At 36.2% G+C, this 144,179-nt stretch overlaps 1 protein-coding gene and 1 long non-coding RNA gene across 2 annotated transcripts; one reads left to right on the plus strand and one right to left on the minus strand.

Annotated features, from left to right (window-relative positions):
• Positions 1–20,564: 20,564 nt before the first annotated feature.
• On the plus strand, positions 20,565–22,177 carry LOC149800534 (uncharacterized). The gene is made up of 2 exons (XR_016420407.1): positions 20,565–21,019; positions 21,821–22,177. It is a non-coding gene; the product is annotated as an uncharacterized LOC149800534 (long non-coding RNA).
• A 3,846-nt stretch (positions 22,178–26,023) lies between these two features.
• On the minus strand, positions 26,024–100,839 carry LOC149800535 (neuropeptide receptor 15-like). Its single transcript, XM_089954464.1, has 2 exons — positions 99,570–100,839; positions 26,024–27,297 (listed from the first exon to the last, which is right to left on the minus strand). The coding sequence occupies exons 1-2, from the start codon at positions 100,025–100,027 to the stop codon at positions 26,571–26,573; spliced, it is 1,185 nt and encodes a 394-aa protein (XP_089810590.1). The 5' UTR covers positions 100,028–100,839; the 3' UTR covers positions 26,024–26,570.
• Between the last annotated feature and the right edge of the window lie 43,340 nt (positions 100,840–144,179).

Here is a 144,179-nt window from a genome sequence, read left to right on the forward strand (position 1 = left end):
ATTACTGTCTTTTTGACATATTATGCAAGACTTGCTACATAATTCTATTACTGTCTTTCTGACATATTGTACAAGACATACTACATAGTTCTATTACTGTCTCTTTGACATATTGTACAAGACTTACTACGCAGTTGCATTACTGTCTCTTTGACATATTATAAAGACCTACTACACAATCATATGACTATCTCTTTGACATATTGTACAAGACCTACTACACATTTCTATTACTGTCTCTTTGACATATTGTAAAAGACCTACTACACAATTTGTTCATAATATTAACCCACATTTTGGGTAAAATGTGTGAGAAATTAAATTAGTATACATCTTGTTATATGCACCAATGATTGAAAAAAATTCATCCCACCCAGTAAAAGTAAAATTCCAATACATTCCTGCATTTGTAATACCTAAGAAGAACTAGTGCCCGTGAAAACTTAATTTTACCATCATTAATAAACTACTGCACATGAAAACTTAGTGTTACCATCATTAATAAACTACTGCACATGAAAACTTAGTGTTACCATCATTAATGAACTACTGCGCATGAAAACTTAGTGTTACCATCATTAAAGAACTACTGCACATGAAAACTTAGTGTTACCATCATTAATGAACTACTGCGCATGAAAACTTAGTGTTGCCATCATTAAAGAACTACTGCACATGAAAACTTAGTGTTACCATCATTAATGAACTACTGCGCATGAAAACTTAGTGTTACCATCATTAAAGAACTACTGCACATGAAAACTTAGTGTTACCATCATTAATGAACTACTGCGCATGAAAACTTAGTGTTGCCATCATTAAAGAACTAGTAACTTCGCGTGATGAACCCAGTGATCGCGTAACGTTAAGGAGCATCACTTTCTATTTTCAATAGTGTAGCAACAAATGTAACTTTACTGATTGATATATGTTTGGAACATTGTGAAATTTCTTTTTTCGTCTCCATGAAAATGAGTGTTGTATTAGCATCACACTAATGTGTTTTGTATTAAGCATTATTTAACTATACCCATTCAATTTAAGTTGAAGAGACTCATATTTTTATGCCCATGAATAATTGGGAATGGTTCATATCTCAACATTCAAAAAGAAAAATACATTTTGTGAAAATTGTTGCCCTAATGTAGCTGAAGCCGAATATATTTTTTTATTAGAAAGTGAAAAATAAGGGAACTTTAAAGAACAATACGGTAAAAATTATTGTTAGAAAATTTTCTTACAGACCTTTGAAATTGTTGAATTTCGATAATAGTAACTGACTGACAATTCCATCTATAAAATGTTTATCAAGTAAGGATAAGATTGGAACAAGGTCATCCTATTCAAATATATGATTTTTTTTTACTGTTCAAAGCAATATACACATAATTACATAAAGAGGCAGATTTATTTTGCAAACTTATCTACCAATGTATAAAATGAATGTTCTTTCAAATAGCAGAAGAGACGGTGAACAGAGTAAATTTTGTAGGCGTCAGTTTACTAAACCAAAGCCTTTACGAAACCGAAAAAAAGAGCTAATAAAATCAAACAAGAACCTCTAACTAACCGAGAGTCGCCCTCTACCGGGTTAATTTCCTTACAACGTCAAACCGGAACCTTTAACTTGCTCTCTACCGGGGTAGTATTTTTGTTACTGTATTTTTGTCGTCGTCGTTTTTTAGTAGGTATGCACGTGCGTTTACCCACCGTGACGCTTCTTGTACTCGTTCACCCTCTCTACTGCTTTATCCTAAAATTATATCGAGACCGATTCGATACCTTGTTCTGGGATCATGTAAATATTTTGTTATGAAACCGTGTGGTGTTAACTGCACCTTACTAAATAAATTTTTAAAAAGATTGTAATCCATGTCCCCGCTACACCAAGTCTGGTATATATTTCACAACGTATGTGTATAAACTTCGTTAAATACCGCTAAAATATTACAGTTATCTCTGATCACTTTAGGTATTTGTGTATATCGCTGAGTAACATAAATCACGTCTGTGTTTTTATGCCTGCCTCTGGAAAATATTCTTTTATAGCTACGGTAAAATGTCTTGGGTGCATTGAAGGGTACTGCAACAACATTACAATGTTACAGCTTGCACATTGATTATTCTGTTGTTGTTTTTACCGTCATTATAAATTAAGTATCAAGATTAAATTCGCGCTTTTTTTTTTTGTCAAGTCTTTTATAAACAACTATTTTTTTATTACTATCTCATCGCTGTCACGGAGGCATTCGTTATTGATGTCAGTGATCTCTACAATAACTCTACGCAGCTGAGATATTCTTCTGACCCGAGACACTGCCAGATAAACTAAGTTTGTCCACTCGATGCGATCATCGACGATCCAAACTCGCGTATCAGAAATAGTTAATCCTTGTAATGAGTGGATCGTCACTGCGTATCCTAGCGTCCACAGAGATTTGCTCATTTTCAGCGCATCCTCAACAACACTGAGATCAACTAAAACAATATAATTTAATACAATATTCTTTTTTCTTGACCCTGTCAATGATCTTGGTATATCAACGTCGATATTTTGTCTCCGCGTATCGGATGGTCGATAACACAATGGTGCGGGTAAATCTGAATATATTTCCTTGTGTTTTTTTAAATAATTGTTGCTGAAGCTCATCGCGAACCATCTTTCTACTTGCCACTATTAAGTCGCTTGGTTTCCACTTATTCCGAAATTTATTTTTGGGAGTTTCCGGTGTCACTGTACGCAATACCTCACACTGAAATTTGTTTGGCTGTGATCTGATTAATTTCTTAAGCTGTTTTAATTCTGGATCAAGCGATCTCTAGTCTTGTCCACTTCCTCATAATAATTCACAAAATTATGTAACCATCTGTGCGAACACGATCCAACAAACGGTGGCCGTTGACCATGATCATCACACATCATTAGCGGTATTCTTTAACAATAACCAATCAAGAAACATTTTTAGTGCTTCTAGCGACACAGTGCATATCTCATCCCAAACGATAATCTTTTGAATATATTTTTCACCCATCCGTTCTGGAGTCCATGCGTCTCCTTTCCATCGAAACAAACTATGATACGTGCACGAATTTACGTTCCGTTCTTGCATTTTTCTTGCGAATCTATGTGTTGGTGTTAGCACAACCAAAGCCCTTTGCCGAAATAGTTCAATAACTAGTGTTGTTTTACCACAGCCTCCAGGTCCGTTTGGATAAACTACCTTATGTCTGGATACTGGATCGTACACAGATGGTGCTGACGATAATTTTGATATCGGATTATTTTTGCGATAAGTGTCCTCAGTTTTAACATCAGCGAAGTCGGTGTAGCAGTGTAATTATTCCTGTTTTATTCTCCACTCGACCCAACCAGTACCTGTAAACTTCAGTAATTCTAAATATTTTCTTTCGATATAAAATGACTCTGTCGCAACCCTGGCCGCGGTGTCAGGAAATATATTCACCATCGATAATAGATTTATCGAAACGTAAGCAAGCATTGAAGATCTTAAATGAGTAAACTGCGGTGACTCACCATCAGTACAACTTACAATTGTACCAAGTTTACTTCAATCTGACAAAAAAGCTATTTCTCGGCTTATAAACGTATTTTTGTTTATTGTATCTGCAATTATAAAATCTAACTCAGCATCATCCATGATTAATCTTACGCAGTGTCGTTTATGATCACATGATCCACCTTGAGTAAATTTACCGATTATGTTTCTGCCAAGATCTTCCGTGATTTTTTCCTTACTTTCATTTTTGGCCTTAAATACATTATTAAAAACCTGGTCAATCTCGTTTTCGCTAAGATGAGGAAAATTGTCTCTGATATTTTCCCTGACCTTGTCGGCTTCAGGTTTATTAGGTAGGGGTAACCATACTTTGGTTTGTTTTCGATATGATATAGTTGATTCACTGACCGACAACGATATTAATATCGCCGAATCAAACATATATCGTAATAAAACTATTGATGCCCAATATTTTTCTGAAAAATGTCTACCAAGCCAGACATAACAAATTCGGTGAAGACCCTCAGCAAAGTCAAATGACTCAATACAAGCGAATCCCGTCAAATCAAAATCGGGTAGTGGTCCATTTATCGGTACTCTGGTCATCTCGTGTGTGGGATATCCAAATCGCTTAAAATACTCATGACACTCTCCCATGATAAGAAACATTCCCGGATAACACGCTGTCATATGAACCGAAATAACGTCGTTATAATTGTAGTGAGTGTTCCATAATCTGCCGTGACCGTACTCGACACAACTAAGCCTAGCGTCTTCAAGAAATTCACTGTGTGTTGGTTTCCATGAATTCTTTTCCTGAGCAAAATGAGCAGCAACTGACGGAACGGTAAAACAATTACTCAATAAGACATCGTCAGGTGTATATCGCCGCAAGAGGTTTTTCATTTCCTCGTGGAGAGATTCTAAACGGTAAATGTCTCCGCTAGGCCGTACAAACTGATCATATTTTTCATCATCAGCTGAGCTCCGAAATAACCATACTGATACAGGATCATTCTTACTTATTTTTGCGACAAAATCAAACATATCTCAGCGGTAAAATTTAATAGTTCGATTTCGTGGAAATATTCTCACCGCGGGTGTCCACGCATGCGCATTATAATCAATAATTTCAATCCGAGCTCCCCTTGATTTATTCTTTGATTCGTACAAAATCTCTCGGGTTACCGTTTTTATTATTATTGGGAATATTAATTTCTTTCCTTATTCAGCAACATCATTAATTGTAGCTCCCTTATCCGTGACTAATTCAATCCACTCGCTTATTTTGTTTGCGTTATAGATCTGTTAAGCCGTTTCCACGTATCGCGTTTTGTAAAATGCTCAATTACTCGCTCGGCTACACAATTTAGCCTTGACTGTCTCATTGGTGCAAGATCATCAACACTGGGTTTATCATTCAGTGGATAAATTATATAAATAACCGCGGTTACAGGATACGCTCGTGTATAATACGGTTTCTCAATACCAGTTAACATTTCTGGCTTGGAATTTTTACTTAATATGGCAATGTTGTCGTTATGAAGGACAGGGTTACGTTTGTTACGGATAATCCAAGTCTTATCAGATAACTCAATACATTTTATTCTAAAAAATATTGTTTGTCAGCGTTCTCTCAGAGATGGAGGTAATTAATACTCGTCATTGCACGTTGGTCGTTCATTGTGGCATCTCTGACTCCATCAGGGGCATTTGTGTTTTAAATGTTAACCACGTATGAGCTGCATCGTCACGAAAAAATCGTTTTTAGCGTTTCGAATACTGTGAATTAAAGTTTTGAACTTGGGATTAACCGGTGGCAGCGAGGATAATTTGGTAAGATCAAATTTGGGTTTAGAAAGTTTTGTTTTCCCTGACTCTGTCAAGGGTTCAATTTTAAATAATTTCTTAATCTCCGCCCTTGAATCCGTAAAGTGTTTTGGACACCCATATATTGCTTAAGCAAATTTAAATCTAATTAGACACATTGCTGATAATAATTATAATGATTGCAAAATATCTTTGCAAATGGAAAATAATTGGAACAACCGCAAATGCAGAGGAGAATTCTGCTCGTTTCGTAGCCAGCATATTCGACGAAGAAGTAATGGACCTGTCTCCTGTATACGATCTAAAAATGAATTACGAGGAAAAACACAGTTGTGCAGTGAGTGCGGAGGTAAAAAATATCGGGAATTATCCAGATATTACAAACGCAATACGGGTTTTATATGTCTGAACAAGATCATATCACGCGCGACTACTTAAATAAGATTACGCACCCTAATTAAACAGTTTGTTTTATATTATGTAGAATGAATTTTTTAAACACCATGTATTCACAAAGTACGAGGCATCCCGCGATGGAACTATCAGACACTGTAAACGGAAATAAAATAGGCCCGCCTAATATTTTTAACTCTTGCATGATTACCATTAGTCGTAAAACTTATTATTCTCACCGGTTTCTTTACGAGTGTTTTAATGGTCCAATCGGTAACAACTTTATTATCGATCATATCAACTCAAGCAAGTCAGACAACCGTGTATCCAACTTGAGAGCGGTTACTCAGCGCGATAACTGTAGATTTGGAAACACTGGAATGCATAAAAATTTAGGCGACCGGTTATTGCTCTTGCTGATACGATCGAAATTAGATTTCCGTCAGCTCGTTCTGCAGCTGAGTATTTTATTATTCACTCGTCGACAGTAAAACAAGCCGTCGATGGCTTGATCGCTGTGACATACTCGCGTAAACACTTTGCATGGATATCGTTCGTACGTTTGAAATTTTCAAACCATTAGACAAATCACATCAGTATATAAACATAAAAACCGTGGATAGTGTAAAAAATATTACCGAGTCACTGCGAGCTCGCGAGTTAATAAAACCAGCAAAAACCTATTCCAAAATACTAAACCAGCAAAAAACACCATTCTTGACCCCGAGTTTATTGAAGAAGAATACGCCGATGTTGCTAGCGCCCAACTCGGTAATAAGCGAACACACCGAAATGAATATCGTATAATGAAAACAATTGAAAACGCAATGAATGAATCGCTGTGGTTTATACCTAGAGAAGATATTAAGGAATTTGTACCGCTTGCTAGCGTGGTTAAGAAAATCTTAGCTCGAATAGGTAAAATAATTAGAAGAAGAAAAGGAAAATAAGAGACGCGCAGAAGAATTATCAACAGTGTTCGACTCGTTATGTACAAAAAATGTTGACCCCAGTGACAGTGATGAGGACAATTAACTTTTCCCTGACCAAGTCGGGGCTGGCTCTGTTAAGCTTAAATGCTCAACAAGAACTTTACGAAACTGCTCCATTGTGTAGTTGTTAGCTATTTTTTGTTTTGGGTCTCCGTTAATTTTTACAATTTGTTTAAGCTCGTGTACTTCTGCTGCAAGTTTATTACGTTGTTCACATAACTGATTATTCTCAAACTTGAGCGCATTAATCTTTTAGTAGGATCTTCAACACTTTGTTCTAGCTCAGCTGATGGCTGACGGGGTATTCTTTTTTTACCTGCTTTTTCCCAAATTTTATGAAAACGAATTAAGCCAATGTGGTAATGCTCCGCGATTTTTGCTGGTGATATATGCCCGCGTAATTCTATGATGCATTTTTCTTGCAAGTATTTTGGAAACTTTGGGATATATTTTAGGACAAATAAAGATGGAAAGTAAAACTAAAGATGAAAGTAAGTGTAAAACTGGCAGTAAAAATGGAGAACAAAAAAGTAAGAATGGTAGTAATGATGGAAAGTAAAAATAAAGATGGAAAAGTAAAAATAAAGGTGGTAGTATAGATGGAAAACAAAAAATAAAGACGGAAAGTAAAAATAAAGATGGTAGTAAAGATGAAAAATAAAAATAAAGATGGAAAAGTAAAAATAAAGATGGAAAAGTAAAACTAAAGATGAAACGTAAAGATAAAAATGGAAACCTCCATAATTACCCATCAAGGCTAGGAAGGTAAATATAAAAATGGATGCTTCTAACTGGAATAGGAAGATTTTACATGCAAATTTATCCTTAAGGTTTCCCTCGTTTATCAATTAAGTGGCGAATTTGATCAGTTAGCTTAAAGTGTATTCGTGATAATAGCGGATTATGACAGGATTATTTGGTTACTGCGCGATTAAATACCCAGGTGGTACCTGCGGCGTAAATGTGTACAAAATGTATCCCTGCTGAGATTCATTTGATTCTGCTAGATTTACCTGGTAACTACCGTCAATTGCATTACATACAAGATTAACTGCAATCGTCGAGGTTATACTTACCATTCCCGGCGAGATAAGACGACCTCTGCCATGTTGCCCACTGTTATGTCGGAGAATATTATCCGGGGTGATTCCGCTAATTTGTTTCCGCTCTTCAGCATTAATGAGTACAACCTGGAGATCATAACTACAAGTTTTCCGCGAAACCTAGCAGCATCAAGTACAGGCAAAATAAAATCGTGGAAATCCGCTTCTGTTATCGAATATGTCTTATAAAAAAGCTGTTTTGCGTACCCATTTAGTTTGTTTGACACTGATAATTTAGCAATTTTGCGAAAAAGCTCGGCATCAAGTATATTTTGATTAGTTATTTCTACCTGCTTAATTATCTTGTTTTTAATGCTCGCTAAGTATTTAATTTTGTTCTCGGCCGTCCTAAGTTCAGTGAAAAAACGTGTAAGTTTTACTAATGATTTTACATATTCTTCACAATGTTGTTTTTTTGTAAATCACGGGATCTTTCATGCGGACCACCTGCTACACGAAGAGGATCTAACCAAGGAAAATACCATGTTAGGGTGGTTTGTGAGGTCCCGATTATGCCACCATCAGGACATTTTGGGCCATTATAAAAAAACCAGTTCTGATCATAACTCATGGTTACTCCATGATACGATCGATTTGCCGATGTAAAATCAGCCAGCTTTGGTTCAGGTATTGGTGCAGGCACCGGTGGAGCTACTTCAGGCCATCCTAACACCAACCTGATTGACGAATTATAAATATAAACGACTTAACCCGGCAAATTTATCTCTATCGCGGCCGATAATGTACATGAACCGTTATGGCTATTTTAGATTCCCGCCAAGTCAATGATTCTATTCTACGCAGGAATTCACCATTGATTTGTTCGATCAGATAACTTCCGATCGGTATTAATACAACTTTCTAGTCGGATGTTCCATCGTCTTTATTTTTGTATGCAAACACTAATGAGTTATTTGAGCTTAGTCCACCAAACGATCTTGACCTAATATTTGGCCAGCTGTAATACACACGTAGTTGTGCCAGTGCAATTTTTTTACTGGAATCGCGGTTAGAAAGAAACATTAAATTCGGGGCTGGTTGAGCTTACTCATATATAATTTTTAACGGCGCTGTATTTGCAGATATCTGCTGAAGTAATTCCGTATTTATTATTTATTTCCTGATCTAAATCGAGGACTTCATTATTTATCTTAGCCCATATGCTTGCACACGTGTCAAACCCAGAATCTGATATTGCTCCATCGTTCAGAATTGATGATATCATTGACGATAATTTAGAATACGCGGTGGATGCTACATGTTTTTTTATTTACAAACTAGTTATTTTCTGCGATGATATTAAAGACACTTGCAATTGTCGTGGACGCTGAAATGCAGATTGTAAGCACTAATGGTGCCAGTACAGTTGCTGCTAGCGAAGATACCCCCACACGCCAACCACCGCAGATGCTGAATAAACCACAACGTCAATAACTTGCATTCGTCTACGATATTTTGTTACCTTGCTGGTATAATTGTCCACAATTACCTTTAGTGCTGCCTGCCATTCACGCACTTGATTGTATCTAAATGACTGCACATCCATTCTATTATTTTAACTGGTAGTTAAATCAGCTACACATTCTGCATACCATGTGACTGACACCTTTGTCAGACTGGAATCACTAGGTGTTATTGTAAACACCTCACTGGCGCAGCTGTCTATTACTGCACTAACGCTCCCTCCTGGCGGAAACGCACCCCCTAACTGAGTTAGGGACACATTAAATTGCACAGCTGAAAACACTGTAAATCTGTAAATACCTTTAACTGTTGCAGCATACCTGATAGTGTTGTTGTTGCGTGTCTGTGTGAGAAAACCCCATTGTACCGAGTATACGGTATTAATATTTTCTTTGTGAGGTATCTTAATTTTGTCAAGTGGGAATTTCATTTATGATGTCGTTGATATATGTTTTTGTTTGTGTTGACGTCGCTGATGATCGCGCTTGGTTTTACAGGCGCTGCATAGGGAGTTCCAAAGAAATTTTCTGCGGTCTCTTTAAGCCGCTGTAATTACGACGAGTATTATTAAACGAACCAACGTGCACCTCATACGCGGCCTGCAGGGTAATTTGGATAATTTGGCGTCCACGGAACTATAGCCAGCATCTACATATGTTTTTGTTGCAGCATCTTCGTCAGATTTTGGATCTCTTAGCACAAATATTTTATTGCGATTCATGCTGAGTTCACCTGTCATTGTATCACCGTGTTTTCGCAAACGACCGGCAATTTCATTTCTAATAGTTGCAAATAATATACTTGAGTCTCTGATCTTACCGTGGCTTGTATGCACAGGAGTATTATCCGTGGTAGCGCCAAGAACTCGTCTAACAATGTCATTCTATCTTATGTGACTTGTTTTTAAAACACCCTACTTATCCTGAAAAAACAACATCATCCGCGTCAACTCCAGATAAGTTCATAATGTCGGCGAGTTCATCTTTAGTCGCATAATTGGACAAATCCACCTCACCCAGGCTGGGTTTGGAGGGTTTCTTGCCCTTGATCTTCCATGTATATCTACCATTATTTGCTATAACGTTCACTTGATTAATTGTGGACGACTTTGTGAGGCGGTGCTGACGGAGTCAAAGATATAGCGTCGAGCACAGCAATTTCTTCACGGTCGCATATTGGTGGATCGGAAAGTGTTTGTGTTGGCAGCGTTGAATACCAGTTCCTCACTTTGCGAAGAGGTTTTACATAGTTGATAAATTCCTGCGGTGGTGATAACCCATACCAATCAAAATAAATAATACCACGCGGATCAATCGCGTATGCAACCCAATGAGTACCTGGTCCTGTAATGCTATCAAGATTAATAATACCTGTCTCGACCGGATTTGGCCACGCCAGTAACCGATCGGGCATAGAAAACACCTGTAAAAGTTTTGATATTTAATCGCGCAGCAGCATCAAGTAAATCAAAATTCGACATCGGTGAAAAATTAATATTATTTACTAATGCCTGCGTTAAGTACGCAGGGTTCCTGGAAGTCTTAGACCTTTTCCTTTTGTTAGTGTTCCTATACCCTTTCCCGTCGCTTTTCTTTTAATCCTGGCTTGTTTAGCGCTGTTAAATTTTTCATGTTGACGTTCTGTTGGCCGCCATCGCGCGCAATGGCATTGTGTTTTAACGTTATTGTGGCTCCGGTTATTTTTTTACCGACGCAGTTTGTAGCTTTTTTAATCTGAACAGGAGTCAGACTGTCAGTAACATGATGATACGACATTATAGTATTTGTCCTTTTTTAAAATTGGTAAGATTACATATTTTCCACTGAAGCGTCAATAACTCTAATTTGTCCGCCAGCACCTTCAAGTAACATTGATTTGTCACTGAGTATAGCGGCAATTCCTCTGTAATTAACACCACCTGGATTCTCGCGAGCTCGAAAATAGATATCAACAACAGACTGCCTACTTAAATCAAGATGTTCCAGGGAGAATTAATAGATCGGATATCGATTTACAAAATCTGATTGTGATGTTTGTAAACCAGTATCTACATTTCGATCACATCCCATAAATTTCTTCAAACGATGATATGCACGTGCTATGTGGTTATTTTCAAAGTTTAAGATTATGTCATCAGATGGTTCCTGATGTTCATGAATCCGCAAAGAAATCTCGCTAACTGCAAGATCGTCAAATATCATATGACTATGATTCTGTGAAATTAATCGATCATAATTTTGGAAAGCAATAAAGATGTGTCTTGGAGCAGAAATACCCTGCTGAGATGCAATATTCCATATAAATAAATAATTAATGTTGATGAACACTATCCGTGGTTACTGTCAGCATGGCAGCAATGATTTGCCACCTGAATCCATAAAAGACAACAATCGCTGTTCTTCAGCAACCGATGAAGTCATTACCAGCATCCACAATGAAAGTTTGTTTAGTATTACTTTACTAGCATCAACTCCAGCAATATCTTCTCGCCAGACAGCATCATTGCCATTACCTTTTCTAACAAACTCAACAATGATAACGTTTCTGACATTTCTGCAAAATCAAAAGATGTGGGATAGTGGAACCGCGCATGATAATCTTCTACGATTACCCATCAACGCTAGTCAACGTTTCGCAAGTCCTGCATTGTAATTATGATTAGGATAAATAATCATAGTTTCTGCATCAATATCTAAATTACCAGCTTTTTGTGGTTGTCTTATTATAAATTGATTATGAACGGTGTCGTCAGAATCATGTTTGGCAAACATCATTGATGGACCGGCTGATCTCGTGTAATCATAAGAGTATCTTGCTAAACCTATTATTGTTGTAGCAACATCAACGTTTTTCTGAATCGTTTCGATATTTTTTCCCCTCAATCATATACATAGCACTGTCAAACAGAGCCATAATGCCATTATTGATCAAACAAATGCTATAATTAGCATCGCATATAGTATCAGTTGTTTTTATAATTTCACCTTCTACTTCAGTAAAAGCCTCGGCGGGTAGAATGTATCTATTCGTATCATGAACTTGTAATCAAATTCTTCCACGCTGATTTAGTTGTCGTGCTTCGTAAGAATAAAATCAACTGGTGCGTCCATATCGAACGCTGGATTAGATACACTCTTGGATACAAGCTTAAACATTTTTATTATATTTATTATCGTCTAAAACGAAGACAACCTCCCGAAATCAAACTTTTTTTGGTATAGGCGTTCCTGCTTCGCCAGTCATCTCTGCTAGTTTTTTATTTGCGGCCTGATTTATTATTTTACTGACATTTACAGGCATAATTTCTGTGCTGGCTAATTTTACAGGTGCCCTGACATCCATCAAGGGTGGTTGGACCGTTTGCGGTGAACCACGTAGAGGTTTGCGTATTAATCGTAATAGTCTTTCTTTGATTGCCGAGAATGCCTTACCAGAAACATCACCAATCGCGCCAGGAATTTTTTCACGAAACATCAATATATTTCATTCCTAGTTGTTTTGCAATCGGTATTGCTTTTGGGGCCATCCTTTTGAATAGACCCTGAACAACATCGCAGTGCCCATCACAGTACATTGCTTTATAAACGGGTAATCGAGAGTTTACAACTGTAACTGTTACAGGTTTACCTTGAGCACTGTGTACAATCATATTTACTTTTCCCCACAAACTAAACCACGGAATATAATCACTCTACTAGCCGATGGCAACATCGGCATCGGCGATCTCATCGATAAGTTCCCGATAAACAGTGATGTCCATGATACCACCCGTAAATAATTTTCGACAAATATCAGATGCTTCATTAATAATTTCTAGGGAATTATTTCCAGCTCGTTTGTTTTCCTCCTATGAGAACCTCTAGTCGCGATACGTCATCGATAACATTGTTAGGGAAGGCAATAAATCCACTTCCCCCGGGGTAACGCCGGGACAGACCGCTTCCCTTAACATCCGTCCCTGTCAAAAGATTGCGAATTTTCCTGCTCTTGTTTCTGTAATTCTCGCTTTATCCGTTTCCACGCCAATGTTGTAACAATTACAAATCTAGTGTAATCTGGATCTTTTAAATCAACCCGTGACTTTTTGGCGGCAAAATACACTGCAGGAACCCAACTTTCAGGGTTTACAGCTTTAGCAAATTCAGTTTTTAAATAAAAATTTATATAAGAAGGGCTATATCCATGCGCAGCAAATCTGATTAAATCAGAGTGATTAAAAAAAGCAAATGTATCAATACAGTACTAGTAAACATTGCTGCGGGTTCTAATGGTAGTGACTCAGGATAATCGGGTTCGGGTTGATGTTCGGGCAGCCACCTAGAATAATCGGTATCGAGCTATGGTTCGGTTTGTGATGGTAACCCAGGAGAGTTAGGCTCAGCTTGCTGTTGTGGTTTTTGCTGATCGGTTTGTTGCTGAAACTGAGCACCTAGATATTTATTTATTTCATCCACTTAATACGAATATACAAGATCAGTATTCGAAACCCGATCTTTGTCATATTATATACCATATATCCATTTGTACCAGGTGTCCCTATATACGGGTTTATTCTTCTCGGGTTTTAAGTGTTGTTCACTAAAACTAAAACTTCTGGCCACAAAACTTAATGGTAACATCGATGAACTTTTCAGATAGTGCGACTTGTTCTCCTGGTTCTTTCTTTTTGGGTTTAGATGCAAGTGTGCGCTTTATTTTATCAATACTTTCAAGTATTTCCTTTTCCCTGACAGGATGAAAAGGCGGAAGTTGTTCAGCAGCTATATAGGCTGAAAGATCCCGTAAAATCTGTTTTGTTTGTTTAGCGCGCTTTGCTATTTTTCTGGTTTGCTCAGCAGTTTCTTTTACTCGTACAAGAAGACATTTAGTAGCTTCTGCAGTTTGTCTTACTGATGGAAGAAGACCTTTAGTAGCTTTTACAACTTTTTCACTAACTTCTGTAACAGGTCTAAATATTTCTTCTGTACCCTCTGCAAACTCTACTTGAGATTCTCTACGCTGTGGTAGTTTTTTTTTCCACACATAATCACGAACGGGAAGAATTTTTTTGATTGCTTCTAATCTCTCTCGAGCTAATTTAGCCGTATGTGACTCATGGTGATTTAATTACCTGCATGGATTAAATATCGAATCGGGCTCGATACAATTTTTGGATAAAGCAGCAGAGAGGGTAAACGAGTACATGAAGCGTCAAGGTGGTTAAACGCACGCGCATACTTACTAGAAAACGACGACATCAAAAATACAGTAACTAAACAAACTAACCCGGTAGAGAACAATTTAAAGGTTCAGGTTTGACGTTGTAGGGAAACTAACCCGGTAGAGAGCGACTCTCGGTTAGTTAGAGGTTCCGGTTTGACGTTATTAGCTCTTTTTTCGGTTTCGTAAAGGCTATAGTTTTGTAAAAGGACGCCTACAAAATTTACAAAGCAAACTACACCTCTTCCCTTTCTCGTACGGCTTGTTTAAGAATAGACATCAATGCACTTCGCGTATGGTAAACGCCGATACAATTGTGTACAGCGCCTGCACATGACCTCATTTTCGGTGAGCAATAACAGGGCAGTATTCCATTCAGCGCAATGAATGTGCATATCAAACGGGCAAACGTAATCATTGTCAGCGGTAACGTTGGAAGAGAAGATGGTATTCATTAAAGGCGGGATAGTCAATTATATTGGACTTAGACATAAAAAATAATATTATACGTCGTTCCCAGATCTCAGATCCCGTTTTTGAGAGTAGGGCATGGCGGCAGCAGTGTGTCTTGACGTCCCGTTCTAGTACGTTTCTTGTTTCACAAAAAAGCATGAACCAGGCGCTAACGGGTATCTGCGCTTTAGAAAACTAGACGATCCCGACCCAAGCCCCAAAATTGTCTTTTAAAATCATGATGATAGGCATTGGCAATGGTTACTCTTTTTTATTGACATTACCTGGTCATCACTAATCTTACTTTCGTTTTCAGGGTTCTTTATATCATCCTCCTCCTGATTTTTCAGATTCTGTAGTGGTCATACACTGTGTTTTTTGAGGGCCGCTGTAAGTACCTATTCGAAATTGCTGGACCTTCGAATATAAATTTTGTAGATGCGTTTGCTTGGCTACATAATCATCATCTGCAAGCATGTCCTTTACTCTTTGTACCTGTTTCAGGAACGGATAGGGGTTGCCAGGCCCACCCACCTCCGTTAAAAAAATGTACACACACACACACACACACACACACACACACACAAACGTACAAACAATGATCACTTGAAATTTGAAAATCGTTTTATTCTTGCGCACGTTTATTGGTTATCATGCACCAAACACATGACATAATTCATATGATGTTGCTCAGATAGCTCTACACACTAGCACTGATATTTGTTTTACTTTACTCCAATGTGACTGGTTAACCTTTACGAATACCTTGTATTTGGCAGTGTCTATGACATGGGAAGCACGCTTCGTGCCGAAGTTAGTTTTGAGAGATGCTAAACTTGATAGACATGCTTCTAGTACGACGCAATACTTGACACGTTCTATTTCTATAGAAGTATTAGTTTGTTCATTGCCCTCCATAATGAAGCAAAGTAGTCTCAGATTGATTGGCTCATTTTTCTGACGTGTATAACTATGCAATGTCCCGGTGTATTTGTTCAGTTTGTTTAGAATGTACCGTGCGGAAAAGATCATGTAATAAAAACAGTCATTGAAAGTTTTAATATGTAACTGCCTGACAATATTTATGTACTGAGTTAAGGTATACGAGAACTTTCTTTCGAGGATGCTACTGTCAATCATCTATCCAACGCACTTTGTGCGCTTTATTCTGTAGTTCCATTGTATTGATCATATAAATAAACCAAAAAATATTTAAATTATTTCTAATTAGAAATATGGCATTAATATGAGTAAAATGTGTACCTAGTGACACATTTAGTGCTGATTACGTTGTACATTATGTAAATTTGACAGTGGAAGCTTTGTGTGTTGTTAGGACTGGAATTTAGTCATCATGCAGACCTGACAGACTGAATATGTAGACTGTTGCATTGGTAGTTCACTACTTTCTGTCTCGGATCTGCCGGCATTATCGGAGAAAGGCGACGGCACTTGAGAGGGCTGTCAGTCTTGGAAATCTGCTAAATATAACCCAGAAAGAAATCGAAGAAAAGGCTACTTCTGCAAAGAATTGTTTTTCCCAGTTATTGAGAAAAAAAAACTATCGTAAGCGGATGGTAAATTCAGTATGGGCATCAAGTCAGAAATTTGTCGATCAAACGGTTCTCAAGACACGTCTTATTATAAATTTCTATGTGAGATTTTTATGATCTCACTGCCTTAGACTCTTCCGCAATTAGTCTGCGTTTGCCACTTCTTTGATGACAAATAAAATGGACGCCTCCTTTAACTGTGGTAAAATTCATTGAGATAAGCTTAGATTCCTTCTAGGAGATGACGTTAACACGTAGCACCTCGTATACGCATATGCGGTCTGAGGTTGTGTGGAGCTTTGATTCGGATAAGACGCATAAAATTCTTCAAGTTTTTAAGCTTTCGTATATAGTCGCCGGCGGAATAATGTTAGAGCCAAAAATCCAGACCACAACTCAAACATGAGATTTCAAGGAAGATCGCAATGCGAACAACATTGGTGCTTAAACCGTTATACAGATCAGTGATTCATGGGAGGACATACATTCAGAGTTTTAGCATGGTTTGAAATAAGGTGGAAGCATTTAATCCACGCGAATTGGAGTAGTTTTCGGCTCAACCAAGTCGTGGCCAACACTGTTGTATTTCGTCAGAGCCAGAAAATGGCAAGATATGAACTCAGTCCCTGGATATCTATAGCTTTCTGGTTGGATATAGTTGCGCTGCATGAGCTAGAATTTAGAATAGTTCAGCAATTGTATCACTTTTGCTTTTACGTAGACGTAGTGGCTTTTGGAATCGATCGCTGTGAGAAAGCTCGCCTAGCTATGGTTATACCGACTTGGCTCGTCAACGAACACTATGTTGGCTTGGTACGTACCTGGAAGACCCTTACTGTGCGCGAACTCTTTGGGCTTAAAGACTGGCAGTGTTCCTTACTGTGAAACATTCTCTTGTTCTTGATTGCATATAGTTCATTCTTCATGCTAATCGTAAACGTCGTAAACGTCAAAACCTCTGTCATCTTTATCATCTACTGGTTCAGCAAGCGCCCGATCGTCCTTTGATGCACTAATCTGGTCTGCCCACTTTTGCAATGGGCCAGCTTGCACTTGCGTTCTGGAAGCAGCTAGTTTTCTCAATGCGGTCGATGTACGAGTCCTTATCTAGCGTCCAGGAAGGTGGCACATTTGAATCGAGTCAATGTTGACGTATTGCATTCCTGTTGTCTATTCCTCTAGAGTTATCCTGGCATGTATCATATGACTGGCGGGCCCGACCTTTAACACATTTGTTTCATTTAACGAGCTTTTAGGTTATACTGTGGACGATGTGCATTGATTCGTCTTTCGGCATTACTGTATTCAGAGTACAGAAGTGCGTACATATCGCACAGAACCATCAGGTCCTGACAAAGAATTGGTTGGGTTGTAGTTGCCAGAGATTGGACCTTGCCTTGCACGGCCTGCGTGACATACGTTCGGTCCATACTGTTGCTTGGTAATATGGGTCAAAGTGACCTTCTGTACGAAGTACTCACCATTTGAGTTTATCTTGTTCTTGTTGGTTTTATTTTCGGTTATTACTTAGTTCAATCCTTTGTTTGCAATCCACGCCGCTGAATGTTCTGCAACCAGGAGTTTACGCGATCCACGCTGTCGTTGATAAGCTCAATGTGGAGGACAGAGTGCTAGCTTCGAGCTACTGCAACTTGACCCATGGGGTAGTATTTTGGCAATAAAGCATGACTAATTCAAAGACTTTGTTGTTTCTGCATGTAAGCTGTTAAATAGCGTACATTACTGAGGCATTGTTCGTAAAGGTAGGCTTGGAGTTGTAAAGGCCAACTGCGCCAGGGTCGCGTTTGAATACTTGCCGAACTTGAAATGTGTGTAGGACAAGTTCATTCGAGTCCTTGCACTTTAAGATTAAGTCAAAGACCCACTTTAGCTGTGACAATGGAGTCATCGTTCTCTACACTTTTCCTTCTTGGACAATCAGGCTGAGTAGAGTGATGCTCCGTGGCTGATCTGATGAAACAGAAGTTAGTGGGATAGGTAATAAGCACTTTTGTACGTGTGTTGCGCTTAAGGTTTTCCCCAGCTAAATGCAGCGGTACTTTTACAAGTTCCAGGATAACGTCCAAAGGCAGGTTATGTCTAACATTTGGTGGCAGGGTATCAGCTTGCAGTTTGTTGACCGGTATTTTCGTTTTAGAGTGCCTCTATGTCATCATTTACCAGTTCTGCCAGGTAGCCGTCTATTGCCTTTATATACCACTTCTGTGGTACATTTGCTTGGATCACCCTATTCATCGTTAGCTTCAGAGGATAGATACAGGTGGATATACAACCACCCGAGGTAAGTTTCCTCGCAAATCGCAGGCGTTCAGGTAAGCTGGAGCTGACGTCGATGCAAAGGCGCCCCACATTTTGCCACAAAATGATGTCTGTTTCTGAAAACTGAAATCAGGATTACTCTGAACGATTCCTACTCCACAACACAATACGTATGCACTGCAACTGCAATGTCGCGCAGAGAGCTAACAAACTATGAAAATGAAGTACGAAATCTGAATGTGGCATCTGATAACTCCGACTATACATAGTCAACAACTAGGTGGAGATCTGGGTCAATTTTTCTGCACAGGCGACCGCTGCTGAATGATAATTCTCACCTTTGACATGCCTTACTATAGCGTCTACCGGCGAGTCTACAGACGAGATTTTCGGCCCAATTTCTGCTGCAGTTACTGTCCATAGTGCTACTAAACGAACTGCTTACAACGTACCTTGGTTTAATTGTGAGGCACAGATTTATGTGGCACAAGTCCTAAAAGAATCGTAAAGGCCATTCCAGATACCTTACATACATTCGGACTCTTCCACTTAGAAAGTCATGACTTTTAGGAGATAGGATGAAGTCAGTTTTTGTAACCTCTTCCGGAGTTACACCATGACTGGCTTGTTCCTGTATAGCTGGCTGATCATGAAGCCATGACGTCATTATTGTTTAGGAGAATCACAATAGTAGTCTTGGAGTATTTCGCGTCGCTCTTGTCTCTAACCGGCATACCATATTGCTGTGAATGTCGATGACATTACCAGCCCAAAACATTCGTCACTAGTTGAAACGGGCAAATTTCCACAACCCGTCGTATGTAACGTCTTTGTTGGTATTCAGTTGGTGTTTGTCAAGAGCATGCATGTATTGGCTCAGAAATGCGGCAAGAAAACTACGATTGGGAAGATAGTCCAGGCTGTCCAAGAGACAATACGAATTATCGACCCAGTGGGTGAAAACAGTTGGTAGGTCCCCTACCACCCTCGCAAAAGGACCCTAATTTTTTTTCATCACTTGGTTCCCGGTTCTACAGGGCTTTATGAATGTTTCAGATTCATTCCTTGAGAGCGTCACCTCTCTCTCTCTATTGCTGCTGTAATACTAGAATACTAGAGCAAACTGTCTTCTGGTTATTTATTCGCTATACACAAAACGATGCTACACCTACCTTATTGCTGTTACACGGACGAGAGACACTAGATTATATCTTGTGCCTTTACCACACTACTAGCATGGTACAGGCAAAACATTCTCTCTCTCTCCTCCCCCCCCCCTCTCTCCCTCTCTCTGAAGGTGTACATTGCAACACCCACTAAAACACGATCTTTTGGAAGAGCTTTATCAAGCATTCATCCCTGACAAAGAAATGTCTTTTCATTCTCCTTATTAAGACAAAGTATTTGTACGGAGAAACACTTTTTAAAAATATTTTTTACGTGCCTGGTTTCCATTTTTGTCAGACTTCACCAAAAGGCATGCACATGGCCGCTTTGAGCCATGGTGTATAGTTTTATTTTACGACTCTATCGAGCGGATTCAAATACGTAAGCTGTCACACTAAATTTGTTCGGATAAATGGGTAATCAGATTTGTATGTCAATGAAAATTCGCGTTTGTTTCATATCATTCCAACTTCTATAAAATAAGTCGTAAATTTTGTCTAACTCTTCATAAATAGGACACTATATTGTTTTGCAATTTCATTTTGTATTACATTTCCCCTTTTGAAATCATTCCAGTAAATCCTTAAGGTCCTCCTAACTCTCATTGTGATGTTTTACCCCAACCCCTTGTATTATACATGTATTTATAAGTCTGTAAGTGGAGCCAGGTAAGCTTTGTTTTTCCAAGTACCTAAGTTGGCTGATCCTCTTACGTAACCCAGTCTTTGTTTGAGCTCTTGAGTGGAAATCTGGCGGGAATCTTTGTACATGGGAACACGTGACGTAGACAACTTCAAAGAGCCGGAAGCCGACAATGGTAGGCTGGACAGTACATGGGGACACACAGACTGACATTTTTATGATTGACAGTTCGATCAAATGACCAGAGTCCGTCGCCATCCAATCGGGATGCGTTGTAGGTGGGACTTGATTCGAGAAACTGGCATAAGACTTGTGCAAGCCTGAAATTCGTCAGTTGGTGTTTAAGAGTCGCAGTGACACACACTCCGTTAGCCATTCGTAAAAATTGGCGGAATTTAGGAAATTCATGAAATAGCTTCGATCAGGTAAGTTTGATGTTACGTTGATTCTGCTTGATACGACTGCTGTTAATTGAAGAGAATTTGTCGTATGTATACATTTTACTTGTATTGAAGTATGAATAGTTAATTATGACCTTAATATTTTGCATTTTTTTCATGACTTTAGCTAGTACTTTTGTTTACGATTGATTACGATGTTGATTCGTTGCATCATTATTCATAATGTTACTATGTACACCTTATTGGTGAGGCGAAAATGTTCTCTTCTTTCGCTAGTAATATGTGTGCATATTATTTCGTGGATTATTACGTTTACGCCCTTTTGAAAGGACGATTTGTATTTGTGAAGAATTGTATTGCTCGCTAGCCGCTATAAGAATTAATATTGTAATTCTTTGCGTAGTTATATTTTGGTAGACAAGAAGTTTGTTTACGTAATGATAGATTTTGCCAGTGAGTAACGGATTGCCGTTTATCACCCTTTGAATGTGAATATTGTGGATTTGGTACGCTTGTGTAGGAAATATATATAAATATGTATAAATATACAGATAGTCATATTACTAATCGTAGTAATATTTTAGTACAATCATATTTGAAATATTTTGTATGTATATACTGATAGGGCTCAGTATGTAGATATTTGAATCCTTTGTGTGATTGTGTTATGGCGCCATTTTTGTAAGCGGCGGAAGTGTATGGGAATTTCGATGTGTGCGCATGCGCGACCCAAATGTCCCGCCTTAAACTGATGGTTCAGTTCAGTGACGTAGTGTGAGGGAAGATTTTTATAACCCTATGCTAATGCATTATACCTTTCAACAGGAAGCTTTCGGGGGACGAGAGAAGTTCAGAGAATTTCGGGTGACGGTGAGAGATACCGAGTGAATTTCGGGTGACCTCAAGGGATACCGTCAAGGGTTCTGGATACTAGAAGAGGAACCGGAAGTCAAGATAACGGCAAGGAACAAGGATTATAGAAGAGGAAGCGGAAGTGGAGATCACGAAAGGAGAGAAAGACAAGGGAACGAAGAGATTTAGATGAGTAGCACTCAAGAAGGGAAAAATCTCCTCACACTGTGAACTTAAATGATGATCAAAGGGATCATTGGGTGAAAGAGAGACATTGATTACTTTAAATTCTTTTAAATTTCATTTATTAAATTGTTATTGTTTAAATTTCATCTTTGTATTTCTTTTAATTTAACTGTCGGCATTGCTGACTGGGGGCTCGTAGCCATAAATATATTTAGTCAATAAATAATATAGTGTCCAGAATTAACCTTCTGAATAAGGACCAGGGGAACTTCTCATAACTCGTTAAAGTCTATAAGAAGAACCCCACCCCTAGACAACCAGGACACCCCACACTCATGAACTGTCACACTAATGTACATTATTGCTCCTGCCATTAACAAATTCTTTCTCACACTGATGTACATTATCGCTCCTGCCACTAACAAATTCTTTCTCACACTAATGTACATTATCGTTCCACTAATAAAAGTTCTCTCTCTCTCTCTCTCTCTCTCTCTCTCTCTCTCTCTCTCTCTCTCTCTCTCGTGAATGAACCATATATTTTGTTTTCTATGTACAATATACATTTTTTTGAAGTGAAATAATTATTTTTAGGTTGTGAGAACCTGTAGGTCAGTCCTATTGTAACACTTACGGATATTAAACAAGTATGAAGTGCTGTATGAAGGATGTCCATTAGCTGAACAAAGGGAAATAGCTATCACGACTAAGAAAAGGAAACTCTTATCGTGTTCATGTTGACGGAGATCAAGGAATATTTCGACAACTTTCTATCTAGGGATCAAACAAATCGTTTTATAAACAGTTTTCCAGCATGAATCGGCATTAATATTAAAATGGAAATTAATCTGCATTTGCTGATATTATCAATTGTTGTGACATTAATTGCTAATTAGTACCTTATATACATAACAATGAGAAGGAACGGATGTTTGCCAACATAGGGTCCAGGCGGAATACCACTATTGAATTTTATAAAAGAAAATTTTTGTTTGCACCAGGACTAGGAGAGGCCCGGGTGTTTCTTACCTCAGGACCGTGATAGCTCTCTATGGTCACGTGCTTGTTCAGTGTAATGCGATGTCACTGAGACCTGACGGAATAGGCTTGGTTTTTTTTCCCTTCCTCTTTTATATTAAGAGAAGTGTTCAGTTAACTTGACCATATGAGGATGTTTGTCTTGATTTTAGTCAAGCCATGATATTACTTTATTAAAAACCCAAAGCAAAAACTTAAAAAAACCAGTTAAAAGTCATTTTTAAGAATTTTTCTTTCTTTCTTTTCTTGTCTTTTTTAATACATATTCTAATAGATACATTTCAAATTTATGGAAATAACCTAAGTTTTGTCATTTATGGATTATCTGCCATAGACTAGATAAAAATTTTATTTGCAATAATGATCTTCAGCATGGTTTTCTATCAGACTTCAGACTGGGTGGTTTTCTATCAGAATGCATGGTTTTCTAATCAGACTGCATGGTTGTTTGTCTGACAGAACTGTGTTCTATCATACTGCATGGTTGTCTGTCTGACAGCACTTTGTTCTATCATAATGCATGGTTTTCTATCAGGCTGCATGGTTTTCTGTCAGACTAGAATTTGAGGGACACGATGTGATCCATGAAATCTAAAACATACAGTCCAATAGCACACTTCAACGTTTCACGGTGAACTAGCAAATGTGTATATCGTCTGTCCTTATACTGTTGGCGTATTGTAAAATATTATAATTTTTTTATCATAAATTTTGAACATATCTAGCTGCACAGTTAACGGGTACGCAGGTAAGATACACAGTGTCCAATCGTTACACAGTGTCCAATCGATACACAGTGTCCAATTTTGACATCAGTGGCAAATGAAAGATGCAGCTACAGTTTCATTAGGGATACGATGCCATACGGATACGATAACGTATATTTTTAAATAACTGTACATGCTTTTCAGTGAACTAAATTAAAGTTTGGAGTCAAGCATGGTAAGTCTTGGCTTAATTGTTTACATGTTTCTCGATGAATTGATTTTTTCCCGTCTTAAATAACCTGTACAATCATTATATCTACGAATTGTACACGTTGATTCATTCTATAATATTATTTTCGTTCGAATTTATATTTAGCCACAAATATTTTATTATTTGGAGCATTCAGCGACAGAAACAAGGGTCATTTGAATAATATATAGTTAGCTTTTCTCCGTGTTCATTGTTTAGTGTTTCTAACTCAGCTTCTCAGATTAGTTTCTTTGTGGTTATTTATGTGTTCTTTTTATGTCAATTGAAAACAAACCGAATACAAGACCAATCGGTACCTACCTACCTCTCTAACACTTGCAAACATACACACGTTCATACATACATACAAATTTTGTGAAGAGGCTTCTGGGTACGTAGGTAGGGAAATAATAATCATTTATCACTACCAAGAAAGTACGTTTGAGATTTAACAATTTGCTAGAGAATTACGATTGTTGAATCAGTAATATTTACAGGCATCAATACTTCATTGAGTCATCTTTCCAATAAGACTTCAGGCGCGTTTGACATGTCTTCCCTTCTTTAAAAAAAATATTTTCTTACGCAGGATATGCCGATCATAAGAAAAATATATGAGAAACAAGGGGCCTATGTAAAATTACTGGTTAGTTAAATCGTTTATTCTGTCTGGAGATCTGGGATTTATAACATATCACATGTATGTCTTACGTCTGCAAGACGGAACTGGGTGTACATGTAATACTCCCAGCTTAACAAGTGTTTGTGTTTCATGCCCGATCTCACTGCAATTAGCACTGACTGCTGGACAAAAAACAGACGTCGAGTTTTGGAAGGAAGAGGATGTATGATATAATTGGGATTCTGATTGATCGGAAATTATTTTACAGTTGATAATCAGAAGTTTAATAAGATGTTTTTATCGTTTCTGACACTATTTACCAAATAATGATGTACTGCCGCCTTCAAAATATAAACAGGAAATTTTAAAGTTGTTCATCTTTAAAACAATCTGCTGAAAATCTCGTTTTACTTCTTGTAGACTCCGACTACGCCATATAATGCTTTGATGCTGAAGTTTACATTGATCTTTCTCTGTCTATCCACGTTATTAAAAAAACTCCTTGATCGAACACATCAGCACAAAAATAGACATTGGGTTATGAGGTGCTTTGTTGAATCCTAATTTAATAAATGTTGGTCCCTATTGTCCTATTAAATATTTCTCGTTAAATTTAAAACTTTTCTTCATTTCTTAAATTCTTATTAGAAAAACTTCTTACGTTAGTACGTTAGCATGAATGCTTCAAAAATAATAGGAACACGGTATCATAATAGTATTGCTATAAATTTAACACCATTCATCAATGTCTCTAGAGGGGCCCCGAGTGGCCGAGTGGTCTAAAGCGCTCTCCGTTACGGATCACTGCCATCTCACCTCTGTCTGCGTGGGTTCGAGTCTAGGATTCGACCAATGTGGGTATGTGAGAAAGCTTGCCAGTAGCTTCTCGTGGGTCGGTGGTTCTTCCCGGGGTTTTCCCGGGTTCTTCCTCCACCATTAATACTGGCCGCCATACATAGCCTATCGTGTGCTGAAAAATGGCGTTAAACCCCACAACAGCAACAACAACAACAAAATGACCCATAACAGTGTATAATCATTAAAAAAATTAATATACCATACATAACAGTCTACTTAGTCTTTACCAAAAAAATGGTATTGTATTAAATTCCTGGAAATTCATGGTGCAGGCACACACACACACACACACACACACACACACACACACACTATTTTTTCACACACTATCTTTTTTGGTCTTCTTTTTTTCTTGCGCGTGTCTGTGTGTGTGATGGGGTGGGGTGGGGTGGATCCAGTACAAGGGAAAGGTGGAGTAAGTTGTGGGTATAGTGTAAGAGACGGAATCAAACACCAAAGTTTTTAAAAGCAATTATTCAAATCTGTATTAACAATACGCCGAGTAAAACTCTCAGTTTATCTTGAATTATATAAGCTTTATTCAACAAACAACGTATACACAACTGGACAAAATGAATTTTACTTTACCAATACTTAAACTTTAATCACAATAATAAATATGTTTTGTAACCTGAAAATTGTTTTCGACAATTGGTTCCTCGAATTTCATGAACCGTCAGTATTAAAGTGTCATGAAGGTCATATTTGTTTTTGCATGGTGTTTATTGTTCTCTTGGCTCAACTATACAGATGTTTACAGACGTAGAGTAGGTATGACAATGAAAATAATCCTTTCTACAACACGCATTCTTACTACAAATATAAACTAACGAGACAGGCGGGTGGCACGTACTATACATGCAATATATATCACAATTTGGGTAATTCTACTGTACACAGTGGCATCTGTTCTAATTACAATCTGTGGAAACCACAGATAATTATATTTATATACATTTACAACGTGACGATCTGCACAGAGTTCTGTTAAAGTAGTCTTTCAGTGACGAAACGTGTTTGGTAGTCTATTTTTATTTGGATTTATTACTGCTGATGTTTTAGTCAGAAATTTGTTGATGCCGTGGCCAGGCTAATATGGCGCCAAAGTCTTGGGGAATTTCCGGTTCCGTTAGAGTGTTTCCGAAAATTTCTCTTCTGCTTGTGAATACAGTAAACACAAACAAAATTCTTGTAGCACTGCCGAAAGTTATGACTGAATATACTGTACAGAATGGGGTTAGCCGCAGAGTTTATGTAGGCAACAATCATTGTGAACGCTAAATATGCCCAATTTTCATGGAATGTTCTTGGGGCGAACGTGTTCCATAACAACAATATCTGATGCGGAGAATAACTGATAAAATAAACCAGCACGCTCAGAATTAACATTTTGACTACACCTTTCCTCGCCTGCAGGGCTTCAGAAAATCGTTCCATCGAAGTCCCATTAATATCACGTACCAGAACTCGTCTGTAGAGGCGATCTGTGCCGATGAACAGATGTTTGGTGATAAATGAATACAGAAATATTTGTAGAACAAGCGGTATAAAGTAGAACAACAGCGTCTCCATATATTTGAAGACAAGAAAATGCAGGTCATGCTTTCCTGGGAAGATGATCATGCAGTACCTGAGGGTGAGAGTGGGGTGACCCTGGCGGACCTGGTTAAACAAGAGCGTGGGTAATCCGGCCACACACGACACCGGCCAGATGCATCCCAAGACAACCACCAGGCGTCGTTTGTTGCAGAAAATGTGCGCCTTTATTGGATGAATAATGGCTATATATCTGAAATGTACAGAGATAGAATGATGTTGTTAGTTTAGTATTTTACTTCATGTACAATTTTTTACATTCCCTCCATAACTAGAAGTAGTGGTTTATAATGAAGCATGGCAGTTATAAAATGCAATTGAAAAAATTATGGCTGTACTAATGTTAATAGTGTATATATTAACATGTTATTGTAATTGAATAAGTCAATAATGAAATGACTTCAATATGAATTACATGTAATGCATGTTTGCTCTAATGATAGCTTACACTCGATGTGCCCTTGACACTGGTTTCTGACAGCAAAGTGCAAAGTACATTTGTGCACTTTGTTAAGATTTAACGCAAAAGAAGTATATTTAACATTCGCACATAAAAAAATTAATAGTTGTTTTTGACGATCAGAGACAATCTAGTTTTATGCCTGTAGGAATAGAAAGTCATATCTGTGCTGTCTTTATCTATGTGTGTGTATGTGTGTAAAGTAATTATAATGTTGTCACAAAGTAGTATTTATAACTTAGACAAGCCTGAACAATCTCAAAATCCATGTTGTCGGCAAATTTAGGTACTGGCAGAAAATTATGTTTCGCATCCAGCAATGTAACGATCATATATTCAGAATGAAAACAAAAATATAAATGAATGCAAAGATACAAAACAATCATATACAATTATATAAAAAAATTCGTGATTGTCTTGATCTTAAGTGTCAACAACATGACGTCCAAAGGAACTTAAGGTTCATAGGGCGTTATTTAACATAAAGGTTATTTAATGATTTTTAAATCATAATCCTACGTTATGCATATCTCTTTTGTCATTCCTAATCTTTTGAGAAATAATGTTACACTAAACTGGCATTACTTGTGTGCTGCAGAAATACATACACGCATTAGCCTCCGACAGCGTGCTTCAGTCATCGCTTATGTCGGATTCTTTGAATGAAAAGAATGGACGTTTCCCAGGAGAAATCATGTTTCGTTTGATGCATAAAATAAACATACCTCCCTATTTTCTCATACATTTATTTCATTATTGGCAAGGATGTGATTTAGTGTAAGTGATGAGAATCCTTTTTTTTTCCTTTCCTCTTAGCTTGCAGCACAAGAAAGAAAACACGTATTACTCAGCAAACCATTTGCATGTCAGCTGGAGCCCTAAACTAATATCATCTGCTGGGCTTTAGCTAATTCTCATTTTCCCATATGTACAAAAGAATGTTGTTGTTTTTTATATTAATTTTATACAAATTCTCCCAGCCTGCCTCCTCCTTATCATGTAGTTTAATTTGCGTGAAATCGTTCAATTTTATGTGGTACAGATTCCTCTGATCAGAGAGATGGAGATAAGGGTTTTAAAACAGTCTCATCATTATATCATCCCCCTTGCGTTTGCGATACATTCAATACATTATGCATGCTAGTTTACCTTCCTACACACATTAATATATATCTACCTAAATGCATACATAGAACACACACACACACATATGTGCAACATGTGCGAATTTTTCTATGGTTTCGAAATATTTTGGTGCAGCGCATACTGATAAAGTTAAATATATTTGTGGAGTAATTGCTGATGAAAGAAACAAGGCATTAAGTCTTAATCTAGATGGCTTAGATTCCCAGCTATTGCTGGATTTTTTTTGTTGTCGTATGTAATATGAAAAATAATCATATTGTCTATTTATTTGGTTATCGGAATGTGAAACATTATGCAAAAAAGAAAACTAATATAATCTAAATTAAAACATAAAGTATCTAGGAATACAATAGTTTTACTATTTCGATATTTTACTAAAAACACGGGATGGGCCTAGTAGTCTAATGCCCTCGCCGTTACCAACCACTGACTGACATCTCGCCTCTGAGTGGGTTCGAGTCTCAGACTCGGCCAACGTATGTGTAAAAGCTTACCAGAAGCTCCTCCTGGGGCGATGAATTTTCCTGGGGTTTTCTAAAATTCTTCTTCCACCAGATATGACGCCAGCATGTATGTTAAGAATGGCATTAAAGATATTAAATAAAAAAGAATTCCAACCATATCTGGAGTTGAACATTTGGTATATCTCTACAAGTGATCATACCAGGAGATGAACTTTTGGTATATCTCTACAAGTGATCATACCAGGAGATGAACATTTGGTATATCTCTACAAGTGATCATACCAGGAGATGAACATTTGGTATATCTCTACAAGTGATCATACCAGGAGATGAACTTTTGGTATATCTCTACAAGTGATCATACCAGGAGATGAACTTTTGGTATATCTCTACAAGTGATCATACCAGGAGATGAACATTTGGTATATCTCTACAAGTGATCATACCAGGAGATGAACATTTGGTATATCTCTACAAGTGATGATCATACCAGGATATGAACTTTTGGTATATCTCTACAAGTGATGAACATACCAGGAGTCGAACATTTTGGTATATCTCTACAAGTGATGATCATACCAGGAGATGAACTTTTGGTATATCTGTACAAGTGATGACCATACCAGGAGTTGAACATTTTCGTATATCTCTACAAGTGATGACCATACCAGAAGATGAACTTTCTAGCATAACTCATATGAGTGATAATAATTATCCAAATACGTGCAACCAATGAATCTTTCATTCTGCTATTGCCTGGAGGTTCGAGAAACACAAAGTATAATTCAATTATGAAATATAAACGGGACAAATTATACAATAACTCTTAATGGGTTTTTTGGCGTATCTCCGAAGAAACTTGTAAGTTGGCCAATATTACTGCGTACACGCTGCCGCAGGCGGTGAAAAAAATAAAATTGCTACACTTTAAAATTTAAGGTGCAAAATTATTTTGTTGATGAGGCAGAATGTGATAAAAATTTCCCAAGTGTATGTATGGAATGTTAATACTCTGAGAAGAAATCCCTACTTTTTAGCACAAAACGTTCCGTATGTCATATCTTGTATAGGTAAAACGTATCTAACTACATTTATCTTATTGTATATATAAATACGTTAATTTTATTGTACACAGGTCATGTCAAATGGCATTGGATAAAGAGAAGAATGAAACAGGAAACTTCCAGTCTAATTGTCCCTGATTGAGGCACATCGATATTCGCTGTCTATTTGAAAATAAACAAATGGCGTTAAACAAGATTTCAACTTATTCCCTATACTTCCCAGTGCCAGAAAAACCAAGGAATCGTACAAAGTTTTCTTATTGGTGGGAGTGTTGGAGAAGAATGAGAGGTAGAATGCCACTATCAAATTCTTGACAACAACTTTTTACTTTATTTCTGGATATATACACTTATTTCTGCTATGCCATGGTTGAAATTTTTAAAGTAGCTTGGGATAAATTCATTATAATGTATTAGAACCATTTTTTCTCTTTTGGAAAGTCGTTTAAATTTTCTTTCCAGACGCATTCGTGTGGCAATATGTCAAAATTATTACACATTTCCATTATTTGGAAGGGACTTCAGGATCATCGAAACACCTGAGACACTATTAAGCAGAAAAACAGAGAGAGAGAGAGAGAGAGAAAAAAAAAAAAAACTTATGTCCATGGTAAATATTATGTTCGTGGGATTGTGGGGGTTGGGTGTGGTTAACGCCAATTCCCAGTATAACTGGTGGAGGAAGATTCCGAGAAAACCCCAGTAAGAATCACCGACCCACATCAGGGTATTGACACATTTCTCATATAACCACACTGGCTGACCCCAAGACAAAATGACGCGGACAGAGGTGATATGGCAGTGATCGGTAAAAGCGAGCGATTTAGACCGCTTGGCCAGCTGAGGCCCCAATAAATATTCAGGTCCTACAGTCTGTTTATCAAGGACACGACATCGTTTCATAGAGAAATGGAATATATCATATATTTAATATATGATCTGATGTGTTCATAGAATATTACAAATTCGAACCTTTATTTTCTGGATTGTTTGTGTATTTGCATGTCGCAATGAAGTTGTATACAAATATATTTCAATGTTAGATAGCTATTGAGACGATAGCAACGAATATTAAAATGACAACTAGTATTGGTACAACTCGTTCTAGATCTGGCCGCAACGGCTTTATTTTTAATCTTGAAAATCAATCCTACCCCCACTATACATTTTTATACAGTATGATTCTTTGTTCAGGCACAAAATATCCTAATTTCTTTTTTCCGCATAAGATCAAGGGAAAGAGGTTTAAGGCTCTGGACTGTATTTCATAAATTATCAAGAAGTTTTTTTAGTCCAAGAATGCGAAGCAGACATTGACAAGATACCGCCATCACTCCTTGATTCAAACACTCATTTTTTTTACCCCCATGGTAAAACAATAGATAAATATCTAACAGCTATTATTTTATATTTTTAAATTTATACAATTGAAGAATTCGTATGAAAATAAATTCACTATGGACAATCTAACGAATCAGTGTATTACGTACATGTGATTATACTGCGGGTGGATTGTAAATAGAAATTAGAACTAATTGCAAATTAATAAGTTCTAATATCAGTATTTATTGTTTTGTTTTGGTTACTCAGTGACGACAGCATTAATACGACTTGACGGCGTGTTTTGTTTTGGTTACTCAATGACGACAGCATTAATACGACTTGACGGCGTGTTTTGTTTTGGTTACTCAGTGACGACAGCATTAATACGACTTGACAGCGTGTTTTGTTTTGGTTACTCAATGACGACAGCATTAATACGACTTGACGGCGTGTTTTGTTTTGGTTACTCAGTGACGACAGCATTAATACGACTTGACAGCGTGTTTTGTTTTGGTTACTCAATGACGACAGCATTAATACGACTTGACGGCGTGTTTTGTTTTGGTTACTCAGTGACGACAGCATTAATACGACTTGACGGCGATAAGCAATTCAATTGCTATAGACCAGTCCCACAGAATATTGGTGTTTGTCGAACACCTTGTAAAATGGAGTACATATCTAATGCATTTAATACTGTATTGTGATGGTGAGTGAATATGGATTGCAATACAGCCTATCACAAAATCCAACCTGGAAAAAAAATAGGAGAGGGTTTCTTTAAACTGAAAGAAGCAACTTTAAACTCTTTGATGAATCTTGATGCAAATACGAAAAAGCACCATTCCCAACAGACGAGATAAAAGAGTAGGACATACATCCAGGGATACAGAGAATTACAAGTTATCTCTTGGTTTTGCTATCTTAATCTATGAATAACCGCAAGAGGGAAATTTAATTAATCTATACGAGCGAGCAGTTACCTATCTGATTCAAACAAATTAGAAATAAATAAAATAATTATGTTATATCAGACAATTTATATTTTGATATTGTCAAATCACAAATTGAATTTATTACTGTAGAGACTTTAAAAACGTTATACTGCTTTACGACGCACGAAGGCAAATATATGTTTAATGTAGATCCAAAATGTGGCTTTACTATCCATGAGTTAAAGATAGAGGTCTCAAACGTAAACATTTATATTGAATATTTTGACTGTTGTTACAAAATATTAATATTTTTTGTACTTATTAAATATAATTCTGGCAAACGTCAAAATATTGTCTGGCTCAAATAAGAAGCCAGATATAAAAAAATTTGAAAAATAAAATTGAATAAAACAAAATAAATTCTTGATTTATAACGCAATTCCCGGTCTTTTTTAAAAGATGCTGTGCTGTGTATCTTGCTATTAGAAATAGGAAGGTCATTTCTATCAGTTTCCATGACAACAATCTTAAAATATACCTTTCACCACATAAACAAAGCAATATAAAACATTTCTTGCACTGATGCTTTATAACAAATATATGGAGAATATAAATCTTACACTTGACTACAATTTATAATTTGACAATTATTTCACATACGACCTCAATCAACTATCCCTGATTTAAATCTTTGTCCAAATCCTTTTATCGAACTATTTTGGTATGGCAACGGTCCATTTGTAATGATACAATGCTTTGTAAACTCCGACATGGATATTAGTACTAGCACCTTAAAAAATTTATCTATCATAAATCTCCGACATGGAACTGGTGCTAGCACGTTAAACAACTCTTCTATCCTAAATCTCCGACACGAATATTGTCACTAGTACGTTAATTAATTTATCTATCGTAAAATCTCCGATATGGATCTTGGCACTACCACCTTAAACAATTTATCTATCATAAATCTCAAATATGGATCTTGGCACTAGCACCTTAAACAATTTGTCTATCATAAATCTCCGATATGGATCATGGCATTAGCACATTACAAAACTATTCTATCCTAAAATTCCGACATGGAAGTCGGCAAAAGCACGTCAAACGACTCTTCTATCGTACATCCCCTATATGGAAATTGGAACAAGTACCTCAAACAACTCTTCTATCCTAAATTGTCATAAGAAATACTTTTATAACCGAAGAATGTTTGCAACATCATATTGCAAAAAGCAGTTAGTAAATAATCTTAACCTTCATTATATATATATATATATATATATATATATATATATATATATATATATATATATATATATATATATATATATATATATATATATATATATATATATATATATATATATATATATATATATATATATATAATCTAGAATGGTGTTAACATGCTACAATTTATAAATATATAAAGTAGAGTGAAGCAGGGAACGTATTGTTGGGTTGTTTTGCATTGTGGGTAGGTACATCGACCGACGTTTGCTTTGGATTGTGTTTAGAAGCAGTCACAGACGGACAGTGCAAAGACATCATACGCTCGACTATTCTGGACAGATATATGATATGTCGAAATAAATCCTAGAAAAGAAAATAAATTGTGACTTTGGATTCATACTTCTTATCGTGACAAAATTAAAATAATATAATAAATTACACTTGGTCGCTTTATTGATCTTGAACAAGTTATTAAAGAACTTAAAATAATCTATGCGGGGTTATTTAAACAAAGTAGCTGGCAATGAAACGTACATGCAAATGTCAAGATTAGCAATGGTAATATTTGATGTCGAATTCCCGTATATTTTTGAAAGTTTTGAGAATTATACACCTCATCTCTAAGAAACATTCCCAACTTCGAGGTCGCTAATACGGATCATACTTCGAATGCATGTCGATAGCTGCCATTCGAACCACTGCAGCTATTTATGAAACAAGCATTGACAGAGATGTTACAAATGATCGAACTATTTTTTTCCATTCGTGACCTCTCGATTAAGCATATAGTCAATCCAATCATAGAAATAGTCAGGGTGATCAGGATTGAATGGGTTTATTGTTGTGGAGAAATTTTCGGCGAGTAAATGTATGAATTTTCTGTCAATTATTGCGATGACGTAAATATGAAGCACAGTTTTGTCTTGCAGAAATAGCCAAGGTACATCCAAAATGATCCACGCTCGTCAGTAAAGGATGCGCTTTATGTCGTGCGTGACACACACACACACACACACACACACACACACACACAGACACACACACACAGAGAGTTATGTACACTGTAGTAGCATGCAAATCAAATAAATTGATTTAAGTGCTTGTTTCCTTTTCCGAATGAATGTGGAAATCTGTCTTTCGAGGTAGGTCCTTAATACAATATAACAGTGCAAATATACATACGGCAGACACGATTTCAGCTACGACCAAGGCTGCAACATGTTACATTAATGTAACGGGATTTTGTCCGTGACCAAGAAGAAGTCGTCTCAAGGCAAGGATCATCGCCCAATTTGTGTTTCGATATTATAAATAAGCAGATGAGGTGAAGGCAGTTGCCGGTTATCTTCGAGAAGTTTGTTTTCAGTTCTGAGCAACTTTCAGAGGAATATGATGACTGTTTATTAAACCTAGTTTCGCTTAAGCTTTACAAAAAATATTTGAAGCAGTGCCTCCTGCTATAATCTTGCTTGCAAATTATTCCTTTGCGATATATTGTCGTTCTATTATTATACTTCTCCTTCTCAAGTAGTCTATGTTGTGTCTACTGATTTATTTAATCTCTGAAACATAAAGACTGAATATATATATAACTTTTTTTAACGGTTTTGAGTTTTAATTCTCCAGATTTCAGTTCGTTCCTAGGTACCAATCACAATGCACCATCGCTGCTAAGTAAGCGTCTATTCAATCTGGCCATTCACTATTCAGTTTCGGATATTATCCATACGCCGACCAGTTCGGAAGACACATGTGTATGTTTGTACCCTGGGCCCAATAGCTTTGTTTATTTCATTACTTGCTAAGGTCCATTTATTGCATGCTTTCATTGAATCTTAAACTAAGTAAAAGTGTTCATGAAACATGTGTTAGCCTATGGTTTTCCAAGATATAAAACTGTCCGTGCATTTGCGTTGTCAAATCTTCAGTTTCGGTGATGCGTATTTTTGCATGTCGTTAAGATTGTCAGTTTCGGAGGTAAATAAATGTTGAATGTAGTCCGCAACGCCATAATGCATAAATATACGTGATCGGCTTGAAAGACAACGGAACCTAGGAAATTTGTTTAACAGTTACGGTATTTAGAGTCATACACATAAAAACTATTTCTTTTTTTCCACATATTTTAAGCGCCTATTGGACATATATTAAATCGACTTTTGCAAGCTGTTAGCTAAACGTTGCCAGCTTCATATTTACAGTAAAATATATACCACAATCCCAAATTATTTAATCAATTATATAAAAAAACAACAGAATATGTAAATATCTTATAGTATTGTATCGTTCAGTACTACTAACAAAGTCATTCCTCAAAGGTATAAAATAAGGTTATAGAACCTCGGTTTACAGTTGGTAAAAGGTAGATCAAAAATGAGGTAATCAACACTCTTGTTGCTATCAACCAATCATTTTCTTTCTATGAAACCTGAAACACGTGACTTTTTAGGCTTAATCAGCAGATGCAGATCGACAAAATGAGGACCAGGAGGGTTGTAGATGGCGGGGGATCAATATAATTCGCTAGTGTTCGGGTAGTAAAGCAACATCACGAAGATGAGTCATTCCTAAGATAATTTTTGGCCAGGTCAAAATATCTAGCGTATGAGTGTTTTTAAATTGAAGTTAAAAGATTATTTAAAAATGTGGGATGTCTTTTCAAATTCGTTTGAAGGATAAATATAGCAAAAATGTGGAAATCCAAATGGCGCATTCTGCCATTATACCAGAAAAATCACATTTGTATATATATATATATATATATATATATATATATATATATATATATATATATATATATATATATATATATATATATATATATATATATATATATATATATATATATATATATATATATATATATATATATATATATATATTAGTGTGCAAATACGCTATATCATCATCATTGTTAGCAGAAGTCCATTACAAATAATTTATGTGTTTTATCATGAGAACTAGAGTTCATGGAATGCTTCAGCACTATTATGCCCGGTCTATTTATAAATAATGTTATCACATCAGAAATATTGCGCTCATTCGAAGACAGCTTCATTTTGGGAGAATGTGTACCGTTATGATTGTTTTCTTTTGGACGAACGTGTCAAGTTAAGATATGTTTCTTTTGGAAGAATGCATCAAGTAAAGATGGCTTTCTTTTGGAAGAATGTGTCCCGCTAAGATAGCATTCCTTCGGAAGAATGTGTCCAGTTACGATCGCTTTCTTTTGGAATAATGTGTATCGTTAAGATAAGAAGAATATGTACCGTTAAGATAGCTTTCTTTAAGATAAATCTGAACCGTTAAGATGGCTTTCATTAAGAAGAATGTATACCGTTAAGATGTGTTTTTTTTTGTTTTTTTTTTTGGGGGGGGGGGAAGAATTAATTAGTCCAGTTAACGATTGCTTTCATTTTGGAAAAATATGTATGGTTAAGATGGCTTTCTTTTGGAAGAATGAGTCCAGTTACAATCGCTTTCTTTTGGAAGAACGTGTACCGTTAAGATGGCTTTGTTTTGGAAGATTTTGTCCCGTTAAGATGACTAATATGGAATAATGTGTCCCGTTAGGATTGCTTTCGTTTGGAAGAATGAAGAATGATTCGCATGAACATATCTTTCTTTCCGGACGAATGTATCCCGTTAAGATGGCGTAGTTTTAGAAGAATATGTCTCGCTATAATGGCTTTTCTTTGCGAGAATGTGTACCGTTATGTTGGCTTTCTTTAGGATGAATGTGTCTGGTTAATATACTTTACATTTGCAAAAATGTGTCCCGTTAAGTTGGAACAATGTTCCCGTTAAGCTGGTTTTGTTTTGGAGGAATGTGTCCGGTTAAAATGGCTTTCTTTTCGAAGAATGTGTCCAGTTAAGATGGCTTTCTTCCCGTTGAGATGTTGATGAACATATATATCAACTCCTTGATTTTATTTATTTCATTCTCGTCATACGCTGCAAGATTATTTTAGTGTGTGTGTGTGTGTGTGCTTCTTCAATATTTCATGTGCACAAGCTTGCGTCGCACAAGCCATTTTGTCTGAAAATATGAATAATGTGTCCTCAACTTTGATAAAGTGCCGCAACTGCAACATTTTAAATACAAAGGTAATAAAAAACGTAATATTTTGTAAATGACTTTAAACAGAAAAGTACAACAGCTATTGCTTCCGAAAGAACCAGTTGCTTATTATCCAGCATATTTCTACTGTAAGAAATTATTTATAATCTACGTATACCTACTGTATGAATTTGTCTATTATCCAGTTTCTGCCTACTGTAAGAAGCTGTTTATTACTCAGTGTCTGCCTACTGTAAAAAGTATGCCTACTCTAAGATGTTGTATATTGTCTAATACGTTTCTGCTATAAAAAGTTGTCTATTATCCAGTTTCTGTCTATTATCCAGTGTTTGCCTACTGTAAGAAGTTGTCTATTATCCAGTTTCTGCCTACTGTAAGAAGTTGTCTTTTATCCAGTGTCTGCCGACTGTAAGAAGTTGTCTAGTATCCAGTGTCTGCCTACTGTAAGAAGTTGTCTATTATCCAGTGTCTGCCTACTGTAAGAAGTTGTCTAGTATCCAGTGTCTGCCTACTGTAAGAAGTTGTCTATTATCCAGTGTCTGCCTACTGTAAGAAGTTGTCTAGTATCCAGTGTCTGCCTACTGTAAGAAGTTGTCTATTATCCAGTGTCTGCCTACTGTAAGAAGTTGTCTAGTATCCAGTGTCTGCCTACTGTAAGAAGTTGTCTAGTATCCAGTGTCTGCCTACTGTAAGAAGTTGTCTATTATCCAGTTTCTGCCTACTGTAAGAAGTTGTCTTTTATCCAGTGTCTGCCGACTGTAAGAAGTTGTCTATTATCCAGTGTCTGCCTACTGTAAGAAGTTGTCTATTATCCAGTGTCTGCCTACTGTAAGAAGTTGTCTAGTATCCAGTGTCTGCCTACTGTAAGAAGTTGTCTATTATCCAGTGTCGGCCTACTGTAAGAAGTTGTCTAGTATCCAGTGTCTGCCTACTCTAAGAAGTTGTCTATTATCCAGTGTCTGCCTACTGTAAGAAGTTGTCTATTATCCAGTTTCTGCCTACTGTAAGAAGTTGTCTATTATCCAGTGTCGGCCTACTGTAAGAAGTTGTCTATTATCCGGTGTCTGACTACTGTAAGAAGTTGTCTATTATCCAGTTTCTGCCTACTGTAAGAAGTTGTATATTATCCAGTTTCTGCCTACTGTAAGAAGTTGTCTATTATCCAGTGTCTGCCTACTGTAAGAAGTTATCTATTATCCAGTGTCTGCCTACTGTAAAAAGTCTGCCTACTGTAAGATGTTGTCTAGTATCTATAACGTCACTGTTATAAGAAGTTGTCTATTATCCAGTTTCTGTCTATTATCCAGTGTCTGCCTACTGTAAGAAGTTGTCTATTATCCAGTGTCTGCCTACTATAAGAAGCTGTTTATTATCCAGTATGTACCTGCTCTAAACATTTCGAGATAAAATAAAACAATGAAAACTATTTTTATCATGCAAGAAATAAACACAGTGAAGAACATGTGCGTGGAATGGGAAACAGGTGAAACGCAAATGCAAACCCATCTTTCCTTACAATAAGAACATAAAAAACCAAAATTAGTAAACACACTTTAAATAAATTTTGTCAAAAATAAATTCAATAAAGAGTAAATAAATCCATTGTTACACATACGCAATTTTGCATATTGCTTTTAAAAAATTGGGGGTACGATTTGCCATGCATTTGAGTGGATAATAATACTGATTTGAAGTGTTTAACTTCTAGACGGATTTGACTAATATATGCGATCATTTCACGGAATAGTTACAAAAGTGTGCTCCTTTTCTTTCTTTATTAGAAATTTAGTTTAAATTCCAAATTAATTATTCTTTACATGATAAATTCCAGGCGCGTGTGAAGCGGACATTAAATTGACCTGGGTATTAGTGGTGAGCGGAAATTAAAGGAACTCCCTAATGATGCTCGGTTGGTAATCACTTTCGACTATTAGACTGTTGACATTTTATGAAGATTCAGTTTGACTTTATAGAGGACGATGTCTTCTTGGGCATTTGGTACAAAATTATACACCGCTAGACACCAAACGAAGTGAATATATTAGATATTATCTTTGTTTCCATGGGAATGAATATTTATTACATGGTACCAGATGGTCAAAACAAAGAAATTCGCTTTGAAATATACACATGATACCCAAATGAACAAAATAACGTAGTTCAAGTATTTCATAATCCAATAAAGATGAAGATATTTCTTGAACTGCTCCGTTTTATGTCCCTGTGTCTGGAAATGGTCAAAGAAATGGCATTGCAATTACAGGCTTCACTGTCATTAATCTTCCATGAAAAGATTAACACACTTTTTCTTCGAGTTCGATCCGGGATAATGAAACAATAACGTTATGTTTTGCCGTCTTTTAGAATAGGTCCATATATATCTCGATCAACACACTTATTGAATGCTTGTATTTGTATTTTATGAATGCTCCATTTTACTCAAAATCATACATCTTTCACGTTACAGGTTCATCTTCTGTCATTATTTAAACTACTTTTTAACCTCTCCGGTGGCCTAGTGGTTAGAGCGTCCGCCTAGGATGCGGGAGGTCGTGGGTTCGATCCCCGGCCGAGTCATACCAAAGACTTACAAAAATGGTACTTACAGCTGCCTCGCTTGGCGCTCAGCATTAGTAGGTTAGTATTAGGACTGGTCGACCTGGTGTCAGGATAATGTGACTGGGTGAGACATCATGCTACATGTCTGCGGCATAATGCCCCAGTGCTAGACATCACTATAAACTGCCACACTGCAGACATCGTTGCGATATGACTGAAACATTGTTAAAGCTATAAAAAAAACTCCAAATCACACACACTAAACTACTTTTTTGCACAGAAACCTAACAGTGATGAATGTTAAAAAACTGTTTTCAATATGTACATCTCTATCTATATTTGTTAACTTCAGTGTTGATCAGACATCTGGCAATGCTATAGAATCAGCGTAGTCTTACACTTCCTGCTTAAATAGACTTGCAATACTGTAATTCATCTGTCTAAACTTAGATCTCTTGAAATAACGCGAGGACCTGATGAATGAGACTTAAATTGCATGATCTGATATGTTCTTTTGGACGAAATTAGAAGTATGGGAGAACACTGATGTTTACTGATGAGCGAGCACTAAAGTTCGCATATGTTGGGAGCAGGAATCGAATCTAGGACAGCAAAGGTGTTAAATCATTGTCATATTAACATATGAAAATTTTCTTTCTTACGAAACATTTGAAGACTGTCCATTCATGTACACTCCCTGCTCATTGCCACTATTCGGAAAATAAACAAACAGTTGGCAAAAAGGAAATGAAAGTAAAAACATTGTGATTCCATGACGTCAGTGAGGTGATGTTTCAAATATGTTAAATCTTTGTATAGTCTCAACTAGTAAAGTATGTCTGCTGCTGGGCAAATTCGGAATGCTAGCGAAATTTTAATGAAATTCATACAATATCATTCAGTGTTTAGAAAATTAACACAAAAATAATCCATACATACTATCTTAAAGTCAACTGTAATCATATTAAAGTTTCTTAAATACGTATATTTCAAAATAATTTGGTACCAGGCTAATAATACCCTCTCTATAGCAGATACTTAACATTACATATATTTGGTTGACATATTATTATTATTATTATTATTATTATTATTATTATTACTATTATTATTATAGCCACGTCAATAAAAACAAAGTTTTTTAAATCATTGGGCACCGATATCTTGTGCTAGTTTTCTTGGTGGTGTTGTTTTTTTTTTTTTTTTTTTTTTTCAATATGCAAAATCTATGATTTTTAAAATGCGCTGAAGATTAGGACGCTACAATTTCAGTTATTTCTCGGTATATCAGTTTAACCGCACACACACACACACGTCACACACACACACACACACACACGTGCGTGCTTTTTAAATTATATTGTTTTCTTGCCACAACTCGTACATTTCTGTAATTCCACCGCATAACTGTACGTATCATTCATGTATGGGAGCCGAGTGGTCTAAGGCGCTCTCCGTTACGGTTCACTGCCATCTCACCTCTGTCTGCGTGGGTTCGAGTCTCGGATTCGGCCAATGTGGGTATGTGAGAAAGCTTGCCAGTAGCTTAACGAGGGTCGGTGGTTGTTTCCGGGGATTGCCAGGGTTCTTCCTCCACCATTAATACTGGCCGCCATGTATAGCCTATCGTGTGCTGAAAAATGGCTTTAAACCCTACAACAACTACAACTACATGTATGGGAGGGACGAAGATGGATATGGTTTTTAAATATTATTTGTTGTAATGTTATTCATAGAAGGCTTGAAAATTCGAACAGAAAAGAATTTCTTCCATCTTCATCCCATTCCTTGAATGCAAGCCTTATATATTCGGGACGTACTTACCAACAGAGCGGCCCTTCAAAGTTCGAGGCGAAACAAAACAAAAGAAGCGGACAGAAAAACGCTCAGCACTAGCGCTGAACAGTATGCTATGAAGGTACATCAATATACTGATTCTATGTCTCAGTACAGTATACTATGAAAGTACATCATTGTACTGATACGATGTTTAAAATGGTCCCATCAAATTAAAACAAAGTGTAAATTTTTTTAATTCCGGTAGCCTATGTGGTTAGAGCGTCTGCCTCGGATGCGGGAGGTCACGTGTTCGAACTCCGGCCGAGTCATACCAAAGACTTACAAAAATGATACTAGCAGCTGCCTCGCTAGGCGCTCAGCATTATGAGTTCAATGTTAGGACTGGTCGGCCTGGTGTCAAGATAACGTGACTGGGTGGGACATGATGTCATATGTCTGCGGCATGATGCCTCAGTGTTAGACATCGCTATAAACTGTTACACTGCAGACATCGTAGCGATATGGCTGAATTTATTTAAAGCAATGTTAAAAATCCAAATCACATAGACATTTAATTCACGGAGGGTTGGGGGTTTGGGGCGGTTGTTGTATGAAAATATTTGAATAAAGCAATATGTTTTAATTTTCATGAATCTTGAATAATTAGTGATAACTATTAAGGTCTAGGTGTGGATTCTGTCTGATAATTATGTGTCTACTCGGTCGTAATGTCAATGTTCTAAAATACAGGTCCTTACATCTTACCTAGGTATGCTATCCTGTTTCGTCTAGTTTCATATGTATTCTTTTCATGAAATGACAATTTCTGGGTTCCGTCTGATCCTTCCCATGATACTTTAGTTATGACTTGCCTTTGGTAGATTGTGTTATTTATCTTTTCTTGTGTTGGGAATGTTAGGGTCTAATTTCACTGAAGACGCTGTGCTGTTTCTTTATGTGATCCCACAAGTGAATGTTTGGTATTACAAAGAAGGTAGTACCGGGTACATTAATTGTTTTCACTGTGGCATTTGTATTCGTGTGTTTTCTATAGCTTATCTCAGTTTCCAATCTTCCTTTCTTTCTCTCCTACAAATATATTTCCTTCTAATGTGTTGTCATATCCCTGTAGCTACTGTCACTTCTCTCAAATTTATTTAAATTTCCGTCATCGGTTCATATACTTCCCAAGTAGTTTTGCCTTCAGTAATTGTCTGCATTTCTTGTTCCATCTGATGAAGTTTCTGTTATTAACTTCGCGGCTTTGTGTTGTATTATTGTTATATCAGCTTCAACGTTATGTGATGCTCTTTATCCCGGGCGTGTCAGATTTTCCTCTGGATCATTGGTGATTAATTACTCAATTTCTCGTACGTGTTAGTTGTTGTTACGAGTTCGAAACTGATCCGTTAAGCTTGCCTTCATTTTTTAACGAGATTTTCCCAAAAAAAACATAAATACCTACCTACCTACCTACAGGCCGACGTTAGTACGTGTGTGCGTGCATAAACTCACACCCAGACACACCCAGACACACCCAGACACACACACACACACACACATACACGCATCAAGTTAGGTCGTCTCGAGGGACAATAGCATACGCAGGGACATACACACACGAATAGAGTGATACCTGTAGAACAAATAGATGTTTGCACTGTTCTACAGGTCACCTTGTTTGTGTTTACGCGCGCGCGTGTGCCTTGTTTTATGTCGAAACGCAGGGAAACTTACTGTCCTCGCGGCGTTTATCAACTTTGTTATCATTATGAAATATATATGCTTTCAAAACTTAGTTCGTAAGCTCTGATGGCGTCTGTAACCGCTCCGGTGGCCTTGTGGTTAGAGCGTCCGCCTCGGATGCGGGAGGTCGTGGGTTCGATCCCCGGCCGAGTCATACCAGAGACTTACAAAAATGGTACTAACAGCTGCCTCGCTTGGCGCTCAGCATTAACAGGTTAGTGTTAGGACTGGTCGGCCCGGTGTCAGGATAATGTGACTGGGTGGGACATCATGCTACATGTCTGTGGCATGATGCTCCAGTGCTAGACATCGCTATAAACTGCCACATTGCAGACATCGTAGCGATATGACTGAATAATTGTTAAAGCTACGTTAAAAATCAAAATCACATCACATCACATCACTGATGGCGTCTGTCATTGTCTTCATGGACCATATACAGGAATTGAAATTATGTTATTCAAAGCCATATTCGTCTGCTTTTAATTGATACGCAGAGAAATGTTTTCCAATCAAGCGCGCTGATTTATGACCAATGTATTTTGGCATAATAAAATCAGTAAAGACTTATGATGCAGACAGGTCTACTATCCTAAATTAAACCAAAAAGAACAGAAAAGCTGAAAATAAATTATTATCAATACTTACGAGAAGCTCTAATTTGAAGTGACAGGTGGAATTAGCGACTGCTGTCGGTAGCCAGATACAGGACTGAATGACACATCTATTTTATTTTTCAATTACGGAATCCATTAACTTTACCATTAGAAACAAATCTTTTTCGAATAGATGAATACCTCTCCTGCTTTTGTCTTTAAGGTGGTTCGTTTATTATTTTGTCCGTTTGTATGCCAATTCGCTGTCCTCACGTTTACAAAGAAAAGCGTGGGAACTAATTATAAGCGCTTTGGTGAAAATAAGTGAATCGTATTTCTTCGCCTTATCTGTGCGCGAGTGTGTGCAATTTCATTTGAAATCATACCGATACAAAATTTGATCTTTGTCAGGTTACTGTAGTATGAAGAGGAAACAAACCGTGACATAAAGAGGATATTTATGTATAAAATTTATCAATACATTCTTGTGATCGATGTTCAATTTGTCATTTGTTAGGAATCTAAGAAAACCCTTCTTACATAACGTTTTGGAAATATGGAACAAAAGTCACAGTTAGCGCCGTAAGAAACATTACCTGATACTCTCTCTCTCTCTCTCTTTCTGATGAAATCACGGCTTATTAAAAAAAAAAACAGAATAAATATACATAAGCACCTATCGTATTAGTCGTCATTGCGATTGTGGTAGTAGTAGCAACAAACAAAAACAGACAAATAAACGCATTAGCGATAGTTTTGTCGCCGTCATGTTGATTTGATATTGATAAAATAATATTGTTTCGTTTACAGTTTTGGAGAATATATTTAATGCGAGGGGAGGGCAATTATGCGTCGAAAATTACTAACATATGCAAGAATCAGTATATCGTTCATTCATCTCCTTATTTATCAGTTTAAATTAAAAGATGATATTATACCAGTATGGATATGTCTGTGTTATGTATATTTAATTTGTATTATTTGTTGGCTTATCAACATAGTTGTATGTTATGTGTATCTATATTTTGTACTTGACTTTGTCCAGGATCAAGTTCAAGGTGTTCCTGACCTGTGACATCTATTTTGGGAACAACAGAGTATATTGCTAGATATTTTTATATGATTGTGATTAAATATTCAGATAATTATGCGTGTAAACATGTTCACCTTAGTTTGAGTTCAAAGGTACAGTCTTAAGTCTGACCTTAGAATCTTCTACAATAGTAAATTATATTAGATGACAGAGTATACTCAGAAAATGGCAATTGCGACCTAGGTCAAGTAGAGGAGTGTATAATTATATTTATCTAAAAATTACTCATTCTTGCCTTAACATCTTGAAGCAGAACCAGTCTTCTTACTTTGTTCAGATTTTCATTTTGGGTAGATTTATTTATTCCAATTAATATTCACTGGGGTTACAATGTCCCCAATGATATTCTTGGACTAAAAGGTTAATTTGGAATTATAGTGAATTCAGACAAGGACATTTTTTGACCATATCATTATGATACATAAAAAGACACGTCATCACAATCCAGGCCACTGGTGCATTCGCGCATTGGAGATTACAGGCGCATCCACATCTTCAGTATCGGAATACACTCGCTATACAACTGGACTTCAGTTGGAACTTCATATATTTAGACTTGCGATAGAGCATTTATAACTATTTGTGATATAGTACAGAATACTGTAATGGTTTATTTAAAAAAAAATTCACTTTGTATTCTATGGAAATAAATTATTTGTTAAATTCTACAAAGTTTTGGGCTTTTGCTTTTTACATTACTTAGTTTAAGATCGTATAATGGTAACATTTGATCTATGTTATTGGACTACCACAAGAATCTCATTTAGCAATATTGATATATCTGGTCTATAGGCCTACTTTTGGAATACCAAAAGGACAATGAGAATCTCGGTTTAAACTTTTGGAGATTAGCTTTCTAAAAGGTCATATGGGAGTTCAATTTCACACCAAGTATCACAGTACAAGAGAGAGGTACCCAAAACTCGGTGATTTCTCAATTTCACATAAAGTATCACAGTACACTCACAGTACGATGCACAACTATTTGTGATTTATTGTCTTACCGTTTTCAAAATCAAACAGAAAATGCCACAACCTTTCAGTACAAAAAGCAACAAAATACCAAAACAAAATAAAACAATACAACAAAAAAAACAACAACAATACAAACAAATATCTTAGCTTGATGCCAAATTCTGACATAGTTTAACGGAATGTGTAGCAAACTTAATTCTCGTCCCAACAGCTCATTACCAACGGTAACATTACGCTCAGCGTGTTAAATCAAGAGGGACACACACGTCTGTAACATTACACTCAGCGTACTAAATCAAGATGGACACACACGTCTGTAGCATTACACTCAGCGTACTAAATCAAGAGGGACACACACGTCTGTAACATTACACTCAGCGTATTAAATCAAGAGGACATTACCATCAGCGTATTAAAACAAGACGGACACGCACGTCTGTAACATTACACTCAGCGTCTTAAATCAAAATGGACACACACACACCTGTAACATTACACTCAGCGTGTTAAATCAAAATGGACACACACACACATCTGTAACATTACACTCAGCGTATTAAATCAAAATAGACACACACACATACATATCTATAATATTACACTCAGCGTGTTAAATCAAGATGGACATACGCGTTTTTAACATTACACTCAGCGTGTTAAATCAAAATGGACACACAAACACACACGCACATCTGTAACATTACACTTAGCGTGTTAAATCAAGATGGACACACACATCTGTAACATTACACTCAGAGTTAAATCAAGAGGGACACACACACACATATGCAACAATGTAAACTGACAAAGTTAGTGACTGTATTAAATCAAGGGTGGCACCAAAAAAAACCAGTACTGAGATTGCATCATACTTTCTGTCAGTATTTATCAAGCGACAATGGGTAGGCGTTTAGCAAGCGAAATAAATATAGGCAGACGAAAAACGCAAGCAGTATTATAAATTATAAACTGTTTAATAGCATGTATGCCTTTCAAAAGTAAAACTTATTCCTACCCTTCTGTCTTGTGTGATAGTTTAACAGTATGTTTCTATGTTTATCTAATTATCTAAGTTGGAGAAATTGTTGCTAGCCCCGTTTTGCTTTTCTGTTAAAATATAATAAAAGTTATCTTTGCAACGTTAACCGAATGTTGTAACCCGCACCATTATTTTTAAAAATTGTAATTGTAAACGTGCTTGGCTGCTCTAGTTCAAGATTTTCTGCAGAAATCCTAACATTTTAAACTGACACAACTGACATTTTAATAGCTTTAATCTTCTTAGCTGCTAAAGCTATTCCTTTGTGCATGGCATATACAGAGTGAAATGAATAAGGAATGATCGAATTAATTCTATAAAAAAAATCCATGACCTCGGTGTTCTTGATTGGCAACTCCAGGAAAAAGAAATGCAGGAGAAAATGTCGTGGTCTAGGAAAATTATCAACCGAATTATAAGATTTAGTTTCTCTCGCTTGCATGAAATGTCAATCACTCGGTTTTAACTGGGCACACTGTGAACAAATGAAATCAGATAAGCGGAGAGCCAACGTTTATGTGCTTTACAACAAACACAATACAATAAGCCATAATATTTTGGCTCAATATATATTTATAAGTTTTATATAAGTTTTATTTTGAAAAATCAGTTTGTGAAAACGTCAAGATTTTTAATAATAAAATAATCATCTTTGAAAAAAAAAATGAGAATTTCCGCTGCATTCAAGTTCTTGTTTGAGTATGGAAACATTTTAGTGAAAATTCCTTATTGGCTGACTGTACCAGTTACTACAGGTGAAACAGGTATACAAGCTACAGATAGCTACTCAGGTGTAAGAATCCAAGTGAAATTAGAATTTAAATTTGAGTTTTCTGTATCCAATTTGATAGTTATGGAAACATATGTAAACGCATAAAAATAGACAAATATATAAATTAGAGAGTCAAACTTTGTAGGCAATGATTGCGTGGAAGTAACAGTGCTTCATATAAATTGGTATTCGACCATAATAGTTTTCTTAAGATAGATCACATCTACAGTATCTACATATATACAATAAACAATATATACAATAAACATTGTCTTTTTGTGCAGTGATATATACCAAATAGTGTCGCCATTGTCCACTTATTCGTTATTCCATTTAAATTTTGTATTAGGTCACAGTTTTGGAACATAATTGTACAGATTACAAAGTTTTAATAAACATTTTCCTTTGAGCTGGACGATATCATTCAGCCATTCTTCCCAATCAATAAATTGACCAGTTAATAATCAATCGATGTATTGAATCCAACTTTTAACATTTTGAGCATTCGTTAGATTTCTCATTGACATTTGAGTTGTCTGAAAATTGTTGAGTTGATCATGCATTGTCTCTAATTGAATTATGCACCATGATCAATGCATGATTTAATGAATAATAAAAAAGGCATCAAAGAGATATTCTTTACAGAGACTTTGTAGTTTGAGTGCTCAAAGATATAAAAGATAAGTTTTGAGTCTAAAATCTGGTATTGATGCCCTAGATTTTCCATAACTGTCTTGCCCAGGCACATATTTAGTGACTGATTTATAGGTGTGTAAACTGTTTCATCCCAGCCGTGATTTAAATTTTTCCATTTGTAAGCGTAATGAGATCAGCAACTAACAGCATATTTATAAAAGACGATTCACCAGGCAGGCACATTCGCTTGTTCGTAGAACAATTAAGATATTACTCTGGAAAAGCTGAAGTGCTTAAGTATACTAACGAAGTGACAATATAACTGAATGACTTTTTAAATGTCATAAGGCAACATTTGGCGGCACATTTGTTGGGTTTAGTAATGACGAGATCACAACGACGATCAATAAGTCACCATGCTCATTACAGAGAAGTCTCACAAAGCGGTCTTTTCAACAGGATATTTCTTTAAACACTTCCGCGCGATTTGAACCGCATGGCTTCCATTCTGTGACTTCAATCATTGTAAGATTTATCGAGAAAACTATTTTGGAATAAGTCTTGTAACCCTGTTGTATTTCAACACATTAACTAAAGCCATAGAACAATGCCAACTCCGCCTGTCGGGGCATCATCTAATAAGGAACTAGTAATCAAAAATCTAATATTAAATGACGAAACTTGTGGGTGGGTGAGATATAGCTCTGTTTCTTTCATCATTTAAATATTTTACATCACACAAAAGCAGTTGTATACTTTTTCAAAACTTGATGTTCGTGTCCTTGCTCTTTTACCTTCTCTCACGGTTGTGGTTTACATTTAAAACTGGCATTAAGTATGGTGAGAACGGATCTCTCCCTCACCTGATCCACACTTCAACAGGTAGCGGTGTGAGTTTAATGTACATGGCCGACTTAGTCTGTTGGAACTGTTATATGTGGACCTCAAGTTAGATAAAGCCAAATTTGCACCAAATATGAACGATTATAAAGATTTCACACCCTCTCCCCTCAAATCAGAATATTACAATTATTGCCAAACGACCGGCTAGTCATATTTCAAGCTCTTATACTGATATGAATTTCTCTGATTGGGTGTAAGTTTATATATTTATTTCTCTGATTGGTTGTAAATTTATATATTGATTTCTCTGATTGGTTGTTAGTTTATATATTGATTTTTCTGATATGTTGGGGGTTTATATATCTAATGGTGCAAGAGTATGTTTTCACCATCTTTGCTTAGACGCACATATGAATAGAGTTCCATTTTTTATAAAACATCGTGTCTGTTGTAAAATGTGTAATACTATAAACTCACATACATACATACATACATACAAACATTCATAGATACATACATACATACATACATACATACATACATACATGCATGCATGCATGCATGCATGCATACATACATACATACACACACATACACACACACGCACACACATACATACATGCACATTTACATACATGCACATTTACATACATACATACATACATACAACATACATACATACATACATACATACATACATACATATATACTTACATACATACGTACATGAATTTATCATTGAAAGTACTTAAGTATTGGTGATGGATCATGGAATAAATATGTTTTAAAGATGAGTACTAAATGTTATGTTTGTAACGTTCAAATACGTATGTTAAGTTAAAAAATGTATATGACGTTAAAATAGTATATGACTGACGGTTGTTCTCAGTGTTCATTACAATGTAGATCAGCCGTGATTCACCAATCTTCTGATAAAATTTCCTTAAAGGAGATAATCGGTACAACGTGCCCACAGCACTATGCCTTAATAGGATCGTCAATATTCATGTTATAAATCTATATATTTTCCATATTTAGATGCAGGATATGTGTTGTCTGGTGCACAAATTAATGATTATATATCCATATTTAGTCCATGTTTAAATACAGGGTATGTTGTGTCTCGTACACCAATCATCGAATTTTCCATCTCTTGTTTTTCATGCTTAGAAATGAAATTGATCATTTTCCTTATTGAATAGAAAATAGAAAGGGCTAAAGATATTGTTCGATGGATACACAAATATCTTCAAAGACCCTTGTAGTTTAGCATTTCTACTGAATCCGAAACGAATCTGCGACTTGAATAAAAATTAAGTATTGGTACATTTTTTGAAAAATATATATCTATTAGAAGCAGTGTTTCAGTAATTGGTTTGCTTTGAACTCAAATTAAATATTTCCTTGCGTTACTTTACAGTGGGTCAACTCGAGGTGATTTGCAAATAACATAACAACCATGATTTACTGCTACAAGGATAAACATAACATAACCATGATTCACTGTTACCAGGGTAACCAAAATATAACCAATATTCACTGTTAAAATGGTAAAGATAACATAACCATGATCGCTGTTACAATGGTAAACAACCCATAGCCATGATTCGCTGTTAAATGGTAAACATAACATAACCATGATTCACTGTTATAAGGGTAACTATAACATAACCATGCATCACTGTTACAAACCTAAATATAACATCACGCTTCACTGTTACATACGTAAATATAACATAAACATACTTCACTATACAAGGGTAAACATAGCATACTACTAATTCTCTGTCATGGCCAGTGTCGTTAGATATAGTATTAAAATGCCAAGTGATTCTACTGCCCCATGAAGAATGAAGATACTCGTTTAGTTAGTTGCACTATTAGCCTGCCAAATGGATCTCTAGGTGTAGTTCAACTTTTTATCACATAGTAGGTATAGTTTTCCTATAGTACGTGCAGTTTCATATTTTTGATATTACCACATGTTAAAATATCACTTTATGTGATTCTGATTGGTCAAAAAAAGGCCATGAAATTATTGTGCAGTATCCTCTTTACTGATTGGCTGGGATCGTGGGAAAACGTTTTTAACCCCGCCTTATGGAATGTTTGGTTTTATATGAACATTTTTGGCAGACATTTTTTAACTCGACTCGCGAAAAGAAATTGAGGAAAAATTATCTCGGCTGTCTAAATATGGACATGTTACCCCTACAGGGATTTATTGTGTCATGTATAACAATATAAAAATGAGAAAAATGACGTAAAACTACAAGACAAGAACAACAATAAGAAGTAAAACTAAGGGTATTGCTTATTTGATGGCGGAGTGGGGTGAGGGAGCGGTATATCCGAACATATATATTGAATCCAGCGTATATACAATTGTGGTTTAAATGTTAACTTACAGAAGTAAATAAACTCACCTCTGTTCACAGAAGAATTAGGACATAAATGGATCTCCTAACTGACAGAACTTTATCCAACCACAGCTTCTTTACGCAGTATATATGTGATGCAAATCCGACTTAAAAAAAAATTTGTTTACGAATTCTGTACAGTCCATTGTTCCAGGCAAATACTGTAAATATCCGGTCACAAATGCACTGCAGTAAATGTGGGAATTTTCTGCATCCAGTAATCCTATTTCCACATAAAAATCGCAACAATGTTACGTTTAGGGTAAACATGTACTCTAATCCTACTGTTTACCGCATCACCATGGCATCACATTGCAATAATCATTCTGTTTTGAAAAATGATTTTGTCGTTACAAAATGTTCTGTTTATTCGGATGGAAGCTTTTTCTTTGATTATAGTTTGTAAAAATGTACAATCTACTTTTACTAGTTCAATTTTGTTTGGGACTATATTTTACGCACAACAAATAAAAGGTGCACCGTCTGTCAGAATGAACGAAATTATTCGTTCTTCTTTCTAAATAATTTACACTGAAATAAAAAACTATGTGATGAAAAGAATCTCAAATGGATAATGATTTAACATTAGATTTATTCAACTCGTTTCATAAATTCAATATTAAATCATTACCTATTTGAGATCCTGTATATAGTAAATTGCGTCTAATTACACGGTAGTTAATGGAGCTTTAATAAATGTTTCCCGACTAAATTAATTTATGAAAAATTTATGGCAACTTGACGGAGAATAAAGCTTTCTAAATAAGATAGTTTATAATCAATATCTGAAAAATCGACCGAAGATAATAACCTTTTTATAAACTTCAGTTTCTAAAACACTTTCATTGGTCTCACAATCAATAAATGCACGCGTCTATTATGATCTCTAATATCCAACTGAAAACCAACTAGAGCACCATCAGTGGCTTGCATGGACGATATTGAGTGGCGTCACTGGGGGAGAGGGATTGGTTTCGGGTGGTGGTGGTGCGAACCGCACCAGGTGATACCATCACAGGGGATGACACCAAAATGACTGTCTGTAAAATTTACTAAGGACTCTGTATGGTCTGTTACGGAAGGAGGTCTATGGGGGTGACACCATGAGTTACCGCACTGGGTGACACCAACCCTGGTAACGCCACTAGCACTATTGGCATACCTGTCAGGATTATTGGACTAAAATTCTGTTTGAGGAAATGAAGAGCAAGGAGGTAATTTCAAAGAACAAGTTAAATATGCCGTACCGTAACTGTTATGAGAGTGTAGAGGAGAGTAATTCGCCTCATACTGATGTCAAATATAAAGGTAAAAGTCGGGTAATTGAAAAATGTAAAATTATGTATAAGAAGACCTCTACAAGATTAATACCTCTAAAATTAAATGGTAACAGAAAGACAAACAAGTTATTTTGCCATTTACTATGACCCGAGTCGGCATTTATAATTAAATTCCATACTATCAGCAAATGTACATGGTTATATTAACAACTTTTTTTTATAGTGAGGCAATTGTTTACGTTAAAAACCATCTTAGCCATCATATCAATGTGTGTGTGTGTGTGTGTGTGTGTGTGTGATTTGGATTTTTAACGTAGCTTTAAAAAGAATTCAGTCATATCGCTACGATGTCTGCAGTGTGGCAGTTTATAGTGATGTCTAGCACTGGGACATCATGCCGCAGACATGTAAGCACAATGTTCCACCCTGTCAGATGATCTTGACACCAGGCTGACCTGTACTAACAACAACCTCTTAATGCTTAGCCCATTTCGAGGCAGCTATTAGTACCATTTATATACGTCTATGGTATGACTCGGCCGGAGTTCGAACCCGCGACTTTTCGCAACCGAGGCGGACGCTCTGGCCACTAGGCCATCGTATCGGTCAACCAGCATATTGGTAAAATTGTTTCAGCAGTCAGATACGAGCATTTGCGCTACACTGTGATAACTAGTTGTATTTTCTTTAGCAGATTTCACTTGTGAAAGGTTTTCTACTGAAGTCATTGTTTAACATTTCAGTGTCAAAATGCAATGCATGCCAAGAAACGTGTCATATTTTTTGACAGAACGATAGGTTATATTATTCAAAACAAGTTTTGTATCTGTTTTCTTGTTATTAATGGATACAGAGGAAACTATTGTTAAAAACCTAGTGTTATTGTATTTACGTCTCATTTTATTGCTTTTACCGCTTATTTGTTTCGAGATGGTCGCTATCGCTTAACTGGCTTGATAATAATAATGAGGACTTTGTATAGCGCCTAATCTTTAGAAGCTCTAAGCGCTTTACAACATTAGACAACACCTATAAGATAAGAAACATAATAATATTACAAAAACAAACAACACGAAATTAGAAAAACATTAAAAAATAAAAAACATGCTGAGAATATTTCAGGTAGAAAACATTATTAGGTCTTTAAGTTTGTTCTTGCAGTCGAAATAAGTGAGTTTTGAGAGCCCTCTTGAATGTGATCACTGTGTCTTTGTGTCTAAGTTCAGTGGGCAATTCATTCCACGTTGCTGGGCCCTGGTATGCAAAAGAACGCTGTCCATATGACTTTGTTTTCATAGTGGGAATAATGAGTATACGATTGTCAGAAGAGGAGCGTAAGTATCTTGCTTTTGTGTACACTTGGGTGAGGTCAGATAGGTATGTTGGACTAGTGCAGACAAATCAAGGAGGGTGAGGACTGTAATCTTTCCACTATCATAAGCAGAGAGAATGTCATTAACTACTTTTAGACTCCTCTTCTGACAATCGTATACTCATTATTCTCACTATTAAAACGAAGTCCTACGGACAACGTTCTTTTGCATACCAGGGCCCAGCAACGTGGGATGAATTGCCCACTGAACATACACACAAAGACAGTGATCCTCTTGAAGAATGCTCGTAAAACTCACTTATTTCGACTGCAAGAACAAACTTCAAGTCCTAATAATGTTTTCTACATTCATGGTGTTAGCTTTTTGTAATCATATCATTATATGTTTTTTATGTTATAGGTGTTGTCTTATGTTGTAAAGCGCTTAGAGCTTCTAAAGGTTAGGCGCTATACAAAGTCCTCATTGTTATTATTATTATTATTATTATTATCTACTACCACCACTACAAGTACTGAATTGGGCTGCATAAACAGCTGTGACTGGGCATGCCTGGAGCCGGCTAATCAAACTGGGCCATTTAATGGGAAGAAATTATTCTTCCTTCTCCTTTCAAGTGCTTGTTCTCAGTTGTGTCCATGGTATATTATAACCATACATCTTTGAACTGGCCTCCAGACAATTTGACATCAGTTTGCCTCGCCGCTAATTCATTTCCTACCTGTTTTAGTAAGCGACTCACGTAGAATAATGGCACAGGCAATGTCACAAGCCCTGAATTTGGCTGTTCGAGGCAACGAGTAATAGTAAGGAGGCAATCTTGCCATATTTCGTTACATGCCAAATGTTGTTTAGGCTCTACGTCAGACACGAACTATTTTCGATTAGTTTATTAACCGCCTTTGTAAATGCCCGCAGAATAGTACATCCAAACAAGCCGTGATGTATTTCGTAATAAGACTAACATACATTCCATGAGTCGCCCATGGTGTGATTGTTTGTGTGTTAGTTGTATTGTATATAAAGTGACTAGTGGTTAGGTACAGAAAAACACTTCTGATCTTCTCGCCGTGCGAATAACAACTGGAACCAATTTGAAGCTAAGACGGTGGAAAATATCGGTTAACCAGTGAAGTCACTTACAACGAGTAACACATTGTTTTGTTCGAAATTCAGGGCATGTAGTGTAGCGACCAGCCACAGGAAAGTTAAAAAAAAAAAACAACAAAAACACGCCTAATCTTGTAAATGTGCGAAAAGCTACTAAAGTCAATTCGAAGCGAACGCGGTAAGAAAATAAGTATAGCCAATGAAATCGTCTATGACGCATAGTTTGTTCTAAGGTAGTGTGGCAAAATAATGCCAAGGCTCTTGCGTTGTTACCATTGCAATGCATACAGACTGGGGTGTGAACTTACAATACCTCTGTTACGTTTTGTACCATTTCTTCTTGCCAGATCAAATATTGAACGGCCACAGTAATGGTTCGCGTTTTGAAACTGACAAACTTGTTTGATCTCGCTCAAACATGTTGACATTCACACTCACATCAATAGAGACAGAAGGGTTACAGCACTGTGTGTCAGTTTATGTTTTATTCTTTTCTTTTCCTTCAAACTAGCATATTTGGGTTTGTATAAAAAAAAAGAACCTCAAGTTTAGTGAACCTCAAGGATGATGACCCAAGCTGCCAGTTCATTGATGCATGTATTTACATAAGAAGAAATATGACTTCTAAAATACAAAGAGATAAAGCAATCATGATTAGAACGAACAAAAAGACAGCAAAGTGTACTAAGAAAGGTATGTTTTCCTTGACGTCCTCGTAACTTAGAGTTTCAATCCCTTTTAAGACAAATATGGTAACTAATGTAGAGCTTGAAAGAAAAAACTGAACAAACTTAAGCACTTTGCTGATATATTTTCTTTCGCAGCAATAGATTAAACAACATAAAAAAGAAAGCCTTAATTCTTCTGTAAAAAGAAATTATATCTTGTATGAAAGGAATATCATCAAATAATATAATTAAAGATTAACGATGACTAACCAACAAAAGCGAATTTAATAAAGGCAATGACAGGCGTAGAAATGCCCCTCACTTTGTGAAGGCATGCGAATGTAATCTGCCATGCACCAACAACTTGAAGAAAAAAATTACAAGCAGAGAGAAACCTCAATTCAAAATTCATTTTTATTAAAATTAATTGTGATTTTAGGGAACATACCTAAGCACTAATAATAAAGGGTGGAAGAGGGGAAAATACACATAAAGCTTTGATATTTCTGAAAAAATGAGGGCATATTCCTAACGTTCTTAATCAGCTCTGTATTCTTGGACGGGTCTGTGGGATATCCACAAATAAAGAAGTACAGATTTCTGGTCACGTTGCAAGCGTGTGCGTGTTTTGGAAAATGGTAAAAATTATATATACCTTTTTCTCGTGACATTTGTAAAGTGAAGAGTCTGTGCAAGTGTCAAAAGCCAAAGTAACATAACTTTGTACGGTTTGTAAACATTTCTACTTTAGATAATGTAAAGTATCACAAGTCATTGTCGCAACAAGAGGTAGAGCACATCGTTTTGACAGTTGTTGTGTTAGATGGCCCCAGTCAACTTCACAACTTACTTGCCCTGTCTTGTAATTTGGTCTTAGGAAAGATCACCTTTGTAGGTGCAACAACAGTGGTAAGAGCAGTAGGAGACGTCGTCACTGCTGTCGAAAATGGGTAGTTCTGTTAAAAATGAATTTAGTACTTTTCTTAAAATATATCAAATGAGGAAACATGGGTGTTAAATCAGGGTTGGTAGACATCGTGGTGAACGACATGGTAGAAGTGACAGAGAGAAGGAGACATCGTTGCCGAGCAGCGTGGTTTCCTGGAGTACGTACGTGTCCGAACGTAACAGTACTGTCACTAGTTCTCTTATTGACACCAATTGTCTGTGTTTTTTTCATGCAACATTTTTCTTTCGTGGTAGGGTTTGAATCGAAGGGTCGTCAAGATGCATGAGGTGTTTAAGACTTACCATTACCGTTCCCATAAGTCAGCCAGGGGTTCCTATCTCTTGGACTTTCACTTGACCCTCGTGAAATATATCAAGTCATTGCTACAACAAGAGGTAGAGAAGGCTATATATACAGAGAGAACGAACTTCGTTAATCATTTCTGAATCAGCAATCGACCTTCCACGTCTGCAACAAGACCGAGAGAGCCTATTCCAAATCAAAGTCCACCAGTATCACCCGAAACGTATTACCACATTCGAGAGACGGAAAAACGCTCCTCTAGAAAATTTAGAACTACGGCCTACACGTACACGGTGAAGTTTAAAGATTTCAAGTCAGACGTACCGCTGGATAAAGCAGAAGGGTTCATCACCAAGGTGTGGGATTCTTTGTTAACCGCGCTGAAACGACGATGCCAATGCAAAGAAGACGATGTCTTGAGACTTTCCATTTATCACGACAGTTTGAAGTCCCCGGTTTGGATCGAGTTTAGTAACCCAGCAGAATTAACACCTTCCAAAGTCATGGACAAGATTCAACACGTGCAACAATCCAACGACAAGTTTCACATCACCGATGGAAAAGCGACACTGTTCCTGACCCACGTTTCTCTTCCCAAAGGGACCGGACGCAAAAAGGTGTTATTGGTGGACGAGCTTCGTAGCATTAAGCGTAGCCTCATCCAAATTAACACTCCTCAAGACGAGATGTGTTTAGCCCGAGCCATCATGGTGGGAAGGACGTATGCCGACAAGAACGACACGGCAGAATGGAAAAGAGCCTGGAAAACTATTCGACAATCGGACCGAGCCAAACAACGAAGAGAAGAAGAACTCCTGTTACAGCAAGCGGGGTTATCCAAAGAAACACCCTGTGGCATTCATGAAATGCAAAAATTGCAAGACGTCTTGGCTCCACGCTACACCTTGAAAGTGCATCCTCAAGAAGTGCGCGGATCTCGGTTGTTTCGAGGAAACAATTTTAAGGGTGGAAAATACATTCTCGTCGATCTTCACGATGAGCATTGTGATGCCATTACCAGTATCACCGGATTCCTGGGATAGAGTTATTACTGTGAGAAATGTAACTATGGTTATAACAATCGAGAGCAACACAAGCATTGTGGATCGAAATGCTCAGGATGTTTGGCTTCTCAACCCTGTTTGGACGAGAGACAAGAACGAATGCATTGCCCTGCTTGTCAGCAAACTTTTGTCAGCCCTGCCTGTTACCAACAACATCTAAAGACGCAAGGTTCACAGAAGAAAAGTGCTTGACAACTGCTGAGATTGTGCTCTAATTGTGGACAAGGCATACGTACCAACAGTGCCAAGTCACATGTATGTTCAGGAAAGAAGCGATGTCACAATTGTCACCAAATCGTGGACTTGGAACCCGAATGCTACATTCAAAAATACCAACTCTAATAGGAAGATGATGACCACAAGAAGAAAGGGAATTTCATCTTTTTCGATTTTGAATGCATGCAAGAGACCGACATTCACATTCCTAATTTCAGCGTGGCTCACCGAGCATGCGAGAAGTGCATCCAAGAGCCTATCTTCAGTCATTGTCCTCACTGCAGCAAGATTTCTGGAGGACGTGAAAATATATTTCCGGGACCGAACACGCTAGCCGATTCGCTCAATGGTTCTTAGACCCCATTGACGAAACGTGGAGCCAAGAGGACATCGAACGTTACGGAGATTGTTATCGCCATGCCACAGTAATGGCTCACAATTTCTCGGGATACGATGGACAGTTTCTTTTGAGGTCCTATACGGAACAAGGCACAGAACGTCCTAAAGTCACTTTGAACGGAGCCAAAATAATTTCCATGCAAGTGAGACAAGTGCAGTTTAAAGATTCGATGAGCTACTTGGCCATGCCTTTGAGTCGAATGCCTAAAACGTTCGGAATGACAGAAATGGCCTAAGGCTACTTCCCGCACTTTTTCAATACCGAAGCCAATCAACACACCGTTCTACCCTATTTGCCTGAGGCTGACGACTACGACCCCGACAACATGCGTACCGAACAACGAGAAGCTTTCTACGCTTGGTACCAGGCCCATGCCTCTGACCCTTTCGACTTTCAGGAAGAAATGTTAAAGTATTGTCGTTCCGACGTGGACATTTTACGGCGTTGCTGTGGAAAATTTCGAGAACTGTTCATGGAAAACGGAGGGGTCGATCCTTTGAAAGAAGCTTGCACCATTGCCAAAGCGTGTTCCTTTGTGTACCGTCAGCGATATATGCCTGAAAACACCGTGGCTGTCATCAGTCCTCAAACGACCGTCTATGTCAAACCTCAATACTCGGTCAAAGCCCTACGCTGGTTACATTACTTGTGCGACAAGGAAGACAAATGGATTCAGCATGTCCGCAACGGAGGGGGCGAAAAGACCATCGGAACGTATTCGGTAGATGGTTGGGACTTAGAAAACACCAAGATCATGGACGAGTTTAACGGTTGCTTTTTTTCACGGATGTCCCGTCTGCTACCCTGAACGTGACACTAAAAGTCAGTTTTTACAACGAACCATGGAAGACTTGTACGAGGCCACTTGTCAGCGACGTTGGAAGTTAGAACAGCAAGGATACCAAGTGGTGGAAATGTGGGAACACGAGTACGATCACCGTTTGAAAATCGATCCCGAGTTTAAACGCATCGTGGAACGTTACCAGTGGGTGGACCCCCTGAACCCGAGGGATAGTTTGTACGGAGGAAGGACAAATGCCACTTGTTTGCTGTACCAAGCCGACTAAGAGAAAGGAGAAGAAATCTAATACTTGGACGTGTGTTCACTGTATCCTTACGTGTGCAAATATTGTCGCTTTCCTGTAGGGCACCCGCAATTGCTGACGGAACACATCGACCTGGACAACATTCTACAGTACGAAGGATTGATCAAGTGCAAAGTCTTGCCTCCCATCGACTTGTACCATCCCGTGTTACCTCACCATTGCCAAGGAAAACTGATGTTTCCCGTGTGCCGTACTTGTGCCGAAACGTGTAACCAAGATCAGCCTTGTCAGCATACCCAGGAAGAACGCGCCTTGACGGGAACTTGGGTCAGCGTGGAATTGTTCAAAGCTCTGGACATGGGATACCAACTGTTAGAAGTGTACGAAATTTACCACAAATTTACCAGAGACTTTTCTTTTTTGAGTCTCTATTATATCTGTGAGTCTTTCTTTAGAACATTTCTGTCCTCTTTTCTGTGTGTTTGGATGTGTATTTGTTTGTTTCTGTATGTCTACGCTTGTCCCTATCAATCCTTTGTCCTTACAAATACATTTCACCCTGTAAAAAGTGTTGACCCTATTAACCCCATAACGCCACCCAATGTTCAATTCCCATTGATCTCCAGGTGACATTCTCATGTTAAATTTCCACTGACGCCAAAGTGCAAACCACCTCTTTTATCATGGAAGTCTATGTGAGGCTATAAATCTTGAGACTATAGTGCAAACGACCAAATTTAACATCGAAGTCTACTTGAGGCGATAAATATTGAGGCTATAGTGCCGGGACCCTTTTTTAACATAGGTCTACATGAGGCTATATTGCCCCCATTAACTACTTACTTACGCTCCTCTTCTGACAATCGTATACTCATTATTCCCACTAGGAAAACAAAGTCATACGGACAGCGCTGTTTTGCATACCAGGGTCTCAGCATGTTTTTTTTAATGTTTTCTAATTTCAAGGTGTTTGTTTTTGTAATCATATCTTTATATATGTTTTTTTTTTATCTTATAGGTGTTGTCTAATGTTGTAAAGCGCTTAGAGCTTCTAAAGATTAGGCGCTATACAAAGTCCTCCTTATTATTATTATTATTATTATTTGTTAATTACGGGGAGTAGGTGCTGTGAAAATAATTTTTTACCTGAGTAATTTGTCATTTCCAGACGTTATAATGTAAGTCATTCACGAGACTTTACACCACCTTGTATTAGTTTCGTTAACTCTATTCTCCATAATTTATTAACCATTTCAGTTATCTGGATATTTTTTATTTGCATGTTTAATAATTTGAAATAGGAATAATTACTTGGATTGGGTGTTTGGATCGTGTTTTGTATTGCATGGTATGCAGTACCAACATTCAGCTAAGAAAAGCTAACCGAAGGATTATTGTTGTTGTTGTTATTATTAATATTATTATTATTATTATTATTGTTGTTGTTTGTTGTTATTATTATTCGTTTCTTTCCTTATGGACGATCAGTGTTTGAGCTAGATTTGATCGAATCTATTATGAATATATTTGAAACTCTGGTAAGATATAATATTTTTTTAATGTGCAAAAATTTAGTTCTATTTTCAACGTAATTAACGTAAAAGAGAAACACAGTGGTGTGAATTCAAGAATTCAGGCCACAAAAAACACACGTCACACAGGTCACAATCATATCACCTCTAGGATTTAACCCTAAATACACGCCACATAGGTTACAATCATATCATCTCTAGAATTTAACCCTAAACACAAACATCACAAAGGTCACAATCATATCACCTCTAGGATTTAACCCTAAACACAAACGACACACAGGTCACAATCATATCACCTCCAGGATTTAACCCTAAATACACGTCACATAAGTTACAATCATATCACCTCTAGGATTTAGCCCTAAACACAAATGTCACACAGGTCACAATCATATCACCTCCAGGATTTAACCCTAAATACACGTCACATAAGTTACAATCATATCACCTCTAGGATTTAGCCCTAAACACAAACGTCACACAGGTCACAATCATATCACCTCTAGGATTTGATCCAAATCACACACGGCACTCTATATGTCTTCCATGTCTTGTATGGTTTAAATAAGGTTACTTAAAATTTTACTTTCTTTCAGAATATTGTGAAAAATTTAGTAACATATCCAATTGCGGATATCAGTTAAAGGTGGAAAAAATATATAAAAGTAGCACTTATTCGTAGTTTTTGCCTTTTGGATTCTGATATTAAATAGCTGTGGACTTCCTGCTTTATTGCAATGATTCCATTATTTCTGCGGTAGAATCAAAGACTTCACCATAGTCTCCGTTGGAAACACATTTTAGCTACAATGGCAACATTTGTATTTCCCGATGAAAATGTTAACGAAATTGTATCGGTTTAATAGGAATTGAATTAGAATGGGAATATATTTAAGTAGCAGGAAATATGGATAGCTATTCACCATTCTGTACTACTACTCTAGTTAGTAATAATTAGTAACAATGACTCCGTACTGCCGTACTCGAAGTGTGATAAACTATAATTACTGTGACCCGATATACTAATATAGTGATAACTTGGAATTTATGTTTACTATACTGCTGAAACTGTGTTATATCTAATGTTTGTATTATCTGAACCGTTAGACAATATAGTACCGATAAATAAATGGTTCAAATTACACGTGAAGCAGCAGAGGGGGCGAACAGACCAATACTCGAAAAACGTCCAAATGTCGAAAATAAGCCTTCCTACAAATGATCAATTACGTCTTCGCGAGGTCATGCCTCCTCTGCTGCTATATTAATTTATCCAAATATTTTATCAAGTCCAATACGATATCTTGTTCTAGAATCGTGCAAATTTATTGTTATAAATCCATGCGGAGTAGCTTGCGCTCGTGAAAAGAAATTTCTGAATTTAATTATATCCATGTCACCGCTGCACCAGGTTTGATGAATATTTCGCAACGTATGTGTATCAACTCCATTAAACACAACTAAAATATTACAGTTATCTCTAATCACTTTTATCTATTTGTGTGTATCGTTGAGTAACATAAATAACATCGGTGTTTTTATGTCTATCTCGAGAAAAAATCCTAGCTGGATTTGATTGTTTGTCCAGCATCACATCATCATATACAACTAAATTATTAATAAATCCGTCTATGGAATCTACTGATGGTGCTTCATCAATATCGGTTATAAACTTGATAACATCGTTATCTTTATCTATTTGCGCGTTTTCATTAAAATCCTTAAGTACATCATAACATCGTTGATCATCAACTGACGGGGCTACCAAATACAATTTATCCCACTTTAACCATCTCATCATAAGATTAAGTAACAACTGTGTCTTTCCACTTCCAGATGGTCCTATTATTATCATTCTGATGGAATTTGGTAACGCAGGATGGTGCTTGGCAGGTTGTCGTTTTCTTGTCGCTGAGAAATCAGTTATATCCATGCTGTATAAAATATCTATGGATTTATATTGTGTGAAGTGCAGGACGCGTACCCCGACGGATACACTAACAACTATTACCACAAAAAATAATAGATCAGCGGTTACGGGTAAGTGTACGCGGTGTAGTACAAAGAAATTTAAATTTATCTCTACTGACAAGTCAGTGCAGTCAGGTGAAAAGCCAAAACCAAAGCCAAAGTCAAGTAAAAAAAATGCAACGCGGAGGTGATATTGCAGCAAAATTAACAAAATTACCGGGAACTCCGTGGGCTAAATACCCAGGAGAAAAACACCTACCAGGATATAATTATTTCGGTCCTGGTACTCGACTCGATATCAGGCTTGATAATCAGGATCAACCAAAACCAGGCGAGGAACCAATAAACGCTATTGATAAAGCGTGTCATGCTCATGATGTTGCGTATAAAAGCAATGATCTACAACATAGGCATATTGCAGATGTGAAATTAATTCATGCGCTAGATTCTATAAAAAATAAAAATATCAAAGAAAAATTAGCTAATTGGTTAGTAAGATCCGCGATGAAAGGTAAATTAGCACTAGGGGCTGGTAATATATAAATGGAATCGATTTATTATTCACCAATTGGATACTGGAAGGGTAAAGCAGACATTAGTAAACTTGCTGATGCAGCAGCGGTTAAACATTCTACTGCTAAAGCGTGGTTATCCAAACAGGCAATAAGGCAAATTTACCTACCACCACCTAAGCAAATTCGATTTGCACATTTCGATGTTAGTGTTCTTAATGAAGTTCATCAAGCTGATATTCTGTTTTTACCACATGATACTGTAAGTAGAAAAACGTACAAATACGCGCTAACTGTTGTTGATGTTTCAAGTAGATATAAAGATGCAGAACCGCTATCAACGAAAACAGCATCTGAGGTAGCCGATGCTTTTAAACAAATTTATCTACGAGGTGGTCTGCGATGGCCACAGCTGCTACAGGTTGATCCTGGCAAGGAATTTCTTGGCCCAGTATCATCGCTGATGAAACAACATAATACAAAAATACGACGAGGACATACTGCAATTCATCGTAATCAGGCAATTGTTGAACGATTTAATCGAACACTTGCTGAGCGGTTATTTGGATATCAATACGCGAAGGAATTTATTCAGGATACGAGATCTCGTGAATGGGTTGCAAGATTACCAAGTGTGATAGCAGCGTTAAATAATGAAATAACTAGAACGACCAACATGAAACCTATTCATGCAATTACAAGCTCGCATATACCAATACAACGACGTGATCTTTCAGCACAGCCAATATTAGGTAATATCACTGTCAGGTATTTATACGAGCCCGGTGAACTCGAAGGTGGTAAAAAAAGAGCGACTGATCCTATTTGGAGTGTTACCACACATAATATATCCACCGTGACAAGATCCTCAGGTAGACCCGCAATCTACCGATTAGATTCAACTGCTCCTCAACGTGGATTTGTACGTGAACAATTACAAGTAATTCCCGAGGATACACAATTACCACCGCGATCACTTAACTAGCTCCGTTACGTCGATTACACTCAAGACAGGTCAACATGATATTTTCTCGTGTATGACCAAGATTGTTATTTTTTCTATCTACGGTAAATTGTCTTGGATCATTTTTCAGATACCGCCATAACATTATACAATTACAACTTGCACAATGATTATTCTGTTGTTGTTTCAGCGCATTAATAAAATCAACATCAAGATCAAAATCGCGTTTGTTTTTTTTGTCACCTTGTTTATAACCAGCTAGTTTTTTCTTATTATATCTCTTTGACATTCGTCAACATCATTGATCACTGACGAGTCCATGACGATTCGTCTCAATTGAGATATTTTTCTTACTCGAGACACTGCAAGATAAACTAAGTTCGACCAGTCGATACGATTATCAACGATCCAAACAACTGTATCAGAGATGGTTAATCCCTGAGATGAATGAATCGTCATCGCGTATCCAAGCGTCCACGGGGATTTATCAGCACGTAAAGCATCTTCAACAACATCAACATCAACTGCAACAATATCATTCAACACAAGATTCTGTTTCCTTGTCTCGGTGTGTCCTGGTATATCAACGTCAATATTTTGCCGTCGCGTATCTGCTGGTTGATAACATAACGGAACTGGCAACGTTGGAAACTTTTCTCGTTGTAACTGAAACAACTCCCGTTGAAGTGTATCACGAACTATCTTTCTACATGCAACTATCAAATCGTTTGGTCTCCACGCGCACAAAAAGTCTTTCATGGGTGTTTCTAAAATTATCTCGCGCATTACTTCACACTGAATTTTATTCGGTTGTAGTCTGATTAATTTTTTAAATTCCTTCAACGTTGCATCAAGTGCTCTATGATCATCAGCCACTTCTTCGTAGTGGTCAACGAAATTTTTCAGCCAATCATGTGGAGATGGTCCAACTACGGGTGGTGGTTGACCGTGATCGCCACACATTATCACAGCAGTATTTCTTCTTAATAACCAATCAAGAAACATTATTAATGTTTCTAGCGGTACAGTGCATATTTCATCCCATATTATGATCCTTGGAATATATTTTTCTCCCATCCTTAAAGATGTCCATGTATCACCCTTCCATCGGAAGAAGCTGTGATAAGTACATTACTGTACTCCTCGTTGTTTCATTTCTCGCTCGAGTCTGTGTGTAGGTGTTAGCACAATCATATCTGAATTCTGAAATAGTTCGATAGCTCGAGTGGTTTTACCAGAACCTCCAGGTCCGTTTAGATAAACTGTTTTATTTATAGTTATTGGATCGTATACTGATGATGCAGAATATATCGGATTATTTCTGCCTGATTTTATGAGGTAAATATCTTTAACCGCAACATCAGCGGATTCGGAATAATCGAGTATATGTTCCCCTTTTATTCTCCACGAACCCCACGATGCACAAGTGCCTATGTTTAATCTTTCTAACAATATTGAATATTTTTTACTTATATAAAACGAATCAGTAGCAACTCTAACAGCGAGTGTAGAAACTTTATTTATCATCGATAATAGGTTTATTGAAACGTACGCGAGCATTGAAGATCTTAAATGAGTATACTGAGGTGACTCACCGTCCATGTAGCTCACGATTGTGCCTAGTTTAGTTCCATTTGACAAGAAAGCTATTTCTCGACTTACAAACGTGTTTTTCTTCGTTGTATCAGCGATTAAAAAATCTAACTCAGCGTCATCTATGATCAATCTTGTACAATGGCGTCTGTGATCATATGCTCCTCCTTGAGTAAACTTGCCGATTATTTTTCGACCAAGATCTTTTGTAATTTTATTCTCGTAATCGATTTCATCCGAATACTCCTTTTGTTGTGGTAACCAAATTTCGGTTTGTTTCCTGTATGATATAATTGCTTCACTTACAATCAACCGTGTTAACATCGCACAATCATGCATATATCGTAATAGTACTATTGGTGCCCACATTTTTTCTGAAAAATGTTTTCCAAACCAAACATAACAAATTGGATGAAGTCCTTTAGACATTTCGAATGACTCGATACGAGCGAATCCAGTCAGGTCAAAATCCGGTAATAATCCATTTATCGATACTGGTGTCATCTCGTGCGTCGGATGACCGAATCGCTCAAAGTACACAGAACAATCTCCGTATCCAAGAAAACTCCCGGGATAACACGCGACCATATCAACTGAAATAAAATCTCTGTGATTGTATTTAGTATTCCACAATCCGCCGTGTCCATATTCGACACAACTGGATACTATGTCATCAAGATAATCAAACCGAGTTGGTTTCCACGAATTTTTCTTTGCTCAATAGTTCGTCAGTATCATCAGTATATTGCAGTGCAAGATTTTTCATTTTCTCGTGAAGAATATCTGTTCGATAAATAACGCCATTTGGTCTCACCAACTGATCAAATTTATTTTTTTCTTCCACGCAAGACTGAAATAACCATACTGACACAGGATCGTTGTTACTTATTTCGTTAATAAAATCAAACATACCTCCATCAGAATTATCTATGGGATAACATTTAACAGTTCGATCTCGTGGAAATATTGTTACTGCATTAGTCAACGCGTGTGCATTATGATCAATAATTTCGATCGAAGCACCTTTTGATTTATATTTTGATTCATACAAAATCTCTCCTGTTATCGTCGCTACGGTTATTGGAAATTTTAATATTTTTCCTAACCCAGCGACATCTTTGATAGACGCACCGGTATCTTTAACCATTTCTCCCCACGTGTTTATTATTTTACGTCTTTTATCCGTTAGACCGTTTCCACGGGCCGCGTTTGTAAAATGCTCTGTTACTCGCTCGGCTACACAGTTTATTTTTGAAAATTTCATCGGCGCCATTTTATCAACGTTTGGGCTTTTCATTTATCACATAGATTCCCTAAATAACCGCAGTCACAGGATATACTCGTTCATAATACGGTTTGTCAATACCGGTCAATAGACCTGGTTTGGAATGTTTACTTAGTACGACAGTTTTTTTTATTACCGTGGACAGGATCATATTTGTCACGGATAATACAATCATCTGTTACTGTCAATACGACAAATTTTATTCTGAAAACATAATTTCGATTATCAAGGTATTCAATGATAGTTGTCGCTCGTTTGTCATTCATCGTAGCGTCGATGAGATCTTTGTTGCGTATAATCTTAAACGTTGACCAGGCAATAGATGCACCATCTGTGCGAAATTCTTTCTTGGCTTCGTGAATTGTATTAACCAAACTTTCATTTTTCGGATCAACCAGATCTTGCATCGGTAGGTCAGGAGATATTCTGTGAAGATTAAATTTATCCACGCTCAAGGGCTTTATTGGGATAATCTATCGAGTTCGTTCATATTATATTTCAGACAAGTATTTAAATAAAAAATATTATATATACAATGTATCAATGCAAATGGCTCATGGTGGGTTCATTGACTCGCTGTAATAAATCCTGTAAAAAAGAATTCTGCGGACAACACATGCAGTGCGTTCACCGTGGAAGCTTAGGACCAATACCATGTCTGCGATGTGGTGCTGGAGTACCAGGAAAAACACAGTTGTGTGCGTGTTGTTGTGGTAAACGACACAGAGAGCTTAAAAGATATTATGACAAAAAAAATAACGTCAATAACAATGCTATAAAATCCGTGGAGGATTATCTAACTAAGTTTTCAGACAAATTATGATTCAAAGAAATAATATTATTGTATAATGGAGCAAAATAAATTTATTCCACATCCTATAATAACAAAACTACGAATCAAATATTGATGGTATGATCAGAAATTGTCAGAAATAAGTATCAGTTGGTTATATTAAAAATCATGGTTATCTATTGTTTACTGTTGGGAAGAAACCTTATCTCTGTCATCGTTTCACATACGAGTGTCACACGGGGTTGATCAAAGACGGTCTTGTAATCAATCATATCAACGGGGTGAAAATTGACAATAGTTTATCCAATCTTCGAGCTGTTACACAGAGCGAGAATAATACACCTGGTTATACTGGGAGATGTAAAACAATTGTAAGGAGGGCGGTAAAATCCACAAACATAGAAACTGGCGAAAAAATTATATTTCAATCAATGAACGCGGCTGCGAAATATTTTGATATTAATTCGCCTTCAGTACAATTTGCCGCGGAAAATATATATAAATCCACTTTTTCCAAGAAATATAAACAGAAAATCACCTTCCAATAATGTTAATGGAGATAAACTATCATCATTATCAAGTAATTACCTTAAATTATATTTATTAACCATTTATTTTTTGGGTCGCAGCATTTCCCCCTTATACTACTGATTTTTCGATTATGCCAAAAGGGAGATTACTTCTGTAATATATAGTTTTCTTCGTAGATTTCCGATTTTTATGGTCGTAATTGGTTAATAAATCATCTACGTCGTAATTAATATCAACAATTATACCAAAGAAAGATATTTATGGTTTCTAACTTACAAAATAGAGGAATAAACGTATTTTACATCGTACAATATAGCGACTTATTTTTAGACCTGTTATGAGAAATCGAGGCAAACACGCTGTTTTTAATGCAGATATTTACAATCTATTCAGAGATACAGAAATATTTAAACCGATCTGTAGGTGGTAAACGTTTGATGGTGCAGTGGTAGTATGTAAACATATTTTATCAAGACAGAATACGCTGTTAGTGCAAGATATTTACAATCTGCTACGAGAAATCTTGGCAGAACACGCTGCTCTCATTTACGTATTCAGAAACCGCTGTTTTATTATATCCATACTGAAATATACACAATCTATTCAGAAACCGATCTTGTAGCTATATAATAACCTTTGAAACATATATTGTTAGATGATTCGATAGCTCAGTGGATAACGTATCTGACCGTGATACTTACAGTCCCAGGATCGAATCCCATGACTGTTAACTGTCGATGGTTCACGCATATTAGCGATTTTTATAATTAATTTGGGCACCGCCAGCCCCTCTACGCATAACAGAACCCCTGCAACCACACGACACTGGTGGTTGATACATGCTTTGTATCACCCACGGGCAGATTATTGGGGTGGGTGTTCTATTATGCTTAGAAAATGGCCCCATATATGTTTGTGCCGTCCTTAATTAAGATTTCATTCATTGTATATATTTCATTCATTCATTCATTGTATGTTTGTGCCGTCCTTAATTAGGATTTCATTCATTGTATATATTTCATTCATTCTTTGTATATGTTTGTGCTGTCTTCACCAAACGCAGCCTCTTGGGCCTCAAGACCGTTGTTTTACGGGTTAGGGGCTGTCATAGGGGGTAGTGTTTCGTGTGCCCGTTGAACTTGGTAGAATGCGGTGGCAAGCTACGAGTTCTGGGTTGTACTGTCCTTGTAAATATGTTGTGCTGTGCCTATTGAACTTGCTAAAATACTCGAATAGGGGTTCATAGGGGAAATATTTCTTTTATTTTAAATATATATATATACTAAATAATGAACTACGAAAATATTAATGATGCAAATGTTGCTATTAAAAAATTGGAAAAAGATGGAATTAATATATCCGATGAACTAAATCCTGAAAAAATAATTTCTGATTTTGAAATTTTACAAGAACGTAAAAACGAAGGAATACACACACTATCATCTGAATACAAGTTCATGAAACGGATTCAGACGGCGATGTTCCGGTCACTAGCTGCAGCAAAAGATGATTAGGTCAAGGAATTCGTTCCTCTCTCTGCCGCAGTAGAAAAACTTAGATTGGAGTTATCCCACGAATACGAGGCAAAGAAAACGATTAGTACTCGTATAAGACAATTAAGAAAAATTATGTTAGATCGTGAAACGATCCAAAGTAACCTCGTTGGTGAAGTAGTACAAAATAATTCTGGTGAAAATGAAAATGAAAGTTTCGGTAACTGGGGTCCCTGTCAACGCTGACCACGTGTAATATTTTATTTAGTCTGAAATATTTTTATTTTTCATAAAATCTGATCGATTTGTATAATTTTGAGTACCTAACTACATATCAGGATTACAAAATTGCTTGATTTGTACGATTTTGAGTACCCATTTACTAGTCAATTTCTGATAAAACAAAATGTTTCAGAAAAAAATAAAATATTTCAGAATAATAAGAAAATATTTTTTGTAATTTTTTTGCAAATCTGATTGATTTTGTTAATTTTGAGTACCTAACAAACAATCTGATTGATTTTGTTAATTTTGAGTACCAATCATCATATCAGGATTACAAAATTGATTGATTTGCACGATTTTGAGTACCCATTTACTAGTCAGTTTCTGAATAAACAAAATATTTCAGATTATAATAATTATTTCAGATTATAATAATTATTTCAGATTACTTGCAAAACTGATTGATTTACATGATTTTGAGTACCTATTTGCTAGTCAAAATTAACAAACTGATTGATTTGCATGATTTTGAGTACCCATTTGCTAGTTAAAATTAACAAACTGATTGATTTGCATGATTTTGAGTACCAACCACCATATCAATTTAAGATATTTCTGATAAAATAAAAATATTTCTGATAAAATAAAAATATTTCAGAATAATAATAAAAAAATTTTGTAGTATTTTTTGTAAAACTAATTGATTTTGTTAATTTTTGAGTACCAATCACCATATCAAAACAAACAATCTGATTGATTTTATTGATTTTGAGTATCAATCACCATATCAAAACAAACAATCTGATTGATTTTGTTAATTTTGAGTAGCAATCACCAGAATGAAAAAAAAATATTTCAGAATAATAATAGGATTTTTTTTGCAAAATTGATTTACATGATTTTGACTACTTAAATACATATCAAGATTAACAAACTGATCGATTTACATGATTTTGAGAATCAATAATAAAATATTTCTGATAAAATACAATATTTCTGAAAAATCTACGATAAAAGTCTACGATTTCACATATAGATTGAGAATCAATTCCTCCCCACGCAGGTCAATTAATCGTCCTATGTGGTCTGTGAGTTTAAAATTTATTCGTGTTAACATATTATTATGACACCGCAGATAAACAGGATTAGTTGGTTCTTGCACGATCAAATCCCCAGGGGGAACTTGTGGTGTGAACGTGTATAAAATGTATCCTTGTTGAGCCTGATTTGATTTTCCAAGATTTATTTGATAGCTGCCATCGATTACGTCACAAACAAGATTGACTGCGATCGTTTAGGTTATATTAACGATTCCCGGAGATACATGTCTACCGCCACCGTGTAGATCATTATCATATCTAAGAACAGTTGCTGGTGGGGCTATTTTTCTCCACGCATCGAGTATTTCAGGAAAGTTCTTGTTGATAATATCGTTGAGTGATCTTATTAATTCGCCGGTTTCAAATCTTGGTCGTGTAAAATTTAATAAATCTGCTTCAGTTATTTTATAATGACCAATATATGTTTGTTTTATATTTTTTCCTTCTGAATCTATATAAGTACTAGCATTTATTACTTCAATAATAGTCTGATTAAAATATTTAAGATCTAATACAATTTGATATAAATGTTGTATCGTTGCAATGATCTGATGTTTTAGATTGATATTGGGATGCTCCAGGATATAGTTTTTAAATAAACTTGCTAATGTCGTTAATGTAGTTGTGTATTCAGTTTTAATTTCATTAGCTGAATATTTGAAATTTCTTTCATAAACAATATTAGTTGAAGTTTTTACATCAAAATCTATGATAGAAAACGGTACCGTAGGATATCTTTTACCATCATCATGAATAATATGAGTATCCCTACCAGTCCATGGATACAAATATCGGTATTCTAAAGTTGTTATAAACCTGGCTTCGTTCGTGAGAAATTCAATTAATTTTGGTTCTGGTGGTCCTTCATGCACTGGGGGAACATCCGGCCAACCTAGTACAGATCCTATCGTGGACTGATAAATATCAACGACATAATCAGGTGAATGTATCTCAACCGCAGAAGATAGCGTCGGCTCATGAACGTTAATCGATATTTTGATTCTTTTCCTGTTATTGATTTTATTCTACGAGCAAATTCATCATTGATTTGTTCGATCTCATAACTACCAGTTGGTATTCCAACAACGACCTAGTTAGGTGTTCCATCGGGTTCGTTTTTATTAGCAAATACAAACGAATTATTTGCTAGTGTTCCATTAAATGATTTTGATCTGATATTTGGCCAACTATGGTATACTCGTAATTGCGCTAGTGCAATTTCATTTGCGCGAATTGCAGTTGGAAATTGATACTAAATTCAGGATTAATCGAGCTTACCGAGATCATCGTGGTCTTGTGCGGGGTTGTGTTTGTCACGATCTGCTGGAGTAATTCCGTCATTATTAATACTCGTACCTTTAACAGCACTGTTATATATTTTAATCATTTCTGAAAACTCAAAATCGGATATATTTCCATCACTGAGACTCGCTGATAACAACGACGATAACTTCGAGTATGCGACCGTCGCTGTATGTAATCTTATCATGTAACCGGATAATTTTTCATTCGCGCAAGTGCATATTTTTTTTGCAATGATATTGAGCATACCTGCAATCGTTGTTGCAGCTGAAATACAAATAGTTACAGCTAATGTGCCATCATTGTTACCGCGGATAATATTATTCCAGCTAAAGCAACAGTTGCTGATACCGAATAAACAACAACGTCAATGGTAACTAATCGTCGTTGATACTTTTTTATTTTTACTGTATATTGTTCGACTCGATCTTTCAACGCTTCCTGCCATTCACGCGCTTGATTGTACCTATAATGTTGCGATGCAACGTCGATATAGGTACTCATTATATTTTATGCAGTAACCAATTGAGGTGTTTCAGCTACAAATTCCAAACACCACCAGAAAGATGTTGCGGTTAATTTCTTATCAGCTGCTTCCAGAATAAATATTTCTTCGTTTCCGCTATTTAATATAACAGATACAACCCCGGAAAACTTATCAGTTGAATGACGCCATGGATACGTTGTAAATATTTAAAATTTTGCAGCACTAAACACAGACAGCCTGTACACACCAGTGACTGTTGCAGTATATTTGATAGTTTTATTTTGCTGAGACCATGTTGCGAATCTCAATGATACTGTGTATACGATGTTGGTAATATGCCCGGGAGTAACCCCGCCGGGAATTTTAATCAAACTGGTTTTATTAACGATCTCAGGAATCGCCGCTACGATGTTTTGCTGTGTTTGTTTGATCGTGTCTAGGTTAGTTTTGATATCAACGAGTTTTACGTCAACGGTCAACGGATTACCAAAAAATTACTCTGCGGTTTCATTAATTTTTCTAAAATTTCTACCGAGATTTGTGAACGCGTTTGTGTGAACGTCATACTCAGCCCGCAACGTGGATAATTTACCATCTACGGTGTTGTAGTTGACGTCAACGTATTTTTTGTTGCTGCGTCTTCGTCGGATGTTGGATCTCTTAAAACTACTATCTTATTTCCATTCATGCTGAGTTCTCCTGTCATTGTGTCACCGGTATTTTTCACGCGATTATCAACACTTGCCGTAATTTGATCTCTGATGGTTATAAACGATACACTTGAATCCCTGATTCTACCGCTGTCAGTAAACACAGGGATATTATCCGTAACTGCACCAAGTACTCGTCGAATTATATCATTCCATTTGATATTGCTGGTTTTTAGTTTACCATGTCGATCCTGAAAAATAACAACCTCATCTGGGTCAACTCCAGCAAGATTCATAATATCAGCGAGGTCATCTTTAGTCGCGTACTTCGACAGATCAATGTCATCGGACTTTTTCTTAACACGTGAAGAATATCTTCTTCTGTAAATATCAACCATTATAATTTAAGATCTGTTTAAAACGAATTGGTTGCTTGTATAATCATGCACGCCTTTATGTGGCGGTTTGGATGATTTTGATATAGCGTTAAGTACATTAATTACTTCACGGCCGCATATTGGCGGATCTGTCATTGTTTATGTGGGTAGTGTTGAATACCAAACTTACGCGTGAAGTGGTGCAACATCCTTGATAAATTCAATGGGTGGAGCTAACCCGTATGAATCAAAATAAACGATTCCACATGGATCAACCGCGTATGATACCCAATGAGTACCGGGTCCTGAATTCGAGTCAAGATTAATAATACCTGTTTCGAGTTTGTTCGGTTGTTTCGGTAATTGATCTCGCATAAAAACACCTCTGAAGTTTTTTATTTTTAATCGTTTATCAGCATCAAGTAAATCAATATTTGATGCTGGAGCATCTAACGAAGTGATCCTGGAAGCCTCAGACCTCTTCCCCAACGAGATCCCGGTAATCTTAGGCCGCGTCCCTTTTTTATATCCCTTTCCTGTTGCTTTCTTTAGAGCCATTCCAGCAGCTGTTCCAACAGCACCTAACGCGGCTGCTTTTGCTACGTCTGGAGCAGCAGCAGCTATTAATTCTGGAACGGCCGCGAGAAGTGGAAAAATACCGCCTGTTTTAACAGAGTCCTTAATCGCACCCGCAGAGAGATTAAGTTTGACGCCTGTTTTTGATTGTTTAGCGCCGTTGAAATGTTTAAGTTGACGTTCTGATAATGATAGTTTATTTTGACCACCCGTGATCTGATCTCGCTTTAGTGATATTTTCATTCCGCAGTTTTTGCTGAATTTGAATGAAGGTTTTTAATCTGACCAGGAGTCAGACTGACACTAACGTGATGATATGGCATTTTATGATAATACTCGTATTTTTAAATAACATGATTAAAGATTTTCCACTGGTGCATCAACGACTCTCATTCGACCACTACCACCTTCAAGTAACATGGCTTTATCGCTGAGTATAACCGCGATTGCTCTGTAATCAACACCACCTGTATTTAATGTTGCTTTAAGATGTATATCAACGACAGATTGTTTTGATAGATCAAGATGCTCCAGTGAAAAATAATAAATCGGATACAAAGTTCTGAAATCAAATTGTGATATTTGCAACCCAGTATCTACATTTTGATCATGTCCCATGAATGACATCAAACGATGATATACACGTCCTATATGATTTTGTGTATAATTTAGTTGTATATTCTCTGTTGGTTCTTGTTGTCCGTTTATCCGTAAGGAAATATTTGTGAGACCTAGTTGGTCAAATATCATATAAGTACGTTCTTGACTACCTAATCGACCGCGGTTCTGAAACGCAATAAAAATATGCCGTGGTGCAGAAACACCTTGTTGTGATGCTATATGCCATGTAAACTGACCGTTAACGTTAGTTTGCATACTATCTGTGCTTCTTGTTAACCATGACAACAAGGATTTACCACCTGTGTCCATGAAAGAAATCAATTTTTGTTCTTCTGCGATCGTTGGAGTCATTACCGGCATGCAGAGTGAAAGTTTCGATAATACTACTTTACCAGCATCACCAGCAGGTCTCCATAGAGCATCGTTATCATCACCTTTTCTTACAAGAACAACCGTGTGTCTAGCTCCAAAATAACCATTTTAGCATTCCTACAAAATCCAAAAATATGCGATAATGGAATTGTACAAGAAAATTTTATATAGTCTCCAAGCAACATATTTCTACGCGCTGCAAATCCCAAGTTGAAATGCTCACTAGGACCATGAACTACTGGTGTCACATCAGCATCAGCGGTATTGTTAAAATTTCTTGGTCGTCTTATATTATACGGATCGCTTTTTTCAGGGTGATTAGAATTATCTTTCGCAAACATCATTGTGGGACCTGCTGATCTTGTATAATCATCAGAATATCTCGCTAATCCTATTATTGTTGTAGCAACGTCGACATCTTTCTGAATCGATTCGATATTGTTTCCATCGATCATATAAGTGGCGCTATCAAACAGTGCCATGATCCCGTTGTTGACAAAACCAACTTTTACTACATCTGCGTAATTAGTATTATCCGTTTTTACAATTGTACCTTCTACCTCAATAAAAGCCTCAGCGGGTAAAAAGTATCTACTTGTGTCATGAACTTGTAGTTCAATTCTTCCACGTTGATCTGGTGTTCGTGCGTCATAAGAATAAAACTGATAATCACGTACCGATTCATCTTTAAGGACAGGTGCTTCCATGTCAAATGCTGTGTCGGATACGCGCTTGAACATTTTATTGTAATTATTTTCGTCTAACACGTTGATTACCGCGTTCGTAAAGTTCCACTTCCGGATATCAAACTTGAGATATTGTTTCCCGATTCACCGAGTCCCCGATCTGCTAACGCTGCTAGTTTTTGATTTGCAGCTTGATTTATTATTTTACTGACATCTGCGGGCATAATATCAGTACTTGGCAATTTTACTGGTTGTCGTTTTCGTCTTATTAATCGTGCTAGTCTATCTTTGATCGCCGAGAGCGCCTTACCAGCAACATTGACAATTGCACCAGGAGCTTTTTCACGAACAACATCGATAGCTTTCATCGATAATTGTTTTGCAGTAGGCGCTGCTTTTGGGGCTAACCTTGTAAATAATCCCTGAATAACATCACCAAGTCCATCTCTGTAAATAACTCTATAGATTGGTAATCGTGAGTTTACCACCCTGACCGATACGGATTTACGATTATTGTGTACTATCATCTTATTTTATTTACCATTTATCTAATCGCGGTGACTAATCATCAACGAGCTCATCAATAAGTTCCCGGTAGATACTGATATCCGTGATGCCGCCGCGAAATAATCGTTGGCAAATATCAGCTGCTTCATTGGTTATTTCTGGTGAGTTATTTCCGGCACGTTTTCCCCCTATGAGAACTTCTAACCGTGACACGTCATTGAGAATATTATCGGGACATAAACCAGAACCTTTTTTAGGTTCATCTTGAGGTGTTTTAAATACTGGTGGTTGCATTACCGGATGAAATGATTCAGTGGTGACCAGGTGTGTGTCAGGTGAATCACTTCGAAATCCACGTGGTGAATCTGTCGTTGTAAATGTCATTACCGGCGCAGGAATTATTTTACGTTGTAAGGGTGGAGGAAGCTGATATGAAGGTTCCTGCTGCGATGGAGAAAGTTTATATGAAAGTCCTTGCTGGGAGAGTTGTTCTTGTTCTAGTTGTTCCAGTCTCTCTCTATAAAGTCTTTTTACTTCTTTATCAAGACTTTCGTATTCTGGACCTCTAGCTTGTTTTTTGTTTCTATATACGCGATATATCCATTTAATAAGATTATCATTATTTACTTTTTTATGACGGGGTTTTAAAATATTAGATTTATTAAATATACCAAATAACATTATTTCGGGTAATTTTTCTCATTTAGTATTTCTAATATCTTCAACAAACCCTTCGTTAAATTTCGCAATCAATTCTAAGTTTTCTCCTACTGGGTTAGGTTCAGATGTAAGTTCTTTTCTCACGTCGGTGACTTCAGTACGAAGTTTTCCAATATCTTCACCAACAGGTTGAGGTTGAGCTGCAGCTATATTAGTTGGAAGATCTCGCAAAATCTTTTTTGCTTGTTTGGTTCTTCTTGCTATTTTTTCAGTCTGCGCTGCAGTTTGTTCTAATACTGGAAAAATACCCTTTTTTCTCCTCTCATCTTCCTCCTCAATATCTCCCCATATAGTTTTTTCAACAGCCGCTGAAGCTTTTTCAGTAGCTGTAGTGACGGGCTTAAATAGCTTTTTAGTGTCTTCTTCGTACTCAACTTGTGATTGTTGCTGCGCTTGTAGGTTTTTTCTAAATGAATCTCTAACAGGAAGAAATTTTTTGATTGCTTCTAATCGTTCTCGTGCTATTCTTGCAGTATAAGATACCGGATGTACCATTTTATTATAACATAATGATTTAATTAATATAGCAGCAGAGGTAATTGCGTAAAGCGCGTGCATAATAAACTAGAAAAAATCACCAACGACAATGGAGTAATATTAATTAAACAAATTCCATAGAGACTCTCTCAGTAAAGAGTAGACGCTTTTTTTAAATCTGTCGACGCTTTTCTTTTTTTCGATCATTTGTAGGAAGGCTTATTTTCGACATTTGGACGTTTTTCGACTATTGGTCTGTTCGCCCCCTCTGCTGCTCATGATAGTTACGAAAAACTAAGAGAAGAATAGGAAATGGAAACATGAGCCAAGAAAAGACACAAATATGAGATATGTAGAATGGACACACTTTATGATAAAGTTAAGAGATTTATCTATGATAATATTTAATACAGTTTGCCCGACTACTATCATTGTTTCCCACTACTATCTTTCCAACTAGCACGAATTCTACCATCGTTTCGAACTACTATGTTTCCAGCGAACCCGGGTACTACCATTGTTCCCAACTACTATCTTTCCAACTAACCCGGGTTTTGCCAGCGTTTCCAACTTATATCTTCTCAACTAGGCCCGGTACTACCATAGTTTCCAACTACTATCTTTCCAAATAGCATGGGTACTACCGTTGTTTCCAGCTATTATCTTTCCAACTAGCCCGGGTACACCTACTATCGTACCAACTAGCGAGGTTTTCTAACAACTTATATTTTTACTTCTCCACCTAGTTTAGACAAAATGTTAATCCCCACCCACCCTTAAAAAAAACACAGAAACCCAAAAATAGAGTTTTAGAGACACAATCAGAAATAAAAATAGACCCCGTACACTACAAATTTACCAAAAGACAATAAGCAAACCATCTACAAAACAGGCGCTCTTTTTCTATGAATAATATGTACCCTTTGAAAGTGTGTGTGTGTGTGTGTGTGTGCGTGCGTGTGTGTTTGTGTGATAGATTTTTAACGCAGTTGTTAAAAAAATTCAGTCATATCGCTTTGATGTCTGCATTGCGGTAGTTTATAGAGATGTCGAAAACTGCGTCATCATACCGCAGAAATGTAGTATGATGTCCCACCCAGTCACACTATCCTGACACGAGGATGACCAGTCCAAACACTAACCTCTTAATGCTGAGCGCCTAGTGAGGCAGCTGTTAGTACCAATTTTTTAAAGTCTATGGTATGCCTCGGCCGGGGTTCGAACCCGCGACCTCCCGCATCAGGGGAGGACGCTCTAACTTCTAGGCCACCGGAGCGGTGTTACCTTTTAAATAGAGGTGTACAAAATTAAAACTTGCTCCTGCCGACACAAAAATGGGGATTGATAAAGTAAATCTGACAGTTATGGTGATGTCCACGGGAAAATTCATAAGATAACAGCTTACTAACATAAATAAGCCATGTCGACTGTACTAAAGACTTGAGAAAGCAGGAAACCATTTCCAATTATTATAGCTTACAGAGACACGGTATAAGGATGGAAAACCAACACATTATCACGCAGAATACTGTTATGATATAAAGATCGCACAAGAGAGAGTTGGAACACTGTTTAACATCACTGTTTAACATTTCAGACGGTCTTATGATAGCACCATATAAGTAGAACTTGCAGATGTAGTGATTTGTATTCAAATGGCAGGATTACCAACGATTTTAAAGTAAATGGAAAATGAAAGAATATCCTTTACAGACCCGACGTTCCCGTGGACTTTGCTGGTATTGTCAATAAGCTGGAGATAGATAAATATTTAAATGAAGTAGAACATTTTACAAACGACAAAGATGAAATTAGACGATTCTCCTTGGTATATTATAGATACAAACATTTTTTAAATTAAATGCACAGCATGGTGAACACACAATAGTATATTTAATATCTGCAACACGCTTATCTGTCGTTTAACGTCTGCAGGCATAAATAAGCAAAATTTGTGGGCATATTTTAGATTTAATAGATATTACGAACAGAGTATTGACCGAAACATTCTCATTTCCCAAGCGTACGAGTTAGAATTAATAGATTATAAGGAAACCTGACAAATTATAAAAGAGCATTATATATTTTTATCATTTACAAAGGCAATAATGGTAGCTGAGATATTGTACGTGGTATCGTTAGAAGAACAATGGAAGGGGCATACAAAACCAATAACAAACTCATGCCTGGTCTGCAAAAGACTAAAGAGCTTTACACTTTGCCCATTGGCCTAATTTATTGACTTTGAAAATACATGACTTGAGTATAAACTACCTAAAGACTGTAGGGAAGAGCAAATAATACAACGATTTGCATCTGCTGTCTCTATAAATACACTGTCAATAAATTCTAGATAATTTACAGAAGATTATGGGATTATTTGTTTGTTCAAAACCTTCTGGAAGGTCTTTACAGACGAAGCTCAGAGAGAGGCTCATTTCTCATTACGTTCTAGCTGATTTCCGTTTTACCTTTAATTATTTCTTTCTTCTGTAAATTCTATGTAGTTTATTGCTTAATTGTGTGCTTCTTGGACAATTATATTTCACAAATTTATTGTTACTTGTGTTTACTGCATGCATGTTAATGATATGATTGAATATTACTTAGTGGCAGCTGGGCATTAACATGGGAATATTATACATTATATAATGGACAATGATTCAAGAAATCTGACCCAAACGCTGAATGTTTCAATTAGTGTACGTGAAAAAATATTCCCTGATGCGAGTTGATTCAGAAATGCAGAGTTCGATAATCAATAACATTTAGAAATATAATTTTTTTTAAAAAAAACAAACAATTATAATTAAAAGAGAAACCATCCTTTAAATATAACAAATATTTGACACGAACAAAGAATGTTTTCTTACTGGATCTCTAATAGTAATTCCTGTGTGATCTTGCATATTTTGCTTCCTTTGTATATTTGACGCGCAATATACATTACTTTCGAATTGACTGTTAATAATGTTGCCACCTAAAGTTTGTTGATTCTATTAATATCATTTCAGTTGTTGGATATTCGTGTGGACGGATGGCTACTGGATGCATATATTAAATAATATGGCTATTCGTGTGGACGGATGGCTACTGGATGCATATATTAAATAATATGGCTATTCGTGTGGACGGATGGCTACTGGATGCATATATTAAATAATATGGCTATTCGTGTGGACGGATGGCTACTGGATGCATATATTAAATAAATCTGGATATTCGTGTGGACGGATGGCTACTGGATGCATATATTAAATAAATCTGGATATTCGTGTGGACGGATGGCTACTGGATGCATATATCAAATAAATCTGGATATTCGTGTGGACAGATGGCTACTGGATGCATATATTAAATAAATCTGGATATTCGTGTGGGCGGATGGCTACTGGATGCATATATTAAATAAATATGGCTATTCGTGTGGACGGATGGCTACTGGATGCATATATTAAATAAATCTGGATTTTAACGGTGTTGCTGTGGATAGTAGCACTTCAACCATTAAGGTTTTATAACCAGAAAAATTTGCATTATTTTATTTGAAAGAATGCTGCGATTGCATTACTTTCTCTCAGTTGGGGGACAGAGATTGTCGACATTCTTTTGAAATAGAAGTGAGCTTATTTACTCCTATTGGTTGACATTGAAAGCAGTATTGTTCTGGAGATGGGGTGCACTGGACTCATTTTGTACGTTTACATTTGGAGATCCCAGCCCTCTATCCATAAACCCACACTCCTAATCTCATTTGTAAACGAGCCCCTTAGAAATACATTGGCAACAACCTTTTTGTCCTAATACTACTGGGGCAATCGATTAGAAAGACAACTGCCAAATTGTTGATAGTATTACTAAGAAGACAAAGGTTACAGAAAGAACAATGGCAATTCTTACGTTCGCAGTAAACAAGGGATGAAAATACTGTGCGAAAGCTTCATCGGCTTATTTGGACTCGTCAGATTCCCATAAAGTCATGTGCTAACATGCTGATATATCAACACTGTTATACTGTACTTGGTGTACGCAATGCGTACTAAGTGATAAGAGGAGAATAGTATGTGTGTGCGTGTGTTTGCATTTTTAACGTAGCTTTAGCAGTTTGAATCATATCGCTACAATATCTATATTGTGGCCGTTTATTGTGATGTCAAGCACTGGGGTATCATGACGCAGACACGTGGCATCACGTCCCACGCAATCACATTATACTGACTGCAGCTGAGAGCCCAGCTCGGCAGCTGCTAGTACTTTTTTTATACGTCTTTGGCATGCCTCGGCCAAGGTTCGTGAGAATACTATACCAAAGCAACTGCAGGTTACCATGAGAATATAGCATATAAGCAAATGAACATTATCAAGAGAATATTACAGTAAAGTACGAGAATACATTACATTGCAAACAACGGGTATTATAATAAGAATATTACACCAAGGAAACTGGGTATTATCATGAGAATATTAAACCGAGGTAACTGGGTATTATCATGAGAATATTACACAGAGGCAACTGGGTATCATTATGAGAATATTACACCGAGGCAACTGGGTATTATCATGAGAATATTACACCGAGACAACTGGGTATTATCATGAGAATATTACACCGAGGCAACTGGGTATTATCATGAGAATATTACACCAAGGAAACTGGGCATTATCATGAGAAGATTACACCGAGGCAACTGGGTATTATCATGAAAATATTACACCGAGGCAACTGGGTATTATCATGAGAATATTACCCCGAGGCAATTGGATATTATCGTGAGAATATTACACCGAGACATCTGGATATTATCATAAGAACGTTTCAATGAGTCATGAAAATACATTACACTCAGAATAGTGGGCATTATCATGAGAATATTCCACCGATGAATGTGGCATAATTTTGAGAATATTACACCGATGTAAGTGGGGCATAATCTTGAGAATATTACACCAATGTACATGGGGCATTATCCTGCGAATATTACACCGAAGTAGCTGGAATTATCATGAGAATATTGCAGCCATATAACTTTCATTATCATCAGAATATTAGACTGCTGTAACTGAGATTATCATAAGAATATTACACCAATGTACCTGGGACATCGTCATGAGAATATTACACCGATGTAACTGGAATTATCATGATAATATTGCAGCTATGTAACTTTCATTATCATCAGAATATTAGACTGCTGTAACTGAGATTATCATAAGAATATTACACCAATGTACCTGGGACATTGTCATGAGAATATTACACCGATGTAACTGGAATTATCATGAAAATATTGCAGCCATATAACTTTCATTATCATCAAAGTATTTGACTGCTGTAACTGACAATATCATAAGAATATTACACCAAAGTACCTGGGGCATTATCATAAGAATATTACACCGATGAAACCGGTATTATCATGATAATGTTACAATTATGTAGCTGGTATTATCATGAGAATATTACACCGATGTAACTGGAATTATCTTGATAATACTGCAGCCATATAACTTTCATTATCATCAAAGTATTTGACTGCTGTAGCTGCGAATATTATATTGAGGCAAATGGGTATATTACACCATGTAACCTATGCATAATTACAAGAATATGTCTTCGAAGCAATTGGTTATCACCATCATAATATTACAGTGAGGCAACTGGTTATTATCCTGAGAATATTATACCGAGGCAACTGGGGCATTATCACGAGGAAGCAAATGGAGACTAACTTGCTATTTAGTAAAACATCTGGTGAGTAAGACAATTATTTGCCTTTGTTCCCATTATTTAGCTGTCAGATTCGTGATAAACCATGCTTTTTATCAATCAAATGTTTTCGTAATATTCTATCTTTTTATCGATCAGAATGATTAGTAATAGACTGTATTTTCTATCGATCAAACTGATCGTGATAATCTATGCTTTATATCGATGAAATTGAGTTTGTGTCAATATTGTGCAAGTCTGCTTGTATTTACAGTTTTGGAGTAGACACAGGTTCGTAGAACGCATGAGATAATTTATTACTGATAATGACGTTTATTGCCGATGGTCAAATATCAATCGGACATGGCATTTTGTTGGCATTCCATAATGAACATCGCTGCCGGATAACTAGCCATAGTGAGCCTATCCTAAAACAGACCACGATATACGCAATGATTTCCGTCGTACTAAAATTGATGAAATATGACAATTTATACACATTAGTGACATAGAGGCCAGTCTGTCCATATAAATAAAGCATGCGATACAATTATATAATTATTAATTGGTAAGGTAAATTTGTTTCTGATAATAACGTTCTACATAATTCACGTTTATCTGCAATGTGGACACAACCTCGTAAGATGCTGAATGCAAATCAATACAATCAAGCTTGATATTGTCTCATTGCCTCAGTGAATGTCCCAGTATATTTGATTATAGAAAAGAGAACGGTCTGATTTGTGACAATATATGAAGCTATGACTAAGTATTTGGCGGATCGCCAGATGTGAGAAAATAGCATACAGTTTTGGTAAAGTAAACAAAGATCTATTTTGGTTTAAATTCTACCACTTTCACGATTCACCGACTGGTGTAATTATGTGTTTTTGAGTTTATTTCTCAAGCTCCGTTCATGTTTGAATCATCAAAATAAATGACTGAGTGAATCTTTTTTAGTACAACACCATGACAAAAAAAAAGGTTATTGCGACCTTAACTTCACATTGTACTGGCTAAGATACAGTTTACTTTACATTCTTTGTATATGCTGTTTTTAATAAAATCATAAACTTGCTTAAGACATGTATCTAGATGAGTACTATACCATATGATAAAAGTAGGTCATTGAGACCCATATTTCATGCTTCACTGACTTCGGATAAAGTTTCTATCAAAGCTATTCAAGAGAGAATCAATGAACCAGATGACTGCACCCATATTATAACTTTTGGATCAATTTTTATTAAAAAACTTGATGCTAGAATCAATTAACAAGACTGCACAGATCTTATAAATTTGGATCAGTTTGTATTGAAACTCTTCATGCTAGAATCGATGAACTATATTACTGCATATATCTCTATTGGTACCACATGTACATGAAAGGTCAGTGCGACCTCCATTTAACATTCGACTGGATTAGCTTAAGCTTTGGCGTTTAACTCATCACCACGAAGGTTTCTTGCATTTTATGAACATCCAGAGCTATCAATAATCATTAGAGGTGGGTACCACGAAATAGTTTGTACCTTGGTATACAGTGGTATTCCTGAAGGTACCGCCAGATTTAATACGGTATACCGCAGTTATATTAGGGACGAGAGAAAAGTGCCTGACACGTTTTGGTTTAATTTCTATTTGTCAATAGCTGGAAAAATATCTTGTTATGATTTACAGAAAAATCATATTATATTTGAAATGCATATTAATTATCTTGTGATAAAAGAAAAGGAAATATTTTAGATCAAACGAAAATCACATCCTCCTTCCCACTCACCGCTAGAAAATGAACTGGCAGGTAATTTATAGTAAACGAATTTGTTATGTGTATTTTATTTGTTGCATAAGTTGCAATCTAACAGCTGTAATTAACGTGGGATGTTTAAACTTAAACTATAACTGATGTACATGAAAGACATTGTGCTGACATTAGGTTACCTATGGATACAACTAGTAAATATTCTGATTACTGTGAAAGACATTATGTTGACATTAGAGATACTATGGTTAAAAATAAAAAGTGCTGATACTGAAGAAAACATGATATAATAGGCTGGGAAACTTTGACTGTGTGTCAACACCCGGAAAAGATATTTGTCAGAAAACACTTAGTTATCAAACGAGAAAATATTAAGTGAACTTGAGACATTTCTTAAAGAGCAGACAGAAAACAAGTGTGCTCCTGCAAATCGTAGGATGGTTCTCGGTCTTACATCCATCAAAGAACCTGGATAAGTTTCAACAGGATACCTAAAAGAACCTTGATAGGTTTCAATAAGATGTAAGATCATGACCGTTAAAGCGAGCCGTGGGTTCGGTGAATTTTTCTTAAGTCCATACTTGAAAAGAGAAAACAAACATGTTTATTTAATTGTGATACGTCATTGTTGTGGATTTCAATAGAATCTTGACGAACTCCAAGAACTGTGGATTCAATGATGATGGACTTTTGCCATGGAGTTCGATGGGATTGTGACTTCCTGTACGCCATTGTCTTGGATTTAGGTGCAGTTTTGGCGAATTCTTTTTAAAGAAACCATGGATTCAATCTGTGTTCGCTAATGCCGTACATTTCGATGGAAATTTGGGGGATTGAAAGACGAAAACAGATGTAGATGAAGTTTTTTTATGAACTCTTTATCAAATTTCGGAGAAGTGTTACTGCAAATGTCTTACATCAATGTTGTAGTTATAATTGTGACTTCTTGAGACAATTGATAGCTATGGCAAAAGCAGTAGAAGTTTACTTTGAACGAGACGTTTATGAAAGACAAACGGGACGCTGTACAGAAAGCTAATTTGATAACATTCACAGGCGCTGATGTAGATCCTGATGATAAGAAGAATGTAACGGCCCTTCCTAAAGGAAAGCAAGTACCAACTAAAACCGGAAACACAAAGGGAATGACATGAAAGAAGATAGATTTTGAACTTGAAAGGAAAATTACGAATGGAGCACAATCTTAAACTTAAAGAGCTGGAGTTAGAGATCAAAGATGCGTAAATAAAAAGAATGAGGTCATCCCATCCACTGTCATTATTTGATCTTACAAAAAAGATATTTTATCATTTCTTGCTGAATTTGAGGTCGTGGCTGACAAGGCAGAATGAAGCAAAGAAGTGAACATTCTGCAAGTTTAAATTCTGTTAACAGAAGATGCCTGTGAAGTAGAACAAAAAGCATTAATAGCAATGTTGAACTAAGAAAGGTCCTTAGAGGTACGCTTGGGAAAATACCTCATGAATATTTCGGCCAGTTCGTAAACAGAAAATGAAGTAGGCCTATATATGGTTTTGATGGCGCGCATCAAGCAGTACTTAACACGATTCGTTAACCATCGTGATCAACCATCGTTAACCATCGTGATCAACCATCGTGATCAACACAGATGTTTCTTAAAGACCTTCATGCAGGCGAAAGAATAATGAATAAAGCGTAATAAGGGCAGTGACCTATTGTCAACACTGCTGAGGACTACGTGACGCCAGCAAATGATGCTAAGCACAGCAGACAATAATCAAACAACCAAGCAGAGGGTACATCTGATAATGGTTATGTATGGTTATGTATTCAAACCATAATGGCAATGTATTCAGACCATAATGGCTATGTATTCAAACCATGATAGTCATGTATTCAGACCATAATAGTCATGTATTCAAACCATGATAGTCATGTATTCAGACCATAATAATCATGTTTTCAAACCATAATGGTCATGTATTCAGACCATAAAAGTCATGTATTCAAACCATGATAGTCATATATTCAGACCATAATAATCATGTATTCAAACCATAATGGTCATGTGTTCAAACCATAATAGTCATGTATTCAGACCATAATAATCATGTATTCAAACCATAATGGTCATGTGTTCAAACCATAATAGTCATGTATTCAGACCATAATAATCATGTATTCAAACCATAAAAGTCATGTGTTCAAACCATAATAATCATGTATTCGAACCATAATGGTCATGTGTTCAAACTATGATAATCATGTATTCAGATCATAATGGTCATGTGTTCAGACCATAATAGTCATGTATTCAAACCGTAATGGTCATGTGTTCAGACCATAATGGTCATGTATTTAAACCATAAAGGCAATGTATTCAAACCATGATAGTTATGCATTCAGACCATAATGGTCATGCATTCAAACTATGATAGTCATGTATTCAAACCATAATGGCAATGTATTCAAGCCATGATAGTCATGTATTCACACCATAATGGTCATGTATTCAAACCATAAAGGCAATGTATTCATACCATGATAGTCATGTATTCAGACCATGATGGCAATGTATTCAAACCATGATAGTCATGTATTCAGACCATAATGACAGTGTATTCAAGCCATGATATTCATGTAATCAGACCGTAATGGTCCTGTATTCAAACCATGATAGTTATGTATTCAGACCATAATGGTCATGCATTCAAACCATGATAGTTATGTATTCAGACCATAATGGTCATGCATTCAAACCATGATAGTCATGTATTCAGACCATAATGGCAATGTATTCAGACCATGATAGTCATGTATTCAGACCATAATGGCATTGTATTCAGACCATGATAGTCATGTATTCAGACCATGATAGTCATGTGTTCAGATCATAATGGTCATGCATTCAAACCATGATAGCTATGTATTCAGTCCATAATGGCATTGTATTCAGACCATGATAGTCATGTATTCAAACCATGATAGTTATGTATTCAGACCATAATAGTCATGCATTCAAACCATGATAGTCATGTATTCAGACCATAATGGCAATGTATTCAGACCATGATAGTCATGTATTCAGACCATAATGGCATTGTATTCAGACCATGATAGTCATGTATTCAGACCATGATAGTCATGTATTCAGACCATAATGGTCATGCATTCAAACCATGATAGTCATGTATTAAAACCATAATGGCAAAGTTTTCAAGCCATGCTAGTCATGTATTCAGAACATAATGGTCATGTATTCAAACCATGATAGTTATGTATTCAGACCATAATGGCAATGTATTCAGACCATGATAGTCATGTATTCAGACCATAATGGCATTGTATTCAGACCATGATAGTCATGTATTCAGACCATGATAGTCATGTATTCAGGCCATAATGGCAATGTATCCAGACCATGATAGTCATGTATTCAGACCATAATGGTCATGTATTCAAACCATGATAGTCATGTATTCAAACCATAATGGCAAAGTTTTCAAGCCATGATAGTCATGTATTCAGAACATAATGGTCATGCATTCAAACCATAATGGTCATGTATTCAAACCATAATGACAGTGTATTCAAGCCATGATATTCATGTAATCAGACCGTAATGGTCATGTATTCAAACCATAATGGTCATGTATTCAGATCATAATGATCATCATTTCAGAAAATGATGTTCATGTATTCAGTCCATAATGGCAATGTATTCAAACTATGATAGTCATGTATTGAGACCATAATGATCATCATTTCAAAACATAATGGTCATAATAATCAAGTCAAATTGGTCATGTATTTAATGTCTTTTTATTCAAACATCATGGTTATATATTTAGACCATTATGGTCATTCAAACCATATTGGTCATGCAATATAACCATAATGGTAATCATCTCTTCAGTTATATGTGTAGTCATTCCATTAAAAACCAAAAGTAAATGATTGGGGGACGTCGATCTTATTGGAGAAGTTTTAAAATCTTAGAATAGATTATATGCACCTATCTGCAATTATCATAATATAATTTAGGTACTTTTAGAAGATGTAATTAATTACAATGTATATATAGTTTTCTCTCTTCACGTAACGTTGCATGGCCAAAATACACGTCAACGTTAATAAATTATTGATTTGAACCTTTAACATTTATAGAAATAATCCATCTTAAAGTTAGTTTAGTCTTCTTTAAGCAATGCCACCAAATAGTCAAATTACATCAGGTGACATTGCTAAAAGCAGGACAAAGTTATCAGCAAATAGCTAAATTACATCAGGTGACATTGCTAAAAGCAGGACGAAGTTATCAGCAAAAAGCTAAATTACATCAGGTGCCATTGCTAAAAGCAGGACAAAGTTATCAGCAAATAGCTAAATTACATCAGGTGACATTGCTAAAAGCAGGACGCAGCAAATAGCTAAATTACATCAGGTGACATTGCTAAAAGCAGGACAAAGTTATTAGCAAAAAGCTAAATTACATCCGGTGACATTGCTAAAAGCAGGACGAAGTTATCAGCAAATAGCTAAATTACATCAGGTGACATTGCTAAAAGCAAGACGCAGCAAATAGCTAAATTACATCAGGTGACATTGCTAAAAGCAGGACGAAGTTATCAGCAAAAAGCTAAATTACATCCGGTGACATTGCTAGAAGCAGGAGGAAGTTATCAGCAAAAAGCTAAATTACATCAGGTGACTTTGCTAAAAGCAGGACGCAGCAAATAGCTAAATTACATCAGGTGACATTGCTAAAAGCAGGACGCAGCAAATAGCTAAATTACATCAGGTGACATTGCGGAAAGCAGGACGAAGTTATCAGCAAATAGCTAAATTACATCAGGTGCTGCAGTTTTACTTATCTGGAAAAACTACTAATCTTATCAATACATTCCTACATTTTGTGTTTATATTGTACAGTTGTAAGTGTATTTCAGTTAACTTCGTTATCACTTTAGTCTACCATTATTGAAGAGCTCTGCGCCTTGTAACTAAATGTATTTCTCTTTCACTCTATAACTGCTCCATGAGAAACAGAAGGCCCCGTATGCTTGTACAAAAGAACTGAGAAGAAATACATTGAGGTTTAAATTCTTAAACAAGAGCTTACGGGTCCTATTCGAGATTAAATCTTTTATAATGTTATGATATTCGTACAGTTATTTCTGAATATTTATAATCAGAATTTTAACTAATAAAGGTTTGGTTTCTTACTTATGTTTGTCTTTCAATGAAATTGAAGTGTATTGCAGGAAATCCGATACCGAAAATATAGCTTCAAATATGTTCGTATCATCAAACGTAATCATAGTTTATTGGCTCCGCTATTTATTTTACATTTTTCTGCAGTCTCTTACAGATCATATTAAAGAGATAGTTACTCAGAATGATACATGTTTGAATATCTATTTAGCTTTGATTCATAGTGTGCAAATGATATCACTTTGTTTTAATAACGTATTTTATCATAAAGTGAAATGTCATAAAATAGCTAATCCAATTATTAGCATAACTGATTTACTCCGAGACTTGTGTGCAAGGCTTTGGCGGAAGTGACGAGCACGTTACAACGGTGTTAGCTTTTATTTCCATTTGTAATGCTCTTCAGTCGCTCATATATGAGAGGCTGTCAAACAGATAATTACATTTTCCATACCAGATAATTATTAGTGGCAAACTGTCAACAGGATCTGTGTGTAACACATCCTATTTTCACAATACTGATTAAGATATGACTTCCCTAAGCAACATGATTCTAAACTTCCACCATCCCAACAAGATTTTACTTTTTCGAGTCATGGAAGTTTAAAGTCAGCGATTGAAATTCGTCACCATATTTACTCCTCTCCGATAATCAAGTCTTAAAGACAAAATTATTGAGACGGTACGATATGATCACGCTTCCAATAATTTAAGAAATCCATGTATAATCTTCTCGTACATTTGAATCGACAATGTAATAATGAACGTAATCTGTTTTCATCACCACCGACCGGAGTTGTATGCCTTTGCGTAGGACCGTACTACTAGATATGTTTAACATTGTTTTCAAAGAAATTAGTGAGGGTTTTGTGGCCAAACGTTTGGAAGATTAAAATAATTGGCTTATGTATGGGTAGTTGTCGATTTCTGAGCACCATTTCTTTGAAATCTGCACAAAATAGTATAATAATAATAATAATAATAACAATAATAATAATAATAAAATAATAATAATAATAATAATAATAATAATGAAAAACAATACCTAAGGCAAGACAAACAAAGTCAGCTTAAGTTTTAAATAAAACACATATTGTGACATATAGGATGATGCGATCATCATTCGTATATTGCAGGTCAACTCGATTGTTTTCATGTTCCGCTTTCTTTTCTTTTTTTTAAAAAAAAATTGATTTACAGGTAATACACACGAACTGTTGCTACAGATAACTGAAAACAGTTTGTGTTGAATGGCCACATTCTTGTTTTCTTTGACAGTATAGGGCATGGTCAAATATTATTTCTCCAACAATCTGTCACTACTCACAGTTTCGGCTAGAGGGATGGAGAGGGAACCCGGATGGATGGGATGCTTGATGGATGGGTCTGTCATCAGGAGCGTATTTATTCCATAGTTTATTTTATTTAATGAAACTTGGACCTAATTAATTCCATCAGCCGATAAAACGACTTTGGAATGTATTCATAGGCGGATTAACATAATTAACAAACGTATGTTATCGTCATAAATAATTAGAATTCAAACCATGTAACCAAGTTAAAATTTTGGATAAACAACATAATTTTAAGTTTTGCTTATTCATGTGATAATCTAACTCTGCGTCTGTGTTCACTTAAAATGTCATTTGTGGCACTAGTTACAAAATTGAAATTGTTTGCTCGCCAGGAAATGCAAAAGCTCAGTTGATCACGAATCATATTTCATACAAATCTTGCATGGATAAATCAAGGGATCGCGTGTAGCAAGGACTGATTGAGATAAATGTAGAAAAGTATACAACAAACAGTGCAAAACTAAGTTTTAAAGCAAACTATGCACTTTCGATTCTCAGTGAGCCGTTGTCGAGGGCAATAACACACACACACACACATACACACACACACATGACTATTAAGTAAAAGCTGACGAAATGTTTCTGTAACTGTTCATTTCACTGCTGCAGTTAGAATATAATTTTCTATCAGTGGTGTTATAACTGTACTAATCTGTTGGTAGCAAAATATTCTCGTTTCGCACAAAATCGAGGGTAGACACGTTTGCTGCCAACAAAACACTCAACGAATGGCTGATAAACTATATGTTTACATAATGTTCTTTTTGAACACTCGAAATCGTGTAAACATAATGGAACGGTCATATATTAGACAAAATTAACGTGTTGCTGATAACCATACATCAAAGACGCAGTAGACTTAAAGATAAAATGTGTTCAGTTACATTTTAAAGACACATAATAGATAATAATGGGAAAATATCAAGACACATACTAAATAATAATGGGAAAATATCAAGATCTACGTTTAGGAGTTCATGTCAATTACACGGTGTTAGAGGCTGATCAAATCAGTAATAGCATAGTCTGTTCATATCAGTAATACCATAGTCTGATCAAATCAGTAATAGCATTGTCTGTTCATATCATTAATATCATAGTCTGCTCAAATCAGTAATAGCATAGTCCGATCAAATCAGTAATAGCATAGTCCGATCAAATCAGTAATAGCATAGTCTGCTCAAATCAGTAATAGCATAGTCTGATCGCATCAGTAATATCATAGTCTGTTCATATCAGTAATAGCATAGTCTGCTCAAATCAGTAATATCATAGTCTGCTCAAATCAGTAATAGCATAGTCTGATCATATCAGCAATATCATAGTCTGCTCAAATCAGTAATAGCATAGTCTGATAAAATCAGTAATAGCATAGTCTGTTCATATCATTAATATCATAGTCTGCTCAAATCAGTAATAACATAGTCAGATCAAATCAGTAATAGCATAGTCCGATCAAATCAGTAATAGCATACTCTGCTCAAATCAGTAATAGCATAGTCTGGTCGTATCAGTAATATCATAGTCTGTTCATATCAGTAATATCATAGCCTGCTCAAATCAGTACTAGAATAGTCTGATCAAATCAGTAATAGCATAGTCTGCTCAAATCAGTAATATCATAGTCTGCTCAAATCAGTAATAGCATAGTCTGATCATATCGGTGATATCATAGTCTGCTCAAATCAGTAATAGCATAGTCTGATCATATCAGTAATATTATAGTCTGCTCAAATCAGTAATATCATAGTCTGCTCAAATCAGTAATAGCATAGTCTGATCATATCAGTAATAGCATAGTCTGATCATATCAGTAATAGAATAGTCTGCTCATATCAGTAATTTTTAAAGTGCTCATCCGAGGATTACGCTCTAACCATTAAGCCACAGGAGCTGTCAAACAAGGATAACGCTTTAAAAAAGCTATATTCAACCTGATTGTGATTACTGCTATATCGTATGTGGTAATGCTTTTAACGCAGATGTACTGAAAGTGTGTGTTTTCATATCGATCGATCAGTCGATCGATCGATCGAGAGAAAGGGAGAGAGAGAGAGAGAGAGAGGGAGGGGGTGAGGGAGGGAGAGAGGGAAATTTCTTTTTGCAATCACGCAAGTTTTCGTTCGCAATACCTTATGTGCCGTAATGAATATCATGATGCATATTTTGTCCATACTAATTAGTACTTCACTTTTTGTATAACACCGGAATAAGCCCAAAGTACGTGTTACTCCATTTATAACTTTATTAGATTTTAGTGACTATTTCTTGATTATGGGGAGAAGGTGTTGGGAAGATATTTCTCAACCCGAGTAATTAGCCATTTTCTAAGAGCAGACGTCATAATGTACATTACTCACGAGGTTTTATGGCAGCGTGGATTAGTTTCGTAAAAGGGACTCTTTCTAATTTATTAACAATGAAAGTTATTTTGATATTTCTTGATATGTGTGTTTAGTAATTTGAGACAGGAATAATTATTTTTATTGGGTCTTTTGTACTGTATTGCGTGAACTACTCATTTTCGACTTTGTAAAGCTTGTTGGCGAATCATGCAAATGCCAAAATAGAAGAACTATGCAAGTGTGAAATTGTTATATGGGCTATCAAAGGCAGACTCAGGCAGACGTTGTTTGATTCGCTTGCTAGAGGGACTAATTTCCTTTAACAATACTTTATTTCCCATACGCTTTTGATGTATTTGATTGTACATATGCAAGTAAGTGAGGGCAATAAGGGAGATTATTTTTATGTACTTATTATGTTATCCACATAAATTATAACTTTATTATAATTATTATTTTTAAAAAGTAAAATAATGAACTGAACTGAACATAATGAGAAAGTTATTCTTGTGAACGCTGCCAGGATTTGCACTCTTCGATATCGTAGATCAGCGCTAAAGAAAGCAACTAGTCATTTAGAGTAATAAAGACCTTTTTTCTAATCTATTACTGACTTCATTAAATGATTTACGTTGCAAAACAATCGCACTGTCTTGCTTTTACAAGAAAAGCACTTCCCATACATATCCCTCCTACGAAGAAAATGTTGATAAACATGCCAAATACGAAACTAAATGACGTTTGTGATGAATGAGTGTATCGTTTCCGTATGCACTTAATGCCCACATAACACTAGAGGGAAGATAAGTCATCTTTCCATTCATCCTATTTCAGGTCGCAAGTGCCAAAACCTAACTATCGTAAATATCCAACTCGATTGTTATAACGGCTACGTATCCTGCATGCTGCATCATCTGAATATTTCGGCACAATCAGCATGTTTAATGCAATTGTTTGTGTGTCCGTGTGTGTGTGTGTATGTGTGTGTGTGTGTGTGTGATATAGATTTTTAAGGTAGCTTTAACAATTTTTCAGTCATATCGCTACGATGTATGCACTGTTGCAGTTTATAGTGATGTCTAGCACTGGGGCATCATGCCGTAGACATGTAGCATGGTGTCCCATCCAGTCACATTATCCTGACACCAGCCGACCAGTCCTAACACTAACCTCTTAATGCTGAAATAAGTCAATGTTCAAAAGAAACATATGACCGCTCCGGTGGCCCGGTGGTTACAGCGTCCGCCGCGGATGCGGTAGGTCGTGGGTTCGAGTGATACCAAAGACTTCTGTGCAATTATGAAAAAATCAAAGTTAAAAAGAAATATGTAGATGAAACTTTTTCAAAACTATATCAAATGCTTAAGAGATTAAGAGATATTCGTTTCAATTGCTTTTTTTCTGACTACACCGGTTAGTGCTCGACTATTAACTCATTTTCATAATCCAATCAGATGGCTACACATAAGGGTGAGCGATGAGCAGACCTGATAAATACGCACCGTCTGAGAGAAGGAAAGAGGTTAAAAGGTAGGTAATACGTTCGGTATTATGGGTATACCAGGGTATTTGTTCCGGTAGTACGTTCCAAGGTACTCTTTCACTGTACTGTAATTTCCGTCAACAGGGAGTGTACCGAAATTCCCGAGTTAACTTGTTACAAATTCAGTGATATTAAAAGCATGTTTTCATTTTCATAATTGCCAAATAATTTATTTTTTTTTACAAAAAGATGTATTTGTCACAAATTTATTTCGAATAATACAAATATAATTATATTTATTCACCTGAAATTACATTTCTGATACGTGTCATGCCAACATGGCAGCCCAATAGAATGTTGTAAAATATATTCGGACCACACCCAATTTGTGGAAAAATTTAGAAAAGAAAAATAGAGAAACAGACGTCATTGTTTCTAGTTTATTTGCTAGCGTTTATTAATGTGTTAAGTCCTTATATTCCTTTATAAGACCAAGCATCATCACAAGATTTTCAAGAGAGTAGGTGTGTTTGAGTTGGTCGTAATTTCTATAGTCCGACAAATATTGTCTCGTTTGGTGTGTTTTATGTTTACTGGCCCTCTCTGATAATTACCTTGCATATCTTTACATCCCACTCAAAGTTTCCCAGCCGATTACATCAATAGCGTAGCTAGTCCGCTGCATGCTATATTAACACTTTCCATTTTTATTAACATGCTCTCTAATGTCAGAACAATGTCTTTTACAGTGTAATGAAATTAAATTGAATCATCCCATTTACATACAGTTTTCAGATGATATGACAACTTATACAACAATTAATATGCACGTGGCGAATTCGTATACTATAAGGTAATGGCCATTTTATTTCCATTGGTTGTGGGTCTGCGATTTTTTCCCGAGCCGAGCCGATATATTTTATTTCCTTTTATCTCAAGATAATTATATTGTTTTAATAATATATTCGATATAATATGGTGTGTTTTTTTTGCAATGAATAAAATCAATATATTTTTATCGCTATTTGAAAGCCAGAAATTTAAAATAAATCACAGATCACTTCTACATAAAATTAAATTGTTGGTCCCTAAAATAATACAGTGGTACGTATCGCGGTATATTCAGAAATACCGCTTTATACCACGACACAAAAGTTTTTGTTGTACTAATTCTAATAGACGACAAAGAACAAGGAACGCATATAGTACGTTTGAAAGGTCAATGGAACACTCAAGGTTAGCAAACTGAGACCGAATTTAGGAGCTGATGTGACACAATTGCTTGCTCGACTTGTTTAGTTATTTGCATAACCACGAGCTTTTTGTTAATATATTAGCTTCAGTACCTTCGATTACTTTATGACATTTAATATTATATAGATAGTAAATGGTCAGTTACTAATTCGGTCGAAATGCACCTTTTTCTCAATGACTTTGATTTCTATCGATGATTCTGTACACCAGTTTCATATGTCAGATGAATACATGTTGTTGTTTTCTTTATGTCACAGAGTATAATCCCAATGTTTGCATACATTAGCTGAGTTTGGAATAATTCAAATTAATACGTTACCAACACGTGACTAAAGGCTCATCGACTTTCCTTTTTTGTTTTATATTTCTTGAAAAGGTAATATAACCGTACATAGACTTCAGTCATATTCGTCTTTGAAAACTCATGAATAGTGCGTTTTGACTTTTCATTTGAATTTGACAACGTGCGAACGGTATATGCAAAGAAATTAAGTAGAATTCCTTTTCAATAACGTCGTGCACACTATACAAAACATCTACAGCCTGGGATACGTAGATAAGACCTGAATTTTCTTTTTTTTTTTTACCTGTGGAATAAAACACAGGTGTCGTAATAAAGTTTATGTTTACTCAAATGTATTTTCGAATTATAAGAAACAGCTGTAGTGTATTGGCAGTGTATTGGATTCGTCACAAATTACATTCTTCACATGCATCAGTTTAGAAACGTGCCTTATAACATTTAATTTTTATATAATATTCCGCGAAAATAAAATGAAATGTTATTGTATGTCTATGAATGTTTGGAACATATTCGGTGCCACATACAAAGAGGTGCCTTTCACTCAGTGGCCCTATCCCCTTTCAACCTTACTACCTACCTACCTACTCATCAATCCGTGCTCAGACCTATCTACCTACATTCACATGCATAAATACATAAATACACGTACGCAGTCAGACAGATATAGAAAAATGAAACAGACACACAGATGCAAATAACACGTTAAACAAATAAAACGATAGATCTATAATACAAAACTACTACCAACCTTTCAACTGATAGCGCCAGAAGAGTGAGGACGGATCCGTAGAGTGAGGACACCAGAATGTACCTGTTGACCTTGCAGAGTGAGGGGTCAAGCGTCCATCCTGTGTTCCGCATGAACATCACAACCTCGGGGATTCCAAACACCATGATGGCCAGATCAGATAACGCAAGGTTGGTAATAAGGAGGTTGGTCATCGAGGTCCTCATTTTCTTGTTACTGAGGACCGAAACAATTACCAGCATATTACCGCTGATCCCAATAACTCCAATGACGAAAAAAAGGAGGCTTAACAAAACTATGGTAACCTCAGGGGTACCAGTATCTTCCAGAAAGATCGGAGGAACTGTTCCATTCTCAAAATTTGAAGTGTTAATGCTTGTGGAATTGTAAGATGGAAGTATTTCCACATTAGAAAAACTAGTAGAATCCGACGTGATATTCATGTTTACTGTACACATGGAAGGAACAATAATGGCATTCTTCTGCTAAATAACAGAACACAAAACAGATGAGCAGTTTCCACAGGTGGTCTCGATTAAGCAAGTTTTCAGTGACGCACCTCTATACTGAAGTCCGCAAAGTACAAAGCAATATTTAACCAATCTTGAAGTTTAAACCTCATAACCAAACATACGCTCTGAAAAGTACATGGTTCCAAATAGCTGGTTTTGTCAAAAGCAAAGAGCCATTAGTATTCCACAATCTGCTACTCACATTTTTCTTCTATTGCCGATAAATTAACAACGACGTAGAACTTAGCAGTCTGAAATTCAGGACACAAACCCAATATATATATATTTCAGTTTCTTTCGTGAGGATAATTCAAAAACTGGACATCCCAAAGATCAATCTCTGTTAGGAAGACTGGTTGATTTTATCCGAACTTACAACCAATTCAGCCCTAAAATAAATTCGGATCCTGAAACGAAATAATCCTGTAATAACCGCAGCTGAATATGTCATTTAATGAAATTGTATAATTTGAACATCGGCAAGCGTCCATGACAACGAATTTAAATCTTATGTTTCTTTTTATTAAAGAATGTAACGCTAATTTCTCTTATGATTATTTCGATATCCCCTAGACACTTGTTAGGGACTGAAATCACAGTTTCTATCTCAGTTCGGTCATCCTTGCACAACCGCTTCCAATAGATAACCATCAATACCTCTCAGATTCCGCCAGACATATCGACAAATAATTATTGCATCAAATTGGCAACGATGTTGCGATTTATTAATCCAGAATACCATTCTGTCGACTGCTTGGTTGGACAAAACTTAGATCGATAGGTTCTAGCGGTTGGCTGCGCGTGCCTGTTAGACACTCCCTAATGCGTGCTAGCTCATTTTGTAGATCAGACTGACATGAAGAGAGAAAAACGTACACGTCCAACTTAACAATTGAGGATTCGCCTTCGGTTTTATTACCTATTGAAAGAGAACCCTGTATATAACGGATGGCGGGATAAGGTTATATTACACACACACACACACACACACACACACACACACACACTTATTTTCCAACTCAAAACCCGATCGAATAACAAAATTATGTTATTTATACATTTTCAGTCATCTTTTTCTACAGTAGTATTCGATACTGAATACAAAAGTTGCAGAATCCAGTGGAGATGTGAAGGCGGAACTGAAAATTTCTTGGTTAGGCGGCATACATATAGTGTAATTTATTGGATGTTTTTTTAATTAAAAAAAACTATCTGTGTAACCTTTAATAATACTGTAAAATGGATCATTTGTAAATAATCACATGTCTGAAGATTTCACTCCAATTATTTTCTCTCACACTGTGCTGGTTAGTCAGTGAGCATATCAGTTTTACCTCAATTGATCCAGATAACGTTACGTCTCTTTTTGGATCTATCATGATTAAAACTGATGGACTAATCAAACAACAGAGAGATAAACGATACATACATTCGTATGGTCAGACCCTTCGCCACCTCTCTCTGTTGGCTGCACAGCCAGCATGTCAATTGCATCTCTCTCTCTCTCTCTCTCTCTCTCTCTCTCTCTCTCAACCAAAGTCGCAAGCCAGTGGCGAAATTGTGCTAATAAGGAACGTACCAGATTTTCCCATCTGGCATCCCATGATGTATCTGGACCTAGGCGATGATGGTAAGTCTGACTGACAAATCGACCAACGTAGAGGGAATAAGAGACGGACAGAGGATCTTATAGCCAGTAACAATTTGTAATTAAAGCATGACAATGACTTATATCAGCCTTAAATAACTTTAGATATTTGAATGACCACTTGTTGGTTAGTCATTTGGTTTAGCCTGTTCTGGGTCGCTTCAATGGAGTATAAATAAAATAATATATGAAAAGTTTGTACGCTATATCTTTTGTATACCACTTATTTTATACACTTTTCATTCAAAGGAAACTTGGCACTACTAAGGGTGGTGGTGGTAACGGAAAGGGGATATAATGATCTTTCTGTTTAGTTAGTAAAATTTTAATCAAAGTAACTGTCCATACTGTTTCAATGGATAGAACAAATCTTGAGGAAAATCATCGGAACGACCAGACTCATTGATCACGTTTAGTTCAAGATATCGGACTTCCTGTACCAACGATTTAAGGGTATAAAACAAGTAAGTAGATTTTTGCATTGGATGAGAATGATTTGTTCCTAGACGTATTATAGTGAGCTTAAATAATTGACTCCGTAAGCTACAACGGCAATGGTAACGTTGCAAGTTTGATTAACAACGGCAATAGTAACGTTGCAAGTCTGATCTTCAACGGCAGTGATAACGTTGCAAGTCTGATCTACAATGGCAGTGGCAACGTTGCAAGTTTGATTAACAACGGTAGTAGTAACCTTGCAAGTCTGATCTACAACGGGAATGGCAACGTTGCAAGTCTGATTTTTTATTTTTCGTTGCAGTGACCTCCCCACCACTACCATTAGTGTAAGTAACGCCGCCAAATATTGAGAAAAAAACAAACATGATTGTTCTATTTATCTTAAATAAAACTGGAGAATCGACATCTGTCATTATTCAATTCAGTTAAAGTACTTTCAGTAAAAGAATCAAATGAAAATTAGTGCTGTCAAAAACTTTTCCTTTCCGCTAAATTACAGATAATTGTGTTTGTAAATTGTCGTCATAATTTGTCTTACTTGTTGTGGGAAACATTCTTTGATTTTTAAAAAGGTAATCTTTTGTAATCTGACAAAGCAATTCAGACATCTTTTCACAATTAGAATATTTTCAAGGCATAAAATGTTTTCTGATAATACGTTGTAATAGTTCAATAGTTCAAAAAAGGATTATATCTCAAACAATACAAATATCTGAATAAGAAGTAGGTTACGTAGGTAGTATAATATACATATCAATTATAAAATGGTTTAATAAAAATAACTTCTAAATAAGTTCTCGATTTGAGAGAGAGAGAGAGAGAGAGAGAGAGAGAGAGAGTTTTCCTAGCAGATGGTACTTGGCTTCGTTATTTCACCTCCTAGGCGCTGTGGCAAGTTTGGATTGCTTTCCTTCTAATCAGTTGCCCTACGGGATTAATGTGCAGGATATACTATAAATCATCGTTTGATCGCTACATACATTTCCATTAATTTTGGTCATGAGCAACCATGCCTTGATAGTATCAAAAAGGTATAGATGCGGTCACAAATGAGGAGAGCCGAATAGCGCTTTTGTCGATTCTTAGCGGAAGTCATTGACTCCTATTTCTCCTTGGCTAAATGAACATTAATAGGGGGCATGGCGTCTCGTGTATGTTGAGAGCGAAATATTTACGCTGTTTTAATGAAATCTTTAAAAGGAGTGACCTGCATCTGAAGAGTGTTCTGTAGTTGAGATCTTCCAGTGAATCGCAGACACCAGTAAAGTAACCTCCTATTTTCGAAGTCATTTAATATCATATGTGTACGAATTATTTTTATCCCATATTTTTCCTTTCGTGCCTGTTTTTTTATAACCATATGTCGTATTCCTCTTACAAGCAAAATTTATTTCTGTATTTGCCCACATTATCAGATTTTAAAATATTGATGATCGATTCATTCTTGTTTGAGACAGTCTAAAACCCTGTTAACATAAAGCAATTGCAACCACCAGTTTTGAAAGAGAAAGAAAACGCAGCTCAGACAAATGAAGTAAAAACACACATGAACAGAAGACAATGAAGCATCTCTGCCTGTTTTTAATGGACTGAAACAGTTAAAATAAAGGGTGGGGATCCTCTCAGTCCATAATTTCCATGAGAAAATAACGAATAATTCAGATCAAGCTTTTTCAATGATTAATGCACATTATCATAAACTAGTGGAATAGAATGCCTACGACTGCCTCATCAACATGAGTTAGATTTAATTATGTAGAATTCGGCATCTTGTTTATTTAGCCTCTATACAAGCCAGCATGTTACTCATGGCAACAACACAAATCTCAGATGTGCTTATTATTTATTTCAATGTCTGAAAATCTAGTACGTTCAATTTGTTTTGTGGTTCGTTCGGTCGTACCGTTTGCTGATTTCAGGGATATAGGGAAGACAGTAGACCCCCTCCCTACACACACACACACACACACACACACACACACAACAAAGAATCAGTAGGACAGTAAGCATTCATAAACCTGTTACACATAATATGGGAATGGGGCTAATAGCATTAAAGTCTTTCAATTCTAATTCTTTAATAATGAAAGAAACTGGTATATTAATCAGCCTTGGAAAACGATATCTGACAGAATGAAAAGAAAGAATTCATTACAAAGACCATGAGGACTGTTAACATTTCGTTCAAATTATTTATGTGACTTATTCCAAATGGTACGGACATAAAGGCTTCGACTTATTCCATAAGGCAATAATTGCGTATATATTCTTTATTTGTCCATTACGCATATGCCAGCACTGTTCTAATCCGTTATGTTCATCTTTGTGCCTGGCTGTATATTTAATATAATTGACCATTTCGGATGATTCGTTGGGATTCTGTTCTGGAATTTATACTAAATAAACATTTATGCCAGAGCACGCTAAATCACTAGATAGAATATACAATCAGTCTGATCGAACGCCTAAAAAGTAAGAAAGGAACCGACCATATCATGTTCGGGGCGGGGGGGGGGGGATTTGGGGCCGAGTTGAGGGCTAGTATTTCTTTCCAACATGCAGTGGCGTAGCTACGATATTTGATTCCATATGCAAAAACTTACCAATGAGACCGTGCCTAATCTATCATGTACAAAAATAATCCATTGGCATATCTTTTTGCCAACTCTTACTATACGGTAACAACAAACCTGTACACCTGCAAACAGCATATTTTTTCCTGTACCTGACAAAATTTTCCTTCAGCACATACGATAGACAGAAATGGCTATTTTATTCTACAACACAAGATGGATAGAAATAGCTGTTTTATTCTACAAGACAAGGTCGATAGAAATAGCTATTTTATTCTACAACACGCACAACACGTAAGATGGGTAGAAATAGCTATTTTATCCAACACCAAATAAGATGGATAGAAATAACTATTTTATTCTAGAACACAAGATGGAAAGAAATAGCTATTTGATACTACAACACAAGATGGATAGAAATAGCTGTTTTATTCCACAAGACAAGAAATATTGAAATAGCCATTTTATTCAATAACACATAAGTTGGATAGAAATATCTATTTTATTCTATAACACAAGATGGATAGAAATAGCTCTTTTATTCTTCAACACAAGATGGAAAGAAATAGGTATCATATTCAATCACAAATAAGATGGACAAAAATAGCTATTTTATTCTACAACACGTAAGATGGACAGAAATAGCTATTTTATTCTACAACACGTAAGATGGATAGAAATAGCTCTTTATTCTACACCAAATAAGATGGATAGAAATAGCTATTTTATTCTACAACACGTAAGATGGATAGAAATAGCTATTTTATTCTACACCAAACAAGATGGATAAAAATAGCTATTTTATTCTACAGCACATGTTGGATAGAAATAGCTATTTTATTATAGAACACAAGATTAATAGAAATAGCTATTTTATTCAACAACAAATAAGATGGATAGGAATAGCTTTTTTATTCAGTAACACATAAGATGGATATAAATAGCTATTTTATTACAGAATTCAAGATGGATAGAAATAGGATTTGTATTGAACAGCACATAAGATAAATAGAAATAGCAATTTTATTCTACAACACATAAAATGGATATAAATAATATTTTATTCCAGAACTCAAGATGGATAGAAATAGCTATTTTATTCTACAACATAAGATGGATAGAAATTACTATTTTATTCTACACCAAATAAGATGGATAGAAATAGCTATTTTATTCAACAACAAATAAGATGGATAGGAATAGCTTATTTATTCAATAACACACAAGATGGATAGAAATAGCTATTTTATTCAAAAACATAAGATGGATAGATATTACTATTTTATTCTAGAACACAAGATGGATAGAAATAGCTATTTGATTCTACAACACAAGATGGATAGAAATAGCTATTTTATTCTACAAGACAAGATGGACTGAACTAGCCATTTTATTCAATAACACATAAGATGGATAGAAATAGTTATTTGATTCAATAACACAAGATGGATAGAAATAGGTATTTTATTCTACAACACAAGATGGATAGAAATAACTATTTTATCAATAACACATAAGATGGATAGAAATAGCTATTTTATTCTACAGCACGTAAGATGGATAGAAATAGCTAATTTATTCTACAACATTATAATTAGTTATTATATTCTTCAAAACATTGCAACAATATTTGTTTCAAGCCAGTGTGAACTACAAATTAACAAATATAAAACACAAGAATATTCTCCCCTATCCTACCAATATCAAATGGCCAGTCTCTAATAAATACTGACTTAACATACAGATATAACTGATATTTGTAAAGACGTAACTATTTTTACTTGACTGTACCTAAAAGCAGTAATCTGTGTAGCAATGAATGGCGATTCTCTCTATTTAAGCGTAATAACCTGGTAAACATTTCTCAGCTCAATCGATGGAGGCTGGAAAGTATGTGATATCATCACGTTGAAATACACACGGTTTTAATAAGAAGCTGTAAAAGAAGTGGTGCATTGGTATGTTCCAGTTTGTTTCTCCACACCTGCCTGGAGTTTGAGTAAGGATGCCTACTAAATGACCTTACAGTTTGGTTCAAGATGCAACGTACAAAGCACTTGAATCTGGTTTGAAATTGGGTAGGGTTGCTGAACGTGTTTCTAAAGAATTCAAGCTTTGTATAGTGCCTTTCTTTCGGAATGTCATATAATAACGTATAATAACGTATAGAAGATTACAAACATTATTAAAGCACAATTCTTTGTAAACTTGAAAATATCGGCACAACACCATCTATTATCCGAGTTTTCGTACCAAAGTTGCTTCAGTTAATAACTTACATATATTTCTCTGCTTGGAACCATTCTTCATGCACGAGTTTTCTCAGATTTTGCAATGGTATCCAACGCTGTATAAAAGAATGTTAACACCGGATTCTTGCCTTACTATTTCCCATTACAATCGGTAGTCTCGCCATAAATAGAGTTGAGGTTGCAGGGTTATATTCGTCGTTAGCTCGGAAGAAAAGAAAGAAAAAAAAAACGGAAAAGAAATTTGCTAAGAAATCTATGAGTGATTTCTCGTTATATCATCTGTTTAACTGCTGGCGATGAGAAAGGTGTAAAAGTAGGTTAATAACTAACTCATTAATAATACATTCTTAAACACTAATTTACAGCTTTTTTATCATTAATATGAATGGCTACGCAGATCGATATTCAGTTTTCATTAAATGAAGAATTTAGTTTTGGACTCTTGACGTCCTCCTCCATGTACTTTATCCGGTTTGTAAACATGTTTCCACATACAGAAATTTCTTGCAAAGACCTATCATTTTGGTCTATATAAAACATTCTTCCCTGAAGTCTGGGGAAATAGTGGCGCACTTTCGTATTGGTTGTCTTTTGATAAGCACAATACTCGTGTATTTTCATGACTCTATGTGTGTTATGGTGGTATCTAATTCGTCTTACTAAATGTTTTACATGACGGAAACAAATGACCTATTTTAAGAAGCCTCAATGATTATCGCTGCTGAGAAAGTAAATATACACGTGATAAATTTTTTAGAAGGAAACGAGGCTTGTAAGATTGTTTAATGAAGCATTTATAAAACATGATCATTAGTGAAAGATGCAGCGTAATCAGGACTATATTAGAAGACTTGATCAGGAACTAGATAATCTACCCAGAGACATGTATATTGAGAAATTGCTAGAGGTTTCACACGACAGTGAAGATATTGTAACCTGGTACAGGTCAGTTTTATTTAGTAGAGCACGAGGTTTTCCTGGCTGTCCATCTGGATATTTGGTTGTTAGAAAAAACAGAAATGGTGTAAGTAGTTTAATAAAATATGCAAGGGATTGTTATTCTTTAGCTATATTTATAAAAGGGGATCCTTGCGAGATCGATTCTATTTTTAGCAAGAAGAAATCAAACCCTAATGTACAAGCTGAACATTGTGAACATGACGATGAACATAGCTCAGGGCAAGCAGAACAAGTGATTAATTCAGCAAGACTCTCGCTAGCGGAAATCAAGAGTGATTGCGGTCATCTACAACAAACTGTCGTTTCGCTCAGAGAAGAGATTATATCTCTGAAGGCAACCCAAATCACATTGGTGAATATGAATGACCTTAATGCATTCCGTGCTGATGTAAACAATAAGGTACAGGCACAATCTCAAACAATAGAACTGCTCCGTAATGAGATTACGTCACTGAAAACTACTCAAAGCGTGTTGATGAAAGAAAATGAAACTCTCCACACCATCACCGAGCAACTTAGAGTTAAGCTGATGAAATCTTTGAGTAAACCCATGTCTTATGCGGATGTCGTTCGCACGAATAGTCCAGCTGTAAGTAACCTATCATGTAGTCCCAATGGATGTGGTGATAGCTCTCCATCAGTTGCTGCTCAGAACAAGATTCATGTGTCTAACTGTTCATCTTCCGTCTTGATCGACTCTAACAAAACTGGTTGCGATACACACTGCCGCCTATCAAGTGAATCTCAGAACAGAACTGCAGTGTCCAACTGTTTGTCTCCCGTGTTGGTTGAGGCTGACGACTCTACACCAGGTACAACGGCAGTGGAGTCACGAACCGGTGTAACGGCCCAAACAACTATGGAAAAGAGTGGGGTCAGTGCTCTGCAAACTCTGGTTTCAAAAAGTTCGGATATAATTTCACAGACTTTCGTTAGAAGACATATCGCCCCCTTCGATGGAAATATCCCACAGATTTATAAAGCCAGTGTTCATCCTGATGTGACAAATGTTGTACGCACACCCATTCAGAATCAAAATAAACTGTTAACTTCGACTTCGACCAGGATAGAGAACGCTAGGCATCCGATTACTAGCAACAGTAATGTGAAAGGTATAGACTTGAAAACCCCTCCTAGCAAGATACCTACCGTTATTGGGGGTCAGGTAGAAAGACCTAGATCATTTGGTAAATCAGGTTTAGAAATAGGTTCAGAGAGTATTGTTGGACATGAGGATGTTGATGACAAAAATGAGAATGTTGTATTTGAAGGTGTAGTTAGACGTAGAACAAGGCGCTTTTATGTGGGTGGCATTGGCGTCAAATCTACTGCTGAAGGCCTCGGTAAATTCTTGAAAGAATACGATATAGATCCGTTATCCATAAAGTTTATCCACAGTAGACGTAATTGTCTATCGGCCAAGCTGACTGTATATAATTCAGACTGCGACACTGTTGAAAATGATGTAACATGGCCAAAAGGTGTTTATGTAAGAAGGTGGTATGGGAATCAATCTTGGCGAGACAGGTTTAGCAATCGCGATCAGGAGGCAAATGAAGGTGCAGGATGCGATATTCTGTGACTAGGGTGACAGTTAATTGTTCATAAATTTGCCATTATGTTCTGTCGTAAGTTAATGTGTTTTGTCATCTTTGTCATTTTAGTCCTGCTTTCACGATGCATAAGTATTAATATGCCTATATTGCAAGTTAATATGAATCTTAATATACTGACCTGGAATGTTAGAGGAATTATGTCCTCTGCTCTTAGCTTTAGTGGAATGCTGGATAAATATAATGTTGACGTAGCTTGCGTAACTGAACATAAACTATTACAGCACATACTTCCATTTTGCGATACTATTCGTTCTGATTATAAATGCACTGCTAAGGCAGAGGATATTTCCTCTAATTGTATGTTAATAAAATGTGGTAAAGGAGGAGTTGCAATCTTCTGCAAAACTTCTCTCATGAGATATGCTAACTTTATAGATGAAGTTAATAGTGACAGAGTTGTTGGCATAGAATTCAAATTTCCTGATATGCAAAATGTATATATTTTTTGTGTATATATGCCGACCCTATTATATGGCATAGATTGTTACAAAGCGCAAATTGAGTTGATTCAAAATCTCTATGATCAGTACTCACAGCTGGGGGACGTGTATTTTACTGGTGATTTCAATGCAGTAGCTGAACCAGCCACTTTCAGAGATTACAAAGATAGAGTATTTCATGAGTTCTTGCGATATAATAATCTAGTGAGTGCTGGACATTTAATAATATGCACTGGTTCCCGCTATACGTTCACCCCAGCAAGAACGATGATTGATCATTTTGTACTGTCGGATCAATGCATAGGTAGATTACGAAGTGTGCACATTGTTTCAGATCACGAAGAGCACGCGATATCTGACCACCTCCCTATCCTTACTTCCCTTCGTACAGTGACCTGTGGGAGAGACTTCAGACAGTCTATGAAGAGAAACAACATAGCCTGGAATAAATTAAACGCTGATATCTTGAAAAACTATCAATCTGAGCTGGACCTTCGCCTGAAAACTTTAGATATAGATACTATTTCGGACAATGTTGATAGCTTTTACCAGCACATTGTTAATGCAATACAGCAGTCAAGCGACATCGCGCTTCCAAAGTCTAAATTCAATTATCATGCCAAACCATATTGGTCAAATGAACTCAAAGAAGCACATAAACTTCAAAGACAAGCTAGGTATACTTGGATAAATGAGGGAAGACCGAGGGGTAGTCAATTTAATTCTTACAGAGAATATAAAGATAAGAAGAGAGACTTTAGAAACGTTCAAAAACTGGCTGTGGAAAAATATATGGGGGAGGTGTATGAAGAAATTGAAAAAGCACATGAATGCGATGTAAGACACTTTTGGAAAATGATCAACATTAAGAGAGGGAACAATACAAATTTTTGTCAGGAACTATCAACTGATGGAGTTTGTGTCCGTGATGATGATTCCATCGCAAATGGCTTTGCTAGATACTATGAGGACATTCACACGCCGAATTTAAACCATAGTTTTGACGGAAACTTTTATGAATTTATAGAGAGAGAATTAAATCGGGGTCTACAGGACGAAGTAAGCCATATCGAGGCCTTACAGACCAGTATCAGTTTAAATGAAGTAAGAGAAATCATTAAAGATCTAAAGAAATCAAAAGCATCGGGCCATGATCAAATTTGCAATGAACATTTGATCTATGGCAGCGACTACCTCATCGAGTGTATGACAATTTTATTTACTCGGATGATTGATCAATCTTACATACCTGTAGATTGCAAAAAAGGGTTAGTAATACCACTGTACAAAGGTAACAGAAAATCAAAGAACTCCCTCGAAAGTTACAGGCCTGTTACTTTACTGCCTGTTATCTACAAAACCTTTGAGAAAATTATTCATGAACGTTTGGTAACTTGGCTCAAAGATACTAATTCTAGTATACCCAGTTCACAACAACATGGTTACCAAAAAGGTTTAGGCTGCACAACAGCGAGTTTTGTGCTGTTGCAATCAGTACAATATAATGTAAACATGGGTTCACGGGTTTTTGCTGCTTTTCTTGATACAAAAAAGGCATTTGATACCGTGTGGCACGAAGGACTGCTTTTTAAATTATTCACGTTGGGAATTACGGGTAAATCCCTTTTGATATTTTTTAACATGTATACAAATTTACAGAGTAAAGTTCTTGTAAATGGGCAATTTTCAGATTGGTTCTCAATTGGCCAAGGAGTGAGACAAGGGGGTGTTTTGTCAACCTTGATGTACACAATATTTATAAATGACTTGCTGCTACAGTTAGAAAATAGTGGATTTGGAGCAAAGATTGGATCCTTAGCTGTGGGAAATCCAACCCTAGCTGATGATATTTCACTTTTGGCTATATATCCTAGCAATCTACAAAAGCTGTTAGATATAGCATACGACTACAGTAATAAGTGGCGATTCGAGCTTAGTGTTACAAAGTCATACATTATCATTTTCGGACCCCAATACAAGAATTTTATCAATATGAAATGGTATCTTGGCCCGTCATGTTTGCCGGTCACCGATTCGGCAACACACCTGGGTCACCGGATTAACTCAAAGCTGACGTCGCATGACGCAATACTCGATGCATGCAAGAAAGGGAAAAAATCTTTTCACGGTCTGTTTGGTATTGGCATTAAACCGAATGGTTTAAATCCTTTGGTTGCTGCAAATGTAATTAAAAAGGTAATTTTCCCTTCAATGTTTTATGGAAGTGAATTATGGTGTAACATTTCAAAAAGTGACCTCGCTTTATTGGATAAAACTCTGAGGTATTTTGCCAAACATTTACAAGGTTTTCCAATACATACAAGATCAGACATTGCCCTGGGAATGCTAGGATGGACATCAGCGCAGTCCGAAATTGATAGAAGAAAATTGATGTTTTTACACAGATTGTGTTTGATGCCTAACAATGTACATACTAAACGTGTGTTTAACGTTGCGTTATTTCACTTCATTCTGAGCGGATGCATGTCAAGCTGCGGGTTAATTTCAAATTTATATTATACCTCAAAGAAGTTTGACTTGCTCGGGTATCTAACTGATTATTTACATCATTCTGAAATTCCAGATAAACATAATTGGAAAGAAATTGTAAGGTCAAAAATTGTTGGTCTTGAAAATAGCCTCTGGAGAGTTCGTATGTCTAATCAAGCAGATTTTGATAGATTCTCTTCGATACACGAATACTTACGACCTGCCTCAGTGTGGCAGTCGGCTAAAACTAGACAACACACTAAGGTATTTACATATGTAGCTAAACTATGGGCTGCTGTTCCACAAACACAGCTTGATATGTGTATTAGATGTGGGAATGTTTATACAGACTTGATACTTCATTGTTGTGTTAGTTGTCCTTATATGTCGAACTTTCGAAATTCTTTCTGGGATTTCCTTACTGATAAATTTCCCCTGAGCCTGCACATTACATTATTTAATGCAGAAGATGAGCTGCAACTACAATATCTTTTAGGTAAAAGGTTACCATCAGGAGTAATCGACAAAGAAAACTCCAAGCTATTCGTCCTGTATGCAGCATACTTTGTCATGCAGTGTGCAGCTATCTTCTGTAAATAAGGTACTGAAACTTGCAACTTATGAGTTGACGAACACTTTGTTGATTGATATTGTGTAAGAATTTGTATTCCAATATAGAATATTTTTTTTTTTTTTTTTTTTTTTTTATATTTATTGATTGTATTCAGATGATTTATTCTTATATCATGTAATCTTCCATGGAAGGAAATAAAGATGATGATGTGTATTTTCATGACTCTATGTGTGTTATGGTGGTATCTAATTCGTCTTACTAAATGTTTTACATGACGGAAACAAATGACCTATTTTAAGAAGCCTCAATGATTATCGCTGCTGAGAAAGTAAATATACACGTGATAAATTTATTAGAAGGAAACGAGGCTTGTAAGATTATTTAATGAAGCATTTATAAAACATGATCATTAGTGAAAGATGCAGCGTAATTGCTATACACGTATTTTATGTAGTTCATATACAAAAATGCACATGCTTACGTTTTCAAAGGAGTGAAGGCTGAATGCAGGTAACTATTGATGGACGGACGGAACACTTTACGCCCGTTAACACTGCTTCCCTTGCAAATTGTAGTTCTGTAGCTATTGTAGCTATCCAGTCTTTAAGAAATTGTTTAGAAGATTAAAATCACTCTTCAGCACAACATCCCCACCCCCCACCCCAATCCCAACTTCGTAGTTGTAACTTCAACTCACCTCATGGTTTTATGGCTGGTATTCTTATTTAATATGATTTACATTACAGAATGTCTTTTCTGAGTTATCATTGGTGCAGCTGGGAATGAGATCAACAAGTACACTTTTCAGAAGTCTATGTTCTTAGATTTCTCAAATATGTTTGTTTATTGTCTTTGTGCCGAGAATTCAACACTTCGTAGCAGATAGCAGAAAAAAAGATCAGTGAAAGTTAGACATGGTTATCGTCCCTTAAAGATAATACAGCTCTGCTCTAACTGTTAATTGTACCTGGTTCTCAGTACCAACCACACAGACTCATTTAAGGGAGCAGAACCACACACGATATAAGTGTCTAACTGTACATTGGAAATGTTCATAATATCGGATTTTCTCTGAACAAGGTAATTTCTTACCATGCCTTGAATAATGACATCGCTCCTTGTGTCCGACATACAGTGTCCAAATTTTGGAAATAAATTTGCTTTCAATATAATATTTTAACGGCAAAGTACTTGGTTTATCCCTCTTTGTAATGTTTGGTATCACTTTGCACACTGGCTTCATCCATGAACTCATTATTAAAAGTTATGTCCCAAACAGTATAATTTCTCGATGGTAGGTAATGGGAAATGTCAATAAACTCATCGTCGCTGCCTGAATTACCTCCCCATTATAAACAACCGCCATCTCTCCCATGAAAAATTTAAAAGTCTGTGCCAACATTATTGAAATTCAACACAATAGTTTAAAATTTTATTCAATGAATGACTGCCGATCAATTGACAATTACTGAATATTTCAGTTGGTAAAAATAGTTCCTTTCTGGGTGTACGATATGGAAATGTTAGGTGAGCGATACGGAAACACGGATTGAAGATCTGTATTGAATGACACATCTGTTAGTTAAGAATAAACTGATATGTAATACTGTTATTTATTACATGCCCATTTAACCTGGTGTTCGAAATAGTATTTAATCGGTATTTCTGTATCACCCCACCCCCCACCCCCCAGATTCGACGCCTTTCAGCTACGAGATCAATAAGCAACACATGGCAAAATGAACGCTACAGATGGAAGTCATGATTCCAGACCAAACCCTGAATGCCCTTAGGGTTCTAGGCTTAGCCCTTGCATCAGGGTGGATGCTTAGAGGTTACGAGAAGAAAATATCTCTTCTGAAGACAAAACAACTTATGCGAAGAGACCCCATGTAAGACGGAGTGGAAAACTATACGTACAGCAGCTATACGTACAGCAGACCCATGGCACTTAAGGTACAGCAAAAACAACAACAACAACAATAAAAACAGCACTACCACCACCACCAAAATCGCCACAATAGCGGTCAAGGCAGAGAGGGTAAATCCGGGGAAGATGCTATTGAAAAGAAACAAGGGGAGACAGCGAGAGAGCAACCCCACCCCTTGCAACAAAAGCCCCATAGTTATGTTGAGAGAGAGAGAGAGAGAGAGAGAGAGAGAGAGAGAGAGAGAGATCCGAGTTTTGGGCTTTTAAACACTTGATGTCAAGTTGTTTTCTTCTGTTGGGACTAGTATCGATTTTTTTTAATTTTTCGGATTCTAAAAGATTAATTCGTTTCTCTAGAAATATTTTGTGCTCATACAGAATTCTTGAATAAAGACATTTCTTAAAAAGTTTATTTGAGATTTCCAAACCTGGAAGATCAATTATTGTGTTTCTACAAGGAACTGTAGACTTCAAGACAGTACAGGTTACAGCATACGTCTTCGCCTTCCATCTTGGATTCTTTGTCGGGACTCGAACTTGGAATCATTACAACATTTCAATATTAGGACTTCTAAAATTTTATTCGCGGATTATTCTTGGATTATTTTTGGATTTGATTCTGGAAACCGAAAGTTCATATAATTTCATTTTTATATAATTTTTTTCCAGGGAAATAAATTATTATATTTTTCAAGGTTGTTGTTTTCACTCTTTCTATTGTTACCTTATATTCGAGCCTAAACACGTAACATAACATAGGGACAGAATTGTTTCGAGTATGATTGCTAGGTAATGAATTACATCGTATCAGATATGATCGAAACCGTCGAATCCAGGAACCGCTTGCGTCGCAAGTTCGAGCCGACATACCACCTCAAAAACTGGATCATCCCGTACGAGAAGGATTCACAGCCAAAAAGCCCATTCAACGGGTAAAGAAACATTTTAAGTTTCCTGAGGGTATCCACATTGGCGTTAGAAACCCAATTTGGCTATAACTCGTTACGTTCACAAATGGGGTCGATTTACCTACCGTTCCAAAATAATGACTAGATTATTATCTAATGAGAACCACGAGATATTGACGGATCACCCCTCTCCAATTTTGGTTAAATGTTACTGCGGGAAAAAATTATGTACACTATATGCACTAAATTCTTAATAGCACAGAGTAGGAAAATTCATAACTGGTTAGCGTGATCAAGCTTACAATATGTGGCTTACACACAACTGGTATAAGATTAGACCGAAATTAGATAACAGGACAGACATTGATCAATTATACAGCTATGGCTTTTCAGAAGAATTCTGCAGCTGCTTGGCGAGTTCAGCAGGACTTCTCCTTTTGAAATGTCCAGACATACTATTGTAATGGTTTATAATTAATACCATAAGGGCTAAAGATTGCATGAAACTGTTTCCAAACTCGACCTTGACTGGTACCATGAAAATTGGCTTTAAATATTGTATTGGATTCACTTGGGTTATGACATATTGCATTGAAGTAGAAGGGAATCTAATACGAGACGAATCATTTCATATATCACTCTGGTGTACTTAATGTTACGTTATCCATATTCTCTACACATCGCGCGTGATGCTATTGCGAAACATACAGATAATATTTTCGCAGCAATAAATGCGACATTCTGCACTGGTTTGAATTTATTGAAAAACAGCTTGTCTATTTTTGTTAAGCATAATTCAATGTAGACCCAGTAGAATCAGAATGAGTTGATTTTCTTCGGAACCAGTTTGAAACCGAAAGAAAATAAAGAAAGATATAGCAGTCATTACACCGTTGAATAATGAGAAGTTACAGATTTGCACATCCATACAGCAACAGTGGGTTGTATCTACCCTAACAGCTAGGCCATATAGCTGGAAGCTATTTTCCAACCCATGTAATCAGTCGGTTCCTAGAAGCTGACGTCATAGTGCACAGTACTGACTAGACTGTATGACAGCATTGCTTAGTTTAGTAAAATGGACCCAACAAAATGTATTCATCTACAGAATTGTCTGCATATTTTAGGCATACGTGTCTGGTAATTTGATATATGAATAATTCTTAGTATTATATATCTGGGTCGGGTTGTATATTGCGTTCAGTGAAGTACTAATATTCGATTTCGATGTCACTTGAGTTTTTCCATTTAATAAAATCAGGCCTCTGCTGTTTGCTAAAATATCTTAACCCGAAATAGCAAAGGCACATAGTGAGAATCTTTGAAGATCTATTGACCAATTATCTGGGGTATAACTATTCAATAGCTTTACCGTCTGTTGGAGGAGCTAGGCAGGTTTTAAATAAGCCAGAATATGGCTAAGGATTCATGTTGCCATGCTCAGTGAGGCTGGTTCACAACTAGTGTCCATCTAGCAAAATTTAGCTATTACCTACAAAGTTGTTCTTCACACTCTTAGCAAGAATTCAAATTTTGGATAAATGTATTCTTAGCTAAAATTTGGCTAGTGTCTGCAATACCTCTAACTATAACCCACAAGTGTGGTTGTACACAACCAAAATCTAGGTAACTATGATTAGCCTAATTTGGCTATCTGCAACATTGTCCCTTTCCATAATTTACATGTATGAATTTTAGGCAGACACAAAATCGTGGATAAATGTATGCTTAGCCAAAACTTGGTTAGTGTCAGCAACAGCTTTATGTAAAAGTTGCATGTGTGGCTGTTAGAATTTAAAACCTTAAAAGCTGTACAATTAGCTTAATTTGGCTATTTGCAACACTGTCCCTTTCCATAATGTACATGTATAACGTTTAGGCAGACACCAAATCTTGGATAAATGTATGCTTAGCCAAAATTTGGTTAGTGTCAGCAACAGCTTTTAGTAAAAGTTGCATGTGTGGCTATTAGAATTTAAAAGTTTAAAACCTGTATAATTAGCCAAATTTGGCTATCCACCTCACTGTATCATACCATAATGTACATGAATGACCTTTAGGCAGAGACCAATATTTGGAGAAATATATGTTAAGCATATATTTGTTAAATAACCGTAAGAAATACTGTCATAAACTGAAGGTGTGGATCAAATAAATAAAATACATTTTGAAGAAGTGGATGATTAGCCAACGTTTGGAAGGATTGAAAAAAAGCTTGGAATGATAAATAAATAATGTTTCCGTATTTCTTAAGAAGTGATTATACAGTAGACTCATGCTGTACGGCACCCTTTTAATTGCATGTCAAGTTTGCTAATAAGTAGTCAAAATCTGGTTTAGTGGCCACCTGTTTATAAAAAGTCATCCTTTCCCCTTTCAATTTTCTATCAAGTTTGCCTGCAGATGTTGACCATCCGATCAGCGACCAATGTTTTTGCTTCCATGGATCCTTGTGTACTGTCACCTTGATTATCTTTGCATGTTTCTTTTCCCATGCCTGAACTCTTCAACCACACTTAGTAAGACATGCTTGTAATCTCAACTGCGTAACTGATTTAACAATCCTTGCACATTACACTCATTTGTATATAAGGCAACCTATATAGAACACAAATGTGTTGCATGCCATTTTAAAATATATAAAATAGAGTACAGAACTAAAAGTGCAACATGCAAATTTAATGAATGACAAAATACCAAACAATCCCACTGATTTTTATAAGAATATTATTTTTACATAAATTCATGAGGTAAATTATTTATTTTACCTATACGCACCATTCTAATGTGTGCCAACCCTACCATTATTAAATGTGTAATCAGAATACTGTCTAGTGAATACACATTTTCTGAGCTGTAATCCAGAGGAAGTGAGTAGAGATTCCAAAACATGATACCACATTGCTATTAAATACCCACATTTTTTAACAATAATACCATATGGCCTTTAAATAACCTTATTTTAACTGTAAATTTAGAACTTTCTGAAGTTGTTTTATTTCAAGTAGTGCTTTGTTAAGTTTTGCCATAAAATGATGTGACGACATAACTTGTGCACATTTAAAATTCAGTACACTTGACCAGTATGTTTCCTCTATATAAATCTTTTTATGGAATGATTTAATTGGCGTTGACCTTCAGTAAGCCATAAACCTTTGCAGCACATAAATAAAGTACAGTAGAGCTAACATGTATAATCTGTTCAACCAACAAATTGTCTATGCAATAAGAATGTAAATGAATGAGGGAAAAAAAACGTTCAATTGATAATGTCTTTATTTGAATACTTCATAAAAAGGGATAGGAGGCACCTACTGAATGACAGTACTTAGGTCAGATATATATACTTATAAGTCACACAAAGAAAAATACCAAGCAAGCGTGAAATGAGTTTCACTGTATGTGCATATTTAGATGATCAGAGGAAAAATACAAAAGTATTGGCGCTTCTCAGAAAGTAGTAGTATAATAGTTGGTTACAATTTCGGTTGAATGTGTTCCTGACTTAAGACTCTGATAGAAAAATACAACATAGCAAATATATTTACATGAGTGTAGGTTAATATGAGGATTATTATCGGTATAAGTAACCATCTTTATTAGTTCTGGGTCATCATTATTGGAACTTCCCTATAAAAATAACTAGTCTACCTGTCGTTTGCCACATCTATATGGAACTTTTGCCAACATATTTTATCTTGTTGACAACTCAGGATGTTGTAGAATAGAAAACTCCATTAACTCATTGTATTTCTAGAAAATGCTAATTGTAACCTAGGTCAAGTAGAGGGCTTAATAATCTCGCTTATCTAGAAATTAGTCATTCTTAATGTAAGATCTTGATGCAGAATCATTTGATTTGTTGTGTTCAGTATTTGATTTCGGCTGGCGTTATTTATTCAAATTATTCTTTTCTAGAATTACAAAATGTTCTTTAATATTATTTGTGAACAGGGACATTGGTTTTTAATCATAGTGAATTCAGAAAGTGGCACATTAGCCTATATTATTGTGATTAATCGGAATACTGTTAGCACATCATCACTCTTCAGGGCACTGGTACTACATTCAAGACTACAGGCACTTCAACGCCTTCAGGGCACACTTTTAATTTGAACACCACTGGAATTTAATTAAAACTGTATTCATTGGGACTGGTTAAATAACATTTTGATCTATTTGGGACTTATTTTGCAATACTCGTTCTTTTAAAATTTCCACTTTGTATTCGAGTGAATAAATTATTTGTTGAATTTTACAGCACTTGTTGGCTTTCTCCCTTTTTTATTACTTAGTTTAAGATCATAGAATAGTAGCATATTCGCTCGACAGGCCGACCATGAACAGGTGCAACAAGCACTTCCAGTCAAGTACCACCAGTTACTGGTACGACGTTCATAGGACCAAATAAAATATGTAATTGGAGAACATTTAAATTGGCCAAGCATTAAGCCATATTAAAGACACCAATGATCGTTCTTGTCTTTGTCCTAGAGCTGTTGCAAGGACAAATGCATACTTGTTGAATAACAATTTAGATCTTTTTGTATTAGCTGAGCCAATTGTTGTGTAAAACATTCGTAGGGAAATGTGATAGGGGTTGATTCAGCATCAAATTCCAATTCATTGTTTTAGAAACAATCCCTGTGTTTTTATTACCTGGTGATGCAGCCAATGTCTGAAAATTTTCACGTACTAATGCACTGATTCCAAACTGGCTTCGAGTTGGTTCTAACATGATTTGTATGCACTCCTTAACAAAAATAATATTTGAGTGTACATGAAGTCTTCGAGTTGGTCCTAACTTTTGATTTCTATGTGTCTCTTAAAAGCCTCATATTTAATTGCATACGAAGGTCTGGTCTGGGCTGGTCCTATCTGTTGATTTCTAAGTAACCCTTAACAAATTAATATATGACTGTACGCGAAGGTCTGGGCTTCAAGTTGGTCCTACCGGTTCTTACTCTGTCTTGATTCTGATGTCTATGTTCAATTTGTAGCAATCAGAAATAACGTGTCCCTTTTTCTTGCAATAGGTTAACGTAGAAAGCGACAAGGATCTTGAATCAAGCTTCTCTGAAGTTTGATTTTTAGAAGATGTGCCAGTCTGAGATTTAGAAGGGCTTGTATTGGGCTGAAATACTTTTCTGCCAGAAGACTGTTGTGCAGAAGTCTTATTGACAAAAGGAACTTTATGAGTTAAAAAATACTCACCAGCAGCTCAAGAAGCATTTTCCAAGGTTTCAATCTGATGCTCGTCAAGATAAGACTTAATTTCACCATGGAAACAGTTTTTGAAATCTTCAAATAATACAAGTTGTATGAGACTTTTATAATCTCCTTCAACTTTCTTGGCTAAGCACCATCTATCAAACAAATGCTTTTTTCTCTAGCAAATTCGACATGAGTTTGACCAGCTTCTTTCTGAATATTTGCCGATAAAGTTCAGGGACAACTCATAACCCCTTAAGATGCATTCTTTAAACACATCGTTGTGCATCTTTGATGAACTGACAGTGAATTGTACATATCACTAGCCTTACTAGTGATTACACATTGTAATAATTGAGTCGAATGCACCCTTGACCATTTCAAATTTTCAGAAACGTTTAGAAATGAGTAAAATATTTGTCTTCTTCCTTTTCCCTGAAAGGGGGCACTAATCTAATCTTCTTTACAAGGTCAAAACATAAATTTGGATTTGAGTTATGTATGTGCTTTTCACTTGCCAGTTGCATTTATTTCATTTTACATTGGTATTCTCTCTCTTTCTTTCTCCCATATCTATTTGAATTTGTTTTTCTTGTAACTGCATTTGTTTTTCTTGTAACTTCATTTGTCTTTCTTTCTCTTTTTCTTTTGCTTCTAAATGCATTTGCTTTTTTGTTTTCTCTTTTCTCTTTTCTGTCTCTCTCTCTCCACTTTCTCAAATTGCAACTTTATTTGTTCTTTTTGTAAGGACATTTGTTCTTTTTCCCCGCATTCATTTGTTCTTTGTATTTCTTAAAATGCAAAACATTTGCATTTGTTTCTTCTTTATCTTTCTGAAGCTCCCACTTCCTCAACTCCAATTCCATCTTATATTTGAATTCTAATTCCTTCACTTCGATGTCAGAGTCTGATACAGATTTAATGATCAAAACCATAGCACATTTATCCAAAACATTCTTTTCTACCAAGTACTAAACCAAAATATGTCTTATTTCCTGTTTCGTTAACGAAGCTTTTACCTCAGAAAGATCGTATTTTCTGGCAAGTTGAATCAAATCATCTTTTTTGAAAAGATCTAATTGTTCTTGGCTATGATTTCCAGTTTTGATAGCATTTTATACAAAGCTTGACGATTTCACTAAAATATTCAAAAACATGGGGAATTCAAATTTCAAAAAATAAAGTTTTCTGACATTTTCAGCCAAAATTCAAAATTATCCTTAGGACGAGATACCCAATTCTTATGTTACGTGTTTAGGCTTGAATAAATAGTAACACAAGAAAGAGTGAAAACAACAAGCTTTGAAAAATATATGAATTTATTTCACTGAAAATATTCTTTAAAAATGAAAAAAAAATGAACTTAGGGTTTTAAGAATCAAATCCAAAAATAACCCAAGAATAATCCACGAATACAATTTTAGTAGTCCTAATAATAAAATGTTTTAATGATTTCAAGTTTGAGTCCCGACGAAGAATCGAAGATGGAAGACGATGACGTATGTTGTAATATGTAGTGTTGAAGTCTACAGGTCCTTGTAGAAACGAGAAATTTCACCCCTGTTTTAGAAATTTGAATTGTTGTTAATAAGAGCTGTCTTTGTTCATGAATTTCACATGAACACACGTATTTTCCAGAAAGAAAAAAAATAATCCTTTTGAATCCAAGTAATTTGAAAAAACTACAAACAGAGAACATACACCTTCCAGTATAAAGAAAAAACCCAACTGCTGAGATCTCTCCAAAACAAAGGTTTTACCGTATTCTAAAACGCAGAAAGGTCGAAATTATTTACTTGTTAAAGATCACGTACACCTAGTGTGGCCCTGACGAAAACCAATCATTTTACTCTTAGAAATAAAATTTAAAAAATTGTTACATCTTAAATGAATAGTCCCATCATGACCTCGACAACAACCAATCATTTTAAAATAACAAATGGAACTTATTTACGTGGTTGTTACTAATTTTGAATCAAGGTAGGATTTAGGCAACACCTTGTGTTTACTAAAACGAACAGTCAAGGTCAACGTATTTTCTGGAAAAATTATCATTTCCAGTGAATACATTTACATTACAATAGCGTGTAATGAAAAATAAAAACATTTAAAACTGACAAACAAACAATTAAATTGAAATAAGTATATTAAATCTGAAATAATTAAACCAGATATACATAAACACTACCCCTTAACAAAATCAAATTTGAGTGATCATAAAGGTCTGGGATTCAAGTTGATCCAAACTGTTGATTTAAATATAGACCTTAACTAAATTATATTTGTGTATACACGATGGTCTGGGCTTCGATGCTGGTGAGTTGGTCCTAACTGTTGGTTTATATGTACCCATTAACTAAATCATATCTGAGTGTACACTGAGGTCTGGCCTTCGAGTTGGTCCTAAGTGTTGATTTATATGTGCCCCTTAACAAAATCATACTTGAGTGTGTACGAATGTCTGGGTTTCGAGCTGGTGAGTTCGTCTTAACTGTTGATTTCTATGTGCCTCTTAACAAAATCATATTTGAGTGTACACGAGTGTCAGGGCTTGGAGTTGGTCCCATATGTTGATTTCTAAGAGTCTCGTTGCAACATCATATTTAAGTGTATACAAAGGTTTGTTTATAATCTTGAAGCAGATATGCATCGACCAGTGGGCGAAATTGCAATCGACCTGCGCATCACTAGAATCCGATCCACCATCCTGTCGGCAAATTCCGCTACCGCATCACTACTTTTAGAATCCATTACCTATATGTAACTATAAATATTTTCTTTAACACAAACACTAAAGACACTTAAGGAACTGAATTTCATCTCCAGGGACTAATGATATTATCTTGTACATATATATTATTCTTTAAAGTTTTTTTCTTGGATACGTGATAGTATCAGTAGTAGTAGCACAAATATAAGACTAATATGCCGTGGACATTTTGCAGCATCTCCAGTCGGCCCCACGTACCTTTAATTCCGGTGATAGGATTTACGTATGATCCAGACTCACGCACCTATACGATGTGAAGCATAGATCTATGAAAATCACTCTCATGAGAATGGACAACATATCGACAAAGTGCTAAATTATGACATTATTTTCTTCCTCTCTTCTTTGGTTGGTATTCCTTGAATGTGACTTGACTTTGACTTCATGACGTTATTACATCATTCTTACAGCCACATATTGTTTTATCCCACTATTATCATTGCCAAAGTTTTCTTTGATAAACGATATCGTCACGCCATCGCTTTCGATTTCCAAGTTTTCGGTGATTTCAGACAGCTTTTTAAATGAGCGTCTGGCGTCCAGACAACAATATATTAAATATCCTCGTTAGACGTATTAATTTTTCTAGGTCGATCTTAAAAATGCAAGGTCACCTGGTTCAACACCAACAACAACCCGACAGGTAAACTCAATAAAAGTCGATTTGGTGGCAAACCTTATTAGATTGATCAACAGGTCAGCATCATCCGTAAATGTTAATAGACAATCTGTATAATGTTAGCGTATTCTAATGTAAAATCAATAAGTGTTTGCGCAGTTGGTGAAAGCTCAATACCACCCAATGCTTCAGTAACTACATGACTGAATATTGGTCCACCCTACCAAATTTGCAATGGTATGGTTAAAAAATAATGGTATACAATTATTTTTTTACCAATCGTCATAGATTGGATGGACCAGAGAGTAATTTTTATCAAATCACCCGGTTCCACAATTGGTACAACCCTAAACAATATAGGAGCCTGTGCAACTACGCTTGTGCACAAAATTCGTATATAACTACCGCAGATGACATTACAGATTAAATTAGTTTGAATCGCTGGGATAATTGTGACAATATCTGGCTGGATATGGTACACAGACTGTACTAGTCCTGACGGAAATTTGTTTTATATTCGGGAATATCTTTGGACCAGCTTGGAACTGTTCCCAACGACCACTGTCTAATATTAATCATACACTGCGGATATTCATTTGCAATGGCAGTGCTTGAGTGTGGGATACTGTTCATGCATAAAAATTTAAGAGTCGTTTCTAGTCAAAAGAAAAATTCTTCATCGAACTCAGTATCGAATAAGGTAACATCATCCACGCGTGTGGGAAGTTTTACCATACAATAAGCTGATCCAAAGTCTGGTGAAAATATCAGCAAATTATTCGTGTTGAGGTCATCAAACAGTTGTGGTCGTATATTAGGCCAACTGAAAGAAACTCCTAACAACGCCAATTCAATTTCAAGTGTGCGTGTTTCCCCCGCGGTAATTGGTGCTAAACAGATATCGCATTAAGTTCTGGCTTCGTTACTGAGACTGTAGTCATTGAGGTAACGCTGTGGGCTGAATTTACAGCAACAAGCTACATAGAAATATACAACATGCGTGTCTTTAACTTGTTCATGCATCTACGCGTGAAATGTTTCCAGTCCATGACGGTGGTGTGCAAACGCTTACAAATAGATGCGGCCTCGTTAATGATTTCTGGTGAAATGGTCCCACAAGCGTTTCCAATTGATCATCAAGGTCGTTTGGGTCACACAGTCCATCAAGGCTTTTCCTTCCTTTGTTGATTGTGTAATTGCTGTCCTGGATGCATCCTCTGATGAGTAGAAATACTGTTTTTCCTCGGTAGGCACATATGCATTTTCAGGCTCTGCCTAAAATCGCTTTAGAATTCTCTAGAAATTTATTTACATCTGATGTAACCTTTCCATCATCTATGGGCTGACAAAGGTTAACCAGCTTTCCAAACTCAGGCCACATAAAATCTCTTCTGCTTAATCTGCTTTGTCCAGTCAACTCGTCGTTTTATACATGTATGCCTGCCTACTCCATAGTAACTGCGGCTGATAGTCTCTGTTCGTTTATGCCCTAACATATAGACGTTTATTTTCGTTTCATCAGGTAGCAAACCATATAAAATGGTTAAAGAGGCAAACCATATATAATGGTTAAAGAGGCAAACCATATATAATGGTTAAAGAGGCAAACCATATACAATGGTTAAAGATTTTCTGCTCTGCTGATTCTTTAAATCTTTTATCTGTTGGTTCTTTTAACTTTGATTTTGTTTCGGCTGGTGCTTGCTTTGGATGATACATAAGTGCACGTCCTCTAGCTGTATGTGTAATTGCATGATTTATGTTCACATTATCATTGCAGTTGTTACCGCGTCATTCCTTGCTTGTTCCACAGTTTCCAGGGTCATGGCCACAATGAAATTTGTTGGTTTGATTAGTGGTGCAAATGCTTGAGATCTTCTCGTGGTCTGTCTTGACTGTAAGATATCTTTGACACGTTTTCTGCCTCGTACATCATTATGAATCGGTTCCTCTTGCTGAGTTGCTTTACAGCATCGCTTTCATACACTTATATGACGTTTATAACAGAAAGCTTACCTTTCTCCATTGACATTATAACAGAAAGCGTAGATTTCTCCATTGACATTATATATGTTTATCATGGTTGTTAAATTGCCATTTTCTGATCTATTCTATATTTGCGTACTCAACTAGTTAAATCAATAGTTAACAACGTATCTCGAAACTCATCACACTAGATGTCGGCGACACGCAAAGTCCAAAGACTAATTGCAAGGCCAGACGCATCAATATACATATAATCAACAGATTACGGTTGTCTCTCATAACTTTAGTCAAGTGTGCGTGTCGTTTGTGTTAAACAGATCATATTTGGTTTGTTTTCTCTGATCGGGAAATAATTCTCGCGGGATTAATTTGTGTTTCAGCATCACACTATCGTACACGACATGATTGATTTGCTTGAGGTAATGTCCACAATAGTAGGAGATTCATCAAACGTGGAAAACAAATCAAACTTAAATCCATGAGTGCTTCATAACACGGTTGATCGTCAATCGACGGTGCAATAAATTACAAACCATCCCATGTTTACTATCTCAAAATCGTGTTCAAAACAGATGAGTTTTTCCAGATCCATCCCGACCAAGGACCAATGCATGATCCAAGTTCGGAAAGATATCGCCGTGTTTGAGTGGCGGCTATGCTTGCGCGGAAAAATCAATATAATTGAAAGCAGAACTTTTCTTTTTAAAAGCATTAGATAATTTCCTTTCTCGCGATGCCATTGTAAACATCAATACAATTCTTGTCTATAACACAGTCAAGTCGTCATACTGTGAGCAATGTCTTATGAGAACTCGTACCGCATATCCAACTCGAGTTCAAACACATAATAATTGAATTGTTATTACCGGAACTTGTATTCGGTTAGAGCATAAAAGTTCACCTTCAAAAAATAAAACCCCTATTCCATTGTTTGTAAACGCGCATGGTCTTAAAAACGACAACAGTGATGTCTCTGTCGCATAAACAAAGTTACCTGTAACATCATGGAGTAAATATCCTGGCCAATATAAATCGTGTTGATGCTGAATAACCTGGAGAACCAAGTATTAAATAATATCCGTGCTAATCAGCGTACTGATATAGATCTTATTCACGATCTAAAAATAATTAATCATTCATTATATGAACGAATCACTAGATGGACCATCGAAGGTGGGTATGAAGGACAAGTTTATTTTAGGTGGTGTATGCGGTCCACTCGTTGGATGTAACATAAATGTAAGCAAACAAAAACGGTTTCTGAGTGGATTGTATCCAATATATACTAGAATTATCTGGTATTTTGGAAAGATGAAGGTTTTGTTGAAACATTTACATACACGCCGAAGGTCAAATATGGGTCTACTCGAACATTCCTAGCCAAAGCATTGCGACACATTTACCTACTTGCAACAAGAACTATTTCCTTGGTTGGTTATTTCTTCTACTTGATCGTCTGCGGGGACGATTATATAAGTGCATGCATCCGCAAATGTGGCTGGTGCATTTAAAAGTATCAATGTGTCCGGACCGAAAACATGACCACGATTATTGCAAGTCGATCCAGGTAAACAGTTTCTGCATTGCTTTCGTTAGATCAATATCAAATCTAGGCATGATTGAAGTATCTTTCTAGAAATCTTTTGACATCATGAACATACTACTGTTCCTTTGCCTTTGTTGTCCTTCTGAGTCTATATGTCTCCACGTAGGCGGTTTTTTGTTTCAAAACAACGACATTTCTTAAGGAGCTGATGCCTGTGGGCATTGTTTGTTGAGATATTCGACCTTGTAGTGGTTTTATGGTTAGAATGTACGAGAGTACTAGAAAAAAGTCTCGTAGCTAGTTGTTCCTGATGCACCGAATATAAAATTTCGTATAGCGTTTGGTCCTAGCTAGATTACGAATACATTTTTAAAAGAATAAACAAGGCGTGAATATGACTTTATTCACCTGTATATAAGTTTGAGCCTTGTGCGTTAAATTTATCTTGTAAGCAGTGTGGCAGTTTCTCCACCAATGGGTTTACTCCACGAGCGGTATCTATATAATTGAGACTTGGTAGGTGTAGATCCTCTTTGTAAATCTCGACTTCCATTAATATATCCACAAGCTTTAGTAGACTTTGATAGTCTTTGTTTAGAAGAGTTTGGTAGATTCTGAAATGGCTTAGAGAGTAAGCTCTCGATGACCTCTGTGTTGCCATAGCACACTTCCAGCCTATCCCATTCTATTTTCAATCTTATATGCTCTTATTTACATTGACTGACCTGATCCTGTCAACCTGATTTAAGACCACATTTCTGATCGAGTTTGCCATTAGATCAAATCCCTCGCTTGCAGTAACATTCAAATCTGTAATAGCGTTTTCGAAAGTAGACTTGTATGATCTGTATGAACAATAGTGGAACTGGAAGAGCATCATGATGACGAGTTCATCGTGAAAAAGATCTTTCTCCAAGTCAGTCATACCCGATCCTTTGCGATGCAAGCAGAATTCACCTGCAGAGTTCCTTCGTTGGACGATGCAGCATAAAATGGTGGGTTCTAGTGCGGTTGGTCAGATGCATTTGGTCAGTGCACGGGGTATATGTTGCTCAGGACGACCCTTGCCGAAGGTGACTTCATGGTTGGTCTAATTTTATGGTCGCCCTTCTTTTATTATAGAGACGCTCGTGCGTACAACTAATGCTTCGGCATTCGACCTGGTGACAACTGCACCATGTGTCGATATATATCAATGCTTTGAATTCGTAGAATTTGCAACATTCCAATACGAACCGAAGCAGTGAGACTGCTGATTGTATAAAGTCATCAAGTTGCTGGTCGATGACTTTCTGAAGGTCCCGTGTATATAGGCTTTCCTCAACATTAGTCACAGTTGAGAAAGTGAAATAGTTTCCTGGTAGTAGTTTAGAAGATCCATTGCTGGATCTCAGTTGGTTTCCAGTCTACTGAATTTGATCTTCTACGTCTGCAGCATTAACATTGTTGAACATGTCACCTTTAGTCCTTTACATGCGCTGTGTATTGTTTCACGATAGTCATATTGTGAGTTTCATATTCTGCTCAAGCTAGTTTGTGTTAGCGTAACTGACCCATGATGCCAAGTGTAATCTGCCGGGATTGAATTGAAACTCCAGCTTCATCATCCGTTTTGTCATTAATTTCATTTGTCGGCAGAAGCTCTGTCATAACTCTATGTATGTATGCCGATTGTAGTTGAAAATCGATTCATAGTACCTTCTCAGTAGCAGAGGTGATAACCTACAGGTTTTTGGTCGTTCTGGCCGATGTCTTTTTGCCTCTTGCGTTAGTGGCTTTTGATGTAGTCGTATGTTTAGCTGTGGCTATATTAGCGTCACCAAAAGTAGTAGATTTAGCAGTTGGTCATGCGTCCTTGACCAGATCCTTGTTGCGGATGTGTCTGAAGTGCTGCCGTAGTAGGCCTGACTGTAGAAAGATTTCAGTAATATCACGTATCAACTGTGATTGAACCTGCAAACTAAACAGATAGATAATTGCTGTCCAACAGTACACGCGAAGACAGTATAATCACATGTGATCTGTAGTATTAATTGAAACGATAACTTGAGTCAGTAGAACCAACAGAACCAGATTCGGTTGAAATTATTCTGATCCAGAACGAGTAGGATTTATTGTGATACTGAAGAAAATAAATATCATTTATTACACCATTGACTAGTGAGAAGATGCAGATGTAAACACCATTCAAGAAATGTGTAGTGCATACAACTTTACAATTAGGCCATACAATATACAAATTAATGTTGATGTTATATACTAGCCAGTACTTGTTTATAGTGCTGTACTGAAATCTTAGCTCATCATAACATGTCGTGATAGACACTGCAGTTCACCAACAAATGAAACTGCTGATGTTCTCGGAAACGTTGTTCAAGCTTCTGTTATTACTATCTGTGATACAGAACTACTGTATTTGCATATATTCATAAAGCATTTTTAAATCAAGACATAGCGTATAAACTTTATATTTGTAAAAAATTCTCTGATTTGGAGCAATTTATTGCTCGCACTGAATGTTTGATCACAAACTTACTGTACTAACACTTGGATTTAGGCAATGTAACCACATCACTAGTTACTTACACATATTGGTTTTAGGGCCATAAAATTATAATATGGAACTAGAAAATACACGTGGTCAGCTGTGAGCACACTGATAGAGTTTCAGTTCTGGCCTCCAGGGGATCTCGTGACTTATTGCCTTGAACCAAAACGACAGGCAACATATACTTTAACTTGCAAAGACCACTTAAAGATAGTAAGACATTAAATCTAGAACATAAGACTCTAAAGACAGAACAAACAAAGACTAATATAATGAGGCGACAATATCAAATTCAAAATTACATCAGCTGCTTACGTTATTTTCACGAATGATTTTTAAATGTCAAGAGCTCGTCACAATACCTTTAAAGGTATTTTGCATTCTTCAACAATTAAACGTGAGAATCGATGTCGATTAAATAATTCGCAAGAAAGTTTAAAACTTTAGCAAAAGTTCTAAAATTTGCCTCTCCATTCCCACTGCCCATTTGAATAGTATGCTTCGTATCTGTTCAAAACGTCGTCAGGTTTAGACAATAACTGTGCTTATCAACATGTTTAATGTTTGCAGATGAACATTTGAATTTTAATGCGTAAAATGTTCATCGTATTATATATATATATATATATATATATATATATATATATATATATATATATATATATATATATATATATATATATATATATATATATATATATATATATATATATATATATATATATATATATATACTTGCTATGGTAAGATTATTATTATATTACGTTGATTGAATGACAACGGTGTGGTTCTGAATTATACTCCTTTGTGTTTTCCTTTAATCTTATGTGGATCCTCCGTCGGTGTTCTGTGCACACGCTGCACTTGTGTCCATCTCCATTCAGAAGAACTCTCATTAAGAGATGACGACGAAGGCCCTATCACATTATAATTTAAGTTAGTTAGTTGAAGATTAGATCCTGTTAGTCTAGAAGTCGAGTTCAGTGCTTGATAACTTGATCCTGTCAATCTAATAACTCATACGTTTACTCTTGTACTGGAGCCTGCTACTTTAGAAGAAGAAGAGTCAGTTACTCTAGGACTAGATCCTCTTAGTCTAGAAGTTGAGATAATTACTTTAGGAGTGTATCCAGTTTCAGTAGAAGTAGAGTCATTTACTTTAGGACAAAGGTCCCTTTTATAATAGAAATTGAGTAAATTACGTTAGGACTAGCTTCTGATAGTTTAGAAGCTGAGTCGATATCTTTAGGACAGAATCCTTTTATTGTAGAAGTAGAGTGAATTATTATAAATTATATTAGTCTAGAAGTGGAATCAGTGACTTAGGACTAGATCCTGTTAGTGTGGAAGTAGTCTATTAACTGACTTTGAGTCCTCCACTGTTTCTTTAATGCATCAAGAGTAGTGTTAGTTGTGTCTTTACCCAATGTCTAGAATTTTGTTTGAAATCTTCGTTTCGTGTGCAAATACATGGAGCCTCTTCTTGCATGTTTCATTCATTCATATTTAATAGCTTCCCGATGTTGATCTCTACTCTTTTCATTCCGCCTACTGGTATACGAGTTGTTTTGATTTTCTTACGTATTCTTTACATCTCTGGTACTTTTGTTTATATTTCCTCCATCAATTTTTATCTATTGTATTTGCCACATACCATTACATATTTCATGTTGTCTCTGGCTCAAATGAACTTCATCCACGACATATAATGTTCATTGTATCATTGTATTTATCTAAGCTTTCATTTTCTAATAAGTTATCAACAATTGTCACAATAAACTCATTAATTTCCAAAAACAAAGTTTTCATGCTCGTTATATTTGTATATATATGCGTTGTACTGCCTCCATATATTTTAATGACAAAATGTTTCTGGCTAGTTCATAAATGATTAAAGATTCTTCTTTCCATTTCACAACTTCAAGCCGTTTAGTGCTCATTTCCTTTAGTGTTGTGGTATATGTCGAATATTTTGTCGCATGGGGAGAACTCTTGCCCGATATGTCCTCTCCCATTTAGTATTCAGGATTTTAAACGACACGATCAGATAAAAGAACTTCTCTGATTCTATGTATTTCCTCGGTAAAGTTCGAAATGTAGACTATTCAAAAAATGTTTTGTATTTTATATTATGGCTGTATCACGCATGTATCAGTTGTCACGTAGGCGAACAGATTACTGAATGCCTTGATATATATTCTTCTTTGCTTGATACAAATGAAGTCATTTTCTTGTTTGAGTTTGAATGAAATACTTCCACAGTCTAATCTATAGATTTTCGTCAAATCTTTTCACTAAAAAGAGGTTGTGTCTGAGTTATTTTAAACTTATTTATCGCTTTCATTTCCCGCAACCTATTAACATTGATGCTTGAAAAAATGTTTGTTTTATCCAAAATGTGTCTTTTCAAGTCTGGTTTTAAAGAGTTCTGAAGAAGCATTTAGCATAACATTTTTATGTTCACTTTATCTGCCCAAGAGAATATAAAACAGTTATCAAAGTCAATGTGGGCAGTTGTATTTTCATTTGGATATGCTTCATTTCAATAATGTCTTTCTGCCACTTGATCTATGCAAGTGACATGAACTTTGAAAACAAATCCTTCTATCTTGAACGTGTAATGTGTACATACATTAATCCAGTAAACATTATTTCTATTCTGTGTATTATGTGTTCTTTGTTTCCCTTTAATTTGTTCCCACAAATGATAAATATTCAGGACCGCAGTAAATATGTATTAAATAATATTCATTATCAGCATTTAAAACCGTTTGATCAATCAATCAATCTTTATTTCCATTATAAGGAGAGTTCATTTGAAAAAAATATAGAGAACAAGACATGAAAAAGATAAGTATAACAATTTATACAAATGATTTCGGAAAGCATTCCAGAAAGTCATTGTTACATATGAAATTAATTCAGCTTAGGAAATTAGAGACGGAACAACAATAATTAGGAAATACACTCGAGAATGCAAAATGGCACATTCACGTTGCACATAAATCTAAACAAAGAACAGAGAAGGTTCAAAAATGTTTTCGTTAATACCAATTCTGGTCCATTAACGATAATAGCTGCTTTAAAAATGGGGTATTATAGGCACAAAAGTTGGATAGGAGCTCATCTGAGACTATCTGCTTTTGACAAATGTTTTCGGTATTCCAGCTAAGAAGTGCAATCTTGAAAAAAGGACGCGAAACTGGAATGAACAGATATGAAAATGGTGAAGTTGTTTTATCCAGTCTACTTTCAAGGTCAGTTGTTAAGAGGTTTAGTAGCTGTGACTCATCGTTATTTTATTTAAGTTCTATGCGAAGTTCAACTTCAAACTGGTCTGCATGTACCAGTAAACGTCGTTGACAGTTTGACTTGTTAACATAAATATTGTGACATATGATGAAGGGGGTTACTTTACACGACGACATTATTGACAGTGAGTAAGATTATGATCTCCCTTTAATACTCACAGGGATGATATAATCCTGGCTGAGTTACGTTCATAATTATTCTTCTCAATACGTCACAGACAGGAGGAGCGAATGTGTGCTTTAAAGTATCGAAATCAAGAGGAATAATGGTGTCTATTGATTCTTTCGCGTCAAGCAGTCTCTTTATTTTCAGGTATAGACAGGCTGACCAATTGTTGCCACTGAGAGTTGTTAGAGGAAATGGACTGATTAATAGCATTCAATAGAAGATATATTCTGTTAATAACTCCCTATATCTGGAATAAAACCAGACTGTACATATTGGGTGTTATAAAAATACACACGAAGACGTGTGAAGAGTATTTGATTGAAGATGGTAGTATTGGACACTGATGAGTTTACTTAGGAAAAGATGTTTAAGCCGATCAGTTTCGGTAGTGATTTTTATCGGCCCCAGCACTGACGCATTTCATATCTGACCGTTTGTTAAGGGACCCTTGAATTCCTTTTGCTACAAAATATTGCAACTTCTTGAGTTCCTTTAAATTTCCTTTTGAAGCTCTTTTCAAAGTTTGCTATCCAACATTAATGCAATTTGTCATCTTTGTTATCTGGCAGACAATACAAAATCGTGGTGTAAACCTACCAGCCATGTTTTTCCAAGTCCTTAATTTACGTATAAATTGAAAAGCCCATGTTATGCAGGTCGGTTGTGCTTATTGCTAAACACAGTCACATATTTATATCGGACAAACAAAGGCATTAGATAATCAATGTACAATAGCTATGACCACTTTTATCCAATCCAAACTGTTAAAAAAAGACGAATTAACCCTTTATATCGACATTGTTTCCCTCATATTACGATACTTTTATCACTTATCGGAAAACTCTAGAAATCAAGATAAAGACGGTTTTTGATGGGTGAAAGGTTATTTGCGTTCGTCTCTTCTGCTCAGAGTAAAGCAGTTTCACTAATAGTCTGAGTATGTCTGGTCTGGTAAAGATTACAACAGTGTACATAAGACAGGGCTGGAATTAGAAATACTCAATGCATTTGTCTATGTATTGCTCGTGGGCGAAGTTCTGCAGTCATAATAAATTTCATTATGGTCCATTATTTTAAAATAAAATTACCCAGGCGATATCTTTGTAGTTCTGTGGATCACATTGGTCTGCTAAATTCGTAGAAAGGTTTTTGAATCTCAGACCTGAACCAGATTTATAAGAATTCAACTGTAAAACAAAATAATAATCATCTGTTGGAGAAAATTGCTGGCATTTACTAAAAAACGTAAATAATTGCTACAGTTTAGAAAGCAAGCGAAGAATGTGTATGATTGTTGGCGAGCGTGCATATTAAACCCACACATGATCGTATTATAATTTATGTTTCTGCGTGGCGTTAATAAAAATACGTGCACTCAGTTCGGCATTTGGCACTATAAAATAACGCGTTATTAAATTGCATGTGGGAAAGCTTTTTTCTTATGTCACTAAGAAAATTGATCAGACATGTTTCAGACCGAACATTATATTTTAGGGATTTACCATACGCTTAAATACAAATTTTAGGGACTTACCATGCGCTTAAATACAAATTTTAGGGATTTACCATGCGCTTAAATAAATGTTTTATGGATTATCATACGCTTAAATACATTTTTTTTAGAGATTTACCATGCGCTTAAATACAAATTTTAGGGATGTACCATGCGCTTAAATACAAATGTTAGGGATTTACCACAAACTTAAATACAAATTTTAGGGATGTACCATGCGCTTAAATACAAATGTTAGGGATTTACCACAAGCTTAAATACAAATTTTAGGGATGTACCATGCCCTTAAATACAAATGTTAGGGATTTACCACAAGCTTAAATACAAATTTTAGGGATTTACCATACGCTTAAATACACATTTTAGGGATTTACCATGCGCTTAAATACAAATTTTTGAAAACTTAAGAACATTAATCGTTAGTTTTATGTGACCGGTGATGTATGGATTGATTGATTAATGTGTTGATTGATTGATTGATCAATCGATCAGTTAATTAATTGATTGAGTGATTGATAGAGTCGTTCGTTGATTGATTGGTTGATAGATAGAGTGATCATACAAAGACTGGTAATGTACATTATAAAATCAAAATAGAGATTTATCGAATCAAATAGTTACTCTTCCGAATCAAATAGTTACTTTTTCTTTCGTGTATATACCACTCAGACAAACTTTAAAATACACTTTTGGTTGGTCGTATATCATTTAGCAATACACTTTTATTCGTGACTATTACGTTACGTTTCAACAGAAATACAGATTCTTTCACGCAGTTTAAACAATATACAATTTCCTTGATTTGCTGGTCTTTTTCTGTTTCTTTTGTTTTTCATTTTTAAAACGACTGGTGCTGTTTCTCTTTGGTATGTGCAAAATCGATTTAGTTCGTTAGGATCATGATACAAATCGCAATAAATCAGCCTCATTTTTGTCAAGCTTGAAAGGGAGAGGTCAAAAAAGGTTTGAGAGATCGATTTATTTTCCAACCTATCTATTTAAAACAACTGCACAAATACAGTGTTGTTACTTATGAATTAGTTATTAGTTTCACATGCTATGAAGCGTGGAAAGCAATTCATATAAGTCATGCCCCTTAGTACATGTCACGGCAAGATGTATTGAGAAAATGTTTAGACCTTTGATATGTATAAATCACAATGTTATTGCAACAAGTATTTAAAGTAAACAACACTAACATGTATGACCTGTTAATGTCGTCATTATGGCAGTACGTGGATCATCAAGTGATGCCGTGATGCTGTTTCGCAAATAAAATAAATATTTCGATTAAACAATATATATACGCAAACTCCGTTAAATCACAAAGTTTAGGTTACCCAGGTAGACCTAGATTTATTTTATACATGAAAAATTCGCTATTTTAAGGATTAGTCTGGTTGGCCCATATTTACACTATGTTTGATAAATCGCTACCGTTAGGTTACCCTGGTAAACCTATATTTATTGTATGTAACAAATCACTACCGTTAGGTTTCCCAGGTAGACCTGTATTAACTGTATCACAAATCACTACCGTCAGGTTACCCAGGTAGATATTTACTTTTCGCACGTAAGACACATGCTGACAATATATCACAATATGACAATCATTTTAACAATATTTAATGAAATCTCGTTATATGTCAAAGATACTGCAGGTTTTAGTTAGCAAACTGAAATCACTTCCAAAACTAAAATACACATATTTCCTTGTTGCACAGTTGATGAAACTTCTCTGTACACAAATATACCACATGCTAATAATATCTCTGTACACAAATATACCACATGCATATAATATCTCTGTACACAAATATAACACATGAATATAATATCTCTGTACACAAATATAAAACATGAATATAATATTCGAGCTTGCAAAATACAACCAAAGTAAAGATCAAAGTAGCCGTGCAAAAACACTTATGACTTAATTAAACTTGTGCCTAAAAAAATCAATTTTCACTTTTGTAAAGCATTTAAAATACAGTTACTTCATATGACCTGTCCCAGCATTTAAAGTACAGTTACTTAATATGACCTGTTCCAGCATTTAAAGTACAGTTACTTTATATAACTTGTCCCAGCATTTAAAATACAGTTACTGTAACAAGATAACCGGGTGGGATATTTCGGATTGACAATAGAACACCTTTTGACGACACACATATATATATATATATATATGGTTTAATGTGGTGATTTATATGAGCAGTAGATTATGAAGATGTGTGCGTATTTATAATCCAAATATTGGAATTATTTAACATAAAACGCATAGATTCAAAGATGGAAATAAAAATACGAATAAATTAGTTCAGTAACACAAAAAAAACCCCAGGATAAATGATTCACAGATGATTCAATAATGGAAAGATGAATATAGTTCACTCAGATAGTAAACGATGTAAGCTTTTTACTCATAGTAAAAATGTATTCGCTCAGGTAGCGAAATTATGTTGCTAAACACAAGAATGGATATACCATCTATCTGTCCAGTCCTGAATGATACACTAGGTCTTACTAACCCAAAATTAGCCTACAGCTAATAAAATACATGTATGGAGATACACTCCGTTACCCGTGCACCATATCCGCTCCACAGCTCCTACGAATCAATTTCACAACTGGCACAGACTCCAGACCCTCGGAATACTATGATCACTCGGAACATTAGACCCTCCTGACACTCCAAATATTAGACCCTCCGGACACCCTGGTCCTTTGACGGCTCTACAGCTGGGTCACCTTAGTCACTCTTGACATTAGACACTCCGGCACCTTAAACGCTCCGGACAAACGGATGTTTCTACACTCAGACAACACCGGACACCCCGGATATTCCTACCCTCAGGCGACATCGGACACCCCGGATATTCCTACCTTCAGACAACACCGGACACCCCGGATATTCAAACCCTCAGACAAACACCTGGCACGCCGGATATTCCTACCCTCAGACAGCTGAAAATATACCCGATACAGTGTACTAAACTTGATACAGACACAATAACGTAAGGGCGTCATACATGGTAAGTTATAAAGATTATATTATTATGGCAATTACAAAATGACAGGTTCAATAGTAAACCTAACCCGCTCGATAAGACTATAGTAAACAATTCTTTAAAAAGAATGTAGCTTTACATTACCAATATAAATCCTGTACTACATTGCAACAAGAATTTAAAAAAATGCACGCATTATGCTGTATAAAGAAAACTATATAACAAACATGCAAAGGTAAATATGGTAATACACTAGTTATCACTTAAGACCAAAAAATACCTACCCCTACAGCTGTAGTTGTGCGAATCCTTTAAGCAGGTCGCTTGCTGACAAAACCATTAATATTGTAAAGACCCTTTACATACAGTAAAGTATTTATACGTTTAGACTTTTCGTTTTGCCGTATCGAAAGCACCTTGCAAGTGTGGCATAGGACGAATCGTACTCACGATTTCGAAATACAAAAGACCATATACATAATCACCCTCGGGTATCATTGTACAGGGAAAAAAACGAAACCCGAGTACATGTATTTAATGAATAATATTTACACCATTCCGTGACAGTTACTTCATATGACTTGTCCCAGCATGTAAAATGCAGTTACTTAATATGACTTGTCCCATGGCCTATTCTTAATCATTGTTCTTCATGTGAAAATTAACAATTTCTTGTGTATATGTTTTTAAACCTGATGTAATAATAATAATAATGATAATAATAATAATAATACAAAAAGATAATATTAAAAATGATAATGACTTAATAGAGCGTTAATCTTTTTTTTTTTATAAAAAAAAGCTCTAAACGCTTTACAACAGCAGGCAAGCACATATGAGAATAAGAACAGTTTGGATACAGACTGCATCAAAGGGCATAAAAATGTTTCACAACACTATAGAAACAAATGCAGTTGCAAACCAGTGTTTGTTATTGTTATAGTTTGTGTGCGTTTAGTGTTTTGGTGTTACATATTCAGTACAGTGATGTGCAATGTCCATATACATGTTGTTCTCTTGTAGGTATGGTAAGTGAATAGTATATCTAACATGCCGATTTCTATTAATAAGTTCCCTATTCCATTGTTCATTCCTCCAACGACTCTCCAGGAGTCATCTTCAAAATTTCTCGGTGCAATAAGATACTCAATACATTGGAAATGGTATCGAAGAAAATAATAATTGTTCATCAGAATATAAGACGGCACTGGTAAGTTTTTAGAAATTACTTTGTGATAGTTTTATAATAATTCCGCGACATGTCATTTTGTGAGTTGTCAGTGTGTGATAGATTGGTTAACTTTCAATTATTTAGATATCTGATATGTATATGTTGTAGATTGTATGTTGTGTGCTGATTCTTTTTCTTTGTTATCACCACGTCTGATTAAATCCCAAGAACCAAAGGAGGCCTAACATTGTTATTTCTCCCCTATTACCGCCATAGGTATTACAAAGTATTACACAAAAGCACAATATAAAACGGATTTGCATAAAATAATCTAAAAACACAAAATGAGGTTAAAATACAGCTTCATCTGACCAATATACTAACAAATGGATGAGGGTCAAATTCCTCGTGGAAAAGCTGTATATTGAGAGCACGTTTGAATGCAAACATGGCGTCTTTGTGTCTGAGGTATATAAGCAGTTCGTTCGAATAAGCTGGGCCCTATTATGCAAATGAACATTGTCCACAAACTTCAGTTCTTACCTTGTGAATACTACAATTAACAGTCGTAAATGAGGCTTCTAGAAGGAGTGTACAAATTGGTGAGAACAGGTATGTATTTCGGACCAGAAACAATGAAATCTAACAGAGCGAAGAGGTTTTGTGTTGATTCTAGTGCCTGCATGGTGCCAGTGGAGTTTGTGAAGAAGAGGGGTGGTATGGTCAGTTCTTAGTGTTCTAAGAATGATCATTGCTGTAGTGTTTTGGAACTTTTAAAGTTTCTGCAGAAGACACGGTGACAGACCAGAATGATGACTGTTTTCATGATATATGTGCTTGTTGCCTGTCCTCGTCTACGTTATTGCGTTCATCGTGTATTGGCTGTTTAGTTTATATGTGCTTGTTGCCTGTCCTCGTCTACGTTATTGCGTTCATCGTGTATTGGCTGTTTAGTTCGTATGTGTTTCTGCATCTCCGTGTTTTGGAAACGAGAACAATTAGACTTTTTCTTAGCTGTCTTGCTCCACTGCTACAGGTTTCTTTGTTTTTGAACAAACCGCCATCAAGTGATACTCGCCAGTCAACCCGTTTATGCTATGATGGACCCTCATTAATTGCTTTAAATGACCACTCCTCGGCTCTCCTCACTACATTGTGCTCTAGACAAAACGAACTGGGACTACATTCATCATTACCTAAATGTAAACAGAAGCGAAAAAAGAAACGTTGTTTGAAAGCTCGCCGCCGTAGAACAGGGAGAAGAATTCCAGTTATCTCCCTTATGCCCATTCCGGCTCAACAATTTAAAAATTCGACCCTTATTTTAGATAACCTCATTCAAATCCCTGTTAATTCGTCAACCTTTGTGTCAACTATCCAAGACATACCTCTGCGTATTACATTATTCAATGCCCAATCAGTAGGACCACCGGAAAAACGCACATAAATAGTTAATTTTATCAACGACCAGAATATCGACGTCTTTTTGCTGACAGAAGCATGGCTAAAAACATCAGGCGATAAGCCCAAGTGCGCGGATCTAACACCCACTCGTTACTTCATCAAGTCGTTCCCCCGTAACTCTCGCGGAGGTGGAATTCCTGTAATCACAAAGATTTCCATAATCAAACATCATAACCACACCACAACATTCAATTTCGACCACACATCGTTTGAACTAGTCCAAACCACACTCACACTGGAGCAAAGGTCAGTCCATTTTTTTGCATATACCGCCCTCCTCCTAGAAGAAAAAACGATCTGACTGAATCTCTCTTTTTGGAGCAGTTTCCGAATCTCCTGGAGTAAGGAAATTCGATTCGGTGGCAACCTGATTATTCTTGGAGATTTCAACTTTCACTTTGACTGTCACGGAGACCAAAGCACATCAAGACTCCTAGATTCCAATAATGTTTACAACCTCAAACAGTCAGTTAACCAGCCCACACATAAACTTGATCACATTTTAGACTGGATTCTTCATAGACCTGTTGATAACATTCTACGGTCCTCCCCGGTATCCCATGAACTTGCATCAGATCACCTCTGCATTATATGCCATCTTGACGTGTCAGTCCCTAACCCTGCACCTTTATCTGCTACTAACAGAAACCTCCGTATGATAAATAGAACCAAACTAATGCATGACATCCAAGCTAACCTAACAACTTGCTTACCTCCTACAGCAGAACAACTCGATAACTGCCTGCGTTCATTGCTCGACAAACATACCCAAGCGACCAAGTGCAGAGTATCAATTCAAAAGTGTTCTTCATGGTATAGCAGTGTTAGGGATCACCTTCGCAGTGCTAAGAGAGATTGCCGTAAAGCTGAGAGGCTTTGGCTTTCCACCAGACTCACTATTCATAAGCAAATCTATGAAGCCGCTAAGAAGAATGTCACAAATATAGACCATGCCGCGAAATCAGCCCACTATAGTACTAACTTCATGGACAGTTCCAGCTGCAAAGAGCTCTTCGAGATTACTAACAAGCTAATGTCAAGGATAAGCAAAAGCGTACTTTGGAGCTAAACCATCGTCTCTCGTAGACGGACGGATGCCAAGAAGAATGTCAAGGAACATATGTACACCACTTCCAACTACCTTCTCTCCAGTCGACCTTCCGGACATGTTTGCAAATTTCTGCCGTGACAAAGTACAAACCATTAGAGATAAGATTGACACCACAGTTTCAACTGACTCGTCGTCACCATACAATTGGAATACAGAATTTGAGCGGCAACCATTAACAACATTTGAACCTGTCTCTTTGGATTTTGTACGTACAATCCTGATGAAGAGTTCACCGAAGTCATGTGAAATTGATCCAATTCCAACATCACTGCTGCTTGAGTGCTTAGATCCAGTATTGCCTTCACTAACTGATGTTATTAATACCTCTCTCTCATCCGGGAAATTCACATACTTTTTCAAAACTGCCATTGTAAAGCCTCTACTGAAGAAACCAACACTAGACCATAACGATTTAAAGAACTACCGCCCAGTTTCTAATCTCCCATTCATATAAAAAATCTTAGAAAAGGTTGTTCTATCTCAGCTTGTATCTGATCTAAATTCTAAATTAACAATGTACAATCTGCATATCGCCCTTGCCACAGTACTGAAACTACTCTTCTAAAAGTAGTTAATTACATTTTTTCTGCGTTGGATAGCGGAAAGATTACAGTATTTACCCTCCTTGATTTGTCTGCAGCATTTGACACAATAGACCATGATATATTACTTCACCATCTCCAGCATGTATTTGGCATTCATTATGCAGTCTTATCGTGGTTCAAGTCCTACTTGGTCAACTGGACACAAACTGTCTGCAAATGGAATACACTTCAGCCCACTTAATCTATGTTGTGGTGTTCCACAGGGGTCTGTTCTTGGACCTCTCTTCATTCTATACACTCAGTCGCTCTCAAGTGTCATAGATCATGATCTAGTCTCACCAATTGTACGCTGATGACACCCAAATATACAAATATAGCCACCCAATTGAAGTTGATGCTACCATCCAAGGTGTAGAGAGGTGCATTTCTGATGTGAAATCATGGATGACGTGTAACAAGCTGCAGATGAATGATGATAAAGCTGAGGCCACTCTGATCACAACACAAAGACTTTCTCATTCACATCCTTTACCTCAAACAATAAATACCAGCAGCACCAACATTAAATTCACACATTCAGTACAAAACCTAGGTGTTACTCTGAACAGTACTCTCACAGTCCACCAACATGGCATGAACATATGCATGGCTGCATATCTTGAGCTGAGACGCATCATCTCCATTCGTTAAAATCTTTCAGCTGATGCCACTAAAACACTTGTATGTTCATTAATACTTTAAAGACAGGACTATTGTAACTCAGTTCTCTCTGGTTTATCTCAATATCTACTCCAGAAACTTCAAAAAGTTAAAAACACAGCTGCTCGCATCATACTTAAGAGTACCACGATCAGAACACACCTCCACGCTGCTCAGTACACTACACTGGCTATCCATTCAATCCAGAATCAAACACAAAATTTGTTCTCTGTGCTACGTTTCACTGACGGACTCCAGTCCAACATACGTATCCGACCTCCCCCATGTGTACACACCAGCAAGATGCTTACGCTCCTCTTCTGACAATCGTATATTCATTATTCCCCCTATGAAAACAAAGTCATATGGACAACTTTCTTTTGCATACCAGGGCCCAGCAACGAGGAATGAATTGCCCACTGAACTAAGAGACAAAGACACAGTGGTCCCATTCCAGAGTGCTCTTAAACTCACTTATTTCGACTGTAAGAACAAACTTAAAGACCTAATAATGTTTCCTGCCTTAAATATTTTCAGCATGTTTTTTTATGTTTTCTAATTTCATGGTGTTTCT

Source organism: Sinohyriopsis cumingii, chromosome 4 (assembly GCF_028554795.1).
Source record: "Sinohyriopsis cumingii isolate HCF-2022 chromosome 4, ASM2855479v2, whole genome shotgun sequence".
NCBI lineage: Eukaryota > Metazoa > Mollusca > Bivalvia > Unionida > Unionidae > Sinohyriopsis > Sinohyriopsis cumingii.

Excerpts from the sequence above, each read along its gene's own strand:
- LOC149800535 (XM_089954464.1), bottom strand. The coding sequence starts at position 100,027 with ATGTGTACAGTAAACATGAATATCACGTCGGATTCTACTAGTTTTTCT. Across the intron at positions 27,298-99,569 it reads CTGGCGCTATCAGTTGAAAG|ATATATAGCCATTATTCATC; the intron begins GTTGGTAGTAGT and ends TGTACATTTCAG.